Source organism: Cibotium barometz, chromosome 27 (assembly GCF_041138505.1).
Source record: "Cibotium barometz isolate CiBa-2024 chromosome 27, ASM4113850v1, whole genome shotgun sequence".
Classification (NCBI taxonomy): domain Eukaryota; kingdom Viridiplantae; phylum Streptophyta; class Polypodiopsida; order Cyatheales; family Cibotiaceae; genus Cibotium; species Cibotium barometz.
In genome coordinates, this window is record NC_141072.1 from 33,093,057 (window position 1) to 33,237,235 (window position 144,179).

General features: G+C 43.8%; 2 protein-coding genes across 3 annotated transcripts in view; one reads left to right on the top strand and one right to left on the bottom strand.

Moving 5' to 3' along the window:
* Window positions 1-2,408, top strand: part of LOC147623306 (Tetrapyrrole (Corrin/Porphyrin) Methylase) — a 3,141-nt gene extending 733 nt beyond the window's left edge. Inside the window, exons 2-9 of one of the 2 annotated variants that reach the window (XM_086821418.1) lie at window positions 492-559; window positions 740-836; window positions 1,041-1,169; window positions 1,257-1,365; window positions 1,475-1,619; window positions 1,752-1,794; window positions 1,913-2,086; window positions 2,170-2,408. In XM_086821418.1, the coding sequence (XP_086677544.1) occupies window positions 492-559; window positions 740-836; window positions 1,041-1,169; window positions 1,257-1,365; window positions 1,475-1,619; window positions 1,752-1,794; window positions 1,913-2,086; window positions 2,170-2,256 (852 nt within the window). In that variant the 3' untranslated portion in view covers window positions 2,257-2,408. Of the gene's footprint in view, window positions 1-491; window positions 560-739; window positions 837-1,040; window positions 1,170-1,256; window positions 1,366-1,474; window positions 1,620-1,751; window positions 1,818-1,912; window positions 2,087-2,169 lie in introns of those variants that run through there. The other variant, XM_086821420.1, reaches the window with a different exon arrangement.
* Window positions 2,409-18,587: 16,179 nt separating this feature from the next.
* On the bottom strand, window positions 18,588-100,457 carry LOC147623307 (endonuclease/exonuclease/phosphatase family protein). Its single transcript, XM_086821421.1, has 10 exons — window positions 100,279-100,457; window positions 100,027-100,138; window positions 61,342-61,578; window positions 61,137-61,222; window positions 60,669-60,784; window positions 22,299-22,379; window positions 21,992-22,213; window positions 20,743-20,894; window positions 19,827-20,635; window positions 18,588-19,701 (listed from the first exon to the last, which is right to left on the bottom strand). Exons 1-10 carry the CDS (start codon window positions 100,384-100,386, stop codon window positions 19,633-19,635), a joined length of 1,992 nt encoding a protein of 663 aa, XP_086677547.1. The 5' UTR covers window positions 100,387-100,457; the 3' UTR covers window positions 18,588-19,632.
* Between the last annotated feature and the right edge of the window lie 43,722 nt (window positions 100,458-144,179).

Here is a 144,179-nt window from a genome sequence, read left to right on the forward strand (position 1 = left end):
GAGTTGTTATGACTCTTATGCTTTGAGGGGATGCCGCCATTTGGGCATATCACAGTGCTTCCTTTCACAAGATGATAGCCCACCCCTGTCGCATGAATCCACACTGTTGCCGTATGCCTAGGGTGATTTGGATGCTTTGGCTCAGCATCCCCTTTCACAAGATGATAGCCCACCCCTTTGCATGCATCCACACTGTTGCGGTATGCCTAGGCTGATTTGGATGCTTTGGCCCAGCATCCCCAGCTAGTTTATGGAAGGAGAGTCTCCTAATTCTATAAGGAGGGACTTGGTCCTTGCTAGCAGTTCTGTCTAAGAAGGCAAGCTAGCAGAGAGAGGAGTTTAAGCTGGCAAGGTCAGTAGTTAAGCTTGAAGTTACCTCAGCGTTAGGGGTGCCTGGCCTGTTTACTGTTCTTGAGAAGAGGCTTTTAAATGCTAATCACTTCTTCTAAGAGCATCTGACATGCAATCACTACGCACGTTATCTTGTTCAGGGAAACCTGGAAACTGGACTTTACCTTGTTGCAACCCCTATTGGCAATCTGGAAGATATCACGTTAAGGTAATCGTATGCTCTGGCTTTTCTAATTGATCAAACCTGATAAGGCTGCAAAGGGGTGTTGTGTTCTGCACTTGATCATACGCTTGATGTGTCTGGTTTGAATGAATTGAGCCATGGTTATTGATTACAATGAGGGTAGTGCCATGGAAAAAGTAAACATTTCTTTCCTGTTGTATCCAGGGCTTTACGAGTGTTGAGGTCTGTAGACCTGATATTAAGTGAAGATACACGGCATTCTGCAAAGCTCCTGCAACATTACAACATCCGCACACCTAGTGTGGGTTACCAATCTTCTGCAGAATAGTAGGGTAAATGCTTGACTATTGTTTGTGCCACTGCTCAGAGTACAGTGCAGACTTCAAAATCCTCTCTATCTTCAGATCAAATGCTGTTTGTGGGATTTTTTGGAAGGCCATAAAGATTGCATACTTAGCTAGTGAGAGGATTTCAAACTTTTCACATAAATCAGTATAACATGCAGGTAAGCTATCATAAATACAATGAGGCAAGACGGACGAGTTTTGTTCTAGAAAGGCTTCAGCATGGTGGAGCGTTGGCGCTTATTAGTGATGCCGGCATGCCGGGTATCAGCGACCCCGGTTCTGAGCTCGTAAGACTTTGATCTAGAGCTTTTGCCTCTAGCATGGAAGATGCTATGATAATAAACACAATTTTTTGATCACTATCCACCTTACAGGTGATGGCATGTGTGAATGCAAACATTCACATTTTTCCCATTCCGGGACCTTCAGCGGTCATCACTGCCCTTGTTGCAGCTGGCCTGCCAACAAATGAGTTTTCTTTTGGTAATTTTTTACTTGCTCCCAATGTGCCTGTGGTTTATCGTTAACCTTGAGAGCAGTTGCTTTGCTCATATATTGATGTTTTCCTGACAAGAGGTGTTATGTTTGCTAGTTGGCTTCTTATCAGCACAAGAAAGCCAAAGGAGAAATCGATTGATGGTTGCTTCCAGCGAGACTTCCACCCAAGTGCTTTACGTGCCACCCCATAAACTATGCCGAGTCTTGGAGGACTGTATAGCTACGTTTGGCCCTTCAAGGTAGGAAAGCAGGCACCTCTGTCACCTTACTGTTTGCCTACCATTCTTATCACAATGAAATTTATGTTGCTTTGACAAGGGTAGAAAAGGACCAATTCAAAAGCATTCTCTTATCAATGAAGCTCTATGCAGGCGTTGTGCTGTAGCAAGGGAGATGACCAAAATACATGAGGAGGTACTTAGATCTCACTATGAGATGTATGTCGTTTTTGTGAAGGAACATGCCATTACTTGATCGGGAGCCTCCTTGTGTCGTCATATGGTACTAAGTTCTGTAGATTTGTTTGTTTTAGTTCTGGCGTGGCACATTAGAAGAGGCAAATGCGGAGTTCTCAAGCCGTAGTCCACGTGGCGAAATCACACTCGTTATACAAGGTTTGCAGAAAGGTGACTTAAAAGGACCAACAGATGAAGACATCCAGCTGGAACTCGAGAGGGCTTTGGCCAATGGTGTTAGCATCTCAGAGGTGATATAATACTCCTTGTTGTTGCTTTCTTTGGTTTTTTGTTTTTGTGACAAGAGGAGGTCATGTTCAGACTGTCCTTGCAGGCAGCCAAGTTGGTGGCACAAAAGGTGTCAGCAAAGAAGAAAAAGGTTTATGATCTTGCACTGAAATTATCTGGGAAAACACAATGATGGAGCATTCCCATGCATGCTCTACATCTTTCTGTTCAAAGTTTGCACTTGTGTCAGGAGTATGTACTTACCACTAGTCGTGGTTGGTGGGGAGTATTTTTGTTGCAGTTGCTTAGAAAGGGGTGTAAGAGCAAAGTTTTGCAAGATTACCATGATCTTGTTTTTCTCAATTCCACAAGACTGAGTCATGGTATGCATGTACAAGAGTTAGGCCAGTGAAGAGTCACGGTATCCGTGTACAAGAGTTAGGCCTGTAAAGGCCTTATCAATTTACCATTATTTGGGTTATGGTGGCTGAGATATTGGTGTTTCTGCAACCTTAAATGGCGTGAAAGTAGTGCAGGAAGGTTCTAGAAGTGCAGAGAAAGGCCTCTCTTTGTTCGCACTTAGTACCTTCTCGACTCTTCCTGGAAGCTGCCAATAAGACCTTCCCAATCTTGTTTCATCTCTCGCTATCCCTGATAATCTCACAATAGCATGATGAGACTTATTTGCTTCATCAAGATTCGTTATGAACTTCATGCTATGGGCTTGAGAGGGCCTCTCCAAAAACACCCCATTAACTGTGAATGCATGTAGGAGATGTAAAAAGACTTTCTGTGCATAACAAGCAGTGGGTAGAATCGTGTTAAAGGTGTCATGCAAGGCAAAAGTGTGTGGGGTGTGAGGCTGGGCTTGCGCATACGCATGTGTGAAGCTTAATTTTCTGTTACGGTCTTTGAGTATGCCTTTCCTTAAACACACTGAGAGTATAAGGAGGCTTGCTGTGCATAGTGTATCAATGGGTAGAATCACGTTGGAAAAGTCTTTGACAATCCGTCCACGCAAGTCTCTCATGTCACAATGCCACGCCTTCATTTCCCTGTGCATATACATCACCAAGCCCCTAGCCAACAATGGTACAAGACCCTTGCTATCCTCTGACTTCACCTCAAGCATCTGGTCACATGCAGCAATCTTGTGAGCCGTGTTATGCAATCAAAAGCATTTTCCTTTGGTCCTGAAGCATATCGCTTTCCTTTAGGCATCTTGTCTTTATGAACTTTGCAAAAATCTCTAGCCTAGATCCTCTGTTCCTTACCAAAACATTATTAGCAATATATGATGTATGATCATTCACTACATACGACTACATATATGTGTGTATAGCTTTATATGATCATTGAATGCATACAACCACATATATATGTGTATAAATATGTGTGTGTGTGCATGTGTGCAACTTGTGACACATACACATGCATACTCACTTACGTGCATGCATGCACATGCACACTCGTACTCATATATACTTATGAAGATATTTTATGATTTTCTTACACAAACCCTTTGGATGTTTAAATTATATGTTCTTCCATAATCTATAAAATATTGAGGTCCGGATTCTTGAACTCAATATAAATTTCTTTAATTTTCATGCTTATGATCTTACTCTTTTTCACACACACATACGCACGCAAGAACAGAACCATACTCTTTTGTCATGAATTTCACACACACACACACACACACACACACACACACATGCACACAAACATACGCACATGTGCAAACCCATACTCTTTTGTCATGAACTTGCACATGCAATTTGGCTTGGTTTTTTCTCAAAAACATATAAAGACAATTACCTACAAATTTTAAAATCATTCTTTTATAGTAAGAAAACATTGATTTTTTTTTTTGATGGAACTTCAATAATTTGCTATAGCCAAACCCTTAGGTCCGATGATCTTTATAGAGATTATAAATCGTTAATCATCCAGTTAAGATGAGGATTCAGGAACCGTATCATGGTGTTGGATGGTGTGCCAACACCACTAATCTTCTAGTGTTATGTCTTTTATGATAACCCTTTGAATACCAACCAATCAACTCACTCTTTCACTAGGGCTATGCAACACAAACTTATATATAGTAAAATGGCATAGATGTCACAATTTAAAAGGTCTTAAGAATATCCTTCAGCACATCAACATGAAAAAAAGATTCAAAGTCAATGAACACCATGCTCAAAGTACAACACTCAAAACAGAATGATTCACAAAATCATAGTAAGATAAGAACTTATTTTAACTATCTAAGGGAATCTATTTGTTTGAACTTTACCAAAATCACTACATTAGTTAATAAAAGTACAATTTACTATAGCAATGTGAATTTCCTACGCCATTAGAAAATTCAAATGATTTTTTAAATAAAAGTGCTCATGGTTAAACTAAGAAAAACTTAAAAGTAATAAATACCTTAAGAAAGTTTTTTCCAAGAAATGAGAATACGAAAGGGGGAAATTCTAAGTAAAATTTTGAGACACATATATAAGAGGGGTGGTGACAAATGCCTTCCCAACATCTCAACATAACATTGCTTAAGTACTAATTTAATTTTTTTCTTGGATGGTGGCATGCATAGTCTTTTCCCCTCACTTTAATGGTGTACGGATGGTCTGTCAAAATGGAACTCCTCCTACTTCTAAAGGTTTATGATCATTGGATTCTCAATACTTTAAGATCCATTGGTTTAGCAATGCTAAATGTAGCACTATATTGCATTGTGACTTACCTTTTATGCGATACAATTTCATTTAAAAAAGTGTTTTGTCTTATTATGGGCTTGTCAAAAGCTCACACACACACACACACACACACACACAATATGACCATATCATTATCATGTAATGTAAATCCTAATTATATTACATCAAATTTTATATTAATGTAGATACGAGTTATACTAGTTAATGTTAGACATTTTACATTAAATATATTGTGTATACATAACAACATAATATACACATCATCATTAGTATTTAATAGTTAAGTGGTGATAATACTTATTATCATATTAAAATATTTGACTATCATATAATATTATAGTTATATAATATAAAATGTAAGCCTATCAATAGATAGTAAATACACATATATTATAGATATTCATATATATTATAGATATAGGATGTTATGCATACTTATGAATGAATGAGAGAGAGAGAGAGAGAGAGAGAGAGAGAGAGAGAGAAAGTATTATAATATGATATATATATGACACCATATAGCATATATTATATATCAAATGTATAATACATTAAATTTAGTGCATAACACATAATACATTAAATTTAGTGCATAACACATAATACAATCACAAATAACATGTATACATGATATAATAAATTTTTTAAAGATACATATGTATATTAGAATAATTATATGTTTAATTCATATATATATATATATATATATATACATACATAATATATATATTATGTGTAATACTAGTTATATTCATAAATATGTAAAACAATGATAAGAATATGTTTTTAGAATTATTAAATGAACTCTCTTAAGCAAATATTCCGGTGCTTTTGGCCTACTTACATGTCATGGAAAGGTTAGGTGAATCCACGTGTCAAAACTACCAAATATACTAAAAGTAGATTAGATCTATCATGATTTGTCAATATAGTAGTGGTAAAGCCGTCTTAATTTTTCTTTCTTCATCATGGCATTCATTAGTACTTCGTGTTTAACCCTTACCTGTTCCTTCTCGCTATGGAAGTCCTCTCATACCTTATCCATAATGTAATGGTCAACAATGGCTTCAAGGGGTATAAATCCACCCAAACTTAATAGGGATTACCCACAAATGGCATCTTTTTATTGACTATTATCTACTAACCTCCATGCTTGATTTTACTAACATGCACACTTCCATTTGTTTGCATGTGCCTACTTTGTTTATCTAGTTGGGGTTGTCATGTTTTTAGCATGGGAGAACCTTAGCTCCCCCTCATAGTAATATACTGAACACTCCAACAAACCTAACACACATATCCAAAGACATGTAAGAATAGAATGTAACATCTGTTTAGGAAAGAAGCTTACACTACATACGTTTACGTAAAGGATGGAGACACCACACCTACAAGTAACATACTATAGCATATTATATATTTGGGGGCTCTTAAACCAAAGAAAAACTTTCAACTTTGGCTACCAAAAGAAACATAAAATACAACTATAAAATGTACCATCATGTGTCCTATCCATAGAGCTTTATGACAAAGGAGCCATTTAGAGAAAAATGATTTTCCCAGTGAACCCGTTCCAAATCATCTTAAAGAAGCAATTCTAGGTCCTCTAAGAATCTTCAAGTTGCCATTTCAAACTCAATTATTTATGACCTATATATATTGCAATTGGCATGCATGGGCATTGGGCAAAAGGTGGGCCAGTGTAGAAGGTTCTTTTGGTGAAAACTCCAACACACTACTTTCTCTTTAACACTTATTTGTTTGCTTTCTTTGACTTGTACACATAGTTAGTGATAGGGAAATGAGTGTTGATGTGTAGCAAGGATGGTCGATAAGGCGGGTGTGAATGAGGTTAGGTTCATGAAATGGAAGAGTTTTGGATGCAAAATATGGCAGTACATTAGTAAACTGTGAGCTTGGACAAGGCCAAATGAATCTAGGTGCTTTTTGAGCTTCTTTCTGAAGTGTTGGTGGCCCTTCGGTCCACTTGCTTGAAGCATGGAGTGAAACATTACAGAGATTGCACAGCTTCGAGGTGAAATGTCGAATTGCCTAACAATGTTGACCTTGGTGTACGGCTTTGCAATGACTTGAGCATCTCTACTAGATTTGATTAGCATAATTGTGGGCATGTTTTGTGCATTGGAGGGAGATGTGGAGCTCGGTTGATTCTTGGGCTTTTGTCAACTTAAGTTTCATTATTGGCTCTTCACCTTGGTTAGATTCGGTTATCTTCTCAGGGGAGGTTCTCATGCACCCTCCCTTGCCCTCTTTCTCTCTCTTTCTCTTTCTATTTATCTTTCTCTTCTAAAGATTTGAAGACCACTATCTTGATCCATTAAAGCTACATCTTAGGGACAATTTCCACATAAGGCATGGTTGGAAAGCACTAACCTAAGCCTATGTGTTGAGCTCACAACCACACAAATGTGGTGGACTATTTTTTCTTGATCCACTTTATTCATCTCCAAAACAACAATCGATATTTTCTTTATGGTAACTAGGTAAATCATGGAAAATGGCCCATAGTTGTTTGATGTAACAAGATTTCTTGTTTGCCTTTAGTGGCTCAACATGATTCCTTCATTCATAGAACCAATTTTCACATAAGGCAACTAGTTGTGAAAATTAGCAAGATTATCCACTTAGAGATCATCAACGATATGGGTCTCAACATGATTCCTTCATTTATTCATAGGTGCTTTCTATGGATTTTTAAAATTAGCAAGATTATCCACTTAGAGATCATCAAACGATATGGGTTTCAACAACATCATAATTATCATCAATGTTGGCATCGAGCTTGTGCATATACCAATCTACCACCATGTGAATGGATCAATCTGAATCAACAAGTATTTATGGCTCAGTCTACCACCATGTGAACGGGGGTGTGTGATCTTCACATCAAATATTAGATCAATCTGAATCAACAAGTATTTATGGCTCCTTTCATAGGTGCTCCACTCTACCATTGTGCATAATTGATTGTCATTGCTAAAATGCAAGTTATTAGGATACCATGAGTGTGACCTTCTGTGCTTTGAGGCAATGGTGTAAATAGTAAAGAGCATGGCTCCACTCTCTATTGTGTCTCCTTTCATAGGTTCTCCACTCTAACATTGTGTCATAATTGATTGTCAAATGCTGATATGCAAGTTATTAGGATACCATGAGAGCATTTGTGCTATGAGGCAATGGTGTAAATAGTAAAAGAGAAATGTTGTAAATAGTAAAGGGCAATGTTGCATTAAGATACCATGAGAGCATTTGTGCTATAAGGCAATGGTGTAAATAGTAAAAGAGCAATGTTGTAAATAGTACAGGGCAATGTTGTATTAGGATACCATGAGAGCAGCTGTGCTATGAGGCAATGGTATAAATAGTAAAGAGCATGCCTCTAGTCTCTATTGTATCTTTTAGGTGTGAACCCCAATTATCGCTTTTATTGGGGGTGTTTGGTCAAGGCTGATCCACACTTTAGGATGTAGAGATCTTAGGGGCTACAACATTTGATCCAAAGTCTTGTGAGCAAAGAATGTAGAATTTTACAATAATCAAACACGAGGGATAATAATTGACATAAAAAGCAGCAATAGATAGGTTATGGAAAATATTTAGAGCTTTCAACACATGAACATCAACTAATTACTGATTGATTATTGATAGGATGCCAAGGACGGATGCACAATGTATAAGGTGCCATCAATAAGTTTAAAGATGAAAAATGAAGGTGAATCAGAAGGCCACACTAATTTAAGATCTTTAATGTAGTAGTAGAGCTTGTAATAATGCAAGGCTAAGTCTATGAAGGTGCTTACGGTAACAATTGTTGTTTAAGTCAAGAGCTTAGCTTAGCCTTGCCAAAGCATGTGTCATCGGGCCTTATCTTCAAGCCATAAATGCAACTTCTCGATGTGGGTGTGCCGACTTGTCCATCATGTCCTCACTCTGTTGTCACATCAAAATGCTCCTTAAGATCTTATCTTAGCCTTGCTGAAGCATGTGTCGTTGGGCGTTACCTTCAAGCCCCAAATGCAACTTCCCGATATGGGTGTGCTAGCTTGTCCATCATATCCTCACTTTGTTGTTATAGCGGAATGCTCCTTACCAACGGGATGAAGTAAGAGCTCTCTATGCCTAGATGGAGACAAAAAGAGATTTATCTTTGTGGTGGTTCTCTCTCATAAAAGGCGGGAGAAGAAGAGGAAGCTAATGCAAGAGGAAAACCTACAAACAAACCTATCATTAAGGGATTTTTTAGGTCACTTTTGGGCCCTGTAAGAATTCCCACCTGAGCTTAGAGAGAGAATATGAAAAAAAAACATAAAAAGAGAAAGAAAAGGTATGTTGGGTATTAAAGTTTACATGGGTGAATCCAAAATTTTTGCCCTTGGACATGTCACCATCTATAAATTCCCTTGTCAGACAATAGTAGAAAAAGTGTTTTATAAGATGACTTTTTTAGAAACCTTTTGTGAAATGTCATAATCATTGCGGATATCTAGGTAGTTGAAAACGACTTGCTTATTCTCATGTCAAGAGTTGGTTATGGGTACCAATATATAAAAATCTTGTTTTTCAAATTCAAATTCTTCCCCACGCTTGAAAGGAAACCATTAGTTGAAAACGACTTGCTTATTCTCATGTCAAGAGTTATTTATGGGTACCAATATATAAAAATCTTGTTTTTCAAATTCAAATTCTTCTCCACGCTTGAAAGGAAACCAGTCCTCCCCTCAATGCCTCCTCTCCTCTGCATTGCCCCCCAACTCTCTGGACACTCTTTTCCTCGTTTGCACCCCCTCTCTCCTCCCTCCTTCCGCCCCCCTATGTCTCCCTCCTCTCACCGCATCCCGTCCCCCCTGCCTCACTTTCCTCTTCCGTAAGTAATCTCTCCACTTACCTTCGGCTTCTTCGCCCCTTCTAACTTCTCCTGGAGTGTTTAGGTCGGGTATTTTCTATTCGGCATGTCTCAGCCTATGTAAAAACAAGATGACTCCATGGCAATCGTTCTGTCATCCCCGACTAAGGCCCCCATTACTTGCTTATCTTTCTCTGAGAAATGGACCTTCAGCTCCTCGCTCTACGACTGTTACATCATTAGAGGCCTCCACTATGGTATGCAAGATTGTCGGTGCGCGGACAACTCAAAGATCTTCTATACACTAGCCTCCTTAGTGGGCCTGCAAAGATCATAGACATTCATCCTCTCGGACCTGGCTACTACCAGGTAGAGTTTGACTTGCCGGTGGCGTTAGATCGAGTTAGCAAATTGAGCCCTGTTATGACCCAGGCCTTCTTTGTGTAGTGGTAGCACAACCTTGACCCCCAACCTTGACCACGCGTCTGACCCATTGGCTAGCGTGTCTTTGCTTCCCAAGCCTCAGGAAGGAATACCTTCATCTTCTTCCGGAGATCAGTGGAGCCATTAGGAGAGTGATGGAATCCCCCCCACTGTCGCTTCGTCCCTCGCACGAGCGGCTGGGATCTTTGCATCTGTAATTGCCTCGCCGGAGACAGTGCCTCGTGTCATATCCATTCCATGCCTTCGGGGAGACCCCATCATTCAGCCAGTGAAATACTTAGACCTTCTTGGACAATGTTTCATTTGTAGGTAGATAGGCCACCTCACTAGAGCTTTCCCTTGGCGCCAATCTCGAAGATTGTCTTCGGTGGTTCCCCGCTTCGTTCCCTGTTCAAATCTTAGCAGGGGTAGAGAGAGAGAGGTAGGCTCTCAGGTAGTCGAGCACCAAGACCCGGCCGCAGACGACTCTGCTACTACCAGAAAGTGGCAGATCGTTGGCCCATGCCAGGGTGTCACAAACTACCAGAGCTGAGTGCCGCTGTTGTGCGCGCCAGGTTACATAGTACATGAGGATTTGGTTCTATCAAAGAGCCGTTTCGAGTATTTATCACAGCACCCACCCGTTGACAATGGGCCCTCTCCAGTCAATGTGAGAGTCCCTTAGGCCCCTTCGGTTCAGCGGCCGATTCCTTAACTAAGACTTCTCCTCTGGTTCTCAGTTTCTAGTAAGGCCAGCTAGACCCACTAAACCCCTGGCGAGCCCCTCCCCCAGCACCCTCCCTCTCTGATGGATCACTCCCATTTGCTTCCATCTCCCTCTTCTCTGCCCTCTCACCCCCCCTCTGCCTCCTTCTCCCCCTCCTCCTCCTCCTCAATCCTCGCCTCTGACTCTACCTGCAGTAGTCCCCTGCCCCACCCTCTTCCTTTGAGCTTGCTCTCCCCCCTCCCTTCGCCTCTCTAGAGCACTCCCATGTAGGCATATACTCACTTATGTTAGAGCTACACGTGTGAACATGGCTTAACCAAGGGAATTTTTTCCCATGTGGTTTTTCCCCTTGGATATCAAGTGTGAAAGGACACTCTATCCATATAACTTTTGTACTTCTATATTATATGGATGTGACTCCCATGTAAGGGTTGACTTGCATTTTGTGATCACCACACCTCTCTCTCTCTCTGCGAGCTTCTTCTCCTTGCATCTAACCCTAATCTACAGGACACATTGCTGTGTGTGAGTCCCCCATTAAATGGTATCAGAGCTGGGCTGTAGCCCTCTGGAGGTTTAGTTCCCAGCGCCCAACTTCTGGTTGGCGACCTCCTGGATTCCGTCGCGCTGAAGTATCCGTCGCCCCAATTTTATCTTCTATCATGAAGAACAATAATTGGGATCTTGTGGACTTGCCAAAAGGCAAGAATGTCATTGGAACAAAGTGGGTGTACAAAGTCAAAAGAAAGTTTGATGGTACTATTGACAAGTAGAAAGCAAGGCTTGTGGCTAAAGGCTATTCTCAGAAAACGGGAATAGATTATGAGGAGACTTTTGCTGCTACTTCGAGAATGACTACAATAAGATTAGTGATTGCATTGGCTGTACATAAAGGATGGAAAGTGCATCAATTGAACATCAAAACTGCATTCTTAAATGGGGATCTACAGGAGGAAGTATATGTAAATCAATCCATTGGTTTTGTAGTTCTTGGTGAGGAACATAAAGTATGCAGGTTACATAAAGCATTGTATGGGTTAAAGCAAGCTCCAATTAGTATGATAAAATACATGCTCATCTAACCAACCAAGGTTATGTGAATAGTCCAACTGAAAGCACATTGTATGTGAAGAAAACTAGTGTCGATATTCTCATAGTCATCTTGTATGCAAATGACATGCTCATAACAGGGACTAGCAAAGCACAAATTTCAGATTTCAAGGCTGATTTGAAAGCTGAATTTGATATGTCATATTTGGGGCCCTTACACTACTATCTCGGCATACAATTTATGCATAGAGATGATGGCATTGTTATGCAACAAACTAAGTACATAAAAAGTTTGCTAAAAACGTTTCACAACCAGGTGTACGGCTTACTATGCATGATATTGGAGAGCCTTTTGAGGCCGGTATTTACAGCGAGGCAGTGGGATGCCTCATTTACTTGTGTAACACGAGGCCTAACATATCTTTTGGGGTGTCTTTGTTGAGCAAATTCATGCACAACCTAGGCACAAAGCACTGGCAAGCAGTCAAATGCGTTTTTCGTTATCTTTAGGGTACCCTAGATCTTGGTTTGTTCTATCCCAGGGGGGCAGCTTGCAGCTTTATGCATATAGTGATTCAGATTGGGCTGGTGATTATGATACATACCAGGAAATCCACCAGTGGGAATTGTTTTTCTCTTGGCAGTTCATGCATATCTTGGTTGAGCAAAAAGCAACCCATTGTTGCTACATCTACTTGCGAGGCTGAGTACAGGGCAGTCTTCACTCACAGCTACAATAGATTGTGTATGGTTGAGGAGATTATTGGCTGATCTTCATGAGTGTCAATAGACACCCACCACCATTCTCACTGATAGCCAGAGTGCTATGGTCGTGGCACGAAATCTCGTATCCCATGCACGTACCAAGCACATTGAGATTCATTATCACTATGTGAGAGAGAGGTTACATGATGCAAGGGAAATCAGTTTATCTTACTGCCCTACACAGGATCTATTCACAAAGGCTTTACCTTGAGAAAAGTTTGAAGCTTTCCGCAAATCTTTGGGCTTACTCTCATATAGAGAGTGATCTGTTACACCTTGTACAGGTTCACACTTTCACTATAGGGGGGATTTGTAGGCATATACTCACTTATGGTAGTGCTACGTGTGAACATGGCTTAACCAAGGGAACTTTTTCCCATGTGGTTTTTCCCCTTGGATATCAAGTGTGAAAGGACACTCCATCTATATAACTTTTGTATTTCTATATTATGTGGATGTGACTCACATGCAAGGGTTGACTTGCATTTTGTGATCACCACACATTTTGTGTCTAGCTCTCTCTCTCTCTCTCTCTTATGTGTGAGCTTCTTCTCCATGCATCTAACCCTAATCTACAGGAAGCATTGCTGTGTGTGAGTGTGTAAGTCCCCCAACATCCCACTGCCCTCATACAGCACCCGACCCAGAGATAGTTGACGAGCTCCGTCCGTCGCTTGATTCATCGATTCTCGGAGCCGGTAGAGATGACCATGGCCGCTTCACCGATGAGGGCTCTCCCACCAAAGTCCCCAGTGGGCCCCCAGGATCTTGGGACTTCTTGTGGATAATAGTTTATTCCAATGTCTTTCAGCGGAAGGAACTGTAATTTTTAAAAAGACAGTGACTCCCATTCAGTTCTGTGCGGTGTTTCATCATTCTAGGCCTTCTATGCCAGAAAGTGGCGCAATGATCTTCTCATTCCCCTTGAGCACAGCCTTGGGGACAAAGTGGGATTCCGAGTTGATGACTGCCATCCAGGGGGTAGTAGAGCTCTCACACCATCTTCACAATCTTTGCATCACTGATGTTCTCACCCACCTTTGGCCCCTAGTTAGGATGGAACTGGGAGGCTCGGGGCATAAAGATAAGGACAAGGAGGTGGTCCCCCCCAGCTTAAAGGCGTTTCTTTTTGTGTTCCTTCATATCTCAATTGGATTCCCCTTCTTACAGATACCTCCATTATGAGCAATGCGGTGGATTTCAGAGTATGCCTACACATGGAGGACAAGATCCGCACCCACTTGGCGTGCATTTTTCCCAGGATTGATTGCGATTATTCCCCATCCAAACCCATGCCCAAGACCCTTTGAGTGGAGGGAAGTTCCAATAGTTTCGCCTCCCACAAAGATTGATATGTGGATAGTATCATGGAACATTCAGAGTTTAGGGGGGCCTTAGTGCTTTCAGAGGCGAGGCGTCCTCAGAGGAGAGCTTCATAGAGCTACAATTGGGGGACCCATCAACATTCTTTTCCTCCAAGAGCATCATCTTTCTGAGGGGTGCACCTGCCGTGCAAGAAGATTTTACCAAGCAGGAGCCACACTTTTTGGTCCCCTTCTTTCGACCCCTTGGGAACGTGGGGAGAAGTTTGTATTTCTGTTAGTAAGTAGCTCTTGCCGAGAGTGATAGGCTAAGGTGTCATAGTCTCTGGGCAAGCACAGTGGGTTACCATTATGATTGGAGAGCACTGCGTGGGCTTCCTCAATGTTTATGCCCCAAACGTCGGCAGGTAGAGCCATCTTTGGAGCACAATTCGCTAGGCCCTCCTTCAAGCTGACTTTTGGTGAATGGGTGGAGACTTTAACATGATCGAGTCATCAGAGGATAGACTCAGATGAGGCACAACCACAGTCAAGCAAAAAGTAATTTGCATGGGAGGAATTGATCCTAGCACTCAAGGGACAGGACCCATGTCATCTTCTAGAGTTTGGGCGCAATCCCAAGAGCGTGTGCTTCTCATAGTCCAATAAGAGGAGCATCGGCCCCAACCTCTCTCGACTTGATAGATTCTATGTGGATGAGTGGGCTTACGGTCGTGGGGGCATGATCGGCATCGTAGCGGGCACCACTTTTTATGATCATGCTCCGGTTATTCTGTCCTTAGAAGACCCTTGGAGGCAAGACATGCATGTGAGCACTAGGATTCTGGACAGCCTCATATAGGACCCCCGAGACCTTCAGGGTAGCAGGGTAGAGCAGATATGGGCGGGTTTGGATTTTATCTCAGGCTCTGCCGCGAGCACCTTAGATGTGGGCCTTGGTGAGATCATCAAATTTTTGTAGGAGGCAGCACATAGCAAATTGGAGGGATTTCGCGAGAAGGAGAGGAGCTTGTGGAGGGGTCTTGCCTCTCTCCAGCGGCTTTAATAGAGTTCCCTCAATAGTCCATGGATTGATGGCTAGCTTGCTACCACTCGTATGGAGATCAGATCCATCGAGGAGAGGAGGGTGCCATGGGGGACTTCTCTGAGATTGCAAGTCCCTATAAGCAGAGAGATGGTATTCATAGTCTGCGAGGTCAGGATGGAGCTATTGTTTCTAACCCCCCCATGGAGCTATTGTTTCTGCGAGGTCATGTGAGAGCCATCACCACATATTTTTTATGATCCCTCCTCATGAGCGCTCCATTAACCCCAAGGGTGATGGACATGCACGAGAGGGTCTGGCAGCACACAAGAGAGTTGGTTTCTCCCGCTTTATGGTCCTTCTTACAAACTCCCTTCACAGCACAAGAGCTAGCAGAGGCATTGACGGTTCTTCGTGTGTGAAACAACCAACACAAAGCATTCTTTACCCAAAGTAGAGGCTTAGCTAGGAATTTTATTCATACTAAAGACGTTTTGAGACTCTAAACTTCATATAAAAGTGCACCTATGTGTAGATACAAAAAATTAATTTTGAAATGAAGCCACCAATAAAAGTACTTAAGTTTGATGAACATGGTTAATAAAGGTTACTTTTATAATTCAATTTACTTGCAATTTACTTTTATAATTCAATTTACTTGCAATTTAGTTATGGAAAATTGCTTTTGAGAAACTTTAAAAAGGGTGAAACCAACGAGAAGCATTCTTTTGCCTACCCAAAGTAGAGGCCTTTGCTAGGAAAATTGATCTCAATACATAGAATGCACCCTCATTGTTTAGAAACACTATTTGTTCGTTTGTTCAACTCTTACAAGGCCCTTACAAAATCCCGAAATACCCCTTAATTAAGGTCACACAAGTCCTTTAAGCATCTAAAAAAATAAATTAGTAGTGGCTAAAAAATACTAATTTCAAGCAAAAAGACTACAATCATTAGCTCAACAATGACTTCAACTATAGTGGTTGTCCCTCTTTATAGGTTTGTTGGATACTTTTATCCTTTTGAGTGAGAGGTGTAGGGATTAACACCTCAATGCTCTATTCTTGGTAAGTTGAGTTCAATGCATTTATTATGAGTAGAAAGTTATTATAATTGTCAAAGGGTCATGGATTTTGGCACTTACTCCACTACCTCTTATGAAGTCTTCTTTGTCCACTTTGACCCTAGTCTACATGACCCATTCATGATCATACAGGATGTCACCATCCAAATGAAAAGGTGACATCAAATGTCTGACTCTAAAACTAAAATAGTATGAGTACTTGAGGTTGACATGACTGTCTTATGTCCCTACCTGAGTGGCATTCAAACATTGATGGGTTTGGTTGAACCAAAGCTACTTGAAAAGTTCTCTGTCTTTCCTTGTTATTCATTTTGGCCTTTATCCTCCCCTCCTTGTGATTCTTTTTTATTTTGGGTTTGTGGAGAATTTCTAGCCTGAGAGTCTCATACATACACCTAGCCATATGGTGCCTCTTCCTCTATCTGGTTGAAAGAAATTTTGCCTCCACCTTGCCACCTTCTCATGCCTTGGTCTATTTGATAGTATTCTCTTAGAATAAAAGCTCTATGTCTTGCTCTTTCCCTCCTTTTGGTGGCTTTCCATATCTGAGTTCATCATGACTAAGTCCACTAATCTGAGCGCTTAATTAGAGGCATTTCCCTCATCTTTTACCTCTACTTCTCTAGGTTTTTTATTATAACACGGTCACTACTGACCCATCGTGTGTGGAGGATGTGAGCTCTAGATCACCACCCACTCGTAGAAGGAATGAGGATAGGGATCCTTACCGTCGGACATATATAATGGCCTGCCTGCCCACACATGTCTGGCCGCCCCACAGGACTACGCCTAGGTGCCCTCTCCCCAGAACTTTGGCTCACTCACCGCCCACACTCCAATGGACAGACTCAAAGGCCAATCCAACTCCCCGTAGCCGCTACAAGCTACATAACATTTTTTCTCTAGTTTCATGTCATGTAACCCTCTAGATTCTTGGCTATAAGAATCATATCACAACATTTTCATTGTCAACAACTTTATCAACATCAACTTCACTAGTACGACCTTCAAGAACACCATCAAATTTTAGATCTTAATCAAAACGTACTTCAACAAATAATTCATCTTGAACCTTGAGATCTTCCTTGGTCACAACCTCAATCTCCTCATTAAACATATTGTTGGATATTTCAGAGTTAGTAATGGAGTCTAGTCTAGTGTTCTTAGTGGTGTGAACACCCTCTTAATAAGAATCAAAAGATAAGGCTTTGATGTCTATAAAAGCATGTACTTGGGTCCTTCATTCTCACATATGAGTACCATGCAAGTTGTGCAATCTCTTTTATATTTGAGCTCTGCTCTCTCTCTCTCTCTCTCTCTCTCTCTCTCACACACTCCATGATGATGATATTTCATCCTCCATAGCTCCATGTGTGATCTTGTGGATGCCAACTCATATGCAAGATTGATGTTATCTATAATGTGAAAAGGAAGCATACCTCCAATTTTTGTATTTGCTTTTTGATATAAATATAGAGAGTATGCAATTATTGTGCTCACTTTTTATTGTAAATATAGTGTACGTTAATATGGACCCAAAAACAATTCCAATTCTTACTAAGAAAATTTATTTATAAGACCATGGCTCCATGTTTATTATTCCAATCTAGTGAGTATTCTCTCCTAGGTTGGGGACAAATTGGTCAAGGTTGAGTCCATCACAACCATGTTGAGTTGATGACATATTGATTGGAAGCCCTAAATGGGTCTACACCTAAGCCATAAGCCATGTTTGTAGGACCTAGAACCATAAGGTCTATGAAAACATGGAGAACTGCGAGGGAGGAGTGTTAATTTTTGGTCTTCTATGTGTTTAATATCATGTGGGATTAAGGGAATGCATAGAATCCTTGCTTTTAAATACATGATTATTAGAGCAAAGGTTATTTAAGTGAAAATAGATAGTGGAAGGTGTCGATGAAAAGTCAACATGTGAGGAAGCAAATGCTACATGTGGGCTAGACGAAGATTAAAGAGACAACATGGTGTAGACAAAGGCTAAAATTTAAAGGCCTACCCTAACCTTGAATTTGAAGGCCATTAACTAGGTTGACCTTCAAAATATATATGTTTGTGTGTAAAATTTAGAGAAATGTTCAAAATAGTGGCCGCCTTTTGCAACCCTATTGGCCTTCCCTAGAAGGTTTGAAGGGGTTTGAAGGGCTTTGATGCCCTCTGAAGGCTTCAAATTTTAGAACTAGTGTAGAAATATAGTAACACATTGGTAATAAATGCCTGGTCCCATGGCTATAAAATCTTGTGCTTTGTACTTGCCCATGTTCTTTGTAAGAGAATTGCAAGATTTGAGATTGTTGAATTATTATACCTTGGCAATTTAACATTTTTGCCATATTTAATTAACAAAGGATTTAGTGCTTAGCATTGATTCTCCCTAAGCTTGTGGTTTCCAAGTAGGTAGGATAGAGAATAGAACAAAAGGTGTGAAGATACAGAAAATGAAAGAAGTGTACATGGAGAGAGAGAGAGAGAGAGAGAGAGAGAGAGAGAGAGAAATTAACATCTTTAATAGACCTGATAACAACACAGTAATACATTATCTCCATGAGAAATGATGCATCAGAAAGAGAAAACTGAAAAAAGAGACTAGCTACCTTTGCTGAAAACATGTGTTGATGGGGTAAGAACAAGCAGCTCTGTGGCCGATACAAGGTGCTAATGTGTACAATGGGGGAAGGTAGTGCAAGATTCCTCCCACTCCAATTTCCCTTTGGGTCCATTGTGATATTCTATGAGAGGTTGTGGTTCAAGCTGTCTAGAGGTTATGGCAAGAATTTCCTCATGATTGGGATCTCATGGGTCGAATGCATTTGTTTCTCCTTCTTGGTCAACCTTTTCGAAGCACAATGTAAGCAGTGTCTTGCTTTAGTTTTTCCTTATCTTCTTGGCCTCTCCTGAGACTATCTCTATGCCTGAGTCTGTGTTGACACTCTTTTTGGACCCATAAACATTTGAAGTGCATGTGACATCTGAGTTCCCTAGTACCGGGCATCTCGATAAGCCCATATGCCCAGCATGAAGAACTGATCTCGAAATAGGCTAATCTTATGTTGCCAGCATGAAGAACTGATCTCAATATAGGCTCAACTTCAGGGGTAGGGCTTCTAGCTCTATCTTGTCCTGTGAGTGTTGAATTGCCAGATAACTCTGATAACCCAATGCGGACCTGGTTGTGTAGTACATGTGGCTGGTAATCTGTAAAATGAGAGACCATGTGTTGTCATCCATCTTGATGCTTTGAGTTGTCTACTACCTGGGAAGCCAAATGCAAGGATGAAGACAGCCAGCCATGGGAGCCACTGCTAAACTGCTGACCTTCTATATGTAATTGACCAGCTGGGGTGGAGAGAGAGAGAGAGAGAGAGAGAGAGAGAGAGAGAGAGAGAGAAAATGAAATGAGCATGAGAAGAGGCAAGCATAGAAGTGGCTTTCAGCCTTCATATTGATAAAGCTTGAAGGGCCATTCATATAGATATGTACATGCCCAAGGGTGTGACTTCTTTAAGGAACCAACTGGATGGCCAGTGTCAGTTTTTCGGGGTCAATAGTTTTCATCTGCCAACCCTTCATCTTTTTGACTTCTCTGATGCCCACTCAAAGTGATCACACCGAGCTTCGGGATTCGATGTTGGCCCCTGTAGTTATCTTAAATTAGAAGCCTTTTTAACAGTTATCTTGTTACACATCCTAACCCATTACACAAGGCATAAAAACTATAGCCAAGTCAAAGCAAGTGAAATAAGGTGAAGTAAAAGCTTGCCTCAGCACGTGCACAGACGTAAAACCCACGTCCTAAGTTTGGTCCACCCTTCTTGACTATGCGTGCTACACATGGCTCACCATGACCTCTGCATACCGGAATACGGCGGGCCATTAGATCTTGGATCCTTTTCCACTCAGTCTGCGCATTTTCTTGTTTCACATCTGATCGTGTTTTTCCTGATTCCCCAAAACAAAAACTTTTCATGAGCTTGTTGTCCTTCCATTTGTGCATGTTTGCATGGTCTGCATGGTCAATCGAAGTAGCGAACCCCTCTTCTTTATCAACATGGGCAGACCTCTCCTGTGCATGGTGAACCCTGATACCTTTCTGCATGTGGGATAAACTGCTCATGGTGGCATTTGTGATTTCCATGGTTTTAGATGACTCCTGTGTAGTAAATTCTTGTGAAGCAGCCAAGGGAGTTCCGAGGTCTGCATTCAGGTTTGCAAATACCGCACTGCTACATGAAGAGCGTGCAAAAAATGTTCTCAAGCTGGTCTGACTGGCTTTCTGAACCTCCTTTCTCTTGAATTTCTGTGATATTTGCACCTTGAGAGCAGGTAGGGATTTCCCAGAACAGGCCCTATGTGAACTACCATTATCACTTCCAGTAGGAGCAGATGTCTCGACATCAGTTCTCTCTGCTTTCCCACAGATTGTAGCCACCTTGTCAACATGGGGTGCAACTTCATCCTCATTCTTGTATAGTAGCCCATCTTTTGAGCCAACATGCATCATCGTTGCACAAGAAAGCTCTATATCCGGTCCACCAATACAAGTAAGACTCCTTTTCTGAAGTAGGTCATCTGCATGAAGAAAGAAAGTAACAGTCTTTGCTTAGATTTGGGAAGACATGTACACGTGAATAGTTCCAACTTTGCTAGCACTATGCCAGCATTACTTTCACCCTTACCAATGCTCTGCTGGCGGAAGCGCAAATGTGGCAAAAAGCGGACAGCAAGAGATGGGATTTCATGAGGTTTGACAGGCGGTTGTTCCTTAAGCGTGACAAACACAGGGGCATGATCTGAGCCTTCCAGCTTTAGGTTTCTCCCGCCTGCCCAACTGCCAGGAAAAACCAGATCAAGCCTTAGCATTATTCTGGCATTGCATACTGAAGATTTTAAGAAAAGATCTGTTTGTTCATCAAAATCAAGAAGTCTGCTCAGAGCGAACTACAACCCTCCGAGGAGATCAAGAGTAAAAAGGGGGTTGGGAGGGGGGGGGGGGGGGGGGGGAGGGGGGACAAAGAGCCGAGGGAGCAGCTCACAACTAGCGGGGCTCCTCCAGCTCTTCAACAATTATGAGTGTTTTCTTTGCTTCACAGTAGTTTGTTGAAAAGATAAGAGTTATTCTCTCAATTTTTAGGCTTGGAAATGTATGTATGTATGTGTATCTGTATATACACACTGTTGTATGTATACATGTATGTATGTGTGTATATATGTATGAATGGATGTGTATGTATGTATTCATGCATGAATGAATGTATGTAAGTACGCATGCATGCATGTAAGTATCTATGCAAACACATACCTACTTAAGTATGAATGCATGCATGTAAGTATATAAGTGGAAGAAGGGGAGGGGCAGGACAGAAAAGAAGCAAGGGGATCTAAAGCCCTGGAAGGAACACGAGAAATGAAAGCGGCGGGGGCAGGGGGAGGGGGTGGTGGTTTGGGGAGCAGCTCACACTAGCGGGGCTCCTCCAGCTCTTCAACAATTATGAGTGTTTTCTTTGCTTCACAGTAGTTTGTTGAAAAGATAAGAGTTATTCTCTCAATTTTTAGGCTTGGAAATGTATGTATGTATGTGTATCTGTATATACACACTGTTGTATGTATACATGTATGTATGTGTGTATATATGTATGAATGGATGTGTATGTATGTATTCATGCATGAATGAATGTATGTAAGTACGAATGCATGCATGTAAGTATCTATGCAAACACATACCTACTTAAGTATGAATGCATGCATGTAAGTATATATGTATATACATACCTGTGTATACATATATGCATACAAGTATGTATGGATGGATGGATGGATGGATGGATGTGTATGTCTGAATGGAATGTACGCATTTATTCAAAGGTAATACATTACTGTGAAGATGAACATCATTCAGTGAAGGCATGGAACTGTGATCTTACATACCGAGGTATAGAGTCCTCCTTGATACGCTTGAATTTCACCATGATATCACAGTCCTCCACTTCACATTTTGCAAACCCGTGGCAATCCCTTGAAGCTCCAGAACCCAAAACATTGTCACCTAGATGTGTGCACAACCCAGCTGCAAGAATGAGGTCGATGCGTGTTCCCCAATTAAACTCTTCTGCACCTGATGCCTGCGACCAGCATGTATATGCATCTTTTCTGGAAACGCCAAAACTCTGACTCGGTAAGAAACCAGAATCTTTATTTTATCTACACAAAAGACAGATCTTGAGTGTGATCATACCTCAAACTATGGATAGCTCTAAAAGTATCAGTAAATGGACCACTTCGTGTATCCAGCAAAGATTGTAACCATTTCCGGCACCTGTGAGGCCCTTGCAAATAAAGGTATAGCTTATTAGATTTGCAGAGAAGTTGGCCATCACTCGGATGTATAGAAGGATATCCACTGAACCAGTAAAAGACTCATTCCTGAAACACTTAAGTAGCCATATTATATCTTTTTCAGGTAAGACCCCAAAGAGCTCAGAAAATGGAGTTTGGCACCACTCAAAATGTAAAGAGTAAATTGTGCTGCTGAAAAGAAAATTGTGCCTCTACAGCAGCTTACCTATCTCGAACAAACAATTCATACGCAACAAGATCCATGTCCAAAAATGACAAATCATACCCTGCTCAATGAGAAGGACAAAAGTGGCCCGGCCCATTGGAGTCGTGTTCAATAAGTACTTTCTTCTTATGAAAACCAAGTGGGAAGACAAGGTATGCATCTGATCTGAACACTGCAGCCCATTAGAGCAGTTGCATTTAAGGCAATTCTTTGGGTCCAGAATTCAAAATGTGTAGCATGCAATCGGTATGATCGTGTGACACACACGAAGACCTTTATACCTTTATGTTAGTGAGCATGAAGCAGTCCACTTTGAAATTTATTCACACGAGATAAAGCATAGTTGTCAAGTACGAAAAGTTCGATTCGGTACGGTACGTTCAAATACAGTCTCGAAATGCACCGCTAAATTTTGAAAATAAAAATACGGTGGAGGTACGGTCCATTAAAAAATACTTAAAAATACGGTGGAGAGAAGGGTCCCGGGAGAAAGAAAGGGAGAGGGAGGGAGAGGCTTGAGGAAGAGGGAGAGAGAGGGAGAGGGAGGGAGAGGCTTGAGGAAGAGGGGGAGGCTTGAGGAAGACTCAAGAGGGAGGGGCTTGAAAGTTGAGGAAGAGAGAGAGGCTTGAGCCTTGAGGAAGAGGGAGAGAGCCTAAAGGGGACTCAAGGGAGAGGATAGACTTGAGCAATGAGCACTTGTGAGGGGAGGGTTGAGCAATGAGAACTTGTGAGGATGGGGTTGGGGGAGGGCCTATTATATAGATAATAGGGAGAGGCTCAAGGCTCAAGCAAAGGCAAGTTGGCAACCAAAGGGCCAAGGCAAGCAAGCAAAAGCTAAGCAATGAACAGCCCCAAAAAACACCCAACAAACGGCTCTCCAAACGGCCAAAAAAACGGGCAGAAAAAAAAATGGCCGCCTGAGATCCGGATCGAACCACCAACGCACGAACCGTACTGAACTGTACCGAACCGTATCGAATCAAACTCGGGGGGCGGTGCGCGAACCAGGTGCAACTATGAGATAGAGCTGAAGAGAGAGAATGTAGAGACGACACCAAATTCAGTCCCAATCTACCAACTTAAGGGCCCCCTCCCGCAAGCAAGAGTATTTGCTTTATTGCTTTGGAGAACTTTACAATGCAAAAAACTTACTAAAGACGGTTGACTGAGGAATGCCAAACGCAAGGACGATGTAGACCAGATGTTGACTGAACCATCAAACGGGTTGAAGACAATTGTGAAGCCACTTCGGAGAGCCTTATGCATACCCACATTTACTGAGGGTGATGCCAAAATGAAGACTGAATGCTGAGGAGACCACTATCACCGTTTGGTCCCTTCACCAGTCTTGACCAATGTTTCACACTGAGCAGAACCAAGGTGTGAACGGGGATTTCTCCACAGAAGAAAGCGGGAGCATTAACTGGCAAAGTTTGACTTGAAAGATGGCTTCCGAGCAAAGTAGCATCGGACTTACATCATTAAAGTGACTTATAATGTTCATAAGTCAATGTTTTCACACATCATTAATGAAGGGCTGGACATATTATTATTTTGGGCATGTATATGTGAACAAAAGGAGGCACCTAGGGTTGAGCCTGAACTCTCGAGTCGTGAAGGTGAACTTGCGCTGCTGCCCCCGCTTGTCCCTCTTCTGCCCCCGCCTGCCCTCTGTTGCCTCTGCCTGCTCCTCTGTTGCTCCCGCTTGCCCTCTGTTGCCTCCGCCTGCCCCTTTGCTGCCCTCGCCTGCCCATCTGCAACCCCCCGCCTGCCCCACTGCTGCCCCCCGCCTGCCTTTCTTCAGCCCCTGCCAGCCCCTTTTGCTGCCCCTGCCTCCCCATCTGTTGCCTGCCTGCGAGAGCGCAATGGATCCTTCTTATGCAGGGTACTACACGCATTGGTATTCTCAACCTCTATGCTCCTAACCATAGAGGTGAGAGGATTGCCTTTTGGAAATCTCTCACTACATTGATGCCTCTTGCCGACCATTGGATTAATGGTGGGGATTTTAACATGGTTGAGATGCCAACGGATAAAAGAGGTGGACATGAGGGCTTGGTGCATCCTCTTGAAAGAGCGTCTTGGGAGAGGTTTATACTCTCCATTCATGGCAGAGATTGTCGGCATGAGGATGACATGGTGCTTGATAGAGGTGGACATACTTTTATTGCTACAGGCACCTCCAAATCGGATCATTGCCCAGTGGTTTTATGTATTAGAGATCCGAATTGCCATGGATCAGCACCCCATGTACGCATCCCTGATCATTTGTTTTCAGATGCAGAGCTATCGCGTCGTATGCTTGATATTTGGAGATCTCATGATTTCTTACAGGCCTCTCAAAGGTGAGCATCTTTCTCTGCTCCACTGCTGGTATTTCGGGATTGAGGTTGCCTCTTCGTAGTCAAGAGGAATTGGTTGACTCTGAGTTAGCTCATGACATAGCCCTGTTTTTGGAGGCTTCACATATATGCTTATGTTTCTTCCGGGTAGCACTAGAGGAGTTCTGTTTGGCAGCAGGGGCACTCATTAATTGGCACAAATCTATTGGTTTTTGGGTTAGTGATTCACCGATAGTTGATTGGGGTGCAGAGCTTGGTTTTACTTGGATCAGCAGAGGATGCACTGCTAGATATTTGGGATGCCAAGTTGGGATGATATTTCTCCTCCACAGCAGTTTGCTCCGGTACTTATGAGTATCCGGAAGAAGCTCCTCCATTGGAGCTCCGGGAGATTAGATTTAGCCTCTAGAGCTTTGGTGGCTAATCAGGTTTTGCTTGCCTCAGCTTGGTTTATTGCCTCTTGTTGGTGCTTCTCTCGTGCGTGCATTGGCCAATTGCGGAGATTGATCCGCAATTTTCTCTCGTCGGGTTTGGATGGCACCTCAGACACTCGTGCTAGGTTAGCTTGGCTCACAGTTATTCAGCCCAAAAGAGAGGTGGGCTTGAATATTATCGATCTCGGATGTTCAATGCAGGACGTTGCTTTGCAAACTTGTGGTCAGTGGTTTCCTACCAGGCACTGAGCCTTGGAAGGATTTTTTCTTGTCTCAGATTTCCGGATGTACACCCAGGGTTGGGAGAGATTGGATGCCCAACACACGTTTTTTGTTCACAGAGGCTGATACTAGGGCACCATCTTCCCCTCTTATTGCAGCCATTGTCAAAGCATGGAGAATTGAGATATTTTTTGTGACAAAGACTTCCTAGGTCTTTGGACGAGGCTAACCGACAACCTATTATGTGGAACGAGTTCATTAGGGATGAGGCTGGTCGGCCACTTCGTGCATCTCGTTATATGCAGTGGTCAGGATGGGAGAGATGTGCATACACAATTCTTGCTCAGAAGACCTTTAAGAGTCTTCCGGAGGATCGAAGAGCTGCATCCATTCAGCATCTTAGGGGCTCTCGTATTGATCAGATTGATGCAGCTATTCCGCATGAGTGGCTTTCTGGGACATTTAACGGAGACTATCATCCGAGTTGGCTGGGAGGTTTTTCGAGGATAGGCATACCTTTGCAGGTCATTGCTCTCCCGGGCCAGGAGGATACAGATTGCCTCATTTACTCTATCATGCTTGGTGGGAGATTGAGGAGATATAGTATGGAGGAGATCATCCCAGATACTAGGCTTAGTCCAGTGAGGATTGTTGGTCGCTCGGGGAAGCACCGGTTTATTGACCCTTCTCCTCAGATAGTGACTCATGGCTCTTAGTGTTTGTGGTTATATGGTGGTAGTCCTATCAGATATCTTCAATGGGATCCAGGAGAGTGGGAGTGGATTGATGCCTTTGATCCTTTGAAAAGCCTTCCTTTTTTTAGTTTCACTGTCCGGAATGCTAGGCTTCTTCTCACTCGACAGATGCATAGGATCCCTACTCTCAGGCCTCATTGGGAGAGCTATGATATTTCTCCAGTGATACAGTGCAGATATTGGCATAGACTTTGGCACTCATACAAAAGGAGCCAGATCTCTCATTTCTTTTGGTTATTCTTACATGCTGGTCTCCCCACCAATCAGAATCAGAGGAGATCAATTTTCGGTGTAGCACCTTCCTGTCCTAGGTGTGCGGCAGATTCTGAGACCGTACAACATTGTTTATGGGGATGCAACACTGTAGAGCAGATTTGGGGTTCTGTAGCCCAACTTATGGGCAAATTGAGTGGCTCAGCCATGCATGTGACTTGGGGGGCAGTTGCTTGGCTCTCCCAGTCCGGTCCGCAGCTTTTTTAGGATAGTGGTACAGATTCTGCTATTTTCATTCGTAGAGGTATTGCCCAGCATGGTTTATTGCAGGATGTTCCTCACTCTGATTATACACCCCCTAGACAGAGGATTGACACCAGTTGGGAGATTATTGCCAATATTACAACATGGCAGATCTGGAGAGCTAGATGCATGAAGGCTATTGAGGGTGTCTAGATTTTTGGGTCTCAGTGCATTAGTACTATATGGGGTGATATCATCCATACTCTTATGGCTAGTTGGACTCGCATTCAGGGGCCCTCTCGTTCTGTGCAAGTGAAGCGTGTGATATTTATGCCTTTAGTACCCTAGGTCTTACATGGCATCATGATGCTCCTCAGTGGTTGAAATCACCCTATTGGGGTGATTCTATTCTTTTCCGGCTTATAGCTGTGATTGTTGTATGTTTTTCTCATACTTAATAGAAGTCTCTTTCTGAAAAAAAAAAAAGAAAAAAAAAGAAGAAAAAGGAGGCACCTAGGAAAAACTTGGGTTACAAGCTTGGAAAAAAGCACAAAGTTGATATTTTCGGGAAAATTTCAGCTATTCTGGTAAAAAGGGAAAAAGCACTACAAATATAGCTAGCCGAGTTTATTAAAGAGGGGCTGGGTCTCTCTTTTGGACATGCCCATACATCTTCAGCCTCAGGCTGCAGGCAATCTCTCTCTCTCAGCCGAACAACTCTCCTTCTCTCTCGTGTGCTGGCTGTACAGGGTGCAGCAGGCGGTACAACACTTCTCTCTTGCGCTGGCCGTACAAGGTACAGCAGGCTGTACAGCACTCCTCTCTCTTGCGCTGGCTGTACAGAGTACAGCAGCCATACAGCTCTCCTCTCTCTTGCGCTGGCCGTACAGGGTACAACAGGCCGTACAGCTCTCATCCTCTCTCTTGCGCTGGTTGTACAGGTGCTGAGGACGTTAGTGTGCAGCTGCCGTACAGTACAAGTTCACACGTGTGGAAACCAAGGGCTAGTTTGAGGCCTGTTTATGGACTGCTTTTGGTTATTTTGTAAAGAGCTTCTATCTCAATAAAGCAGTACCTGCGGGGGGCCGGCCGTTCTCGCTCAGTGCGGTGTTTATTTATAGTTCTTGTGGTTTCTTGCTGTGTGTACTCTGTCTAAATATTTGAAGAGATTTGTCTTTCTATTCCGAGTCTCCGCTATTTGTGACAGTGGTATCAGAGCATAGGCTTTTCCAGACTGTTTGGAAAAGAGCAAAGATTTTGGAAGAGACTCGGAAGATTTTTTTCTTCGCTTCAATACTATGGACAGGACAACACTTTTGGGATACGACATCAAAACATTGTTCAAGAACATGGCTGCAAAGTTCCAAATGACTCTGGATGCCCAGAAGGAGTTCTATTCAGAGCATAGGCTTTTCCAGACTGTTTGGAAAAGAGCAAAGATTTTGGGAGAGACTCGGAAGATTTTTTTCTTCGCTTCAATACTATGGACAGGACAACACTTTTGGGATACGACATCAAAACATTGTTCAAGAACACGGCTGCAAAGTTCCAAAAGACTCTGGATGCCCAGAAGGAGTTCTATTCAGAGCAACTGGACAAGCTCCTTGGACAGCTGGGATGTCACCGTTTGGTCCCTTCAATCTTGAGTAGTGTTTCACACACTGAGCGGAACCAAGGTGTGAACGGGAATTTTTCCACAGAAGAAAGCAGGAGCATTAACTTGCAAAGTTTGGCCTAAAAGATGGCTTCTAAGCAAAAGCAGCATCAGACTTTTATCATTAAAGTGACTTATAATGTTCATAAGTCACTGTTTTCACACAACATTAATGAAGGGCTAGCCATATTATTATTTTGGGCATGTATATGTGGATACAAGGAGGCGCCTAGGGAAAACTTGGGCCACAAGCTTGGGAAAAAGCACAAAGTTGATATTTTTGGGGAAGATTCAACTATTCTGGTAAAAAGGAAAAAAGAACTGCTGGCCGAGGTTCTTGCATAGTGGTATCCGCTCGCTGAAGCTCCCGCCCCTCCCTGCTCGCGCTACCTGCACACCTGCGCCCCCCGCCTACCTGCCCCCTCGTTCCTTGCGCCTCCCCTTGCCCCCCCCCCCCCCCCCCCCCCCCCCCCGCCTACCTTCGCTACTGTGCCCCCTCCCTCGCTGCACTGCCCGCCGCCCCTCCTATTGCCCCCCCCCCCCCCCCCCCCCCCCCCCCCCGCCTGCCTTCAATACTGCGCCCCCCTCCCTCGCTGCACTGCCCGCCGCCCCTCCTCGCCTTCACGCCCCCCCCTTCTTTCGCGCCCACCGCCCCTCTGCAGCGCCCCGACCCCCCCCCCTCCGCCAGCTCTTTCTCCACCCCACCCCTCTTGCGCGAAGCCCCCCCCCCCCCCCCCCCCAGGGCTTCTCCTTCGCCGCTTCACCCCCCCCTCCCTTTTCTTGCTGACTCCCGCCCCCAGGGGGGTTTTTTCCTTTTTCTCCGGCCTTCGTCTTCCGCCTCTGTGTGTGCAGCTCGGTTCTTGCAGGATCTCCGCTTTCGCCTCGCTTTCGCCATAGCTTCAGACTCTGATGGAGGCTCCTCCCGCCCCGCCTCAGAGGGACTCATCCGTAGCCCCCTCGCCCGCCCCTGAGGACAACTCCATCAGGCTTTCTCTTTCGCCAGAAGAGGAAGCGAGCCTCACCGCAGAGGTGGAACGCCTCCAGGCTCATTCCACCATCTGCCATATAGTCGGCACTCGCCCCAGCAGAGGGGAGATCCGGGATCTTCTCCAGGCCCCCGCCTTCTTGCAGATGTGGGCAAGATCCTGGACGTACAGCTATTGGGCCGTGGACATTACCAGATCGAGTTCGAGACCGCCCAGAGCGTGGCCAAGGTCCTTGCCATGAGTCCCCTTGACATCAGGGGTGCTCGGGCTTTCTTCAGACCTTGGCAGCATGGCTGACCCAGCAGCGACGACTGAGCAGGGAGAGCGCCTTTTCCATGTTATAGTTTGCTTCCCTGGACTCCGCCGGGAGTATCTTCCGCTCCTCTCTAGGCTAGGAGCATTGGTGGGCTTGGTACTAGAGACTGGCCCCACAGCAGCTTCAGTGGTGGCCAGAGCAGCTGGGCTACCTTCGGTCAGAGTTTTGGTGTCTGACATCTCCTCCCTTCCTAAGGTCATTCAGCTACCTAGGATAGGGGGGGGATGGATTGATCAAAGAGTGGAGTTCTCGGGGCTCCCGAACCAGTGCTTCATTTGCAGGCAGGTCGGTCATCTAGCCAAGGCCTGCCCTCGCAGGAGACCCTGACCCTCACCACAGCAGCAGGCCCCTGATGGCCCGCCCACAGATGCAGCTCGGCAGGCTGCCTCCGGGACACCTGCTTAGGCCACAGAGACCTCGGAGTGGCAGCCTGGACAGGGGCGCCGCCGAGGGAGACAGCCACAGCAGCACGCCCAGAGACCGCTGCAGCAGCAGCCACAGTCTCAGCCTCACTGGGTTCCCGTGAGGAACAGCTTTGCTCCCCTCCAGGAGGAGACCCCTGCGGCGACGACGACTGAGGACCAGGAGATGCCAGCACCCCCTCCTTCACCCCCCCCACCCCCGTCCCCTCCCACCGCCTCGCTTCCACCTTCGCCTCCTCTTGTCCCCGCTCCGGTTTCGGCAGCGGCTCCCTCTCCACCCCCCTCGCCCCCCCCTCCTCCCCCCCGCCTGCCTCACCTTCCCGGGAGGCCCTGGCAGTCCCCTGGCGTTCACCTGCAGTCCGGAGGGCGCTGAGCACCGACCTCACTCGAGCACCACAGAGGAGACCTACCATGCCGATTCGGGCTTCACGGATATCATCTATCCGCAGTCGGCTGGGTTGCCTCGACATTAGACAGCGCTCGGAGGCTTTTGATTACGCCTTCACACGGCTTTTTGGAGCAGAGGGCCCCCATGAGCCAGCACCCATCCAAGTTCATGTAGTGATACCTCCGGCTCGCGGGGAGGAGGCACTTGATTCAGCGGTGGCCTTCTCGTTCCCTCTATGTGGCCCTTGCGACCGGGAGTGGACTCTAGAGCTCGCTCTTAGCACTTTGAAGACTCAGGCAGTTGAGTTTTCTCATCGTGTGAGCGATCTAGAGGTGACAGATGTGATAGGCCGAATATGGGAGTTGGCTCATTTTTTCTTGGATCCCGGGAGTGTGGATGCCTCAGGGATTCGTCATTTGGTCGTTCGCATAGTGACAGACTTAGCACGCGACCCTGGATATGTATGTATACACGAGGTTGCTCTGTCAGAGCGAGAGGCAGTCGCCATGGGCCACAGCCACTGGCGCCTGATCCGTGATTCTTGCAATACACCGGGTGGGCAGATTCGCAGCTGCTCAGATGGGGACTACTCTCCATCCAAGCCGCTTGCGAAGGCCCGCCGTACGGCTGAGACAGCATCCACCTCAGCAGGTCATCCATGAGGATCATCTCATGGAATGTACAGGGCCTTGGCGGAGCACATTTTATACGCTATCGTGGTTGCTTGAGGCAGGAGCTTCAGAGATGCCTGGTTGGTGGCAGCATTGATATTTTGATGATGCAGGAGCACCACTTGGGTGAGAGCAGGATCCGGAGATATGGTTCGGTGATGCCTGGTAGATGGGACACCTTTTGGTCTGCAGGGTTTGGTCCTTTGGGTGGACAGGGAGGAGTATGCATGGTCATTGCAGATGTATGGTGGCAAGCCATTGTGGATCGAGGGATCATTGTGCCTGGTAGAGCACAGTATGTCATTCTGAGGATGCATGATGAGCTATTGGGCGTGCTCAACGTCTATGCGCCCAATCATGCTAGTGCCAGAGCAGAGTTCTGGACCCAGGTTACGGATGCATTGCCAGAGGCCGCACATTGGTGTGTCGGGGGAGACTTCAACATGCTCGAGGACCCGGCCGATAGGGTGGGAGGCAGTCATGTTATAGTGCACGGCACGGAGCTTGCAGCTTGGGACCGGTTTTGCATGTCACTGAGGATCATTGATGCATGGCAGCATGGGGCCTTCTCTCGCTCTTAGGACAGTCTTAGTTTCTCTCGATCGGATCGCCGGCAGGGAGGGACTAATCTATCACGGATTGATTGCTTTTATGTGGGCGACTGGTTAGGGGAGCGAGGAGGCTCCGTCGGCATTCTCGCTGGCACCTCATTTTCAGATCATGCGCCAGTTATCTTGACATTGGAGGAGAGGACACGGGAGCCCAGCTTGCAGTTGAGGATCCCAGAGAGGGTACTTACAGATCCCAGTCTCGCTGAGGACATTGAGAGGATCTGGCATGATAGTCAGTGCTCTGACCAGGATGCAGCAGGCCAGTGTGCCCAGGGACTCATCGAGCTTAGCTCTTTTTTGCACGCTGCAGCTTTGACACGGCTGGGAGAGATTCGCGAGCGGGAGCATCGGCTGAGACGCAGCCTTGCTTTGCTACAGCGCCTTCAGGAGCAGCAGCCTGCATGTGAGTGGGTGGCGTCACAGCTGACCCAGGCACGCCAGGAGGTTAGAGAGGCAGAGGAGCAGAGACATGAGTTTTACTATCGTCGTCAGGCCTCTCAATGGACGCAGCTTGGTGATAGAGTGACTGGGGAGTTTTTTGAGATCACTGGACCCCGCCATGCTCGAGCAGGAGTCCGTCAGCTTGGTAGACCGGATGGATCGGTAGCTACTGAGCCCGGGGAGATCAGAGCCATTGCCACTGCATTCTATAGAGACCTGCTTTCAGCGGAGCCAGCCACTGAGGATCGAGATGCTTGCAGACAGACTGTGTGGGCCCATGTGCAGCGGAGGGTCACAGATCGTATGCGTACAGTTCTTGGTGCGCCTCTTTCAGAGATTGAGCTTGCCGAGGCCTTGAGGGTCCTGCCGCGACATGGTTGCCCAGGGAAGGACGGACTGACGCCGGCCTTTTTTATGCGCTATTGAGACCTTTTGGGGCCAGGCCTCCGCAGGGGCTTTCAGTATGTTTTGGACACTGGGGTGATGCCACAGAGCTTTTCAGAGGGCTTGATCTTTCTTATCCCCAAGGGGGAGGGAGTATCAGATGATATTCGGCATTGGAGGCCTATTACGATCCTCAATACTGTCTACAAGGTCTTAGCAAAGGCCTTGAGTTTGAGGATCCAGCCCTTCCTGGGGGAGTTGATTCATGCTACCCAGACAGGATTCGTCAAGGAGCGCAGTATCCTTGACAACATCTTTACTTTCTGGGAGGCGACGGCCCGAGCTAGATTTCTTGGCGAGGACTTGGTCGTGATGCTTCTCGATTTTGAGAAGGCATACGATAGAGTTGATTGGGGTTTCTTAGAGGGCACTATGCTTCGCCTGGGCTTTGAGCCAGGATGGATCAGCGGGGTGGCGGCTCTGTATTCCACAGCTCGTAGCCAGGTGTTGATTGCAGGAGGACGGGGGCCGAGTTTTGAGGTGACCAGATTAGTCCGTCAGGGGTGTCCCCTCGCCCCTTTTCTTTTTCTCTTCTTTGCGGAGGCTATGAGCATGTATTTGACGGCAGAGGAGGTTGGTTTGAGAGGACTCCAGCTCCCAGTCCGGGGGGAGGACCTGCTCGATGCTGAGTTTGCAGACGACACGGGCTTATTTTTGCATGGCCAAGAGGCCAATCTTCTTCGGGCAGAGCAGTCACTCCAGGTTTTTAGTGCAGCTTCGGGAGCATTGATCAATTGGCGCAAGACAGTGGCCTTTTGGATCAGTAGTGCTCCCACTCCGGCATGGAGCCCGGACCCCGGTTTTAGATGGATTCCTCCTAGCACAGCAGTGCGGTATTTGGGATGCCAGATTGGACTAGATTTGTCACCTGAGCAGCAGATTGCCCCGCTTCTTCTGAGCATTCGGAAGAAGCTTTTGTATTGGAGTACAGCTCGACTATCCTTGGCTGGGAGGGTGGTGGTGGCAAATCAGGTGCTGCTAGCGACCATGTGGTACATTACGTCTTGCTGGATCTTCTCGAGCTCTTGCATCAGCCAGGTACAAAGGCTGATCAGGAACTTTCTTTGGTATGGGCGAGACGGTCAGCCAGCCCGGGCAAAGGTTGCATGGGTAGTTATTACACTTCCGCTGGCTTAGGGAGGCTTGGGCATTATAGATCCAGTCGATCAGAGTAGAGCCTTATTGGGGAAGCTTATTGTTCGGGGGCTGCTTCCAGGCGCTGAGTCTTGGAAAGAGCTTCTCTTGCAGCGGCTGCAGGCTCGGGCTCCCCCGGCAGGGGGCACTTGGGCACCAGAGATTCGCTGGATCTTCATAGAGATGAGGAGGACAGGCCTCAGTAGAGGATGGGAGGACAGATTTGCTTTGAGCATCCTGAGAGCTTGGGAGCTGCTGAGACCGGGGCTCTCTCAGCGACCTCCTTCTTGTGTTGAGGAGCACGCCAGACAGCCGCTCATCTGGAGCCCAGCGGTTCGCATAGAGCAGGGTCATATGCTGGGTTCTCGGCCTCGTCTAGCATGGGGACCTTTAGCGGCAGGCCCAGCACGTAGTTTTGGAGACTGGCAGGCCTTCTGCACTCTCCCAGGGGAGATCCAGGTGGAGAGGCCGAGTCACTTCAGAGGGGGGTTGATTATGAGGGATGATATTCAGGAGGCACTCACAGAGGAGTGGTTCACGCCTTTCGAGCTAGTGGCCCCACGGTGGATGGGAGCCTTTACACAGTTGGAGATCCTGATTGGTGTCAGAGCTTGCACTGAGGATGGCAGATGTCTCTACTATGAGATTCAGGATGAGGGCAGACTTCAGAGAGTGGAGGTGGAGTCGCCTTTGGTTGCAGAGTGCACCTTTCAGAGGATACGGGTAGTGGCCGCCGCTTCTCGGAAGTGGCATATTGACCCCGACCCTGCTGATGTGCTCCCGGATTGGCGCATATGGGCATATGCAGCGCGCCCCTTGGCCCGGCTACAGTGGGACCCTGGGGAGTACGAGTGGCATGATCCTTATGCATCCCTTGAGGCCACAGAGATCACCTTTTTCCAGTATACTGTTCGATTGGGGCGGCATATTTTGACAGCGAGGAGGATGGTCTCTCCAGCTGCAGAGCGGGGCATTGGCGGCTACAGGGACTCTCACAGGAGTTCCTGGAGGAATTTTGGGCTCGGCTCTGGGCTAGTCGACAGGCCCGCAGGATCTCGACTTTCCAGTGGCTGGTCGCCCACAGGGTCGACTTCGTCAGGGCCTGCTATGGGCTATGAGATGGAGCAGGACAGTCAGGCCATCAGATTCATTAGGGGCCAGCCTCACCTGGTTGCGGCACCGGATTTCTCGTCCGCCAGCTGGACACAGGAGAGGGATTTACGATGGGAGCTCCTCAGCAGCCTCACCATCTGGTTCACCTGGAGGGCCCGGTGTTTCACGGCCTTTGAGGGGAGACTGGAGCCACCAGCAGAGACCGTACGGGGGATTTGGCAGGAGTTGATCCACACCCTGCGACGAGGACAGTATGACCGCATCCGAGGCGACTCGGATGAGGCGATCTTGCGGCGCCAGGCCTTTCACACCACCTGGCGCAGCGGCCCCTTCTACACCTTACACACGGGATCCCCCCGTTGGCATTACAAGCCACCTGTTTGGCTTCCCCCCCCCCCCCCCCCCCATTGTATGATTTAGCCCCTCAGTCCTTTGTACTGATGCTTGTATTCTGCAGCACCTAGGGAGAGTCTCCCGGGCTGCCTTGCTGTATTCACTGCTCTGTTTCTCTTATGAGCAGGAGAGATCTTTTGTAGCCCTACGGGCGTTTTTATATAACTAATGAAAGGATCTTTTCTCGGGGAAAAAAAAAAGAGAAAAAAAAAAAGAACTGCTGGCCGAGTTCATTAAAGAGGGGCTGGGTCTCTCTTTTAGGCATGTGCATACATCTTCAGCCTCGGGCAGTCTCTCTCAGAGCTCTTCAGAGGGAGCTTGCAGAGGCTAAGGCAAATGGTGGACTTGAAGAAGGTGAAATTCAGCCATCCATGATAGAAGAGCTCAACGTTATCAAGGAACAAGTACGGGCAATTAAAAAAGAAGAGAAGCAACACGAAGCAAAGACTTCCTCATGGGTGGAAGTCATCACCAAGACTCAAAGGAAGATGGATGAAGCGGAGAAGTGGATAGAGGTCGCCAAGAAGGGTAAAGGTAAGGAGATAACAACCCCTACACCTACAATCTTTAACATGACTTTGGAAGAGGAACAACGAAGACGTACACATGCTTTGCATGTGAGGATTACTAGCCTTAAAGACGGGGATAAAGTTCAAGAGGAGGTGAAAGAGCTTATGGTGTTGATGGGGATTGACAGTCCGGCACACGCAAAAGCTTGGAGAGTGGGCAAAAAAAGCGGAGGCAACGGGGAAACATCAAAGGAAAGAGCTCTCATACTTAAAAGCTGTATTAACGTCTACTAGAGGCCGAACTCGACCTATGAGACAAATCAACGTACAACTGTCAATGTCTTCATGAGATATAGATCTCCAAAGAATCGCGCTTGCTGAAGCTCACGCCCCCCCCCTTCGCGCTGTCTGCACGCTCCCCCCCTCTCTCCCGCCATCGCATCTGCCCCCTTCTCCCTCGCCTGGCTGCGCAACCCTACGCTGCAGCGCCCGCCGCCCCCCAGCTCCTCCTCCTCTCCTTCGCGCCCTCCCATCTTCCTTCAGCGCCCCGCCCCCCCTTTCGCTGCCGTCACCTTATCTTCCCCTTGCCCCCTGTTTCGTGTTGTTTCCGCCTCCCCCTAGGGGCCCTTTTTTTTGTCTTCGCCACCTTGCCTCCCCCCCCTTTTTTTTCTGATTTTTTCGCCCCCTGGGGTTTCCTTCTTTTTGCCTTCCACCTTCCCCCTCCGTCTTTTGTGTGCAGCTCGGCTCTTGCAGGACTTTCCGCTTTCGCTCCGCCTTCGACTTAGCTTCAGACACTAATGGAGGCTCCTCCCGCCCCACCTCAGAGGGACTCTCCCGCAGCCCCCTCGCCCGCCCCTGAGGATACCCCCATCAGGCTTTCTCTTTCGCCAGAAGAGGAAGCGAGCCTCGCCGCAGAGGTGGAACGCCTCCAGGCACATTCCACCATCTGCCGTATAGTCGGCACTCGCCCCAGCAGAGGGGAGATCCGAGATCTTCTCCAGGCCCGCCTTCTTGTAGATGTGGGCAAGATCCTGGACGTTCAGCGACTGGGCTGTGGTCACTACCAGATCGAGTTCGAGACAGCCCAGAGCGCAACCAAGGTCCTAGCCATGAGTCCCTTAGACATCAAGGGTGCTCGGGCATTCTTCAGACCTTGGCAGCATGGCTTTGACCCAGCAGCGGCCGAGCAGGGAGAGCGCCTTTTCCATGTTACAGTTTGCTTCCCTGGACTCCGCCGCGAGTACCTGCCGCTCCTTTCTAGGCTAGGAGCATTGGTGGGTTCGGTGCTAGAGACTGGCCCCACAGCAGCTTCAGTGGTGGCCAGAGCAGCTGGGCTACCGTCGGTCAGAGTGTTGGTCCCTGACATCTCCTCCCTTCCGAAGGTCATTCAGCTACCTAGGATAGGGGGGGGATTGATTGATCAGAGAGTGGAGTTCTCGGGGCTCCCGAACCAATGCTTTATTTGCAGGCAGGTCGGCCACCTGGCCAAGGCCTGTCCTCGCAGGAGACCCCGACCCTCACCGCAGCAGCAGGCCCCTGATGGCACGCCCACAAATGCGGCTCGGCAGGCAGCCTCCGGGACACCTGCTCAGGCCACCGAGACCTCGGATTGGCAGCTTGGACAGGGGCGCTGTCGAGGGAGACAGCCTCAGCAGCACGCCCAGAGACCGATGCAGCAGCAGCCACAGTCTCAGCATCACTGGGTTTCCGTGAGGACCAGCTTTGCTCCCCTCCAGGAGGAGACCCCTGCGACGACTGAGGACCAGGAGATGCCAGCACCCCCTCCTTCACCCCCCCCACCCCCGTCCCCCCCTACCGCCTCGCTTCCACCTTCGCCGCCTCCCGTCCCCGCTCCGGTTTCGGCAGCGGTTGCTTCTCCACCCCCATCCCTCCTCCCCCCCCACCCGCCTCAGCTCCCCGGGAGGCCCTAGCAGTCACCTGCAGTCCTGAGGGCTCTGAGCGCCGACCTTGATCGAGCACCGCAGAGGAGACTTACCATGCCGATTCGGGCTTCACGGATATCATCTATCCGCAGTCGGCTGAGTCGCCTCGGCACTAGACAGCGCTCGGAGGTTTTTGTTTACTCCTTCACACGGATTTTTGGAGCAGAGGGCCCCCATGAGCCAGCACCCATCCGAGTTCATGTAGTGATACCACCAGCCCGCGGGGAGGAGGCACTTGAGTCAGCGGTGGCCTTCTCGTTCCCTCTTTGTGGCCCATGCGACCGGGAGTGGACTCTGGAGCTCGCTCTTAGCACTTTGAAGACTCAGGCAGCCCACCATGTGAGCGATCTGGAGGTGACAGATGTGATAGGCCGACTATGGGAGTTGGCTCATTTTTTCTTGGATCCCCGGAGTGTGGATGCCTCAGGGATTCGTCATTTGGTTGTTCGCATAGTGGCAGACTTAGCACGCGACCCTGGATATGTATGCATACACGAGGTTGCTTTGTCTGAGCGGGAGGCAGTTGCCATGGGACACACCCACTGGCGCCTGATCCGTGATTCTTGCAGCACACCGGGTGGGCAGATTCGTAGCCGCTCGGATGGGGACTATTCTCCATCCAAGCCGCTTGCGAAGGCCCGCCGTATGGCTGAGACAGCATCCACCTCAGCAGGTCATCCATGAGGATCATCTCATGGAATGTACAGGGCCTTGGCGGAGCACATCATATATGCTATCGTGGTTGCTTGAGGCAGGAGCTGCAGAGATGCCTGGTTGGTGGCAGTATTGATATTTTGATGATGCAGGAGCACCACTTGGGTGAGAGCAGGATCCGGAGGTATGGTTCGGTGATGCCTGGTAGATGGGACACCTTTTGGTCTGCAGGGTTTGGCCCTTTGGGTGGACAGGGAGGAGTATGCATGGTCATTGCAGATGTATGGCGGCAGGCCATTGTGGATCGAGGGATCATTGTGCCTGGTAGAGCACAGTATGTCATTCTCAGGATGCATGATGAGCTCTTGGGCGTGCTCAACGTCTACGCGCCCAACCATGCTAGTGCCAGAGCAGAGTTATGGACCCAGGTTACGGATGCATTGCCAGAGGCCGCACATTGGTGTGTCGGGGGAGATTTCAACATGCTTGAGGACCCGGCCGATAGGGTGGGAGGCAGTCATGTTACAGTGCACGGCACGGAGCTTGCAGCTTGGGAGCGATTTTGCATGTCACTGAGGATCACTGATGCATGGCAGCATGGGGCCTTCTCCTGCTCTCAGGACAGTCTTAGTTTCTCTCGGTCGGATCGCCGGCAGGGAGGGACTAATCTATCACGGATTGATCGCTTTTATGTGGGCGACTGGATAGGGGAGCGAGGGGGCTCCGTTGGCATTCTCGCTGGCACCTCATTTTCAGACCATGTGCCAGTTATTTTGACATTTGAGGAGCGGACACGGGAGCCCAGCCTGCAGTTGAGGATCCCAGAGAGGGTACTTACAGATCCTAGTCTCGCTGAGGACATTGAGAGGATCTGGCATGATAGTCAGTGCTCTGACCAGGATGCAGCAGGCCAGTGTGCCCAAGGACTCATCGAGCTTAGCTCTTTTCTGCACTCTGCAGCTTTGACACGACTGAGAGAGACTCGCGAGCGGGAGCATCGGCTGAGACGCAGCCTTGCTTCGCTTCAGCGCCTTCAGGAGCAGCAGCCTGCATGTGAGTGGGTGGCATCCCAGCTGAGCCAAGCACGCCAGGAGGTTAGAGAGGCAGAGGAGCAAAGACATGAGTTTTATTATTGTCGCCAGGCCTCTCAGTGGACGTAGCTTGGTGATAGAGTGATCGGGGAGTTTTTTGAGATCACTGGACCCCGCCATGCTCGAGGAGGAGTCCGTCAGCTTGGGAGGCCGGACGGATTGGTAGCTACTGAGCCCGGGGAGATCAGAGACATTGCCACTGGGTTCTATAGAGACCTGCTTTCAGCGGAGCCAGCCTACTGAGGCTCGGGATGCTTGCAGACAGACTGTCTGGGCCCATGTGTAGAGGAGGGTCACAGATCGTATGCGTACAGTTCTGGGTGAGCCTCTTTCAGAGGTTGAGCTTGCCGAGGCCTTGAGGGTCCTGCCGTGCCATAGTTGCCCAGGGGAGGACGGATTGACGCCTACCTTTTTTATGCGCTATTGGGACCTTCTGGGACCAGGCCTCCGCAGGGGCTTTCAGTATGTTTTGGACACTGGGGTGATGCCACAGAGCTTTTCAGAGGGCTTGATCTTTCTTATCCCCAAGGGGGAGGGAGTATCAGATGATATTCGGCATTGGAGACCCATTACGATTCTCAATACTGTCTACAAGGTCTTGGCAAAGGCCTTGAGTTTGAGGATCCAGCCCTTCCTGGGGGAGTTGATTCATGCTACCCAGACAGGATTCGTCAAGGAGCGTAGTATCCTTGACAACATTTTCACCTTCTGGGAGGCGACGGCCCGAGCTAGATTTCTTGGTGAGGACTTGGTCGTGATGCTTCTTGATTTTGAGAAGGCATACGATAGAGTTGATTGGGGTTTCCTAGAGGGCACTATGCTTCGCCTGGGCTTTGAGCCAGGTTGGATTAGAGGGGTGGCGGCTCTGTATTCCACAGCTCGTAGCCAGGTGTTGATTGCAAGAGGACGGGGGCCGAGTTTTGAGCTGACCAGATCAGTCCGTCAGGGGTGTCCTCTCGCCCCGTTTCTATTTCTCTTCTTTGCTGAGGCTATGAGCATGTATTTGACGGCAGAGGAGGTTGGTTTGAGAGGACTTCAGCTCCCAGTCCGGGGGGAGGACCTGCTCGATGCTGAGTTTGCTGATGACACGGGCTTATTTTTGCATGGCCAGGAGGCCAATCTTCTTCGGGCAGGGCAGTCACTCCAAGTTTTTAGTGCAGCTTCGGGAGCATTGATCAATTGGCACAAGACAGTGGCCTTTTGGATCAGTAGCGCTCCCACTCCGGCATGGAGCCCAGACCCCGGTTTTAGATGGATTCCTCCTAGCACAGCAGTGCGATATTTGGGATGCCAGATTGGACTAGATTTGTCACCTGAGCAGCAAATTGCCCCGCTTCTTCTGAGCATTCGGAAGAAACTTTTGTATTGGAGTACAGCTCGACTATCCTTGGCTGGGAGGGTGGTGGTGGCAAATCAGGTGCTTTTAGCGACCATGTGGTACATTACGTCTTGCTGGATCTTCTCGAGCTCTTGCATCAGCCAGGTGCAGAGGCTGATCAGGAACTTTCTTTGGTCCGGGCGGGACGGTCAGTCAGCTCGGGCAAAGGTTGCTTGGGCAGTTATTACACTTCCGCTGGCCCAGGGAGGCTTGGGCATTATAGATCCAGTCGATCAGAGCAGAGCCTTATTGGGGAAGCTTATTGTTCGGGGCCTGCTTCCAGGCGCTGAGCCTTGGAAAGAGCTGCTTTTGCAGCGACTGCAGGCTCGGGCTCCCCCAGCAGGGGGCACTTGGGCACCAGAGATTCGATGGATCTTCATAGAGATGACGAGGATAGGCCTCAGTAGAGGTTGGGTGGACAGGTTTGCTTTGAGCATCCTGAGAGCTTGAGAGCTCTTAAGACCGGGGCTCTCTCAGAGACCTCCTTCTTGTGTTGAGGAGTGGGCCAGACAGCCGCTCATCTGAAGCCCAGCGGTTCGCACAGTGCAGGGTCATATGCTGGGTTCTTGGCCTCGTCTAGCCTGGGGACCTTTGGCGGCAGGCCCAGCACGTAGCTCTGGAGACTGGCATGCCTTTTGCAGTCTCCCAGAGGAGATCCAGGTGGAGAGGCTGAGTCACTTCAGAGGGGGGTTGATTATGAGGGATGACATTCAGGAGGCACTCACAGAGGAGTGGTTCACGCCTCTCGAGCTTGTGGCCCCACGGTGGATGGGAGCCTTTACACAGTTGGAGATCCTGATTGCTGTCAGAGCTTGCACTGAGGATGGCAGATGCCTCTACTATGAGATTCAGGATGAGGACAGACTTCAGAGAGTGGAGGTGGAGTCGCCTTTGGTTGCAGAGTGCACCTTTCAGAGGATACGGGTAGTGGCCGCCGCTTCTCGGAAGTGGCATATTGACCCAGACCCTGCAGATGTACTCCCGGATTGGCGCATATGGGCATATGCAACGCGCCCCTTGGCCCGGCTACAGGGGGACCCTGGGGAGTACGAGTGGCATGATCCTTATGCATCCCTTGATGCCACAGAGATCATCTTTTTCCAGTATACTGTTCGGCTGGGGCGGCATATTTTGACGGCGAGGAGGATGGTCTCTCCAGCTGCAGCGGGGCACTGGCGGCTACAGGGAGACTCACAGGAGTTCCTGGAGGATTTTTGGGCTCGGCTCTGGGCTAGTCGATAGGCCCGCAGGATCTCGACTTTCCAGTGTGGCTGGTCGCCCACAGGGGCTCAGCAGTCGGCACCTGGCTTGTCTACAGCGGTCTTCCGGCGGCCTGCGTCTAATGCGGCCACCCTATGGAGACACAGAGACATTGCCTATGGGATTGCCCTCAGGCGCAGCAGATTTGGCTACGGATGCTGCGTATTCTGGCCCCCCTTTCTCCAGAGGGTATGTATACGTGGGGTGCCGCTGCTTGGTCGACTTCGTCAGGGCCTGCTATGGGCTATGAGACGGAGCAGGACAGTCAGGCCATCAGATTCATTAGGGGCCTGCCTCACCTTGTTCCTTCACCGGATTTCTCGTCCGCCAGCTGGACACAGGAGAGGGATCTACGATGGGAGCTCCTCACCAGCCTCACCATCTGGTTCACCTGGAGGGCCCGGTGTTTCAGGGCCTTTGAGGGGAGACTGGAGCCACCAGCAGAGACTGTACGGGGGATTTGGCAGGAGTTAATCCACACCTTGCGAGATCAGTATGACCGCATCCGGGGTGACTCGGATGAGGCGATCTTGTGGCGCCAGGCCTTTCACACCACCTGGCGCAGCGGCCCTTTCTATACCCTACACGTGGGGTCCCCCCGTTGGCATTACAGGCCACCTGTTTGGCTTTTCCTCCCTCCTATTGTATGATTTAGCCCCTCAGTTCTTAGTACTGATGCTTGTACTTTTCAGCACCTAGGGAGAGTCTCCCGGGCTGCCTTGCTTTGTTCACTGCTCTGTTTTCTTGTGAGCAGGAGAGGATCTTTTGTAGCCCTACGGGCGTTTTTATATAACTAATGGAAGGATCTTTTCTCAGAAAAAAAAAAGAGCTCTCATACTTCGCTTCCCCTATATTGAGGCGAAGAAGGAGTTCTTGAAGAGGCGACCCACTTTAAAGAACACATGCATTTTTCTTGGTGATGATCTTACTCTTTCACAGCTTGCACATATGAAGGAAGTCATGCAAGAGATTAGGGCGGCAAGAGAAAAGGGAAAGAAAGCATTTTATAGAGAAGGGAGGGTGGTCATCGTGGAGCAACGCTCTACATGATGGTGCGAGACCTATGGGACCAAATTAAAGCTGGCAGCCTGGAACTGCAATGGATCCCTCAGACTTGATGTAGGTGCCTTTGAGGACAGCTTTAGAGATAGAGATATAGTCTTCTACTCGGAGACTCACCAAGCCCCTGGTCAGATGATGCCACGGGTGACAGGATACAAATGGGAGACAGCTTGCAGAGTAGGGACGAGATCGGTACATAGTAGTAGAGGATCAAGGGGGGTGGCAGTTCTTTTCAGGGAGGAGCTGCAACCGCTTCTACACATCGTTCGGAGAGATGATCGGGCCAGATATATGTGGGTGAGACCGAGGGCCGCCGACACAGGCAGATTCCTGTATATTGCCATATGCTATTTTGCTCCTAGTACATCGACATATGCAGCACCTAGAGGGCAGTCTCCTTTCTCTGTGCTAGATGATGACATATGGGAGTTCTCTAGGGATGGAGACATCATCCTGTTAGGGGACTTTAATGCCCGGACGGGCAACCGCCAGACAGCCTTTTATGATACCTCAGAGGAGATGCTGAGAGAGCTCGACACTCTGGATATGGGATTAGACAGACGCTCACAGGATGTGGAGTGCACAGAGTATGGGAGATATTTGGTAGATATGGGGACTGCACATGGGTTGGCCATACTTAATCGCTTGCAGAGGTTTCCGTCAACAGCTGGATTTACTTGCTTTCCACATAGACATGGTGCTAGCACAGTGGATTATGTTATGGCTATGCCGAGCTTTGTTTCATGCATTGAGGACTTCACAGTTGGATCTCGGCCCATTGGGGTAGTAGTGGATCATGCACTGTTGACATTGACCATCTCTTTTCACTTTACCACAGCTCAGAGGACACGAGGGGCAGATCACACTCGATATACTTTTACTTCAGAGACTGATGCTGTCTACAGAGATGGGATTTATAGACGTCTGTACACAGAGGAGCCAGGGAGACCTTTCGAGGAGCTGACCCATATACTGACACAGACTTTACAGGATGCAGCGAGAGAGGCATATCCACATACTCAGCCTGGACAGAGACAACATTCTGGGTGTATGCCCCAGAACAGCTGGTATGATGAGGAGTGCAGAGAGACAAGAGCCCGACTGCAGCGGGAGGTTGCTTTGGGAGTCACTACTTACCAACACTCACGTATTGCCTTCCGGCGCCTTGTGCGAAGGAAGAAGCGGGCCTTCCTTGCTCAACTAGAGCAGGAATTATACCAGCTGTTCTTGAGCCAGGATTCGAGGGAGGCTTGGCGTTTGTTTCATGAGTCCTCCCCTGCTTTGGCCATCACTTCTACAGAGGTCTGGGGCAGTTATGCAGCATCTCTATATACGGTTCCCGGACAGACACCTTTTCCTCACCCGCCAGCACCATGCCCACAAACATGTACTTTCTTTACCGCAGAGATGGTAAGGAAGGCCATTGATAGGATGAAGACTGGGAGAGCATATGATCATGATGGATTGGTCGCTAAGCACTTTATTCATGCAAGAGACATGCTAGTAGAGCTTCTAGCAGTGATGTTTAATCGTGCTATGTGTGAAGGCTTACCCGAGACTTGGAGTATGTCCACCATCGTATATCGTCAAGTCAGGGGACCCTATGGAGCCAGGGAATTATCGCACTATTATGATTGGTCACACACTAGCACGATTGTATGCATCCATTCTTGGGCAGCAGCTGAGTAGATGGACACAGAGAGAGGGCATTCGAGCAGAGGGACAGGCAGGGTTCAGGAGAGGTTTCTCTCATAGTCACAAGGGACGGGGGACGGTGACGGGGGACGGGGACGGGACGGGACGGGGGACGGCCATAAGTAGGGAACGGGGACGGGGGAGGGAACGGCACTCAAAAAATACTCTCTCTAAATTTCTGCCGCCGGGGGGATCCAAGGGGGGCCGGCGGGGGAGTTCGGGGGCAGCGAAGCTTGAAACGAACTCAAAATCGTCTCTCTTACTGTCTCTCTTACTGCTGTCTCCAACAGCCATAAACGGCTAGAAGAGCCAAGGCCCAACAGCCATAAACAGCTAGAAACGGGCAGGCAGGCCGTCAGCAACGGCTCTCTGCCGTCCCCGACCGCCATCCCCGTCCCTGCGCCGTCCCTGTCGCCGTCCCCTGTGAGAAACGTCCCGTGGGGGACGTCCGTCCGTCCCCGTCCCGGCGTTCCAAGCCTCCGTCCCCTCCGTCCCCTGTGACTATGGTTTCTCTACTCTTGACCACATCTTGACTCTGCGGGCCATTATTGAGGAGGGCAGGTCACATGGGCGACGGATTTATTGTAGCTTTGTGGACTTCCGCAAAGCATTTGATACAGTGCCCAGAGCCAGATTGATGAGGCGATTACAGGAGATGGGGGTACCCACACAGAGCTCATATGGGAGATTATGGCTTTATATAGATCAGTTGCAAGGCAGGTACGCACCCCAGAGGGGGTCTCTACTTTGGTTCACTCCACTATAGGAGGCTCATATGGGGGATTATGGCTTTATATAGATCAGTTGTTGCAGGGCAGGTACGCACCCCAGAGGGGGTCTCTACTTTGGTTCACTCCACTATTGTTATATGCTGATGATATTGTGTTGATCTCTGACTCCCCTGAGGGTATGCAGCGTCATCTGGATGCTTTACATGAGTTTGCACACATAGTGGATTGTCTGTCAACCTTGGCAAAACCAAGGTTATGGTGTTTAACACCACGCCACAGTGGGTTAGGCGATCAGCTCCCACATTTACATATGGGCAGGAGATTGTGGAGTATACAGATGCATATACATATCTTGGGGTAGTATTCAGTGGGCCAGTGTTTTCGATGAGGAGAGCAGCAAAGACTAGATTGACTAGAGCACATGCAGCCCTGGGTGGTTTGGAGAGGATGTGTTCGCAGGTTCAGTTTCAGGAACCTCGAATGAAACTTTGGCTTTTTGACACTCTAGTGACATCAGCTATGCTTTATGGAGTGCAGATATGGGGACCTTCAGTGGGCCATCATAGCGCAAGTGGGTGGAGAGGTATGGAGAGGCCTTTGGTATCTATGATTGCTAGGATTATTAGAGCTAAGGCCTCGGTACCTCATGAGATTATTCAAGCAGAGCTGGCGGCTGCCCCTCTGGTGATTGAGGCTCTTACGAGATCAGTCTCCTACATACATGGCTTGTGGGATCTCCCCCGAGACAGATATGCACGCCTCGCCCTTGAGTCCTCCCAACAGTTAGCTTTACAGGGAGACACGGCTTGTTGGTATGGATAGATGACATCTTGGTTCCACGCACATGGTTTTAGCATGGACAGATTGCCTCCCTTCCAGTATTCTCTGGAGGCACCCTCTCTCACTCTCACATGGACAGAGATTACCAAACTCATCCGTCAGGATTTAGTTCAGCTGGACATTAGGAGGACATGGATACAGCCAACTGAGGAGCTGGGCACGAAGATGGCTTTCTACAGAGAGCATTTTCTTCAGCTCACAGCAGATGGTTTTGTGATCAGACCCAGTTACATGGATGTACACTTGTCTCATGCAGTACGATGTGCTATTGGTCAGATTCGCACATCCTCACACCAGCTTGAGATTGAGATTGGCCGATATAGAGGTATACCAGCAAAGGCCAGGATATATCGAGTATGCCATGGGGAGCCACAGACAGAGCTGCATTATATATGCCATTGTACTGCATACTATGAGATACGTGGTCGTTTCCACTGTTTATTCAGAGAGGGTTTTGGACCACTTTCCAGAGTCATGGGGTACCAAGACCAGAGGTGTTTGGGATTGTTCTTGCTTGAGCTGCGGAGATATAGAGATAGCCTGCTTAGGCGCACAGAGAGCCAGACTCAAAGGCACATTACAGACTTCTTTAGTCCAGCCATCACTGCGCCAGATGGACCACAGCAGCAGTAGCAGGACATGGATACCGCCCACACCAGCGGTACACTGATTGATTGTGCGACTGAGCTTGGGTGGTCCAGACGCCCACGACTACGGAGGAGGGCATCCCAACATAGACAGAGGTTGCAGCGGCGGATTCGGATTATTCTTGCGAGACATGCGAGACACCCAGTCAGGGTGCTGACCACAGAGGATATTGAGGAGATCCGCCAGCGTTCGATGCGGCACATATTATGAGATGGAGGCACCTCCATAGTGTACCCCCCCGTCCCACATGATATTGTATCCCCTCACTGTACTCCACTCACCTCCATAGCGTACCCCCCCCCCCCCCCCCCCCCCCTCACTATATTCACACCCTATAAGGGTTTCTATTTACCTTCCAGCTCCAGTTTCATTTTCTAGGTGCCAGTAGTATCATCTTTATTTTTCATTTTCTGGTTTTTTTTTATCCAGACATTGTATCAGATCCACCATGATGTAACTTTTTGGTCTCATAGGTCATTATGGCCTTTTGAAGACGTTAATATAACATTTCATTTCTCTCTCTCTCTCTCTCTCTCTCTCTCTCTCTCTCTCTCTCTCTCACCGTACAGTGTGCAACAAGCCGTACACCTCTCCTCTCTCTCTCTCTTCCGCTGGCCGTACAGGGCACAGGAGGCTGTACAACACTTCTCTCTCTTGCGCTGGTCGTACAGGGTACAGCAGGCTTTACAGCACTCCTCTCTCTTGCGCCGGCCATACAGAGTACAACAGTCGTACAGCTCTCTCCTCTCTTGCGCTGGCCGTACAGGGTACAGCAGGCCGTACAACTCTCCTCCTCTCTCTTGTGCTGGTCGTAAAGGTGCTGAGGACGTTTTGTGTGCAGCCGCCATACATCCATACAGCACAAGTTCACACGTGTGGAAACCAAGGGCTGGTTTGAGGCCTGTTTATGGACTGTTTTCGGGGACTATTCGTTTGCTTTTGGAGCTGAGTTGCATTATTGAAGTATTTTGTGGAAAATCCCGTGTTATTCACACCCGCACCTTGGTTATTTTGTAAAGAGCTTCTATCTCAATAAAGCAGTACCTACGAGGGGCCGGCCGTTCTGGCTCAGTGCGGTGTTTATTCATAGTTCTTGTGGTTTCTTGCTGTGTGTACTCTGTTTGAATATTTGAAGAGTTTTGTCTTTCTGTTCCAGGTCTCTGCTATTTGTGACACGGACTGCCTTGGACTGTAGCATAATGAAGTGCTTGGCTGAGATGATGTATGCACAAGCCCTAAGAGTCAAGCACACATACTTCTGCCCTGGTTTACTGCTGAATCTATGAAAGAAAGATGATTTAGGCAATGGGCTGAGGGGCTTCTAGTATATGAACATTTGCTGCTGGTCAGTTATCTATGCTGCTGTCCGCCTGTTTATATTGCTCAACGACTGCTGAAATTAGGCATTAAATGCTGTCCTTTCAAGTGATCGCTTCACGTGTGATAGATGCTGTCCTGGCTGCTCGCCGACTGCTCTAACACTAGCCAACTGGGTATAGGTTACTATGTGTGCCCCTTTAGGTGGCCCATGGTTGCCCACATGCAAGGCTCATAGGGCTGGCCATAGAGCCTTGAATCTCTTTGCTAATCAAAGCTTCTGCATGCTTCTACACATGCCTGAGCTAAGATGACTTACATGAACTGATTGTTCTCCAAGTGGATAAAGTGACAAACTCTTAACACCTAAGGCTTGGAAAGAGACATACATAGCTCGTGCTTGACATGTTGCTTGACTAGGGCTCATAATGGGGCCATGGCATATGACAAATAATTGAGCTAGCTTGTTACTTCATGATTTGGTTAAGGACTAACCTTGGTTTTCAGCTTTGTTTAGGGAGATTCAGGGAAGAACTTCACAATAGTGGATCCCTACCTGGACAAGGGCTCACAAAGGACCAATTACCACTCTAAGATTACATCTGTTGCACAGATATGTCCACGTGGCATCCAAGTGCGGAATGCATGGCTGAACCTTCTTGATCTCCTTATGAATTTGCTTCAACATTTGATCAAGATCCTGCAGTGCTTGTTTTGCACCATAATGGTTTGTGGAAGGCTTCAATGCTTTGATAATGTGTTTCCAAATTGAATAAGCATACACTACCTCAAAGGGAGTTTTCTTAGTTGATGTCGGAATTGTTGTTGATGGGGTGCTCACCTAGAGGAAGGAACCTGGCAAAATTTGGTGCTCTTGATAGTAACACAAAAACATCGAAGTTGATGTGGGAAATCCATGTCCTTGCCCCTACAAAGATTGTCCTTGTACTACAAACAATCATTGTGTCACATGCACCCATGCACTGAGGTGACATTGGCTCATCATCAATGCCATACTTGTACAGAGTTAGTACCCTTTTTAGGCCTCCCAACCATTTTTCCTGTACATTGAACCCTCCCTAGGGCTCCAGCACAATCCCATAGGCCCATGTCTAACTCCAACATCCCATACCACCGAAGCCCACCTGTAGACCTTCGACACGCCAGCCTATGTAGCATGTATGCTCTCTTAGTCCAAGCCGAGCCAAACGATTAGTGGTGCATCCACACAACTATGTCTCAATAATAACCTCACTTATATAGTGATAACTACGCCATAAATAGCTACCTCACTATAAAAGGCCATTAAGCTTGTTTTATCAATTCAGGAACCCTAGCCAAGTATCAACCTGTTAATCCCTAATCGTAGGGCTCCCTAACCCTGCTAGATTAGTTTCCAAATCCATAGATTAGTGTCCAGGTACATAACATACTCCCCCCTTCAAGCCTTTACTCTTGTGTAAAGTGATTTGAGAAAGTCTCACTAGAACTTTGACTAGATTGAGCTATCAAATATCCTCCCATGATCATCAATCAAAGACAAGCCCCAACCGAGCTCTCTGTCTTTGAAATCTTGCTCACAATCAAACCCATCAGAAACAATCCAAATGATCCTTTGTCTCTGAAGCCTCAATGTGAACTCCAAATCTTGCGGAAAAAATCAACAGATCACAAAACCTCAACAAGTCACACCACTTCCCTCACTCGAAAAGTCTGGTAGCACCTGAATCCTTAGAGTCAGTTCCAGTCAATTACTTATCCATACTTGGCTGTGGTAATAATCTTTGTACCTAGGGGACAACATAACATATTTCCATGTCACACGTAGAATTATTAGGTAAACAAATACATCTGAGTGTTCTCATCTAGGGTCGCGATCCCTAAGAATACTCACTCTATCTAGGGCAGCGATCCGTGATAGAGCATCTAGCAAAAGCTATCATACCATGAAGTCCTTCAATGTCAAGGAATCTAGCAATAGCCATACCAAACATACCTATCATCATGCTAAGCACCTCATAGGCATAATTGACCAATCATATGGCCTCTTGGAGATATGCAGAAAAAGCATTTCCACCGAGCCCTGGTCTATCCTCTTGCTGCCTGACAGACTGAGGATTATCACTCAACCGTGCAACCCGAAATGCTCCCCAACAAATGTTGTGCCATCTCGATTGTCCCCACAATCATATATCATCACCCAGATAGCATCATGCCCGCTACTGGTTTGTGGCAATCCAACAATTCATGGGTATAATCTCCCATTAATTCTTGGGATCTCTAGAGAAATAACGCTCCTCCATCCCTAAAATCAGGTCTAATGTATCCCTGGATATCTTGTTGTAGGAGTGAAGCGTGCTAAAGGATCCTCTCCTAGTCTCAGCATTATCCGATACCTTGACATATCAACCTAGAACATCCTGTTCCAATAGAGGTACTGACCAAATAATCACCCTAATGAAGGGTATGATCCCTGAGTCCTGGTGTAATCAAATGGAGCTCCCTGCCTAGACCTTCTGCCAATATTGACCTACACAACGTCGGTCTCACATAGCCCTTTCAAAGAATCACAAAAGTCAGTCCTCTTCTTGACGAAACTCAACTAGTTCGCCTCCCCAATCCGTCTTCGTCAATCGGTCAATACTGACCCAAATTGAATCATGGCCCCTACTAGTCCAAGGTAATCCAACTATAAAATCCAACACCCCATATAGACTGCAACTACTCCCCCTCCAAAACATCTCTGAAAACCCCACTTGCAAAGGGTGTGCCAAGAAAGACTCACTCCATCCTCCCTAGCCATGCGGATTGTCTCTTTGAATATTCATGGGATGGGTGGGTCCCGCTTTCATAGCTGGAGGAGGGTTTTCATTACAAGCTGCAAAGAACCGTGGTTGGAGGCTCAGTGGACATTCTTTTCCTTCATGAACACCACCTTTACACAAGACGGACCCATAGATGCAGGAAAGTCTTACCTGGATAGAGTCACGCCAAAGGGGAACTAGGGGGTGTTTGCATCTCAGTCAGTGAGCAGTTGCTCCCCTCAGCTTTGGATTCAGGTACCATTGTCCAGGGTAGAGCCCAGTGCGTTATCATCAAAATTGGAGGAAACTATGAAACCAAACCGCCTGGGGAACTAAGGCCTTTGACACATTTTGTTATACCGTCAATGTGTATTCATGGCCACAACCACTTAACTACAATCCACAAAGCTGAGAATAAAAACTTGCACAATGGACACGACACTAGGGTCATCGGAATGGGCTGACCCCCCTTCAAAGGTATTTTTATTCCAGGTACAAGCTTTGGGAGTTTTCCTAGATTTGGGCAAAACCGGATTATCCACATACAATACCATATCATCATAATCATATACAATGAACACATAAATCCTGGTCTCGTAAGTTCGAATATTATTGCAATAGAATAAGTACAAAGGAACAATGGAATTGGTCGTGCACGCTCCCGTTGATCCCCCCGTGCCTGCCTGGCATCGCCTGCCACCAGGCATTCTTTTCCTTCATGAACATCACCTTTACACAAGATGGACCCATAGATGCAGGAAAGTCTTGCGTGGATAGAATCACGCCAAAGGGGAACTAGGGGGGTGTTTGCATCTCAGTCAGTGAGCAGTTGCTCCCCTCAGCTTTGGATTCAGGTACCATTGTCCAGGGTAGAGCCCAGTGGGTTATCATCAGCATTGGAGGAGACAGTGAAACCAAACCGCCTGGGGAACTAAGGCCTTTGACACATTTTGTTATACCGTCAATGTGTATTCATGGCCACAACCACTTAACTACAATCCACAAAGCTGAGAATAAAAACTTGCACACTAGACACGACACTAGGGTCATCGGAATGGGCTGACCCCCCTTCAAAGGTATTTTAATTCCAAGTACAAGCTTTGGGAGTTTTCCTAGATTTGGGCAAAACCGGATTATCCACATACAATACCATATCATCATAATCATATACAATGAACACAAATCCTGGTCTCATAAGAGAATAAGTACAAAGAAACAATGGAATTGGTCGTGCACGCTCCCGTTGACCCCCCCGTGCCTACCTGGCATCGCCTGCGCCAGGCATTCTTTTCCTTCATGATCACCACCTTTACACAAGACGGACCCATAGATGCAGGAAAGTCTTGCCTGGATAGAGTCACGCCAAAGGGGAACTAGGGGGGTGTTTGCATCTCAGTCAATGAGCAGTTGCTCCCCTCAGCTTTGGATTCAGGTATCATTGTCTAGGGTAGAGCCCAGTGGGTTATCATCAAAATTGGAGGAAACTATGAAACCAAACCGCCTGGGGAACTAAGGCCTTTGACACATTTTGTTATACCGTCAATGTGTATTCATGGCCACAACCACTTAACTACAATCCACAAAGCTGAGAATAAAAACTTGCACAATGGACACGTGACCCCCCTTCAAAGGTATTTTTATTCTAGGTACAAGCTTTGGGAGTTTTCCTAGATTTGGGCAAAACCAGATTATCCACATACAATACCATATCATCATAATCATATACAATGAACACAAATCCTGGTCTCATAAGTTTGAATATTATTGCAATAGAATAAGTACAAAGGAACAATGGAATTGGTCGTGCACACTCCCATTGATCCCCCCGTGCCTGCCTGGCATCGCCCCCCCCCCCCCCCCCCCTCCCCCCTCTCTCTTTTTTCTTTCCTTTCCCTCTTCGTTTCCCTGCCCCTCTCCTCTCTCCCCTCCCGTGCAGGTTGTTGCTTTCTAGCTTCTAGGGTTTTCAAATTTATTCGGCATGCTTTGGTTTATTATGGTCTTCACTCTCAGGAGGACTCCATGGTAGCCACTCCGTCATCCCCAACCCAAGCCGCCGTTACTTGCATTTCCTTCTCCGAAGCGGGATCTACAGGTTCTTGCCACAATTGTTGCCTCACTTGAGGGCTCCACCCTGGTCTACGAAATTGTTGGTAGCCGCCCTGTGCGCGGACAGCTCAAGGATCTTTTTCAAGCCAGCCTCATTGGCGAACCTACAAAGATCAGCAATATTCACCCTCTGGGGCACGTATACTACCAGGTGGAGTTTGGCTTGCCATTGGCATCAGTCCGAGTCATGCAGCTAAGTCCCCTTGCACTGCGTATGGCGCAGGACTTCTTTGCACGGTGGCAGCACGGCTTCGATCCTATGTCTGACCCATTGGCTGGCATTTCGGGCTTCCCAGTGGCAGTTTGCTTCCCAGGCCAGTTTGCTTCCCAGGCCTTAGGAAGGAGTACCTTCCTATTCTCCTGGTGATTAGTGGTGCCATCAGGAGAGTGATGAAGTCTCCCCCCACCGCTGCTTCAACCCTAGCGAGGGCAGCTAGGATTCCATCCCTTTGCATCTGTGTGGCCTCGCCGGAGTCTGTACCGCATTGTATATCTATTCCTAGCCTCCAAGAAGACCCCATATAGCAGCGCATGGAGTACTCTAGCCTTCCAGGCCAATTCTTTATTTGCAAACAAATGGGTCATTTAGCTAGAGCTTGCCCTCGACGACAGTCCAAGAGACCGGTGGTTCCTCCCCCTAGTTCTCGTGCTGACCCTCACCAGGGGGTAGAGAGAGGGGTAGGTCCTCAGGCAGCAAAGCACCAGGCCCCGAATTAGGGTGACCCAGCGGACGGTGAATGGTGGACGGTTGAACCGCGCCCGGGCTGCCAGACGACAACCAGAGCCGAGCGCCGCCGCTGACCGCGCATGCTGGTAGATCTCAGGAGGATTTGGTTCTGTTAGAGAAACGTTATGAGCATTTATCTCAGCATTCTCCCGTTGGTGACGCACCCTCTCCAACCCCAGAGCAGGCCCCTCCGGCCCCACAAGTATGGCGGCCGATCCCTCGTCAAGATCCCCTCCCCCAACCCCCACTGTTTTGAGAGGCCGGCCGGCCTCTCTGAGCCCCCAATAGGCCCCTCCCCTCAACTTTCCTCTCAGATGGATCCCTCACAGTAGCATCCCTCCCCGGCCTCTCTGCCCTCTCTCACCTCCTCCTCCTCCTGTCTCGAAACCGACTTTACCCGCCGCAGTGCACTCGGCCCCGCCTTATTCATCCGAGCCCTCCCTCCAACCCCCCCCCCCCCCCCCCCCTTTTGCCTCTCCAAAGCACTCGCGTCACCCCCCAGCAGCCCCTGACCCGGAGCGAAGTAACCGGCAGGATCATTCCGTCGCTTGATTCACCGATTCTCCAAGCCGGTAGAGATGACCATTGCCGCCTCCCCAGTGAGGGCTCTCCCGCTAGAGTCCTCAGGTGGGGCCCCCAGGATCCTGGGACAGTCTATAGATTATAGTTTCTTCCGGTGTCTGCCGACAAAAGGGACCGACATGTTTGACGAGACAGTAGCCTTGTTCGGGTATGTATGTGTCGTTTTTCACCACTCCAAGCCCTCTACGCCAGATAATGGCACGATGATCTTCTCTTTCCCCTTCAATGCAACACCCGAGACAGAGTGGGTGAAACCGGCCTCTGATAGAAAACCAGAGTGCGGTAGGAGCAATCACCCGTCCACTTGTAGTCTAGATGAGAAACAAAACACAGATTGGAGCTAGAGTGCCCAAATCTGAAAACACAGCGACACCTGTTGGCCCCAAAGCTTGGCGCCCCTTGCGGTATTTCTTTATTCAATTAAAATAATATGGATGGCTGAGTACAACACAAAGACCAGCCAAGAGTTTACACCTGTAAGTCCAATCTGACGGCCCACAAATCCTTCTCAGCACAGAGGATCCATGCACACAGATCTGTGTCCTCAAGCAACACACTGTGCCTTCCTCTGATCAGCCAAGATCACAAAGCAGGCCAGCCATGGACATACATCTGGCATAACTCAAGTGCATGATACATCTTCTCAGCTCAATCACACATGTGCTGTCCAATCTCTGTCTTAATCCCTTGTCAATCTGCCATACCCCTCCTCTCACAAGGGGCCAGATAACACATATCTGCAATAGACATCAAGCAGTAGAAAGAGAGATAGATGAACAGAAACAGAGCTTACCAAGTTCAGCTCGTGAAACAACACTGGAGGAAGCAACAGCACCAATCTGTGCTTGCAGGCACTTGAATCCACAACCCTGCTTCACACGTGTGCTTGCACTTGCCTGTATCCTCCTCCTGATGCTCACTCCTATGCTGTCCTTGAAAGTACAGATCTGAAAATCAGCACAGTACCCGTCTGTACCGCCTCGGGATACGTGCCAGGAATTGTACTTGCACAAACAGCCTGCTGTCCACTCCTGTACCAACCTGAATCAGAGTATTCAGGTCTGTCCAGCCACCTGACAAGCGCCGCCTGCAGCTTCAGAACTCAGAAAAGCGTGCGTCAGCCCTGTCTGTACACTGTACGGCTGTCGTGCAGGGCTGTACGGGCTGTGTACTTGCTGGTACAGCCTGTACTGGCCTGTGCGCAGAGAATTCCAGCAGCAGTTCCTGTGCGCAGCCAGCAACAGAGGAGAAAGAGAGAGAGTGCTTGCACAGTTCTGGCCGTACAGTGCTGTACGGCTGGTTTGCACTCAGAAAATCAGCAGCAGCAACACGACTTCTCCAACAGCCCTTCTCCTCCTCTTTTCCACGCTAGGGAACATGCGCATGAAGGAAACTCCTCTTTTACTCCACGACTCCCAAAAAGGGAAGAGAGAGAGAGAGGAGAGAGAAACACTCCTCCCCCAAATTAATCCCTAGGGCCCCAAACTTTAATAAGTTCCTAGGGTCACTAAGGCCTAGGGGCAAACTCCAATAAACATTAAAACTTAATGTTTCTAGTTCCCCCCTTCACACCTAGGGATGTCCACACATCTTAAACACTGTCCGGGCACCCCCCATGTGAATCAAAAAATATTCTGACTCTGCAACCACCATGCCCACACTTGTCCTGCTCCATTTTCACAGGGCCATGACAGTGGGATCCTAAGTTAGTGGCAGCTGCCATCTAGGGTCAGGCAGTTGAGCTCTCCCACCATCTCCACGATCTCCGCATCACCGACATTCTCACCCATTTTTGGCCTCTGGCTAGAATGGAGCTTGGAGGTTCAGCCCATCGAGGCCAGGACGGGGAGATGGTAGTCTCCAATCTGGAGGTGTTGTTCTTTGTGTTCATGCATACTTCTGTTGCAGTACCTCTTCCCCCCTTTTACAGATACCTCTATTGTGATCCATGGAGTTCAGAGCATGCATATGCGCGTGCTTGTATAGAGTGGCATCACATGGAGGAAAGGATTAGCGCCCACCTAGCGCGCCTTCGCCCCCGCACAGATTGCGATTATTCCCAGTCTAAACCCTCGCCCAAGACTCTTGAGTGGAGGGCAGTTCTGCTAGTGCCGCATCACACCGCGATTGATATGCGGATTGTTTCATGGAACACTCCGGGTTTAGGGGGGCCTCAGTGCTTTCATAGACGAGGCGAGCTTGAGAGGGCCATAGTGGGGGGACCCATAGACATTCTTTTCCTCCAGGAGCATCATCTCTCAGAGAGGCGCACCCGCAAATGCAAGAAGATTCTTCCAAGCAGGAGTCATACTTTCTGGTCCCCATCCTTCGGCCCCTCGAGGACGTAGGATTTCCTATTGGCCCGGATTTCAGCCCCCCACTCCGAGTCTTGGGAGCCCTTGGCCACAAAGTACCAAATGGATCTTCACAGGGATGCGAGCCCGTGGTTTTAGCCTGGCTTTTGAGGACAGATTTGCAGCCAGCTTACTTCATGCTTTGGGAGCACCTTGGGCCCGCCCTCAGACAGATAGCTCCAGTTGCATCAAAGGAGAGGCTTCGGTAGCCTTTGGTCTGGAACCCCCTGATCTGTTTACCCAGTGGCCACATGCTAGGGGCCCGACCGCACGTTTCTTGGGGCGCCTTGAGCAGGGGACCAACCAAGTCTCTTGGAGATTGGATCGCCCATAGGCAATTATCCCCAAAGGTGCAGGAGAGAGACCTAATAGGGATTCGGGATACAGATAGGCTTAGCATCGACATCAACATCAACTCAACTCCCTCAGGAGTGGCTGACTCCCCCAGACCCGACCCCCCAGTGTGGCTATGCGTGTTTACCAGACACGATATCCTAGTGGCGGCCCACGGAGCAAATGAGGACAACGGTCTGCTCACTTTTTCTATTGGATCCCATGGCAGACTAGAGAGATCTGAGTTTCCTTTGGAGAATTTCAGTGGCTGCACCTTGCAGAGGGTGAGGGTGATTGGTTTTCGGGCACGGGAATGGCACATAGATCCAACACCGGCCAAGGTGGCCAGGGAGAGATTATGGCAGCTATGGATCTCGGAGTGCTGACCTCTCACGCACCTCTAGTGGAACCCGGGAGAGTGAACTTGGCATGATCCATAGAGGGAGGAGACTCTGGATGCCCCCTTCTTTGCATATACAGCGCGGCTAGCCACAAGATCCAGATGCCTGAGATAGATGGCACACCGGCAGCAGCAACACATTGGCAGTCTTAAGGCCTCTCACAACGCTTCCTTTCCGATTTCTGGAAGAGACTATGGACAGCTTTCGGCCTAGAAAGATCACCCTCTTTCTTTGGTTGATGGCACATAGGAGTTTGGCCGTCGGTACTTAGCTGGCAGTTGGAGGTCAGCCAGCAGCTTGGCTGCGGTGCGGCCACCCCCAGGAGTCTTAGAGACATTGCCTTTGCAATTGCCCGAAGGCTCAGCAGATTTGGCAGAGGATTCTTCCTATCTTCGCTATGAACAGGTCATCGACCCAGATCATTACATGGGGCACTGTCACCTGGGCCACAAAGGCTGGAGTGGTCAGGGCTTACGAGGAGGAAGGGGAAGGGCTAGGCCTTCAGGTCTCCCACCATCGTATTGCAGCAATACCAGTCACAGCCCCACCTACACGCGACTGGCGACAGGGCTCATGCCAGAGATGGGAGATTTGCAGTAGCATAGCAACCTAGCACATTTGGCGTGCTAGATGCAGCGAGGCCATCGAGGGTACCTACACTCTGCCGGCTAAGACCATCAGGAGCATATGGCTTGATATCATTCACACCCTCCGCGGTCAGTGGGGGAAGTTATAGGGAGGTTCTGACCGCATGCGGAAGCGGCGGGGAGCTTTCTTGAGGCTTTGGAGGCCTAGCCCTTTCCTCACATATAGAGGCGGTGACCCCATTTCTCCTCACAGAGCAGCCAGCCGAAGGAGAAGCATCTCTTCCCCCTTATGATCATGTTATACCCGCCCTTAAATGAGGCGAGTCTGTATTTAGCCCTTCGTGGTTGTATCTAGCCCTTTGTGGCTGTTTTTTCTTTAACTAATAGAAGGATTTTTTTCCCGCGAAAATTTAAAAATAAAAAATCCTAGTCTCATAAAACCTGGCCAATATCATGTGCAGGTCCTGATTCTTCCTTGCCAATAATCAACTATGGAAATGCCAAATAATAATCAAGACAGAAAATCCACATAACCTTAGCCATAAAGAAGACGGTACAGCCAATACAATTCGGTACAGTGTGGACATCAAGTACAGCAGGTTGGTACAGCACTTCAGGCATCTGCTACAGCCGGTACATCAAGTACAGCAGGCTGGTACAGCACTTATGGCATCCGGTACAGCCAGTACATCAAGTACAGCAGACTGATGCAGCACTTAGGGCATCCGGTACAGCTGGTACAGCAAGTACAAATGCTGGTACAGCAGGTATAAAGGCTGGTGCATCCGGTATAGAGGCTGGTACAGCTGATACAGAGGCTGGTACAGCAAGTACTTAGGCCGGTACAGTAATAGGGAGCTTGATCCAATATTTCTTCGAAAATAGAATTGCTGTAACACAGCCCATAAGTGGTTAGGAACACAAATGATGTGCAAGAGAAGGGGTGGACAAGGCTGATTTTTGGTTCCCAGCGTGTGTGTGTGTGTGTGCACTGTGTAGCGAGCCATTTGTGTGTGTGTGTGTGTGTGAGAGAGAGAGAGAGAGAGAGAGAGGGCTTGCAAAATAAATAAGAAGAGCTGCCAAACTTGCCCCAAATTCCTTCAGCCAAGGTGTTTCGTGATAGCTCTTGGCAGCTATGGCTTTGGGAATCCAGACCTTTGACGCTTGTCAGAGACCTGATCTCCAAGCATTAGTCGGAGATGGAAGATCATCAACAGCATTGTTGCATAGCATATATGGTGGGCCCGATGCAGCGAGGCCATTGACGGCATCCCCCCCCCCCCAAGCTGAGTCCATCTGCTCCATTTGGACTGAGATCATTCATACCCTCCGCGGTTAGTGGGAGAAGCTTCAGGGAGCTTCGGATCACATGCATAGGCAGCTAGAGGCTTTTCTACACAATTGGCGCCAGGGTCCTTTTCTCACTGATCAGTACAGCAAGATCACTTGGCACTACAGGCCTCCTGTTTGGCTTTCTCGCAAAACACCCCCCCAGGCCCTGCCTCGACCCGTGATTGTATGAGGTAGTTTCCCTCCAAAAGCAGCCAGCCACCAAGGGAACACCCAGGGAGCAGTGAGCACGGACTAGCCGTTGGTGCTGTTAACTCAGAAAAACTCCAGAGATCATTTGCGTGCTGAAGATGATGGACTGAGGCAGCATCAATAGTGCGACCAGAGGCAGAGGTGGAGATGAGCTGAAGCGCAAGGTGTTGATGGTGGGCTGGTGCTAGGAGAAGCAGGGGGGACAGCGAAAACGCACCCTTTTGTTGGGTGGCAGATAGGCTGAGAACACTGAGTGGTGCTGATCACTGCTGGGAAGAAACACAGCAGAGGCGTTGCTGCTGGAAAACACAAAGCAGGTTGAGCACTTGCTGTGGAGGCTCAGCTGGTGGCAGTGGCAGCGTGACCTGGACAATGGTGGAACCAGACAGCTCGGCCGTACCCAGCTTTTATCTTCACCTCTTTTGAGGGCTCTCAGCATGTACATGTAGCCTTTGGCTGTTTGATTTTTAACTAACTTTTTTCTGGGAAAAAAAAATAGAAAACAAAAAAAAGTGCTTGTGTCACATGCCACTGTGTATAATGGAGTGCTTTGGATGAATCACCAATAAAGACTCTTATGCACGGTCGTTTAGACAAAAACAATGATTTCTTTGGTTTTTGTATCAAACTAATTTGAGATTTATATCTTTGGATGAGCATGTTCAGCTTTGAGTCAAACATACAGAAAGGACCTTACGGATTAGAGTTAAATTCTGGTCCTGGATCACACGAGTCAATTGGAAAAGGAGCAATGTTCAGGTCCCCAACAATAATGAGTCTCTTGCCTGCTTTAATAAGGCTCTCCCACCGACACTGCACCATGAAAGGTAAGTAAGTAAAGCTAGGAAGGTAAGGCATTAGAAGCAGTTTAGTGAACAGCATCCCTGCTTCTCAAGCTTGTTAGGGAAAAAAAACATAGAGAGAATGAATGCAAAAGAGCACCACGCTGCCAAACCTGAGCTTCCATCAAAAGCTCAACATTTACCAAGTTGTTTCAGCATGTCATACAGTAATCCCACCTGTGTTCTTTATAAGGGTGGAGCATTGATATCTAACACAACACACATGCATGCACCCCCTAAATGTCCACCTGAAGGTGAACAACACCGAGTGGCAGACATGTGAACCCAAAATAGAGGGTGGAGCATTGAGCTCCAGCACATACCTGCAATGCTCGGTAGAAGTTTAACTTGAACTCCATGCGCTTTGTATCTCCACATTGGACACATGGTCCATAGATATTGAAAAGCACTACTCATGTCATCCAAGAAAGGTAGGAGCTTAGTGATTCAAACTTAGGTGCCTTTCTATAATCAAAGACACAGATTTGCATTAGTCTTCACTCTTAAAGGCAGTTGATTGGGACTAACCGAAAGAGCCATGGTCCGTGACCACACAACGGCCCTCAGTATCTAAACAAAGAAGCTCCTCCCTCGACGTTGTCATGTTCAAAACATCACCATAGCAGCCAACTCTCGAGTGACCCCCCTCTATTTCACCCCCCTTTGAGCAATGTAAAAGTCCAGTGAAACCTTCATCAGCAGCAATGGGTAGAATTCCAGACGTGCATGATGTTGTAACAGGTATTCGACAAAATGTTGCCACACCTAAGAGCAAAGAAATAAGATCAGTGAGAGCTCGCTTGCAAATTAATACGATTGTTGTTCCATAACATCCACACACACACACTTTTTTTAGTGAAACCACTGCTTCATTGATAAAAGAAATGTACAATCATAGCTGTACCAGAGCGGGACAGCCAGGACTCAGATCAGAAACAGTGGGAACGCACTTCAAGCTGCGGAAAAGCAAGCTCTCCAAGATCATAAGAATCTCTGAGAGACTGCTAAAGAGATCTATAGAAGAAAGAAAAAGGGTCGACATGAACAACAAAAAAAAGCAGCTGATTCCAAACATGATAGACAGTTCAGAAAGCCCAGGATCTCGTCCAATGCAAGAAGATTGCATAAGCTGGCAATGTAGGAGAGAGTCAACCAAAAAGCCAAAACTGCCTCCCAAAAAGTCTACCTGGAAATCGGTGCGCGTAGGCCCCTTGACAGACAATCTGTCTAGGAGGGCTCGAGAGTGGGAATAGTACCAGGGAAGATGGGGCACTGTCTCATATGGGTGAGAGCATCGCCTACAAGAGGCCGAAGCAATGTGTCTATGTGCCAAAAGAATCCCCACCGGAAAAACACCCATAATACATCTCCATAGAAACAGTCCTTGCTTCAATGGCAATTTGCTCTTCCATATCCTTCCCAATGCTGCTCTCCACCAAGGCAAGAATTTAGACATCTTCCAAAGATGATTCGCATGCTCACGAATCCAAGGGGGGGACAAAAGGAACTTGTATGCCCTAGAAACTGAGAGCTGATAAAAAGGAAGAGGTGTATATCCAAGAAACTGCCTATCAAAAAGCCAATCAATAAGTCTGTCTTGTTCTTGAAGTGCAAGCACTAGCTGTAATGGCTGCATCATTTCCATAATGACCCTCCAAATTGACCTATGATGCAATCCCAAGTGACAATGTCGGACTGCTCAAGGAAACGAAAAAAACCATACCATGCTCATCAATAACATCCCGTATGTGGCGAATTCCAAGCTCAAAAAGTTTATAGGCCTTCCTTGGCTGAGATAATGCAAGAGGCACTTTAGACACCCTACTCCAATGAATATTCTCCATAGCTAAAGAGTTTCCCTGGTTTGGGAGCCGGCCCGACCAATATAAGTGGTGCAACAAAGCTTTCGAGCTCTGAATGAGTGTAGTAGCAAAGAGAGAACCTGTGATTTTGCCATCAAAATGTCCAAAAACTATATCATCATAACGGGTCCATATGCTTCTATACGCATGGAAACACACATATTGCCCGACATGCAAGCCCATGGCTTTGATTGTGCCACAAAATCAGGTAGAAGCATCGGCTTTCTCGCGAGAACATGATAATGGATATTGAGAATATTAAGACCACCATGCATCTTGGGTGAGCGAACCAAATCTTTCTTCATCAAACGAAGGGCTTTTCTGTCCGCTTTTGTTTTTCACGAGCATTCCAAGGATTTAGACATGAAAATGTCAATCTATCTGCGAGACCCAAGCAGCAAAGAGAGATAGAATTGCACATACGCCATGATTATAGATTGCACTATTCGCACACGTACATGCAAAGGCCAAGTAGACAACTTCCGATATTCAATTTTGTGATGTAGCTTCTGCATCACCCATCCAATCCCTTCTTTAAGGGAGATCTCCCATCCAATGGGGTATTCAAGATGCCTGACTATCTAGGTGGCACAATTTGTCATTGTGACATGCGGGGGATTGATCGTAGTAAAGCAACCTCAGGCTTAACTAAACTTCACTTAATTATGCTTAAGAGATAGACAATGGTGTCAATGCAATGCAATGCAGCTATATTAAATGCAATGGTTACAATGAAGATCTATAAATAGATCTATGCCTGTCCTAGATGAATATCTATCTCGGGAAGAGAGAGATATGCTGAATGTTGATGCTGACTGAATGTTCCCTTCTCCAATGCTCACGTCCACCCTTGAGATGCTAGCTTTCCTCTATGTAGGAGGCAGGAGGATGAACTAAATGCTGACTGTATGCTAATGATTAAGTTGTTGATGATGCTGAATGCTGAATATGTTCAACTCCACACCCTCTTAGGGTCTTGGGCTGAAGACCACCAAACGATGAAGAGATGAATCCAATGAATGATGCGCTTTTCTATTTATATGCTAAGTTATGCAGCTGGTTGGCCAGGTACTGCTATCGGCCAGCTTGCCTATGTCTTCACGGCTTCATAAATGCTCTAGATGCTGCTATCAGCTGTGTAAGTGTTATCGGCTAGTGTAAACTGTTGTCCATACCAGCTGGCTGCCCACAATACTTGCTCAATGCTTGAATGCCATGCTTGGGAACATGATGTAAATGCCTAGATAATACTTGATGCTCATGAATGCTATCTGCTTAATGCTTATGAGTGCCTAGAATGCCATGTCACCTGTACACCGATTGGGCGTGCACGTGACATTCCTCTCTGCTAAACTGTTGCTGGGTGGTGCACCTGGCAACCTTTCGATTCCTCTATTGATCCCCCTCCACTGAAACCACTGCCCCACTTCTTCTACTGGGACTGAGGTCGACTGCAGGAGTTGAATTCTTTGAGCCCAAAAACTTCTCCACTACGGGAACTGAATGGCAAATACTGATAGATATGCTCGGAAAACCTGAAACACCACTAACCTATCTATGAAATCCTTTCACACACCATCTTTGTCGTTCCTAAACCTCTGAACCTCCTAAGGCGATGTTGGAGCAAACTTCTGTTTTCTTATGTGAAAGAGAATCCCCTGCTGCTGCCAGTTGAAGCCCAAAACTCCATTTACTCCTTTGATGATGGATGTCATTCTTCCCTAGAGAACTCATGGGTAAAACCTGTATGCCTTGCAGATGCGAGATGCTAGACTGACTGCTAGGATGACTACTATGCTGATGCATTGATCCCAATGTGATATGCGGAAGATTGATCGTAGTAAAACAACCTTAGGCTTACCTAAACTTCACTTAATTATACTTAAGAGATAGATAATGGTGTCAATGCAATGCAATGCAATGCAACTATATTAGATGCAATGGTTACAATGAAGATCTATAAATAGATCTATAAATGTCCTAGATGAATATCTATCTCAGGAAGAGAGAGATATGCTGAATGCTAATGCTAACTAAAGGTTCCCTTCTCCAATGCTCAGGTCCACCCTTGAGATGCTGGCTTTCCTCTATGTAGGAGGCAGGAGGATGAACTTTGTATTGTTGGAAATTATTTCATCCCCAGATGGACTTTCCCATGCATATTCATGCTTGTATTTGGCTCCATATGAAGCCCTTTCATCATTTTTTCTACCATTTTTTGGTATTTTTTAGGCATTTCATAGCATTTTTTTGCTATAGCCATGCTATCGGCCTGCTACAGCTGGCCGACCAGCATCCTGAGGTAGTATAAAAGGGTTGGCTCCCTTTTCCCTTAGATTATCTCTCTTTTCAGCTTCTGCAGTGATAGGCAGCATCTACGGGACCTCCCTCATGCTACTCCACATGATGTACTACCTTTTTTGGTGATATTCAGCAATGATCTTCTTTTCTCCTTAATGCTTGCTGTCCATATACAGTGTTGTACAGTTCTTGCAGCATTTCTTTGTGGGTATCACAACATAGTACCCATTCTTTCATGTATGCTGATGATTATGCTGCTGATGATGCTGATTGCTGAATATGCTAAACTCCACACCCCCTTAGGGTCTTGGGCTGAAGACCACCAAACAATGAAGAGATGAATCCAATGACTGATGCGCTTTTCTATTTATATGCTGAGTTATGCTGCTGGTTGGCCAGGTACTGTTGTCGGCCAGCTTGCCTATGTCTTCACGACTTTATAAATGCTCTAGATGCTGCTATCGGCTATGTCGGTTGGTGTAAATTGATATCCATACCGGTCGGCTGCCCACAATACTTGCTCAATGCTTGAACGCCATGCTTGGGAACATGTTGTAAATGCCTGGATAATACTTGATGCTCATGAATGCTATCTCCTTAATGCTTATGAGTGCCTAGAATGCCGTCACCTATACACCGACTGGGTGTGCACGTGACAGTCACGGCCAGAGTAATCTATGCCGATCATAATTTTTCAACGGTAAGAGCTTTGATTTTGCAAACTTGATGTTCAGCCCAGCAACCAACCCATAAAGCAACAAAGCTTGCATGATTACGGTGGACATAGCGAAAGCCTTTGATACTATTCAATGGGATTTTATAGCACAGGTAATGGATAGAATGGGATTTGGGTGCAAAATGAAAATGTTGTTTACTGGCTCTATCAAGAAGGTACAACGAAATGCATTTTGGGAGGTGAACTTTCAATCCCCTAGAAGTTAGGGAAATCTGTCAAACAAGGATGTCCTCTCAGTGCTCTATTTTATGCTATTGCTACACATCCGATGCTCCTATGTCACATGCACTCTACACTGTAGTGCATGGTGACAAGATGGCTCATCATCAGTGCAACACTGTATAGCAATAGAACCCTTTAGGATTTGATATTTGTCGTACGTCGTGACTCCATTGTAATCCTCAGTCCAGGATATGTCAGGCACAAGTTACGTAGGTCATTCCTCAGCCTTAGAGAGTCAATCAGTCAAGCAAGTCCCTTAACCCACTTGGAGAGAATCAATCATGCATATAGAGTCAATAGAAGCCTTAGGGTTTGCATTAGAGCATGGTTGCATTTTACATATCATTCATCTCATTTGTACATAGACCATTGCATATTTATTCCATATTTTTACCATATTTTACAACATTTATTCTAGCATTTTTACCATATTATTCCAACATTATCCATTTATGCAAGTCGTGTGGCAGTCAGCCAGGTTCACAGCCAGCCGACCAGCACATAAGAGCATGTAAATAGCAGAGCTTTGCAATCATTCATTCCATCTCATCATCATTGGAGTCAAGCGTTTTCAGTCCTTCAGCACAAGGAGCATCAACGCTTGAGCATTCAGCCATACATCATCAAAACACAGCATTATTAGCATTCAGCCAAAAGAAGCACTACAGAGCCTTGTGTTTTCAGCATACAAACAGTTTTCAACACTCGTACACCTCATCATTTTGCTACAGCCACTTTGGCGAAGGAAAAGGGCATCATTCATTCATAGTGCATAACATAGCCTAGAACCGTCCCAATCAGCCCCGTCTCTCAGTCTCAGATTTGCAGCCTTCCTACATTCCATTGGAAGAGTGCATAGGCATTGAGATCGGCCATCATTGGTGCTTCTACAACCGTGTACAGTTCAGCCCAACTCTTAGTCTTTCAAAGATCTTGCATTTGGCTTATCTACAGTCCCAAGTCAGTCCTTCATTCATTCTCTTCAAAGATAATAAAGCAAATACTCCTAGCAATAGGATGGGGCCCTTCAGTGGGTAATTTGGGACCCAATAAGGTGTACAAATCTCTCTCTCTCTCTCTCTCTCTCATCTCTTAAAGTTTGAAGTGATAAAAGTGGTTTGCTAAAGACTCGTGAAACTCGGGATAAAGAAGGCGGTGTAAGACTTTGTGTGACAGGATCCTTTATTACGCATAATTCCGTTGCATGTTACATTGGTATCAGTTTCAGCTTGTCCACACACACCACATCCTAGCGTGAGAGCATCCTTGGATGGTCATACTTCGCTCCGGCACGACCACCGACTTCAGTAACATGTAGGAGAGTACACATCAGCAGGAAGACATCTCCCCCGAAGGAGACCTTCCTCTTCCTCCTACGGATACCATAGCTCTACTCTGAGCACAAAACCAGCTTCTTATGGAGCGTCTCCTACTCTTGGAGGCAACAGTAGCAAAACCCACTCCTCCAGTTACCCCCTGACTTTGTCACCCTCTTCTTTCAGATGGAACAACAAAGATGAGGATGAAGCCAAACGGCAAGAAGAAAAAGTAGACAAACGGGACTATGAGGAAGCCCAACGCAGGCTTGAAGAAGACTGGCGTCAGGAAGGTTATCACTTTAGCACAACAGTTAGGGTTATCTGAGTAAGTTAAGATGAATCAATTCATTCGTGGATTAGATCCTAACATCCGGTTCACAGTTTTTGCAACTTTGAACCTAGCACATATGATCAGGCTTTGACTCTTGCTCAAAATGACGAAATGAAGATGAACAGAGGGAAGCCTAAACAACCACAATCTAGTACCAAACCCCAACCGAGGAAGGGTACTGCATCTTCTAAAGACACTAAGACAGACAACAGTCCTAGCTCTAGTTCAGGGCGTAAGGAATCCAAGCCTAAGAAAACCCCCGAGGAAAAGGCTAAAGCAGGCATCACTAGAGGCTATCTTCCTCCAAAGAAGCAAAGGAAATATTGGTCAGAAAACCGATGTTTCTACTGACATACCATTGGGCATGGTAAGACGGACTGTCAAAAATGGCAAGCAGAGCAAGCCTCCAAAGAGCCTTCTGCCACAGTTGCCACAATATCTCTCGCTCCTCCAGGACCACCTGCTACCACCAATGTGGTTCAGCTCTTACCTTCTTTGCATCCCATGCCATCCGTGGTGCTTGATGCTAAGCAGGAGGGTGAGACTACAACCACATAAAAGCCTAATCCGAGTTTATGGCTCTGCCAAAGGCCGCCAGTTCATAGTCCTTTTTGACATGGGCAGTTCTAAGGACGCCATCTCTCCCCAATTGGCTACCAACATGAGCTATACCTTAGTGCCCTATCATTTGGAGGTGAACGGGTTTACACCTGGTCTCCGTACCCACATTTCTCAAAAGGCACAGCAGTTTCCTTTTCAAGTTCAAAAGGCCTCATTCCAGCAAGATTTCATTCTCTCTTCTCTTTTGGGGTGTGACATGATCTTAAGAATCCAGTGGTTTCGTCAATATGAACCCATTCCCAATTAGGGGCAAGACACTTTTATTATCTCTAAAGGTTTTCCTGAGCCTGTCATGATTCATGGAGATAGGAACATTCTTGGCATTCCTTTGATTTCTCAACTCCAGGCCCGACGAGCTATCCGCAAGGGAGCGGAAGGAGCATTGATTTATGCTCAGATAGCTTCTATCTCATCGATAACAGTTGTCTCATCTTCTTCTTCAGTCCCTTAGTTAGCATATCTCCTTTCTCATTCAGACATTTTGCTTAAGGATGATCTCCCACCCAGTTTCCCACCCTCTCATACTGAGGATCATCATATCGCTTTGGTCCCTAGGGCAGAACCTCCTAGCAAGTTTCCCTATCGTCTTTCCAAGACTTTTAAGGTGAGCTAGAACAACAATCAGTACTCAAACATTTAAAACATGTTCCTTATGGATGAGTTTTCACAGTCAACACAGACCACCAAGCACTTAAGTGGCTCGATGAGTACATCCTTGGTAAGCATAACCTAGTCACAGATGCTCTTAGTCGAAAGGCCAGCTGTCACAATTTGTGACTAATATTATTATTATTCATTAAGTGAAGAGTTGTGCCTTCTCGAGTGGTCACCAGTCAAGGGACACATCCTCTCAAAGAGTCACACCACTTCACAAGGGACATGACTATTAGTCTAAAGACACCTGTCATGTGCATGAAATGACATGGACATTCTCTGGAGCTAATCTAGAAAGGGCAGCCAAGAAAAAGATCATTAGAGCTAGGACATGGAGCACAGAGTGCTGTTTGGCAATGTGGACTTGGAGCAAGGGCATGGAAGGCATGGGAGCTGCTGTCGGCTGCTTACAGAAGGCGTCGGTTGTACCAGATAGCAAGGCGGCTGAAAGCGCATCAAGATATAGCAAGAAGACCAGGCGACGCATCTTTATGGATTTATGTGACCAGTCGGCTGGCCGGCCAACACTCCAAGATGTCCAAAGGGACTATAAAAGGGGCACGTGCTCATTGTAGGATTCATTCATTCCTTTATGGAATGGGTCCCTAGTATAGGAGTAGATTTTGGTGATGTTCACCTTTTGTATGAAGGCAGCCTAGGGCTGTGGATGTAGGTACCTTTTTGTACCATCAGAAATATACTGAATTTCCAGCCATATCTCTCCCTCTCTACTCTCCCTTTATGTCTGCGTTTTGCATCAGCATGTTCTCAGTAGTGTTTAGGGCTGAAAGAAGACTCCCAAAGCTTTCGCGTGTTACATTGGTATTAGAGCATCAGGCTCAGCAAAGCTAAACACTGATTCAGTCCCATATGATGGTGTATAGGTCCAAGGTATAGGAAAGTACACGAATACGAAGCCCAAGGCAAGGAACACAGGAACGGGAAGAACTCCCAGGAGGTTTGTTGGTGGTGTTCCACAAAGCCAGAGGGGATGGTAGGCTTGTGAGCCAGATAGGTTATCGGGCAACGGTCCCAAGGGAGGATTATCCTCCAAGGGGTGATGTGAGAGTGCCAGACTCATTTCCCAGGAATGAAGACCAAGATAGTGTTCAGAGTCAGGGCAGGAATGGATTGGGGACTAGATGGAACAGATGCATAGATCTTATTCAAAGTCAAGAATGGTTTTGGAGACCGGGGCGGGTTTTCAGTGAAAAGGGTTGCCAGAGTTGGATGGATGACAGAGGGACTCCGGAGTCCGGGAATAGAGTGGGATGAAGACAGTCATCCAAGAACAAGTTGGAATCCCGTCATCAAGTTTAGCAGAGGGGGATGTCATGTGCATGAAATGCCATGGACATTCTCTGGAGCTAATCCAGAAGGGGCAGCCAAGAAAAAGATCATTAGAGCTAGGACATGGAGCACAGAGTGTTGTTTGGCAGTGTGGACTTGGAGCAAGGGCATGGAAGGCATGGGAGCTGCTATCGGCTGCTTACAGAAGGCGTCGGTTGTACCAGATAGCAGGGCGGCCGAAAGCGCATCAAGATATAGCAAGAAGACCAGGCGACGCAGCTTTATGGATTTATGTGACCAGTCGGCCAGCACTCCAAGATGTCCAAAGGGACTATAAAAGGGGCATGTGCTCATTGTAGGATTCACTCATTTCTTTATGGAATGGGTCCCTAGTATAGGAGTAGATTTTGGTGATGTTCACCTTTTGTATGAAGGCAGCCTAGGGCTGTGGATGTAGGTACCTTTTTGTACCATCAGAAATATACTGAATTTCCAGCCATATCTCTCTCTCTCTCCTCTCCCTTTATGTCTACGGTTTGCATCAGCATGTTCTCAGTAGTGTTTAGGTCTGAAAGAAGACTCCCAAAGCTTCCGCGTGTTACAACACCTATTCATGAAAGGACGTGATCCTGCATAGGGACATGACTCTTTGATTGTAACTCTTCAGCCCCAATTTAAAGAGGGTTCCCATGTGCAATTCAATCAACTCAAGTTCTTAGACTTAATCTTGCAAGTCTTGACTCTCTAGCTCTTAATCATGTGATTAGAATAGTTAATAGAAGGATTAGGAGATAGAAATCCTCACAGTGGTATCAGAGCAAACAAGTTCCAACCTGTAGGATGCCCACATTTAAAAAAAACCCTAATCCTAACCCTAAAAATCAGAAACCCTAAATCAGCAAATTGGCCTTAGAATTAGGTATAGCAAGAGTTGTATGGAAGAGCAGGAGAGAATGCCCCATCCAATTTCCCCTAATTTTTCCAATTTGGATTAATTTATGAATTCCCCCAAAATTCTGTAAAAAGCCAAAAAAGAGAAGAAAAAAAAGATAGTATGTTGTAGAGATACTCGAGTACCGTGCGCAATCTGGCATCTTCACCACTCTCCATTCGTCAGTCGGCATCCACAGTAGCCTTTGGGACGAATCGGCACCCTCATGAAGAATCACAACTCTTATAAGCGACAGCTTTAACATTTTTATTTTTATTTTAAATAGCAATTTTTTTTAAAAAAAACAAATGTGGCCATTGGCTTACGATATAAGGCTTTAATAAGCCTTTGCTTAGACACAAAAGCAGCCCAGCCAGCCACGGCCCGGCCAGCCCAACCAAAGTGAGTTTTTTTTTTTTATGAAAAAAAAAAGACGACCATGCATATCGTTCAATGTACCGGCCAGCCCCTCCTGCATAGTTGCGTTCAGTGGCTGCTCCCCTGCACGGAATCTTCTCCGGCTGGCGTATGGTACCCGACTTCTCTCTCCCGCGCATATTATGGACGATGACCAGCCTTACCTCAGTTTTTTGGTCGAACCTGATTTTCTCATCAACCTGAGACTGTCTCTCGAGCACACACTATTGGCTCCCGACTCGGTCCACAAAGCCCCAACTCTTCCGCCTCTTCTCTCGGCATCTCCTTCTCAGGCCCAATCAGAGTCTGACCCAACCCGTGATGATGCAGCAGACTATGCGATGCACTTTTCGTCGCCCTTTGGTGATGATGATGCTGAACCAAGAGTAAATTATCATTTATCCTTAGCTTTTCCTCTTCCCAGAGCTGATCTTTGGGGCCTTTGGGACATATTTATCCTCGCCGAACCAAGCTACCTCGAACATTACACCCATATCCTCGCCAGACACCCACTATGCTCAGTTATTGACGGGTGTCGTTTGGGCAGTTATCAAGAGCGTTATCTTTTGGAGCCTCCTCGCCATTTTCATTGTCGGCCCACTACTCCTGAATACACTCCGCGGTTGATAGTTCCCTCGCCAATGGCCTCACCCTCTGTGCTTGAGCCATTATTTACTGAGAGGTTGATAGTTCCCTCGCCAATGGCCTCACCCTCTGTGCTTGAGCCATTATTTACTGAGAGGCCTCTCCAGCAGTACCTGCTTCTTCGGTTCCTTCAACTAGCAAGCTCAGCATACTCTCATCTTGGGACCACCTCACCGGGTGGTTGTTAGCAGCCTCACCAGCAAGAGCTCTCCCTTACATGCCAACCCTTTTGGGCCGTCCATTGGATGGTCCTCACTAGGGCTCAAGCAGCCCGTCTCGCCGCCGAAGCTGTTGTAGTTCGAGATATGGCAGATCACGGCGAAGATAACGACTGACAAGGTCGTGATGCATATAATGATGTGGACCGACTGGACGAAAATCTAGATCGTGACGAAGATCGTGCTGAACCACCTGGCGAGTTGCAACTCCTCCGGTCTCAGATGCTGACGATGCAACTCCAGTTCGAGCATATGATGAAAAAGTTGACTTGCCGAATGGATGGCATCCAGGCAAAAGCTCCAGTAGCACCCTCACCTTCCAGTTCCAGAGCTTCAGTGGCGGCCCCTGCAGATGATCTCGTCGATAATGAAGATGTAAGAATCTTGTAGCGTTTATTCCAAGCCAATAACTCTAAGAAAATTGATTTAAAACCACCTCAATTGATTTAAAACCACCTCAATTGTATGATGGCAAACGAAATAAAAGAACAATAGACCAATGTTTTTTTAAACTGAATCTATACTTTGGTAACTATAATCTGCTGGAGCACAAGAAAGTCGCCTTCGCCTCCTCCCTTCTATCAGACACGGCCTTCTTATGGTGGCAACGCCGTGTAGCCGATCAGAAGACTACTCACACTTGGGATAAGTTTCAGCAGATACTTCGCAAACAATTTGAACCATTAGATGCAGACTTTCGAGCACGTACAGAGCTTTGCTACCTTTCCCAAAATGGTTCTTTGTCTTCATATGTTACCCAATTCACTAAGTTGGAGCTCGAGGTGGCCAATCTCACAATGGCAAACAAGCTCCATTATTTTGTTGAAGGTCTACATCCATCACTAACGACATGAATTTCAAAAGTACAACCCAACCTCAGTCCAGGATGCCATTCAGTTTGCAAAGCGCATCAACGACATTAATTTCCACAATGCCAGACAAGATCAAGATCGGTCTTCTCGACAACAACCGCAGCAAGATCAATTCCAAAGGCGCTCGACCTCTCAACAAGGAGATCGTCAACAACAACCTTGACAGCAATCAAACTTTCGATAGCAACAACAACAAAACCTGACTTCGAATTTCCAGCCAAGTTGTTTTGGAGACTCCTCCAATCGACCACCAAATGCTTCGCGCACCTTCAACCTTGACCGCACACCCGATCGTGAGAACCGCGATCGTGAACAAAGTTCCACCCACGGATAGCGACGCGATTCCCGTCCCCAGCAACCCAACCACAGACCTCCAAGAGATGGCCTGTGCACAATCTACAGTAGTGACCATCATGGTTCGAGTGTCCCAAGCGACCCGATACCAGTAATGTTCGGAAGAATTCCAATTTTGAAGTCTTAACTTCAAAATCTATCCCATTGACGTCAAACAAAGGGCAGAAGCTTATCAGTTCCATCGTGCTGACCGCAGTCTCTCCAGTTGCATCCCAGAAGCAAATGACCGTGACACAGAGACCGTTGCACAAGCTCAAGTCCCCTTGGCATCCCAGGTGCTTACCCTCCTTGGTTCAGTTGCAGACAAGCCTGTAAATGTCGTGATCGATAGCGATTGTTCCACAAACTTCGTTGGCACCACCATGGTCACACAACTTCATCTTTGTACCAAGCAGAACACATGTCCTTCTACAATCGAATTAGCAGATGATTCTACCTTGGAATGCAACAAGTTGGTTGCAAGTTTGTCTTTCTCAATTGACAAGTATCGTGATAAGCTAGATTTTGAGGTCATGCCTCTCTCTTGCTATGACATCATTCTTGGGCAAGCATGGTTGTACAAATATGATCCCTTAATCAACTTTCAAAATCATACATTACAATTAGTCAAAGGCAATCAATGTTTTCATTTACAAGGGCTCTTCAGTTATAAGCCTCCTCCAGTGATTTCCGCCTTACAAGCCAAGTGGATAATTCGGAAAAGAAACACACCAGAAGCCCTTCTCATGGTACGAACAGTGAATGCAGAAGATTTAGCCTCGCCATCGGTGGCTTTCTATTTGCAACAACCATTCTTTCAAGAGTTTGTTGATCTATTTCCAGATGAATTACCCACAAAGTTGTCTCCCAGGCGTCCAATTGATCTTGTCCCTAGCAGTACTTCTAGAGCTCCTTATCGTGTCTCATTTGCAAAATCACAAGAGATCCAAAAGCAGCTCAAGGAACTTCTCGACAAAGGACATATTCGCCCAAGCAAGAGTCCCTTTGGTGCTTCAGTCCTTTTGGTGAAAAAGAAAGATCGTTCAATGCGTCTTTGCATTGATTATCGTGCACTTCACAAGTTGACAATTAAGAACAAATTTCCCCTGCCAAGCATCGATGAGTTGTTTAATCAATTTCTCGGTGGCAAGGTGTTCTCCAAGATTGACCTGAAGTCTGGATATCATCACCTTCATATTCGTCAAGGTGATGAGTACAAGACAGCTTTTCGAACAAGGTATGGTCATTATGAATTTCTAGTGATTCCTTTCGAGTTAACCAATGCCCCAACTACCTTTATGACTCTTATGAATGACATATTTGGACCACATCTGGATAAATTTGTCATCATTTATCTTGATGATATTCTTGTCTTCAGCAAGACAGTCAGTGAACATAAAGAGCATCTTCGGATTGTCTTCTCAATTCTTCGAGCCAATGTTCTCTTCATCAACAAGAAGAAGAGTGAATTTTTCAAAGTTCGCCTAGAGTATTTGGGACACATCATGTCCGTAGATAGCATCTCAGTGGATCCTAAGAAGATTAAAGTTATTGTCAAGTGGCCAATTCCAGTGACAATTTTTGATGTGAGATCTTTCTTGGGTCTTGCCAACTTTTATCACACAAAGGTGTATCGATTTTCAGAAATTACAGCCCCTCTAACATAGTTGACAAAGTACGAAAGGCTTCAATGGTCCCCAGAAGCAGACGCAGCTTTTGCAGCACTCAAAGAAACCTTAACTACTACTCTTGCTATGGCAATTGCAGATCCTAATCTTCCGTTTGAAGTTATGACTGATGCTTCAAATCGCGCATCCGGTGGTGTTCTTATGTAGCTTTGACGTGTCATTGCTTTTGACAGTCATAAGTTTTCAGCTATCCAAATACGGTATCCAATTTATGATAAGGAATTTTTGGCGATAGTTCATGCTTATCGTACCTGGAAGCATTAAGCAGATTCAGTTGTTAAGACGGATCATCATTCCCTAAATTATATCTTCACTCAGCCTGTTATGAATCCTCAACAAGGCAGATGGATTGAATTTTTATCGAATTTTCACATGACTATTGAGTATGTGCCCGGACTTCAGAACGTTGTGGCAGATGCTTTCAATTGCATGCCTCAAGCAACAGTAATGGCAATTTCTACAGTAACAATGGAGATTCCAAAATGTTTTAAAGATCAGTATTTGACTGATAAGGATTTCTCAAGTGCTTTCTGTGCTTTGACTTCGGCTAAGCCGACTCCTTCGAAATTGACGATTTATACTTCATATTCTCTAGTGGATGGTCATCTTTATTATCAAGATCGCATATGTATACCGCATAATGCACATTTGCGAAAGATCTTACTACGTGAACATCATGAAGTACCTTATGCAACACACCCTGGTGTAAACAAGATGTATCGATTATTGACAGCATCCTATTACTGGCCTCAAATGAAGCAAGGCGTCGTTAAGTTTGTTACAGCATGTCACTCTTCTCAGCAGATGAAAGCTAGCAGACAGTTGCCTCAAGGTCTTCTTCAACCTTTGCCAATACCACAAGAAAGATGGGAAAGTATTAGTATGGATTTTGTTACTTCCTTGCCAAAGTCTTCCAAGGGAAACACACAGATTCTTGTGGTTGTGGATCGCTTTTCCAATATTCCTTTTGCAAAAGAGGAGCTCCTGCACCAGATGTTGCTTCGTTATTTGTGTAGTATATTTTCAAGATTCATGGTCTACCTAAGTCAATTATTTCTGATCCAGATCCGAAGTTTATTGGTCATTTTTGGACTTCTTTATTCAAGTCTCTTGGAGCTAATCTCTTGTTCAGTTCAGCATATCATCCTTAGACAGATGGTCACACTGAAAGAGCGAATCGGATTTTAGACGAAATGCTTCGACATTATATTCAATCTCAATTGGCATCATGGGAAGATTATTTGCCTTTGGTAGAGTTCGCTTACAATAATTTTTTCCATTCGGCAATCGGAATGACTCCTTTTCAAGCAGCATATGGCCATACACCAGTTATGCCGACAAATTTTGGTTTGCAACATAAGGTGGCATTAGCTGATCAATTGGTTCAAGAAATGCAAGACATTATTCTTCAAATTCGTGATCAAATGATTCGAGTTCAAGAGAAATATCAGAAGAATGCAAACAAAAGCAGAAGACATGCGAGTTCAATGAAGGTGATCTTGTTCTACTGCATGTGGTGCCTCATCGATATAAGATAGTAAAGTCAATCTTTCCAAAGCTCAGTCCTAGATTCTATGGTTCTTTTCGGATTTTGAAGAAGAATTGAACAGTCAATTATAAGTTGGAACTTCCTCCTTCTTGGGAAAAGATTCATATGACCTTTCATATTTCTTGACTTAAGAAGTATGTTCAAGGAGGTTCGCATGTGCCAGATGTTTCCTCCTATGTTCCTGAAATTGAAGATCAACATTTTATATTGATTCCTGAGATGATTCTGGATGTTCATCAGAAAGAGACTCGAAAAAAGAAAAAGGCAGATCGTTCGACGTACCGGCCAACCCCTCTTGCATAGTTGCATTCGATGGCTGTTCCCTTGCACAGAATCTTCTCCGGCTAGCGTATAGTACCCGACTTCTCTCTCCCGCGCATATTATGGACGATGACCAGCCTTATCTCAGTTTTTTGGACAAACCTGATTTTCTCATCAGCCTGGGACTATCTCCCGAGCACACACCATTGGCCCCCGACTCAGTTCACGAAGCCCCAACTCTCCTGCCTCTTCTCTCGGAATCTCCTTCTCAAGCCCAATCGCAGACCATGCAAGAGTCTACCATTCTCGAAATCACTGGGAAAGACTTAGATAGCATCAAAGATCAGTATGTTGATTCCCCTGCATTTAGTACTCAATATAGTTTGGCCCTCATTTCTGAGCTTGGCCATTACTCAGTACCAAACAGTTGTTTGTTCTACAAGAACCGCTTGTGTCATTCGGGAAAAGCGAGCATTTCTTCTCCATGATGCCCATGACTCCTTAGTTGGAGGCCATAAACGTATCAACATTACCCTCAAGAAATTGGAATGGTCCTTTTATTGGCCAACAATGAGGCGTGATGTTTATTCACATGTTCAAGCCTATAAGATTTGTCAAAAAGTTAAGGTTCCATATACGAAAAAGGCTAGGTTACTTCGACCTTTACCTATCCTAGATGGACCTTTCATCGACATTTCTACGGACTTTGTAGGGCCTCTACCAGCATCCACGGGATCTCGAAACACTCAGTGGTTTACCATTGTGGATTGCTTCAGGAAGTTCTGCATGCTCATCCCATGCAAGCATACGGCCACAGCTGAGGACGTAGCCCACTTTTTTCTCAAGCATTGCTACCCTATTTGTTGTTCGCCTAGCACCATTACATCAGACAGGGATTCCAAGTTCACCTTGCATTTTTGGAGGGCATTATTCAAGAACTTTGGAACCAAGTTACAGTTGTCTAGTGCATTCCATCCACAGACAGAAATCTATAACCAGTTGGCCTTTGATATTCTCAAGTTATACTGTCATGACCAACAGTCCAAATGGGAACATTATCTTCCATTGGTCCAAGCCATCTTGAACGATACTCATTCATCCAGTGTCAGACGTACTCCGTATGAGGCAGCCTTTGGTCGTTGTTTCTCGTCTTTTGACGAGAATGGTGTCTCCATCTCTTGAGGCTAACAAAACGATGAAAGCATTTTTTGAAATCATTGAGTCAGTTAAAGACCGCTTGACCAAAGCTCAGGAAGTTAAGTGATGTCTCCATGAAATTGAAGTTGCCTAACAGTTGGACGATGCATGATGTTTTCCATGTTTCTCGGCTAAAACCATATGTTGGGCCAGAAGTGTTTGATGTTTCAGATGTGAACAGCAGCCGGACGTAGTAGACGAATCAAAGATCATTGAATTTGAGTAGATCCTTCTTCATCATTGGAAGCATGGTTCCGGCCGAAGACTCCATTAGTTCTATACGAAGTTCCGAGATCTAGGTACCCACGAAGCAGTTTGGCTAGACGAAGAGTTCTTTCAAGCGTACCCCCAATTATTGGCTGACTACTTGGAAGCCATGAACCTGCCACCAAGCTAAGCAAGAGGGAATGTCATGCACTCTGCACTGTAGTGCATGGTGACAAGATGGCTCATCATCAATGCAACACTGTACAGCAATAGAACCCTTTAGGATTTGATATTTGTCGTACATCGTGGCCCCATTATAATCCTGAGTCCAAGATATGTCAGGCACAAGCTTCGTAGGTCATTCCTCAGCCTTAGAGAGTCAGTGAGTCAGTCAACTCCCTTAACCCACTTGGAGAGAACCATTCATGCGTATAGAATCGGTAGAAGCCTTAGGGTTTGCATCAGAGCATGGTTGCATTTTGCATATCATTCATCCCATTTGCACATAAACCACTGCATATTTATTCCATATTTTACAACATTTATTCTAGCATTTTTACCATATTATTCCAACATTATCCATTTATGCAAGTCGTGTAGCAATCGGCCAGCTTCACAGCTAGCCAACCAGCACATAAGAACATATAAATAACATAGCCTTGCAATCATTCATTCCATCTCATCATCATTGGAGTCGAGCGTTTTCAGTCCTTCAGCACAAGGAGCATCAACGCTTGAGCATTCAGCCATACATCATCAGCATTCAGCCAGAAGAAGCACTACAGAACCTTGCGTTTTCAGCATACAAACAGTTTTCAGCACTCATACACCTCATCATTTTCCTACACCACTTTGGTGAAGGTAAAACGCATCATATTCGTTCATTCATAGTGCATAACACAGCCTAAAACAGTCCCAATCAGCCCCTTCTCTAAATCCCAGATTTGCAGCCTTCCTACATTCCATTGGAAGAGTGCATAGGCATTGCGATCGGCCATCATTGGTGCTTATACAGCCGTGTTCAGTTCAGCCCAACTCTTGCAAAGATCTTGCGTTTGGTTTATCTACAACCCCAAGTCAGTCCTTCATTCATTCTCTTCAAAGATAATAAAGCAAATACTCCTAGCAATAGGAGGGGGCCCTTCAGTGGGTAATTTGGGACCCAATAAGGTGTACAAATAAATCTCTCTCTCTCTCATCTCTTAAAGTTTGAAGTAATAAAAGTGGATAGCTAAAGACTCGCGAAACTCAGGATAAAGAAGGCGGTGTTAGACTGTGTGACAGGATCCTTCATTACGCATAATTCCATTGCATGATACATCCTGTATATAGATAAGCTGTCACAGGATGGCCTGCTACATGGAATTTCCATGGGAATGAAAACAATTTTGTGGCTCAAGCCTAAGCTAATGATTCTTTATTTTTTCCTCGGAATACCGAGCTTGATGTCAGGACCTGCATAATAAGGACATCCTGGTGCATGTATTTGGCATATTCTATGTCAATATAAGCATTGGCTATATTGTCCATAATTTGCCTTCTTGGGACGAAAGCATACTGATTTGGATGAAGACCAGCATACAATACACCTTTGATTCTATTCACAAGCATCATAGTGACAAGCTTGTACACCACAGGCATAAGAGAGATGGGATGCCAATTCATTAAACCTTCATCAAGCTGTTTTTTGGTCAGCAATTTAAGTCTTCTTTCCAAGAGTATGGCAGTTGTCCGATAGACCAACGATAATTAACCATCAAGAGAATGGGCTGTTTTAGAACATCTCAAAATGCATGAAAAAACTCCACCGTAAGGCCATCCCATCTTGGGAACTTCCATTTACCCAAATTTTTGAGAGCAACATCCAATTCTTCCTCAATAAAAGATGCATCCATAGTAGCTACCTCATGCGGAGTCACTATACAATGAACATACTGCAAGAGTTCATGACATGCATGTAATACTTCCTCAAAAGGGGGCTAAGGGGCAACAAACATGTCTACAAAATAGTGATGACAAACATTTGCAAGTTGTCCTTTGTTGCATGTCCAAGTTCCATCAAATAATTTCACTCTTACAATAGAGTGCTTTTGTTTGGTTGTGTGCAAAATTTTAAAAAAGTTTTGTCGAGCTCGAGTTTGCCACTTGTTCAACTTGCGAGCATCATTTTGGTCAAGACAATGTTTGGATTGTGCCATATTCCAATGCTCATCAGCTGTCAAAGGTCGCAACTGGCTAGTTTCGGTGTATTCTTGCAGGGCTGATTTCGCATGTGCCACCTGCAACCTAGTTTCCCCAAATGCCATCTACCATAATCCCAAATAACAGCCTTCATGCGCATCACAAAACCATACCAAGCAACATCCAAATCCACACTCATGTGGAGCATAAGAGGATGGACAGCGGCATGTACCATCTGTATAAAGTGAGCATGCAGTAGATAATTGTTATTTAGCATCAACAATCTTCTGTCATGCAGAGCATGGTCATGAGTGGACATACCAAAATATAAGCCAAGGCATAAAGGCGCATGATCTGAAAGCCTCAATGTATGATCAATCCACATTTTGCATGTATATGCATCATATTGGACAACATACAAAAGGTACCATTTGTCAAAACAAGTAAAGTAATCTGTAAGTGCATTAGGATGAAAAGTAAAGCGTAACTGCCGAGGCGTGAGATGTGTCCACAGATCATATGCATCCAAAAGAGTCAGGGTTTGATTCCACATATGTTTCTCAATGTGCATCACATGAGACGATGAGACGGATTATCAGCATAAGCAGGTGAATTGTTAAAATCCCCTGTAATAAAAGCATTTGATAGCCATGGATATGTTCGAAAAGATTGCCACAATGCAACCCTAGTCGCTGAAGTTTGTGAGGCATAAACACTCGCAAATTCATACAACTCTTCAGCAATCATATAAAGCTTTTACAGCTTAATTAACATGATTAAGACTTGATTAATGAACATAAGACAAATGCTACAGGAAAAGACTGAGTGATTGCATTGAGACGGGGGCCTTTCTTAAATAGAGGCCAAAAAGGTACAACTGAAGAGGCACATCCCTGTGAAGGATTATAGCTCTTGAATCAATGGTTATGTCCTTAGGACTTAGGGGTGTGTCTTTAATGAATAGGCATGTCCTTTGATAGTGACCCGTGTGCAAGGGTGTGACCCTTCACAGGTGTCTTTACAGTTAATGAGAGATTAAGGAGTAATTAGGAAGAGATTAAGAGAGTTAGTCACAATCATGACATTCCCTCCCACTTAAAATAAGAGAAGAATTCCCGAAGAAGTTTTGGATATTCCTGTAAGTCTTCATCACTTTGCCAAGTAGAGTCAGAATCATCAAGATCTCTCCATTTAACCAGAAATACTGTAGTGAGCTTATGTCGTGTTTCTTTCTGTCTGACATCAAGAATTGTCTCTAGAATTAAGAGTATGTGTTTATCTTTGATTTCTGGAACATAATCCAAAAAATCACCGTCTACAAACTTCTTGAGCCAAGAAATATGGAAAGTTGGATGAATTCTACCCCAAGAAGGCGATAATTTCAACTTATAACTAAGAGATGAGTTCTTCTTAATAATACGAAAGGGTCCATAATATCTTGGGCGAAGCTTTGGAAAGACCGATTTCACTGTCTTGTATCGATGAGGGGCAATATATAATAATACCAAGTCTCCTTCTTGAAATTCAATGTGATGACAATGCTTATTAGCTGTGCGCTGATATTGCTCTTATAAGCTGACCATCTTATCCTTAATCTGTAACAGAATATCTTGCATCTCTTGAATGAGTTGGTCTGCTAAAGCCACTTTATGTTGAAGAACAAGGAGAGTATGGCCATAAGCTGCTTGAAAAGGTATCATTCCAATAGCTAAATGATAAGAATTATTATAAGCAAATTCCACCAAAGGTAAATATTCTTCCCATGAAGCTAATCGAGACTGAACATAATGACGTAGCATTTCTTCCAGAATCTGATTAACTCATTCCGTTTGACCATCTGTCTGTGGATGATAAGCAGAGCTAAAGAGTAAATGGAACCGGCCTCTGATAGAAACCAGAGTGCGGTAGACTAGCTGTCACCCGTCCACTTGTAGTCTAGATATGAAAACAGAAAAGATTGGGGCTAGAGTGCCCAAATCTGAAAACAAGGCGACACCTGTTGGCCCCAAAGCTTGGCGCCCCTTGCGGTATTTCTTTATTCAATTCCAAAAATATGAATGGCTGAGTACAATAAAAATCAGCCAAGAGATTACACCTGTATGTCCAATCTGACGGCCCACAATCCCTCTTAGCACAGAGGATCTATGCACACACATCTGTGTCTCAAAATAACACATTGTGCCTCCCTCTGATCAGCCAAGACCACTAAGCAGGGCAGCCATGAGCATACATCTGGCATAACTCAAGTACATGATTCAACATCTCAGCTCATACATACATATACTGTCCAAACTCTGTCTCAACCCTTGTCAATCTGCCATACCCCTCCTCTCACAAGGGGCCAAATAACTCAAATCTGCAACAGACATCAAGCAGTAGAAAGAGAGATAGATGAACAGATGCGGAGCTTACCAAATTCAGCCCGTGTATTTGCACTGGAGGAAGCAACGGTACCAATCTGTACTTGCAGGCACTTGTTTCCACAACCCTGCTTCACACGCATGTACGTACTTGTCTGTACCCTCCTCCTTGTGTCCAACTATATGCTGTACTTGACTGTACAGATCTGAAAAACAGCCCTGTACCGGTTTGTACTGCCACGGGATACGTGCCAAAAGCGGTCCTTGTATAAGCTGCCTGCAGCCAACACTTGTACTCGCTTGAACTTGTGCAGCCAGACCTGTCCAGCGCCGCCAACAGCAATTCGGTCCAACGCCGCCAACAATACAGCTGTACCTAAACTGTCCGTACACTGTACGGCAGTCGTACAGTGCTGTACCAACAGTGTACTTGTCTGCACAGCCTGTACAGAGCCTGTGCGCAGCCTGTCCAGCAGAGAGAGAGACCCGCAGCAGCTCCTGTGCGTAGCCTGTACCAAGAGAGAACCTGCAGCCTGTCCGTACAAGGCTGTACGGCTGGTTTGCACAGAGAAAACAGCAGCAACCAGAAAATTCTGCAGTCGACTTGCTCCCTTCCTTGCTTTTCCACGCATGAGCACATGCTTTTGCTCCACGACTCCTTTTTCCCAAAAAGAAGAGAGAGAGGGAGGAGAGAGAAGCACACACTCCAAAAGTGGAGTGGCCTCCTCCCCATAATAATCCTAGGGTCCCAAACTTTAAAAGTCCCTAGGGGCCACTAAGGCCTAGGGGCAACTTTAATAAACATTAAAAGTTTAATGTTCTAGTTCCCCCCTTCTCACCTAGGGATGTCCACACATCTTTAACTCTGTCCGGGCACCCCCCATGTGAATCATTCAGTATTCTGACTCTGCAATCACCATGCCCACACTTGTGCTGTTCCATTTTCACAGGGCCATGACATACCCCCCTCTTGAAAAATGGCAAGCGTCCTCGATTGCATTCTGGTGATACAGCAAAATATCCAAAGTGAAATATACATTATGGCAAGATCAGCGTCCCAATCTCTCTAAGCCATGCACATGTATCAACATCATTCACTGCAAAACAATGGCGTAGTAATAGTCCAAGTTGTATACCACTGTGAACCATACATATCCACAAAATCTCATGTGACTAGTACACATATATCGTAGAAGTCCCATAAACAGATGTACTGTCAGCCTCAGTACCTTCGGGTGAGATAAAAAACTGCACCAAGCGACTTCTAGATGTCATCTGAGCCTGTCTGTATCAAGGGAGTGGAGGTGCTACCCCCCTCTTGAGCATCAGGTAATGCTCCAGACCCATGCTCTGCTGAACCTGAATGAGCCACAATAAGAGTCGGCTCTAACTCAAAGGCATCGAGATAAAGCTGCAAAACCTGAGGTGAATCTGTTAAGTCACCTTCCTCCATCCACTTCGCATCCATCGGTGAATAGTTCTTGAACTTCACAAGATAGCGACGGGAAACTTTACCTCGTACCTTCCTTTCTTTATGTGCCAGTATCTGCTCTGGAATCAGAACCTCATCAAGTTCCTCAACTTCCGGCTGAGCCTCATCTAATACATCCTCAGGCACATCCCCACGGAAAGGTCTAAGAAGACTCACGTGAAAAGCATTGTGAATCCTCCAGTGATCTGGTAACTTCAAACGATAGGTTACCTCACCAATCTTTTCCAAAACCTGAAAAGGCCCATAATAACGCATGCTCAATTTAGGGAATAAGCACTCTTTACCCTTCATCTTCTTGAGTCTAGCCTTTTCAAAGCGCAAAAGAACCCAATCACCCAATGCAAACTGTAAATCACGTCTGTGACGGTCTGCGGCTTTCTTTTGCTTCTGCTGAGTTTTCAAGAGTGCCAACTTAACTCTCCGATAAGCTTCATCCAAGCTCTCCACATACTGATCAGCCTCAAAGATCTTATCCTTTGTATGCAAAACGGGTGGTACCTTCTTCCCTCCTTCCACGATCTCAAAAGGCGCCTTGCCTGTCGAGGTATGTACAGTGTTGTTATATGCAAACTCCACCAAAGGAAGATACTTTTCCCATTGTTGCTTGTGCTCTGACACATAACACTTGAGAAGATCCAACACTGTAGAGTTAGCCTCTTCTGACTGACCATCTGTCTGTGGATGAAATGACGATGAAAACTTGAGAGTTGTACCCATGTTGTCAAACAACCCTCTCCAGAACAAACTCGTCATCCGTGGATCACGGTCACTAATGATAGACGTAGGCAAGCCATGATACTTGAAGATGTTCGCCATGAACAACTTCACCATATGATCCACTTTGATCGTCTTACGCACGGGAATGACATGAGCCTGCTTACTGAACCTGCATATGATAGTCCAGATGCCATCATTTCCCGTTTGTGTCCGTGGAAGATCAAATATAAAATCCATGGCAATGCTCTCCCAAGGTCTATCCGGAATAGGTAAAGGCTGTAATAACCCTGGTGTCTTCTGACGGTCAAACTTTACCTTTTGACATACGATGCATTGCCTCACAAAGGCATCAACATCTCTTCTCAAGGTTGGCCAATAAAAGAAAGTCTCCACTGCTTTGACCGTGGCGTCAATACCTCTATGACCTGCATACGGTGGAGCATGACTTTCAATCATAACCTTAAGTCGCAATGGCCTGGTAACACACAGTCTGCCATGCACATAGTCACAGGGGACGGTGGGGACGGAGCCTAGGAACGCTGGGACGCCGAAACGGGACGGCGCAGGGACGGGGACGGACGGACGTCCCCCAACGGGCGTTTCAAACAGGGGACGGCGCAGGGACGGGGGACGGCTGTCGGGGACGGCCTGTGCGGGGGACGGCAAAGAGCCGTTGCGCATGCCGTTGCTCCTGCCGTTTTTGGCCGTTGCGCCTGCCTGCCCGTTTCTAGCCATTTATGGCTGTTACTTCTTGTTGCTATTTTTCTTGAATTATTTTGTGCATAATAGGATGTTTTGCTGCCGACCATTGAAAAAATCATCACGATTTTGAGTTCGTTTCAAGCTTCGGGGGCGCTGCCCCCGAACTCCCCCGCCAAGGGGGGCCTAAATGGTTGCCGCCGGCCCCCCTTGGATCCCCCCGGCGGCAGAAATTTAGAGAGAGTAGTGTAAGAACATGCTATCTATATATGGTGCTGTCTCAAACACATTGCATAGACTGTCTCTCTAGCCTCTAGTCTTCAGCACTTTTTTTTTCATTGACTCATTTGAGTCCGTCCATGTAAATTTGTGCTCATTTTGATGTACTTCCAAAGTAGAATAAGTGTAGAGTAGAAAAATTAAAAAAAAGTATTTTTTGAGTGCCGTTCCCTCCCCCGTCCCTGTTCCCTACTTATGGCCGTCCCCCGTCCCGTCCCCGTCCCCGTCCCCCGTCCCCGTCCCCGTCCCTTGTGACTATGGCCATGCATCAATAAAAATCCATCCCTGAGAGTATAATGCTCATGCCGCTGACCCTCAGACATCTGATCATACAACCTTTCAAAGTCCTCATCATGGGCATACTGCTCTTTCATTTCATCAAGCTCATGATGATAAGCAAGTGAAACTGCAGAGACCTGTGGCTTGCGTGACGAAGCATCTGCCACTACATTCTTTTTGCCTTCCACATGCACAATCTGGAAGTGAAACATTGACAAAAAGTTTGCCCAACGCATATGCTTCTCTGAAAGCTTAGTCTGCGTGAGGAAGTAACGCAAGGTTTGATGATCTGTCTGTACAATAAAATCAGCCCCAAGCAAGTAGTGTTTCCATGTAGAAAGAGCGTGAATTACAGCCAACATCTCTTTCTCATAAACCTGTAAATGCTTCTCAGCATCTTGCAATATTCTACTCTCATAGGCTATCACACGTCCCTCTTGCATGAGAACTGCACCAATGCTACTTCCACATGCATCACACTGGACAACAAAAGCCTTTCGGAGGTCCGGTAACACCAATACTGGGTCCGAAGTAAGCTTTTCTTTGAGCTTTTTGAATGCTGTAATTTCCCGATCAGCCCATCTAAACGGAGTTGCCTTCTTCGTCAAGGCATGAAGAGGCGAAGCAATTTCAGCAAAGTGCCGTATGTAACGCCTGTAATAGGAACATAATCCTAGAAAACTGCGTACATCATGCACGGTCCTCAAAGCTGGCCAATTAAGTATTGCTTCCCCCTTTGCTGGATCCATACGGACTCCATGCGCAGACACAATATGCCCCAAGAAATGTATCTCCTGCAAAAAGAACTCACTCTTCTTGCCATTAACAACCAGCCTATGGTTTCTGAGTTCTACAAACACAATGGCCAAATGCCTTCTATGCTCTTCCTCAGTTTGTGAATGCACAATCATATCATCAAAGAATGTGCCCACAAACTCTCTATGAGGCCTGAAAATCCTGTCCATCATTCTGTTAAATGTGGCAGGCGCATTTGTCAAACCAAAGGGCATAACCAAGAACTCATACAACCCAAACGTGGTTCGGAATGCTGTCTTATGCACATCCTCGGGTCTAATGTGTATCTGATGATACCCGCTTTTCAAGTCAATACGACTAAAAACTGTGGAGCCCTGTAAGCGGTCCAAAATGTCATCAATCCTCGGTATTGGGAATCGATTCTTGATGGTGTTCTTGTTCAGCGCCCTGTAGTCAATCAATAGAACCAACTGTCATAAGATAAAAACTGTCCAAATCAAAAAACGCTGATATAGGGTCTTTCCTCCCACCAAAACGCAGCCCTAAGAGGCTGGACAGCACCCGAGAATATGCTGTAAGAGGGTGCAAGAGGGAAAGGCAACAACAAGGACAGTAGCTTGGGCTCTCCTCAAGAAAAACGCACAAACTCTAAAGTAGAAGTGTCCTCCACAGGTACCAAGAGTGCCACCAAAGCCTGCAACACCAAAGACCCCCTCTGCAAAGGAGCAAACCCATGGGAGAGGAAAAATGCAGCAAAGGAAGCTGCTGTCCTGAAGAAAACAAGCCGCCTATGTCCCAAACTCCACGTGGAACAGAAAAAAATTTCTCAAACAGTACCAGAAGGCTGTATTGATGAAGCCAAAACTGAAGGGCGCAGCAACCAGCAAGTTCAGTCCAGAAAACGCAGCAAAGGAAGCTGCAGATCTGAGAGAAAAACGCAGAGGCAAAGTGACTAGGTTCAGTCCAGAAAATGCAGCATGAAAGAGCTGCAGATCTGAAGGAAAACGCAGAGAAGGAGGTGCTGAAAACAGTGCTGAATCTGGGGCAGCAAAGAGGTTGCTAAACCGGGAGCGATGATACCATGAAAGATTGCACAAAGCGGAAGCAGAGTGGCACTAGAATGTGCTGAATAGAGAGTGCAAGAGAGAGAGAGAGAGAGATATGGAGAAAACTATGCTGAATATACTGAAGCAAAAGAGACACTACAAGTCTCATAAGTGAGGGAGCAAAATATATACAAGACTGAATGAACAATGAGAGGCCAGCCCCACCTATTTATAGGTGAGGAGGGCTGGCCGACTAGAGCTGAATGTGCTGGCCGACTGGAGCATATGAGCTAGCCGACAGGTAAAATACCAAAAGGGTTGGGAAAAATCCCAGAAAAATATGTAAAATAGGCGTGGCCAGCCCACAATCAAGGGCCATACAAATGGGACCAAAAGGACACCAGAAATGGGCAGAAACTGGGGATGAATGTGCTAACACTTCCGAGGTAGAAGGCGAAGACCTTAAAACTCAGTATTGTCTTTTACAAGCCAGTAAAACAAAGAAATTGGAAATTAAACCCCTTGAATCTTATGGTGGTCAGCGCAATAAGCTCATCTTAGACCAATGGCTCTACAAACTGCGGTTATACTTTGAAACCATGATCCTTTCTGATTCCAAAAAGGTGATTTTTGCGGTATCCCTCCTCAAAGACACTGCATTATTGTGGTGGCAATGACAACAGCACGCCGGAAAATCGGTTACGTGGGAAAAATTCGAGTGGGTCCAGTACCTGCCAATGCGGATTTCCAATCCCATACTCGTTTACGCCATTTGGACCAAAATGGTTCCTTGGCCTCTTATATCTCCTAGTTCACCAACTTGATACTGGAGATTGACTCCTTGTCCCCAGCAGATGAACTCCATGCCTTCGTTGAAGGTCTTAACCCCACACTGCATACCGATGTTCAAAAATATAATTCTGTCGATCTTGTCGATGCCATACGTTACGCCGAGCGCGTTACAGACATTAATTCTCAAAATTCGGCCTCTTACGGTCGAGCTAATGCCTTTCAGAAAGTCAATGGGACTCATATAAACCAAGATAGTTGAAGAGAATCTTCTGGCCCTTCTACCTCCCGGCCTTATCCCCAATGGAATAATTCTCAACACCATCGCCGATCAGAAGAATCGTCCTCTTTTTAGTCCCGATGTCCTCAGTCCTTCCAACCATGCAGTTCGGATCGTGGACGGGACCAAGGACGTGACCAATCTCGCAATCCTCGTCCTTCCACTGTCCCTTCTGGACGGGATCAACAAAAGACAGGATTGTGCACAATTTGCAATGGACCTCATCGTTGGTTTGAGTGTCCCAAAAGACCAACCCATCGACAGAATTCTAATGTTGAACCCTCCACTTCCGAGGAGAAACCCTGAGTTGCTGACAAAGGAAAGCGTGCGGTTAATCACCATGCTATTGCACATGCTTCGGTGATCACCGCTATTGCCACAGCTCAATCTGCCTCTTCACTGTTACCCCAGCGGTCTACTCAGGTTTTGGTTCTTCAAGGTTCTATTTCCAATCATTCCATTCATGTGCTCATAGACAGTGGGTGTTCTCATAACTTTGTGGAAACCACCTTGACCCAGAGATTGAAGATTCGGACTTCTCAAAGTGCTGTTATTTATGAAGTAGAGCTTGCTGATGGTTCCACATCCTTGTGTAACACCGTTGCCAAACACCTCTCCTTTCGAATTCAGCACTATCGTGACATTGGATTTCCAAGTCATGTCTTTGGCACATTATGATATGATTCTTGGTCAAGAATGGTTGTATCAATATGATCCCCTGATTAGTTTTCGGAACCATTCCATACAATTTGCTCAAAATGATATGCTTGTGGCACTCGAAGGCATCCGAGACCGACCCTCTACACCAACCCTTTCAGCTCTTCAAGCAAAACAGTGGGTCCGCAAGAGTGGTAGTTCCTCAGCACTTTTAATGGTCTACTTAGCCAATGATCCTCTCGAGGACATGGATACGAAGATGATGTACCTCAAGCAACCTTTCTTTGCTCCATACTTGGATCTTTCTCCTCAGGAGCTTCGTGCGGTTCTCCCACCTCGGCGACCAGTCGACCCCATGCTATTGATCTCCTTCCTGGTAGTGCTCCACCTACTCGTGCTCCATATCGAGTTTCTTTTACGGAATCTCAGGAGATACAGCGTCAACTTACTGAACTTTTGGAGAAAGGACATATTCGACCAAGCAAAAGCCCTTTTGGAGCTCCGGTACTTTTGGTGAAAAAGAAGGATAAGTCTGTGCGCCTTTGCATCGACTATCGTGCCCTTAATAAGTTGACTATCAAGAATAAGTATCCTCTTCCGCGCTTTGATGAATTGTTTGATCAATTGCTCCATGCAAAGGTTTTCTCCAAAATTGATCTTAAGTCTGGATATCATTAGATTCGCATTTGCAAAGGTGATGAATATAAGAATTGTTTGATCAATTGCTCCATGCAAAGGTTTTCTCCAAAATTGATCTTAAGTCTGGATATCATTAGATTCGCATTTGCAAAGGTGATGAATATAAGATAGCTTTTAGCACAAAATATGGTCATTATGAGTACCTGGTTATGCCATTCGGGTTAACCAATGTCCCTGTAACATTTATGAGTCTGATGAATGATCTTTTTCGTCCTTTTTTGGACAAGTTCGTTATTATCTATCGTGACGACATCCTGGTGTTCAGTTGTAATATGGAGGAACACAAGGCACATCTTAAGATCGTTTTCCAGGTGCTTCGTGACAATGCCCTTTACATTAATCTAGGCAAAAGTGAATTCTTCAAGACATCCTTGGAGTACCTCGAACATGTTGTTTCAGCAGACGGTATTTCTGTGGATCTGAAGAAAATACAAGTTATTGTCAATTTGCCAACTCCCACAAACATCCATGATGTTCGTTCTTTCTTGGGACTTGCCAACTTCTATCACACAAAGGTTCATTGATTTTCAGAAATAGCTGCTCACAGAACTTTTAAAGTCCGCTCCTGCATTCTAGTGGACTGAAGCCACAACACAAGCTTTTGAAAGATTAAAGACAGCTTTGACCACAGCTCCTGTCATGGCTATTCCTGACCCTACTCTCCCTTTTGTTGTTTATACGGATGCTTCCGATATTGCCAATGGTGCCGTCTTGATGCAACAAAGACGTGCTATTGCATTTGACAGTCATAAGCACTCTGCGATTCAAGTAAGATACCCAGTATATAACAAGGAAATTTTGGCTATTATTCATGCCTATCGTGCATGGAAACATTATCTCCTTGGTGCGGATTCAGTGGTGAAAACAGATCATCATTCTTTGAAATACATCTTCACACAGCCAGTTATGAATGCTAGGCAAGCGCGTTGGGTTGAATTCTTAGCCAATTTTCATATGACAATTGAGTATGTTCTTGATCTTACCAATGTGATTGCGGATGCTCTCAGTCGTATGCCGCCAGCTTCGGTCTTGGCTATTTCTACAGTTGAAATGAATATACCTCAAAGTTTCAAGGATCGTTATTTAAAGGATCGTGATTTTGGAAATGCATTTCGAATTCTCAATTCTCAGAATGCAACTCCTTCCGAATTGAAGATTTATGGAGCATATACATTAGTGGATGGTTTACTATATTATCATGACCGTATTTGTGTACCTCATGATACTCATGTTCGAAGAGTCTTGGTTAAAGAACATCACGAGGTCACTTATGCTACACACCTAGGCATCAACAAGACATATCGTCTTTTGACAGCTACATACTATTGGCCTCAAATGAAGCAAGATGTTATTAAGTTTGTCATAGCATGTCTTTCGTGCCAACGTATGAAAGCTAGCAGACAAGTTCCAGCTGGTCTTCTTCAACCACTTCCAGTTCCCAATGAACGCTGGGAAAGTATTAGTTTGGATTTTATCACTTCATTGCCACGTTCTTCTAAAGGCAATACACATATTCTTGTGGTGGTTGATAGATTTTCTAAGATGGCACATTTCATTCCGTGCAAGAAAGCAGCCCAGGCTTCGGATATTGCAATACTGTTCATATTATATATCTTCAAACTTCATGGGTTTCCAAAATCTATAGTTTTTGATCGAGATCCAAAATTTACAAGACATTTTTGGACTTTGATATTCAAGTCTGTTGGTACAAATTTACTGTCATGGCCCTCTGAAAATGAAACAGCACAAGTGTGGGCATGGTGATTGCAGAGTCAGAATATCGAATGATTCACATGGGGGGTGCCCGGACAGAGTTAAAGATGTGTGGACATCCCTAGGTGTGAAGGGGGGAACTAGAACATTAAACTTTTAATGTTTATTAAAGTTGCCCCTAGGCCTTAGTGGCCCCTAGGAACTTTTAAAGTTTGGGATTTTTCTCCTATTGCTTCGTCTCCGATTCTTTCTTCGTCAACCAGTGACCAAGATGTGTTGCTGGTCCCTTTGCCTTCTATGGAGGAGCCTACTTCTACGATGTGTTATGCTATTGAGGAGGCTACTACTACTTCAGCTACCACTACAGTGAATGTTCCAACTTCCCTTACTCTGTGTGAGGATTTTGGATTGTGGTCAGGTGTGTCCGTGACCATGCCTGGGGCACAATGGTACTTCCAAGGATTGAAGGATTGGGATTTGGATTTGGTTGGGCCTCTAGAGTCCCGACATCAGTTTTCAGAGGGGGCACTTGAGTTCTTACATCTGGCGATGCCGACCTTCGAGGAGGGTGCTATTATACAGCATTTGGCTACTCTTGGTACAGAGTTGGAACAAATGGACTCTTTCTTTTGAGGGTATTATCTTCTTGGAGCTACAAGCTTCTAGGGATTCCTGTGACACTGTGTATATATTTGGGTTTGGCACCGATATTTAGAGCAACACGATGCAACCGTCATGGTTGATTTCTTCTAGAAGAACAGTGTACCTGGCAGCTTGTTCTGTTACTTTTGTAGTTGAGTTGCTGTGGAGATTGCTTGTGGAGCTTTCCTAGTACCTGTTGTTGCTGCTTTCTTTTGTATTTGACAGAGGACGACTTCTTCGGCTTCTCGGAGTTATGTTCAACATCTGGTGCTGAGAGGGGGTGTTAGCACATTCATCCCCAGTTTCTGCCCATTTCTCGTGTCCTTTTGGTCCCATTTGTGTGGCCCTTAATTGTGGGCTGGCCACCCCTATTTTACATTTTTTTTGGGATTTTTCCCAGCCCTTTTGGTATTTTACCTGTCGGCCAGCTCATATGCTCCAATCGGCCAGCATATTCAGCTCCAGTCGGCCAGCCCTCCTCGCCTATAAATAGGTGGGGCTGGCCTCTCATTGTTCATTCAGTCTTGTACATATTTTTCTCCCTCACTTATGAGACTTGTAGTGTCTCTTGCTTGGGACTGTTTTGCTTCAATATATTCAGCATAGTTTTCTCCATATCTCTCTCTCTCTTGCACTCTCTATTCAGCACATTCTAGTGCCACTCTGCTTCCGCTCTATGCACTCTTTCAGGAAGGAATGACGTCTTCGTCTGCTGGTACTGTTGCTAAAACATCTGCCTGGTATTGAACTCGTGTGGGAGTGGCGATTCGTGTGGAGCTACTGGATCTGTGAAGCCAAGGATGCCATGGACTCCTGGAGGAGTTGTTGGAACTGCTGCTGAAGTTGCTGCAAAGCTTGTTGCCATTCTGGAGGAGCCGGTATGTCAACACGTTCAGCCATGAGAGAAGATGCTGATGTAGAGGCTACAGGGTGCCGAGGCTCTGGGGGTTTTTGCTGTTGATGACACCGCTGGGCTCTAGTAAGAACCATCGGCTGGAGGGTGCGGCATCTGGAAATCCCGTGAGGAGAGGCTACGTGCTAGTGAAGCGGCTATGGACCATCCAGTATAATGAGGGTGATCATCTGGGAGACTGGGCTTGCACGAGAGTCTGCTCTACTGGAGAAGAAGGTACAAGGGTAGGGGCAGTTTGCTGGTGTCAAAGGTGTATAATCTGGTGTAGAAGGTGCACCGTGAACAAGATGCATAAACCTTCTCAGAATAGGTGCAATATTCATGAAAAATGATGTTGCACTCGGGAAGGATAGCGCCCAGCTAAGGATGACACCTGAGCATAAAACAGTAATGATCCAGATCTTGTGCAGAAGTACGAACACGGATCACCCACACATCGAACTCTCGGAGGTCAGAAGTCGGTGTGGCTATCTGAACACGGTAATGAGTGGGTTGTAAAGAGGGGGGACACACTCACTGGAACAGGGGCAAAGACCGGTGGAGAAACACGGGTAGGAGAGGGCACTATGGACTGTGAGGGTGTATCCTGTAAATAACCGAATTCATAGGTTTCCTCTGCCATAAGCCGTTGGAGAAGAGGGTAATGTGTGTCCACGTGATCTGGGATGTGCTCTTAAACCTGTAAAAAGTGACATTGGCCCATGATGAGTGGAGAGCATGCAAAAGAATGAAGTGACGGGTTTCCGATATTCTAATGCGCCACATAATGTGAGATTTTAATGCCCAAGAAAATGGAAAAATCACCTGAAAAATATTGCCATAAATAATGTTGTTGCTATAGGAGAAGCACCAAGGAGATGGTGTCCGGCAATCATACGAAAGTCTTCAACGGGAAGCGGCTGGTCCAAGCAAAGGGAGTGGACAGCAGGAAGCACATGATGAAGGGGCTGAGGCAGGCTAAAGCCGTCAAGAAAGGAGGCGGTTGCAGGCTAGCGCACGCTGAAAACCGAGTGCAGGCTGGCGCACGCTGAAAACTGCACGAACAGTTGGCGCCGGTTCGTGTGATGGATCCCGTATAGTTGTTTTTTTTGTTTTTGTTTTTTTTTATTTGCTTGTATGCGTGTCAACAAAAAACCTTAGACCCATAACCTTTGGGTTTGGTTGTGTTATGTTTATTTGTTTTTTTTTAATAAAAAAAACAGCAAGTCATCGTTTACTTCTCAACAGGCAGCCCGGCTAGGGAAAATCCACGAAGGGATGCAGCTATTTGATGGAGGGATGCCTGTCCATGAAAGGGCCAGATGAAGAGGTAAGCTTCCGCATTGAGGGGTTGCATGCTGACTTGCCTCTGTTCAAGAGTTTTCTACATATGGCTGGCCCGACATTAATCAACAAAAATCGAGAGTTTGGGGCTGAATTTGATGGGGCATTCTCTCCTGCTCTTCCATTCAATACTTGCTACACCCAATTTTAGGGTTTGGGCTGACTGATTTTACGGTTAGGGTTAGGACTGAATTTAGGGTTAGGATTAGGGTTTGGGCATGTCACAGGGCGGAAAAAGTTTGCTTTGATACCACTATGAAGCTTTTATAGCTTAATTAACATGATTAAGACTTGATTGATGAACATAAGACAAATTCTGCAGGAAAAGATTGAGTGATTGCATTGAGATGGAGGCCTTTCTTAAATAGAGGCCGAAAAGGTACAACTAAAGAGGCACATCCCTGTGAAGGGGTGTGGCTCTTGAATCAATGGTTATGTCCTTAGGACTTAGGGGTGTGTCTTTAATGAATAGGCATGTCCACATTGCTCCCATGTAAAAGATTGCCAGAGCCAATAGATACATCAGGATTAGACACGGTGTGTGGAAACAAAGGATTACTCCTCACAATTGCAACCCACATTCTGCCCACACCTATAACATTACCCAAGATATCAAGCACCCCAAAGATTCCTTCTGTCCAATTACAAAACACTACAGGTCTTCGTCTAAGAGGGACAATTTTCTTAGGTGTCTACCATGCATTTGGCTCTTGATTTTCCTTTTCTTTCTGTTTTACAATAGGAGGGCTTGCCGTGCCAATTTTACTTTTCCCTTATTTGGTGCAACATTCGGGGCCTGCACGACATTTTTCCCCTTCTGTTGTTGCACGGGTACAACAGGAACAACCTCTGAAGGTGGCATTGCCGCTACTGGCAACTACAAAAGAACCAATGGACATTCCGATGCCATGTGCCCAAACTTTCTACAAGAGAAACAAGAGCTAGCAAAATTGCCCCATTTGAGCTTGAAGAAAGCTTCATGTGTCTAAGTCCAGGCAGTTCAACATCCAAGGCCACTCGGGGAAGAGTTGGTTTATCTTTATCCCAAAGGATGCAAAATCTATTCACACTTCCAAAAGACTTGGGAGGACAAACCACTTTGCCCAACGATTCTGCTAGAAAAGGTAAAGCAGGTCGCATATAAATAGGAAGCTCCGCAACTTCCACCCACACAAGGCATCTATGTTTGATGAAGCTTTGATAATCCTTTGTAGGCAACCATGGGTATACATGCACCATCTGCTGCCCAAAAAAAAGAGGTATCTGCTGCCCAAAAAAAAGAGGCAACTTTTCCAAAATAGTTTGTTTATGCTACGGATTAGTAAGTAGAGCCTCATAGAAGCCTCGAGCAGCAAAGTAGCAACCCTCAACAAAGCATCCTCCAAGCATGGCTTTAAGGCACTGCCCAACATTAGCTGCAGGCATCTTTCCAAGAAAAAAAAGGATCACAGCTCTCTGTGAGAGTTTCATTACAAGAGCTAGAATACCTGGCAAGGAACCCGCAAACGAAACTCAGGAACGAGTTCATCCCAAGCTTTCTTGATCTCAGCAAAACTTTCTTCAAGGGTGTCACAGAAATGTTGCAGGTTGGGATTGAAGCAACGAGAGGAGAGCATTTCATATCGTTGAGAGTCTCCTCCTGTGTTTCTTCTCTTGGACTCAACAAAGGTATCTCTACTAGCCGGTCGCGACGGCACTTGCTGCCCCTGCATCTGCTCATCATCTTTTGTTTCTGCTCGCCATCAACTGCTCTTGCCACCGTGCGGTTGCCTCATGTCCCCTTCTTTGCCTCGTCTTGTTGAAGCCTACTTCTTCTTGTTCATAGTTCCTGCTTCTCAAATGGCTTCTCCTACAGAAGTGCACACACACACACACACACACACACACACACACACACATACACATACTACATACATATACATATACCTAAATGCAAAACATTTCCATGAGATGGCAACTCATTACACGATTATGGATGTGTATCCTTGAAAATCTTTATGTCTTTCCTAAGACCAAAGCATCCTCAAAAGTTATTGTGATAAAGAAATGAAAATCATATGAACAATTAATCTTAACGTAACAACCCAAAAGCACTAGGAAGAACTAGTAAATTCTGGCCACATGCTCGTTTGCTAAGGCTGCTGGTTCACTCTCAGCAATGAGACTGCAAAGGTGGCCAAGAATCTCATCTTTCGAGGGCCTAGATAGTAAACCCCCCATGTGCTCATGGACCATACCATACTCCTGTTCACTATTTGCCCAATTGGCCCAGTGATTGATGTCTCCTCTATGCTCATTTACAGGGTGCGGTTCCACAAATCCTGAGTCCACAGGTGTTGCGCATCTCTCAAGATGTTGGGTAGTCTTTTGCAACAGTGATGTGTGACGTGTGTTGCCAGCCCATCCTCAAAAGAAGGAATGTCTATAAAATGCCTTCTTGTATACAAGAGCTTTGTCCAAAGTAAGGCGTGTCCCAGTGCATATGTAATGCCTTCCTGTACACGTATTGTCCAAATAGTCTCTCTATATGCCAAGTAGAGAGCTATACATCTGTCTTCATACTCGATAACTTTCAAATAAAAGACTCAATTCCTCCCTAAAAGAAAATGGTAGCACCCTCAATTCTCATGGTAAACTAAGCAATTAAACACCTATCTCCACCTCTCGCATGAAACATATCATGCATGTGCATAACTTCCTACACTCTCTTGTCATCTCCACCATTCTCACCTTGTCTCTCTGCGTGCATCTATGTTGTAGAACTAACTTCTAGGTATCCTCTATCCAGTCCTGTTAGACAAACGTTCTATGGGTATAAAGCTACTAAGGGTAATCTCTGATAACTCAGTGCCACTCAAGTTTAGTCAATTAGGCTGCCTCTGGCCTTGTATTTTGATAAGGCAGTAACACATCCATACAAAGTCTATTCAATGTATGGGCCCCCTACATGCCCATAATGAGTATCACCTTGAGCAATTGATAGGATAAGGCATACCTTGGTAGTCTGTTTACTCTACCTGTCTCTACCATGTGATAGAATGATGCATCAATGTGCATTGCGTGAGCAGCAAACTTATCTGGATTCATGTGATATGAGTGGAGGACATAATACGGATGAGAGGAGACAACATCATGATCTATAGCCTCCACCTCACTCCATACTAGCTGGCCCACTGCCAAAAAGAGTGCAACGTACAGTACAAGAAAGTCAAAAAGAAGTTCTTGCATTTGGACATGTTGGTAGTGAGGTTGAGAACATTGTCGCTTTAGTTATACTATGCGGAGCCCGAGGCATCTTGTCTTGGGACACATTCACAGAGTCCCTACTCTTAGACCTCACTGGAAAGCTTATGGTATCATACCTGACATTCAGAGGACTTTTTGGTGTAATGCCACATCAGCAAGGGAGGGAGGGAGCAGAGGGGCTGAAAGTTCATGGTTGTTTGAACACACATGTGATCACATTATGACATGAATTTTAGGGTTTAAGAGAATAGAAGGGGACTAAAAGGGATATCAGTTTATGTAATGAATTTTTTCTTATACACTCATGTTAATCTAGGTGAAAAAAAACTCTGAAACGCCTGGTTGTAGTGGGAAACAACAGCCCAAAACGTTTCCCTTGGTGGCTGAAACATTTCAGTGAAAAAAACATGTTCCGTCCCCCTACCTAACCCAAAATGCGTTTCAACCCTCTAGGTTAGCCGTTTCTGCCCATTTCCCATAACAATGGTTGTGGCACTCTTACAGGAGGACACAGATATAGTCCTTTATTTGGCTTTCTCTACTTGGTGGTCTTGCCACAAACCAGTGGGGATCAGTCATTAGTGTTAGCCCAGCATGCTCGAGATGTGAAGGAGCTTCAAAGACAGTCTACTCACAGCCCAAACAAGTGCAACGTCCTTAACCATATGACATAGATCCTTCATGTCACATCAGTCCTCATGATAAACGACAGATAAATGCGATACTTGCACCCTTCAAGATAAAGCATTGGCTTCATGTATATGCAACAACTCCTACGGTACCACATGCCTTGCTCGTGCTCCCCCCCCCACCCCCCACCCCACCCCTCCGACTAGTCTAAGGCCCAAGATCCCCCCATAGTTACCATTTTTCACCGCCCGTAAACGCTTTCTTATCCACCTGTAAGCTATGACGCCGAGGAAGCACGTTTTTGAACCCAGGACCTCTTGGTCCTAGGCAAACACCTTCACCACTTTGGGCTATCACCTCATTAGCACCTTGCTCATGCTTTTTGTCATACAACGTTCAGCTAGTGGAGTTGACGATGCAGTGGCAACATATTGAATAATGACATTCACCACAGCACATCTAGTAGGGGTCAATGTGTCTTGGGCGTCCTGTTCTCTCAACAGTATGATGGCACACCAAGGCACCCAAAATTGCAAGCTTTATACCAAGGCACACCACTCTTGATACCATGATGTTTGCGTTTCAGTAAAGCATGGGGTTCATGTTCTCACCTGCTACAGCAAAGATTATGTAATCCACGATATATGGCCCTTCTTCAAAGGTCATCTATGTTTCCATATGAAATTTCACCAGGCATTGTTCCCTGAGTAGCACAATTCTATTCAAGGTGATACAGGGGTATGTGGGTTACACATGACCTAGCTTTAACCCCTACCTACTATCACATCACAGCGTATTCCCTCATGATTGAGTTGCAACAGCATATCCATTCTCTTCATAACATGAAAGAGAGCATACCAGAATAGCCTATTTTGCCTTTGTTTGAGGTCCTTGTGCAAGAAAAGAAAGCCTCATAGCCTTCAGCCATTGCAATGTCAGCAGTGAGCTCTTGTCGAGACAACTTGGTTTCCTATCAAAAATCCCCCAAACAAAGGACCCAAATTTAATATAAAAAACACACACACATAAGATGGAAAAAATAAGATGCTCCGAGGAGCCCATTTCGAGAGGGAAAAGAAAAGAAAAGAAAAAATTTACAAGGGGGTCTACCTGAAAGCATAGAATATCTGCATCGAGAGCATTTAGAAACCCAAGAAGCGATTTGTATGGAACGATTCGAGCCCTCAGACCATTCACATTGTATGTGACGATCTTCATTGGCAGCTTGGTGAGAGAACCACAGTCCGTTTATATCAACAAATACATCTTGGGTTCGAACTTTTGGCTGGCTTGAGTGACACTTGTATGTCATTTGTGTACATATGATTGTGACTACGTTGCTAGTGCTTACTTTTTGGCCTCCTTTGAATTAGGGTGTTTTCACACTTGGGTCAAAGCCCATGATGAAAAAGTTTTGCCCAACCAATCAGATCACCACAATCACCCGTTCATTTGACATTTCTTTACAGACTGTGACTACACTCATGCACCCTCAGCACTGATGTGTTTGCTGACTAGAGTCCAACAACCACCATTCTAGTTCTAGGCAGAATAGCCTGCTGCCCACAACTCTTAGTTTACAAGACGCCTTTTCCATGGGCATGCTCGCGGTTTGTAAAGGGTATTGTCGCCCAGCAATTGTTTATCAGAAAGGTGCCTGCCCACAGCTCTCAACCTTTTTCATAGGAATGCCTGTAGTCTGTAAACACCATTATTTAAATAGACTCAACCCCACACACACACACACACACACACACACACACACACAAAAAAAAAAAACTAAACAAATTCTCCTATTAACTTATTAAATGGGCCTGGTGCTCTTACATACTATCATTTAGGCCCACTATCCAATATGAGGGAGTCTAGAGTCCAACCTTCCCGGAACAGATAGGTTCACCTTAGCCTAGAACTTGTTGACTCTTCAAAAAAGCCTTCTCAACTTGATGGGAGAAGGGAACTTCCCTCCCCAAAATATTCAAGATTTAGTTATAATTATGTTAAAGTGTGAAGAAAACGTATGTTCACAATTATTATTTTCTCTTCAATCCATAGTGAAAAAGATTAATGTAATGCTCAATAAAAATAAAATCACAAACATTGGGACTCTAGACTCCACAAATTGCCCATGTTTGTATATCTTTAAGCCTGCATACCTTTAGTGTCTTAGAGCTTTAAGGACTTCTACTTTTTGATGAGAAAAGTTATGGAAGACCTATAGTGCCTTCTACAATTGTTATGATTATCTTTATAAGTCTTGACACACAAATCCCTCGCCCATTTAACAAGTGGGACAGACTACTTACTCATGAGGGATTGGTAAGTAGATGTCTCCTTCTATCAAGTGTGTGTCAGGTCCATGAATCCCATTAAGATAAAAACCTATAGTAAGCAAGTTGTAGACGATGAACTCAAATTAGCTCCAAATTCAAAAAAGAGGTGATTCAATTTTTCAATTTTAGTTGGAAATTTTTAATCTAACTAGCTTTGATCAAAGTACCAAAAAGAGGACATGAGGGGAGGAATTGTTGGTGCATGTAGTGCCAGAAGAAGCTCACATTTTTTACTAGTTACTTGAGCCATTGAAATTTTACACTATCACTTTTCACTATAGTAATTATGTTCTCTCTCCTTCTTCTTCTTCTTCTTCTTCTTTTATTTTTTTTGGGGGGGAGAGCATTTTAATACTAGTGAGTGTACCCTTAGTGGGGGTGTTATCCTAGTGTTCAAGCCTAAATTAGTTAATTAAGGCCACCTTTACCATGATCACAATCCCAAGTAAAAACAATACTTTCATTTTTCTATTAGAAACGTGAGGACATGCAAGGAGGACTTGTTGGCATGTGTGCCCGTAGTAGCTAATTGGCCACCTTTAACAGAACATAATATCAAGTGTCAATACTTCCACTTTTTCGTGAGAAACATGAGGACATGAAGGGAAGAATTGTTGGTGCATTTTGTAGTGCCAAAAGAAGCTCGCATTTTTAGCTCATAAACTTGAGCAACCTATAATATTGTGCATTAAAAATTGTGTAGTTTTTAGTATTGGTGAGTTACCCTAGTCTTTGGGCCTACAACACTTGCTTGAGGCCACCTTTACCATGAACACAATCTCATATGTGATCAATACTTTTAATATTTGTAAGAAGCACCTCATCTATGTAGGTGTTGTGAATCATTAGTGTTGATCAGTCATAGTCTCTAGATCTCTAACCTCTTTTTTGGGCTACATTTTATGTAGTATTGCTTTTTCACTATAATCATTATGTCATTTTATTGGTGTGTCGGCGGGCGGGGGGGGGGGGGGGGGTTAGTATTGGTGGGCATACCCTTGGTGTGAATTTTACTTTATGTTTATGCCCACAGTAGCTAATCGAGGCCACCTTTACCATAAACACAATCTCAAGTGTCATTACTTTCATTTTTTGTGAGAAACATGAGGATTTGTGGTGCCAAAAGAAGCTCGCATTCTTATATGGTTAACTTGAGAAACTTATAATATTATGGATTGAAAATTGTAGTATTTTTAATATTGATGAGTGTACCTTTAGTGGGAATTTTGGCTAGTTATGCAAGTAGCAAAGAATCAATTTAAATTTATATGTGGTCTTCACCATTAGATCAATAAAACTCTAGCAATTGTTATCAAATTGTGTTTCCCTATAGAAAAATTCTTACATCTGAATCAGCACACAAAATCAAGCAATGTGGTGCAGTGTTAAAACCCCAAGATCTCTCTAGATAATTGTTATGCATAAACATGCATAAATCAGGCATAAACTCAACCACCCAACCACCCCCGAGCCCAAGGGATGCACACATGAGTAATAATGAAATACATCATACCTCTACCTTGATGTCCCATACCATCAAGAGGTATAACTCCAATCCAATAGCATGTAGCTATAGTGTGAAATGGTAGATGAATAGATATGGACCTCTACACAAGAGAGCCTCCAAGCCTCCAAACCCCCAAGCTCCCTTGAGTGTGCCCCATGCCCCTATTATATAGGAGGGCCCTCAAGTGACTCGACTTTCCATTTCTCATGTGTGACCCTTGGATGCCTGACCCTAACCTTAACCCTTAAGGTTAGTCCTAACCCATGCTCCACTAGAGCTTGTTCCCATGCTCCCATGCTCACAAGCCTAATGTGGGTTAGCCTCCTAGTATATGCACACATAATGTACATATAACATACTTCCCCTCTCTCAAAACATTGCACTCTTGCAATGAAAAGAAGGAGAACTGCACTGAACAATCTCAACCGACTCCCAAGTCGAATCCTCAATTTCTCTATCTTTCCACCTAATTTTAACCTCAAGGATAAGTCAACTACAAAGTTTCCTTTCCCTGAATTCATGTACCATATCAGGTTCGTGTGGAACATAAGATAAATCTTCGACTTCAACGAGTTCTTGAGGAGTAACTCTGTTATCCTCACCTCCCAGTTTCCCTTTCAATCTATTGATATGAAAGACTGGATGAACTCTAACAATTGGAGGTAGTTTTAATTCTTGCGCAACCGCGCCAATCCGATGCATAACTCGAAATGGACCACAATATCTAGGAGATAAATTCGAGCATTTTTCCATTGACAAAGTTTGAAAATCTTTAGGAACATTAAAATATACCAACGCTCCTGGTTCAAAAGACCGAGATGAGCGTCCCCTATCAGCATAAAACCGTGCCCTATCATGAGCACTCCTGATAGAATCCTGAGCTTCGGTCAGCATTTCCTGCATATCTCGCAAGAAATCCCTCGATGCATCAAGCTCGATGTCCTTAAGACCGACATCAATAGGTGCCATGGGTTGATACCCATACATAAGTATGCACGGACTAAAAAATAATAGCCGTAAATTTAGAACTATTATAGGCAAATTCCATCATTGGAAGATATTTTTTCCAATATGATGATTTTCTAGAGACATATACACGAAGCATATACACTATAATCTGATTCATGCACTCTGTTTGCCCATCAGACTACTGTGGATGATCAGAGAAATTCACATTCAAAGTAACTTCCTCGTTGTTGTAAACCATTCGGAATAAAGTAGGAAAACATGGCATTTTAACAGCAGAAACCAGGGATTCATCGGCTCCCCGACATATCCACATCTGCATATGGAATAATCGACGTCTCAAGTTACCTATATCAACATAGAGAGTCATCAACGTCTCGATGAGTTACATATGTCCATTCGTAAACCTATCAGGTTGACTATATAAATCACCTAAAGTACGGAACTAGAGAAAGAAATGCCAACAAAGGAAGAATCCAAATTTCCTTATCCAAACACAACAAGATAAACTTGTTTGAACTCTAAAAGAAAGAGATTTCAACAAGTGAAAATGCCGATGAGATTACCCTCATCACAACATGCAAGCTATAGATAAAAGAAGTTTATCTAGAGAATGCCCACACTATAACTTCTAGTGAATTTAGAAAATAAGATTGTCTTTGAATGTTGAGGTCAACATGCTAAGTGATGTAAGCAAAGCAACAATCTTGAGCCCAAATTATCCCATAAGATAATATATGTGAGGGATCACTCACTAGCGTCCCATACCACCATGATACCACCCATATATACCTTAACAATTTGAAACTCCCTAGTATGCCGTCTAGGAAAATATGAATAAAATCCTGTATAAAAGGAATAAGATGGCCTTATCCAGACTTTCACATAGTAAACCTATCTCTATATACTTGAGACTACATCAAGGAATAAATCCTTCTGAGTACATCATTAGAAAAGAAATTGAATTATTGGCGCCTTTCTAATGATAACTACCCAAAACACAATAAAGTTAGGGTAGAAAAATAACTCGCCTACCTTTCTAATGATAACTACCCAAAACACAATAAAGTTAGGGTAGAAAAATAACTCGCCTAGATATATAAGCAACTAGGTATCCGAGTTAGAATATACACAAGAGTACAAGAAATATACTCCAAAATTACGTGCAAAAAACGAAGGCAAATGCTACCTTCAAAGCACATGTAAATATTCAAAAGATCAAAAGATCCTTATTAAACCATGGATAAAAGCATAGAAGCTCGTCCAATCCATAAACACCATAGTTGATCATAAAAATCAATGCATACCATCTAATGGACATAAATCATGCCAAAAGAAGCATTAAAATTGGTGGCCAACTCATCAATCCGGAGTATATGAACGTTGTGTTGTTCAAATAAAACTCCAAAGTAAGAAAGTGAAACACATGTGTGTAGCACTCAATAAGAAAACCCTAGACATAAGTGATCTAGGCAGAACCTGATGAGTCCATATAAAACTTGGAAAACATCCAATAAAAATCCACCAAAACAAACCGATCAACTACCCATGATAGAGGCTTAAGAAATTAAGCACAAACCACACTTAAATAAGTGCAAAATAAGTTATCATGGAAAAGTGTCAAAGGTGAAACACACTTTGAACGTAAATTATAGCCATCAAAAGAAATTAAGGAACATGTCCAAAAAGAATGGCTAAACAATGGTAAAAAATCATGAATACATCGTTTAGAATTAATCTAAACATAAATATCCATTAATACAAGGTATAATCGTATTAATAATATGCGAATAACCCGCATCTATCTAATGTCAGCACGAGAAAACGTACTTCAACATTAAATAACCACCCTCGAAAATATTAAATTCTTGAGAAAAAGAATTTATCATGAATTTTTTCTAATTTTTCCTAATTTTCTAGGGCCTCAAAATATAATAATTTTGAATTCCACTAAACCTATCTTATGGCATTCCAAACTTATATTTTTTCAGAAAATTTTTAGCAATTTAATTTGCCAAAATACCATTGATATTTTAAAAAATACCAATTTTTAGGATTTCTAAAAATAATTTCAGAATATTCTTAATTTTTCCTGAGAATCCCATCGTTCACAAAATTTCCAATTTCGCCCGGCAATTCTCAAATCCAATGAAAATTTATAATTTTAATAGATTTTTCTAATTTTTTGGGTCAAAAAATATATTTTTAAAGGAATTTGAATGGTCACGGGCACTCGAATGGACACACCACATGCCAAACACCAACCCCACATTTTTCCAAAATTTAAAATAACCTTTGTCTAATTTTCCACTAATTTTCAGGAAATTTTTAAATTACCCCGAACGCATTTAGAATACGAACGGTCAAAAAAATTCGAAATTCCAATGGTTTTCCCGGAATACGGAAAGCCAAAAGTTTTGGGAAAATGAAAAGACAAAAAAAAAATCAGAATGTGAAAGGTCAAAGGTTTCCGGAATACGGAAGGTCAAAAGTTTTACCGGAATTCGGAAAGCCAAAAGGTTTCGGGAAAACGGAAAGCTAAAGGTTTTCCGAAAGTTGAAAAGCCAAGAAATTTCAAGAAGAAATTTTCAGAGAATTTTTTTTCTCAAATCCCATATTTTTCAGTATTTTCCAGGCTTTTTTCAAGCTTTTTTCTGAAATATTATCAAAAAGCTTTTTTTTTAAATAAAAAAAACTTATTTTTAAAAAAATGGAAAAAAAATAATAAGCTTTGATTAGCTTATAATAGAATTTGATTTTTTAAGGGGGGGCGTTTTTTTCCGCCGGCTGCTGTGCGCAATCCCCCCTCCCGTCGCCTGCGCGCGTGTAGAAGCTGTGAGAGAGAGGGACTCTCTCTTCTCCCCTCTCTCCTCCCTTTCCTCTCCATTTCAATCTTTCACCTCCGATCTCTTCTCTCTCTCTCTCTCTCTTAATCAGAGAGATTAACTTAATCCATGATTAAGTTTTTAATTAAACTTTTTTAATCATAATTATCATTAATTATGATTAATATTTTAAAAAATCATTTTAAAGAGATTTTCTCACGGAAAAAAGAAGGAAAAATCAGATTTGAGAGGCAGAGAGAGTCCCATGCACACGAGAGAGCATCTCATGCATCAACACGTTGTCCCCTACTGAATTTCAGTAGAAATTGACAGAAATTTGATCACATTCCCGTAGAAAAAACCCGCAAAAAAATGTATAAAAATACATTTTAATCATAAAAATGCTCAAAAAATTCCTTAAAAAATAGAAAAAATTTATAAAAATTCTAGAAATTCAGGGAATCCATTCTTACAAAAAATATCCACCATAAACCATATGGTATTTTTGTAAAAAATTCCATTAATGCTTGATTTTAACCATAAAAAATAGGAAAAAATAGCATTAACTCACGGAATTCCCCCACAACGTCGATTCGTCCATTGAATTGTAGTAACATACGTTCCAATCACCAAATTGATGATCCACGTGCAATTCATCAACACAAATCAACAAAAAATAATATTTTATTAGTAAATATTAAAATTTACTAAAAAATCAACAACAATTAAATAGAGATTGCTCTGATACCACTGTTAAAACCCTAAGATCTCTCTAGATAATTGTTATGCATAAACATGCATAAATCAGGCATAAACTCAACCACCCAACCACCCCCGAGCCCAAGGGATGCACATATGAGTAATAATGAAATACATCATACCTCTACCTTGATGTCCCATACCATCAAGAGGTATAACTCCAATCCAATAGCATGTAGCTATAGTGTGAAATGGTAGATGAATAGATATGGAACTCTACACAAGAGACCATAGCATAAGCCTCCAAGCCTCCAAGCCCCCAAGCTCTGAGTGTGCCCCATGCCCCTATTATATAGGAGGGCCCTCAAGTGACTCTTGACTTTCCATTTCTCATGTGTGACCCTTGGATGCCTGACCCTAACCTTAACCCTTAAGGTTAGTCCTAACCCATGCTCCACTAGAGCTTGTTCCCATGCTCCCATGCTCACAAGCCTAATGTGGGTGTTAGCCTCCTAGTATATGCACACATAATGTACATATAACATGCAGGCATGCTTCTTCTCTCTTGCTTTTCTTGAAATTTTTATAGACACATGAATAAGGATGCCTGGAAGCATGCCAAGGAATGTGGTATCTGTCAAAGACTAGGTCAGCCTAGTATAGCAAGCGATAGACAAAGATGCTCCATAATCCAATTCTACCTTTAGAACCATTTCAAAAGTGGGGTCTGGATTTTATAGGACCCTTTAAACCACTAGCTCAGAGAGGACTCGAAATAAATACATGTTAGTGGGCCATAGTTCACTGAATGGGTGGAGGCAAAAGCTCTCCAAAGGATAACAAGGCTACTTTTGTGGTAAAGTTTCTATATGAAATGATAGTGACCCAATTTGGTTACCCAATCGAGTTAGTGAGTGATACACTTTCCTAAGTGATACGAAGTCTGACACAGCAATACATGATTATTCATAAGAAATCTATTGTGTATTACTTGCACATATGCAAGAAAATGGACAAGCATAGCCTACCAATCAACATATCCTCAAAAGATCGTCAATGAAAATCGCACTAATTGGGATTACATGTTGTATTCTGCTATGTGGGAATTTTGGATAGCTTATAAAATTAGCAAACATATATACTCCATTTTCTTTGGTTTATGTTATGAAGACAATAGTTCTAGAATTTGTACAAATCTTAGAGTGGTTGATTTTGGCTAAGATTTTCCCTAAAAGAATCAGTTAATGTCTCTATACAAGATGCAATTTTCAAGCATTTAGATAGCCAATGTAAACTAGCGTCGCATTGGAAGCTCTTTATGGATCGGAATAATAAGCTACTAGATGAGCCCACATCCATGAAAAGTGGACATGACCGTATTGATTTTTTGATAAATTTAGAACTAGTACTTTTGAACTTACGACTACAGATAGTGTGAAACTACCCAAAACTATGAATGGCTTTAGATTGAAGCTCTATTTTGGAAATGTGATTACATTAGCTCCCTTATATGCTACTTCTATCAAGTTCTTGTGTGATAAATGGTTTTAGACTGAAGCTCTATTTGGAAATGTGACTGCATTATTAGCTCCCTTATATATGATATTTCTATCAAGTTCTTACATGATGAATCTTTTATATCACATTGATTTGTGGTTCAAAGAATAATCTAACAGTAATTATTTTATTTGGGGATGGGATTTTCATTAAGTGTTTTTACCATCCTGTCATCTCGAGTTTTGATTTCCTTAACTTTGATAATCATGAAAAGTATGTTCTTGTTGCATTCATCGAAAAGATTTTCCTCTATTCCATTCATTATCGCGCTTTCATTTTGAGTTTGTTGTTTGCTTATTTATTGTTTGCTCTCCAAGCTTTCTTGCTTTCACATTTTGTGTATGTTCACCTTCTTCTATAACCATGGTGGAGTTCGTGGACTCTGGAAGCTCTATGCTGGAATACTAATTCCACTAGGCATTGGCTGGAGCATGTTGGGTTATATTAGTTTACCTGATCAGCTGATCACTATGTAGAAGAATGGAGTAGTAAAGATTTGGCTAGAGCATGTCGGGTTGTATCAGTTTTTACCTGATCACTATGTAGAAGAATGGAGCAATAAATATTTGGCCAAGAATTATATGCAGTCAACCTTGGCTATGTATCAATCCACCTCCCAATCAAAGGAGCTATAGAGATTCCTCTTGTTTCTGAGGAAGAGACGGAAACATTTCTCAAAGGAAGTGCCATAGAGCATAAGATAGCCAGTCACTCCAATCTGCTGCACTTAGGGTTTTTGATGACGAAGATGCTTGCTCACATAAGACAACTTATATGTCTAAGAGGGCTATGGGAATTTTTTTTGTTAGCAGATGAAGAGAAAGTAGTTTCATGGTTTTCCCTTTTGCAGCCTCAACTTAGGGCAAAGAATCTCAACCCTAACTCTAGCAAAATAAAAACCACTCCTTATCTGCATTTGTTGTTTTTACCAGAGCATTCCTGCAAGCCCAAAAGCACAACGCCTCTAATGATTGTTATATCTGGACAACATAAGAAACAACATTTTATCAAGAAGATAAAGATTGGCATTGCTAAGAAAGGGGAAGCCAAAAAGATAACATCACAACAGAAAAGGCTACTACTGAGAAAGCAACCACAATAGGCAATGAGGTGGGAAAACTAATCAAGCTAAGGCTATAGATACAGCTTGTCTTCCCCATCATCTTTTATATTTCCTCAAGAGCTCCCAAGTTTCCTGCCAATATCATTGCACCTCACAAGTTGGTAATACCATGACTATCAAAACTACTACACCTCACAAGTTGGTGATACCATGCTCACAAGTTGGGGACACCATGACTATCTTGCAATATCAAAACCACTCCTTATAGGCTCAATTATAAAGCTCATGTAGACTTAGCACATCTCCCCACCATCCAGAGGAGACTAGGAACTCTACGATCTAAGATAGTGGGCATGCACTAAGAGGACCTAAAGCAATGACAATTAGACCAAGAAAGGCTGCAAGGAGAGCTTATGGAGGCCCATAGAAAATATAAGAGGTGGAACTTCGGACTAGGTCCCTCTAGTAACATCACCTTTTTATCATGAACCAACTGAAAGCCACATCTCGAGAAGATCGAGCTCAATTGCATGTGCTAGCTGCTCTGGAATATGCCAAGGATACCAAAGTATATGACATGGTGTCGAAAATTCTGGACACGGAATCACCTGCCTCTATAGCTGTCCATCCAACAGCCTTGGAAATACTACGAGCCTGGGGCACAACCAGCACACTGGCTGGAACACTTCTCACACGGCTCACCACACCACCCACACCAAAAAAACAGCCCAAAACAGGGGCACCGTAGATAAGTAATCACCCAGCAACACATACACTTCTACCGTGTGCATGACGAGGTAATCGAAGGCTGGCACAAAGTGCGCTGTGAGAGTGTAAACCCATGGACTACACCACCAAACACGTCAATCACGCCTTCTCCTGAAATTCAACACACACAGGATACCAACACACAACCATAGCCAGATACATCACCAATATCATTCATCCTTGAATTCCTAGTCAACACTTCCATACAAGCTTCCATCAACACACATGAGAAACAAACACATCTCTGCTCACCATCAATAGAGCAGCAATACTAGTAAAAGACAATATTCCCTTTGGCTACAAGCTGCCCACAAACATGATGACTAATCTCTCTCTCACCTCTTCTCAGAACATCATCACCTTAGCCCATGAGCTGGCCTCAGACACCAGGAGCAGTTAACCAACAAAACCAACCCCCCTCAGCTCAGATACCAGGAGGTAGTAACCCAACGAAACAACCCACACATGAGCTCTGCATCTCTCCGTCACCACCAGTCGCTCTCACTGCAGCAAAATTGTCATCGCCATCACTCTCAGAAAAAAAACACCACTACTGTAACCATCACGTATCTCAGTTGCGATGGCCATGACCACCCTTCCTGCAGAGCCGCCACATGTTCTCTGCGCTGCACCTCAACTGAAGGCAACCATCTCCTGTGCTACCAGCGACGACTGCACCAAACAGCAACACGTCTGGCAATACTCTTTCTCTCCTCGCTATACCAACCATCGGCCACGGCCTGATCATGAGAGAAAGAGAAGCAACGAGTATGTGTGAAACAAGCTTCCTCCTCACCAGGTCCTTGATGCCGCATCCTCTTGGCATCCATTATCCACTGAGAGCAGCGCCCTGCAGCACTTCTTTTCTCTCTCTGCGCTTCTCTTCTTTTTTTGGTATGCACACTCATCCTTTTACCAGCCGGCCATGAGGCATCCATGTGCTTACTAATTTTAGCCCAAGAATCTTTTATTATTATGACCGGCGCCATAGTTGTTGCCTCACACTTGGTATACATGTCCACCAAGAGCACCGCCTATCATAAGGCCGTTTCCCACTGGTAGCCATACACACTGCTGCAATGAAAAAAAAAACTTCAACCTCAAGCACCTGCTCCCAAAAAAAACATGCATGTATTAGCCCACTACCAAGCCATCCACTCTGTACACCTGCCAGGGCATTCAGGGTAAAGCTTTTTTGCATGCCATGCGTCCCATATGTACACAAGCCCAAAACACCTTTACAAAATTTTGCCTAACAGTTGGCATGCAAATGGATCAAAGTGCAGCTAGCTCATGGAAGATCTCTACGCGATGGCTACATAGTTCTATTTAATAATGGATTCATCTTATTCCTTTAAGTCGAGAGATTACCTTAGCCTTGCCACATCAAGTGTCATTGTATGCTCTTCAAATCCATTATCACACAAGAGTATTTCCTTTACTAAGGGGGTAAAGGTAGGTCTTCAATAATCTTAATGAAGAGACTCATGCAAGAGTGATCCTACAAGCAAACCACCATGGACTATGTTTTTTCCCACCATGGTTCCCCCTATCCAAAAGTGTACCTAGATGTATATCGATGGTGAGGGTATGCTGCATGCACACTTTGTAGAACTTGGGGTCATGCTAGTGACCTTGTTATGTGGTTGATTCACGGTTTCGGCTATTTGAGCAAGGACACCCATGAGCTTCTTCTTCTTCTTTAAAGTGTGAGGGGCAGGCTGACATCTATGGTTTTAGCTATTTGAGCAAGGACACCCATGAGCTTTTTCTTTAAAGTGTGAGAGGCAGGCTAACACATGTGGTGTACATTATATTGAGGTTAGCACTGGTGGATCCTCATTGAGTAGATCTTGTAATGAGACATCCGGCATCTCTACCTCCCCCAAATTATTAGCATCATGGTAGGACTCATTGAAGTGTAGGGTAAGAGGGAAATATGGGCCACATAATGGTTGTGATCGGGAAGGATTTGAGGCTAACCTTGTCAAGATAGGGGGCTACTTCTCGAATAGTTGAAGGACAACATGACACTTTGCTAATGGATAGGCTACCCTATAGTGATTTTTGAGGGTGGTCTTGACCTGTGCATAAATGAGGGTTCCCTCATGCCTTGTGAAGCATTTATGGGTCTAGGGAGCATGAATCTTCTATTAGTGTGACTCTTGTTACTACAAATGGATCAAGAAGATAAAAAGGTCACTTTTTTGGGCTTCCTACGGATGGGGATGAGGAGTGGCAATGTCAACCATAGTTCTTGCTCTTAATATTCCTTCTACAAGGATTATGTACTTAGTCTTAGTATGTATGTAGTTGATTTATTTGAAGTGCAAGATGATGAAGGAGGTAGACATAGAGAAAACAAGACTCAATGAATAAGAAGAGGCTACATCAGTAGAAAGGCCAAAAAGTGACGAGGTGGGAAAAGAGTGGTGCATGGGTGCTTGTGATCTTGGAATGAGTCATGTATACTATGTATGCCAAGGAATGTATGGCTTGGAGAGATGGGAATCTACGATAACGTGTGGCTTAGGGAGATGGGAGTATATGGTGATGCATATAGTCTTTGGTGTGGGTTTTTGGACTTTTTGGTGGTTAGATGCATTCGGACTTTCCTGGTGGATATCTACAAGCTTTACCTACTCCACCCACTCAGCCAAGTAAGCTATAAAAAGAGGGTTAAGAATGTTACCTCACAAACCTATGTGGTGGAATGAGGGTTGAAGGCCGGTGTTGCATCATCGAGGCATGCTTTTTCAGGAAAGGGATGTGCTACTTATTTTGCGAACGTCGAATGTCATTCTTTATGGTCATAGTACTTTTTCACTACTTGCTTTCTTTATTACTTTTTCACTGCTTGTTTTCTTTCCTAGGTACTTCCTTATTTTTCTTTCTCGAATGCTTCCTTGTTTTCTTTCTTGGGTGCTTCTTTCCTTCTTTTTCTCCTTGAGTTTCTTTCTTGGGTGTTTCTTTCCTTCTTTTTCTCCTTGAGTTTTGATTTCTTATCTATCAATTTCTTTACTTCTTGTTTGGTTACTTTTTCCTTTTCTTCTTCTCATTCGTCTTCTTTCCCATTTCTTTTCTTTTTGCCTTGGTTATCCATTTTTTACTCTTCATCTTCCCCTTTGTCTTCTAGCCTTCTTTCTCGTCACTTATCCTTCACCTTCTTTGCCCTTTTTTGCTTTGTGTGGTCTCCATTTTCTCTCTCCTTACCCTCAATCTATTTTCTCTCTCCTTACCCTCACCCCTTACCTCTCACTCTCTTTAAGGTAAGGTAAGGCTCTCTCTCCTTACCCTCACCCCTTACCTCTCACTCTCTTTAAGGTAAGGTAAGGCTCTCTCTCTCTCTCTCTCTCTCTCTCTCTCTCTCTCTCTCTCTCTCTCTCTCTCTCTCTCACACACACACACACACACACACACACACACTTAACTATGATGGAAACACCCTTCTACATCGAAAGCTACCACATAATTGCATTGAAGGAGCTTTCATTCATTCTTACGTGTGCACCAAAAGTTTCCCCTTGTCAAACTGCTTAGAGGCCCTTTACCATTTGTGTGCCTTGCTCGGGCGCTTATATGTGCACACCTAGGCCTATGGTGGGGTTACATGCCTATCTCCTAGGGCATGGCATGCTTAGGCCTATGGGTCAGTGGACTTAGGCCTATGGGCCACCAGTGGACCTAGGCTCATGGGTCTACGTGGCCACGTGGCCATGCATTTTGGCTTTTTGTTTCTATTTTTTAAAATAAAAAATTAATTTATTTTCTTTTTTATTGGGGAAAAATAAAAGGGGGAGGGTTTAAAAATGTTAAAAATAAAAAAATAGACTAAAGGAGATGGGGAGCCAAATATAAGGCCATAGTCGAGGATGGCGTGGAAGTAAATACCATCCATTGCCATTTGATTAAGTAGCGACCTGCATGAATGCTGTACACATTAGGTTATGGGGTGGTTTAAAATGTTGGAGTGGGGTTGTGTTGTATAAGTAGCGACATGCATGAATGGTGTACACAGTAGGTTATGGGGTGGTTTAAAATGTTGGAGTGGGGGGGTGTGAAAATTTAATAGAGGGGGGTAGTTTAAAAAGTTGAGGAGGGGTGTGTGTGTGGAAAATTAATTGGGGGGGGGGCGATTTAAAAAGTTGAGGTGGGGGTGTGAAAATTAATAGAGGGGGATGAAAATTAATTAGTAGGTGTGTGTGTGTGTGTGTGTGTGTGTGTGTGTGTGTGTGTGTTTGTGTGTGTGTGTGTGTGTGTGTGTGTGTGTGTGTGTGTGTGTGTGTGAAAAATTAATAGAGGGGGTGAAAAATTAAAGGAAGGGTGGGTGCAATTTTAAGCTGAGGGGTGAAAATGTAAGGGAGGGGCTTAGGGGGTTGAAAATTTAAGGGAGGGGGTGGGTGAAAAATTAAGACCCCCCTTGGGGGGATTAAAAAAGGGGGGTTATTTTGAAAATTAATAGAGGGGGGTGTGAAAATTAATAGAGGGGGATGGTTTAAAAAGTTGAGGTGGGGGGGTGTGTGTGGAAAATTAATAAGGTGAACTCTGTGACTTCTGTTGTTCTTTTAGGAGAACTGGTTGTATCATATGCTTGTTGGCAACAAGAGAAGCTTGGGAACTATTCATGTACTGTAGGAATCTGAGAACTAAATAGAAAGTACAATGTCAACATGACATAACCTTGACTTAGGAATAATTATCTTAAGTGTCCTAGTCTAGAATACTAAGTGTACTAACTATCCTAATTAGCATAAAATAACTAGATCTAGAGTAGCTAGCCTATAAGGCCATACTAGGGTACAAGTGGCAACAAACCCCCCTCCATGGCATGGTTGAAGTATCCTGGAAATGTCTCAGAGATACCTGGAATCTAAATCATGGTTGCACATGTTTATCCAAAAAAGGATATAGCAACCTATGAAAGTACAGGCATGGGCGATATTAAGTAACAAAGGGAGACAAGGTAAAGCTTGTCGAAAAGCTTCAAACTTGGGTCGAGGTAGTGCTTTAGTAAAGATATCGGCCACATTGTCTTGTGTTAGAACATAAGACAACTAAAGATCCCCTACTGGCAGTCTTTCCCTGGCATAATGATAGTGAACCTTAATGTGCTTGGCGCGAGCATGAAACACTGGGTTGCGTGTAATGGCCAAAGCACTCTGACTATCAGTGTAGATAATGGTGGGAGAGGTCTGACCAACATCCAGATCTGCAAGAACCTTTTGAAGCCAGACACATTCTACTGTAGCATAAAGGCTACCATGTACTCAGCCTCACAACTGGAAGTAGCAACTGTAGGCTACTTTTTGCTAAACCAAGAAATAAATGACGTGCCACTATGGGACACTCTAGTGTCATAATAACTAGCATAGTCACTGTCCGTAAAAGTATGCATGGTAAAGTGTCACTATAAAGAAGGCCCAAATGTGTGGTGCCTTTCAAGTACCTAAAAACATGCTTCACTGTCTGCCAATGCTGCATACTAGGACTATGCATGAATCTGCTCAACTGAGAAACTACATACTACAAATCAAGCTGTGTATGACACAAGTAGATCAGGCATCCAATAGCTTGCTGATAAAGTGTGACATCAAATGAACCACTAGCATCATCAATAGAGAAACGAAAACTAGGTTCCAAAGGTGTGGACTCTGGTTTGCAATCCTCAAACTGAAACCTCTACAAAAGTTGTTCAATATATTTGGATTGAGTCATCATGATGCCTCCCTCAACACAAACAAACTGAATGCCAAGATAATAGTGAAGAAGTCCCAAATCTGACATTTCAAAAGACTTCTTTAAATCAGCCTTAAATGTTGCAATATGTTGGGGATCAGGCCTAGTCAAGAGCATGTCATCAACATATAAAATCAAAATTAACAAGTCTGCTCCACACTTGCGGATATATAGGGTGCTCTCTATAGGGCTATTTTGAAAACAATTCTAGTAAGATAGGCATGTATTTTAGCATACCAAGCATGGGATGCTTGCTTCAATCCATAAAGGGCCTTACACAGCCGGTATACCTTATTTTCAGAACCCTTAATTTCAAAGCCAGGAGGTTGAGTGACATACACCTCCTCAATTAAATCACAATGCAGAAAAGCAGTCTTAATGTCTAGTTGATGCACTTGCTAATGATGATGGGCTACAATTGCTATGACACATCTGATGGTAGTGCTGCATGAAGTGGGGGCAAATGTTTCCTCAAAATCAATACCTTGTTGAGCATAACCCTTTGCAACAACAAGATGGGCTTTATAGTGGTCAACACTGCCATCATCCTTCCTTTTGAGTTTATAGACCCACTTTGTGCCTATAGCATGTTTGCCAGTAGGCAAATCACACAACTCCCAAGTGCCATTATGATGAATAGAGTCTAGCTCATACTACATTGCATTCATCCAATCTTTGTTGTCGTGAATGCATCCTTGTGACACAATGGCTCTTCATTGCAAGTTGTAGCAATTAATGCAATCTCCACTAAGTGTCCCTGCATGTGACAAGAAGTTGCTCGTGTGAAGGCAACCGAGGGTTGACTTGTTTGCTATCTCTCAATGTGTCTAACAGCCTTCCAGGGGCTGTTTTATGTTGTATTATGATAGCTCTTTCATCTTCAACTGCTCAGATTGCATTGCATTCATACAATCTTTACTGTCAAATGCATCCTTGTGACACAGTGGCCCTTCATTGCAAGCTATAGCAACTAATGCAACCTCCACTAAGTGTCCCTGCATGTGACGAGAAGCTACTCATGTGTAGGCAGCCAAGGGTTCAGCTTGTTTGTTGTCTCTCAATGTGTCTAACAACTATCTAGGGGCCATTTTATGCTATCTTATGACAGCTCTTTCATCTTCCACTGCCATGTCTGTGACACCCTGATCAAGAGGGGGTAAATCAAGCCGCAAATCAGAATTATCAGAGGGCTATAAAGAATTTGCAGGTGGCTGAGTTGGAGTCTCCCCTAACTCATCAATATCTAAAGCAGATCGGAACAAAGGCAACAGTGTATCAAACACATCTGATGCATCATAGTGGGTTGTTTTTGTGACAGTCCAGTAAGGGCATAACTGAGTGCTCAACAAAGATAACATCTCTACTGAGAATGATATTCCCAATACAAGCCTGGTATAATCTATATTCTTTGCTCTCTGCACTATAGCCAATAAATATGCATTTGATTGCTTTGTCGTCAAGCTTATGTCACAGCTGAGAAGGCACATGTGCATAGGCAAGGCATCCAAATACGCTCACACGAGAAATGACTGGCTTGCATCTTGTCCATGCTTCCTAAGGTGTAACTGTCTTCAATGCCCTGGTTCGTGATCTGTTAAGCACATAATTTGCACACATAACAACCAAAATCTGTTAGACAAAGACTCGTCTTTCATCATGTATCTGGCCATCTCCATCAATGTTCTATTCTTCTGTTTTGCCACACCATTTTGTTGAGGTGTGTAGGGGACTATGCACTCATGTATAATACCTCGAGATGCTAAAAAATTAGCAAACTCATGAGATAGGTACTCACCCCCCGATCAGTAGTATGAAGTGAAGCTTGTTTCCACTCTCATTCTCCACCAAAGCAAGTATTCTTTTAAAGCATTCAAGCACATGAGACTTGGATTTCAGTGGATTAACCCAAGTGTGTCGAGTAAAATGAGACTTGGATTTCAGTGGATTAACCCAAGTGTGTCGAGTAAAATCAGACTTGGATTTTAGTGGATAAACCCGTGTGTCGCGAGTAAAATCATCCACAAATGTGAAAAAGTAGATATATCCTCCAATGGATGTTGTCCTCATGGGACCACATACATCACTATGAATAAGATGCAATTTGCGGGGTGCACCAACATTGACATCTTTGGGAAAAGAAAATCAATGCATCTTGCCAACAAGCAAGCATCCTTCACAGATGTGTTTAGCATGGGACATGCATTTTAGGAAGATATACCGAATGGCAACCTGACGAGGCTGCCATAATTGAGGTGTCCAAACCTCTCATGCCATAAATGTGCATCTGCAATAGCTAAAGTATCAAGTGCAAGTGGTTTCGTTAGTGTCTGCCTCTCATAGGCATCAAGAGTGTAAAGACCCTTTGTTAATGTTCCAGTAATGACAATGGTATTATCATGCCTGTAGTCATACACTGAACAACAGTAACCATTATCATGCCTGTAGTCATACACTGAACAACAGTAACCATTAAAGAAAACTTGATATCTAGTTGTAGCAATAGCTAAAATGGATATGAGGTTCTTTTTAATCCCTAGAACATATAAGACATCGTGGGAGAGTGACAAGAACACTTCAAGCAGAAGTGATCTCAACTTGCCCAATAACCTTGTACTCCATATGAGGCATCATTGGCACAAGTGACTGTGCCCCCCTTAGTTGTATCCCTCAAAGATAAATACAAATTCTTGCATGATGTGATATGCTTGGAAGCACCATTATCAAAGTACCAAGTACTTAAAGCATGAGAGACTGACATGCATGAGTCATCCATAGAAGGATTGTAATGGCATGCAACAAGGAAAGCCCAATCATGAGATGAGAAAGATTTGTAGACTCATCCTTGGCCCCTGTAGTAGAAGCATCTATGATTGCAAGACTGGATTCCTTCTTTTTCTTTTCAGAAGCAATGCGCTTCTTACACTCTGAAATGTCATTCCCTGGCTTTCTGCAATAATTATATCTCTTCTTCTTCTTGGTTGCATTCTGAGAGCATCTGAAGTGTTTCCATCATTCTTGGATTTGCCAGATATCTTTGCCTTACCTTTCCCTTTATGATGTTGGGAAGCAAAGGCTTGATCCACTTTCATAGATGCAGTCCGGTTAGCACAGCTCTGCTCTTCCTATAGCAATAATGTGATAAGCTGGTCGAAGGTGTAGTGGTTGGGATTACCCATTTCCACTAACCTCAATGTAGTTGCAAATCCTTGATACGAGTCAGGTAGTCCATTAAGAGTAGTGGTGGACACAATCTAACTATCAGGCACAACTTCATCAATGTTGACCAATTATTCCTTCAAATCTTTTACCTTTGTCAGGTAGGCATCCATACTTCCTCCTTCATAAGTCCATATATTAGGAAATTTAAAAAAAATCCCAATTTCCATTTTCATATGTTTAGGACAAATTAGCCAATAATAGGTCAATAAAATGTATTAACTTCTTTTCTCCAAAAGCAATATTTGTGATAGTGAGGCTTACAATACTCAAAGTATATTATATTTAAGGACAATCTCATAGAAATGCTTTATTTAAAATCAACATTGTATACCACTAATTTTGTGGTCACAGTCATCATGTTGTCTCAACAATATATTCAAAAAATATAGAAAATGACTTTTTGATTAATTCATCGAAGTCATTAATTAATGACAAACCTTTTGCAAGGATAGCATGTCCTACTCCAAACTCAAAGTTCACAAATATCTTTAGTTCCATGAACTCAACATTACATCCATAAACATTACTCAATTATTGAGTGTGTCAACTTGATGACATCCTTATGTCTATTCATAGAGCTACCAATATCCTTCGTTCACAATTATCTTCACTTCCATGAACTCAACATTGCATCCATTAACATCACTCATCATTGAGTGTGTCAACTTGATGACATCCTTATGTCCATTCATATAATTACCAATATTTGTTAAGTTAGCCGAAGATAATAATGGAGATAGAAAATATGATATTTGTAAATCTAAGAAAAATGACTGTTCATTAAAGATAATTTCTTAACAAATTACATGACTATACAAGACCAACACTCATAAAAATACAGTTGTAAATAGACCAATTATTAAAGATAATGCCTTAACAATGACACTTACAAATTGCCCATAACTATAAAGGACCAATGCTCATTTTAAAAAATAGTTTGAATGAAACATAATGATAAATTATGGAAACTTAATATTGATAACACACTGCAATCAAAACTCGTAGTCGGCAACAAAGAGCTCATCTCATTCCTTGAGGTTACATATAGATTCAACATAAACGTATCCATATTCAAGGTTATTGATTGACATGTGAGTTTTTTTTATGCCAAGGTGGCAAAGATGGAGAAAACATATATCTCACATTTCCTTTCTCATTGGAACCCCTACAACTATTTATGTAACCTGCCACATATTTATCTCTAACATCACCCACTATATAGACTCGATCCTCTTCAATGTCAATTGTTGGGTCGTCAGAATGGAGTACCTCCTTGATCTGGGGTGCATGGAACATAACAAATTCCATTCATCACATCAAGAAATTTAGATCGACAATAGTGCAATAAAGCTCGGCCAAGAGAAACACTTGATTGGATGAATAGCCCTTGACCAGCACCCACAATTGTTGAGTTATTAACCATGAAGGAAACCTCATTAATGTAATATACTTCACCATTTTGAATTGGCCAATGAGATGGTTGTAAATGGTCACCATTGCTATCGTAAAGGCAAAGTGGAGAAACTTCAAATATCCTTACCGCGCGCTGAAAACAATAAAAATTCATGATATTAGTGTTTACACTAGGATAAACAATATAAAAGAACCCAATTAGTGTATACACTTGTAGTATGCTTGGAGTTGTGATATAAAACCCTTAGTTGTAGCTTCTGTGAGATGAATCTTTTCTTATAACCTAGTTGTTCCGCATAGTGCATTGCAACCATTTCATTTAGTTTTGACACTGGTGGTATTTTTTTCAATATCTTTAATTGTGCAGTAGAGTTGACGGAGGAGAGTGTATTGTTCTTGAAAATGTAACTTCAGAATCATGTGTTGTATGTTTAATAACACCTTGACATGAATTGAATACGTCATTTTCATCACATGCTGAGCCTGTATATTCCTTGGATTCATCCTTGTACATCTCCTCCCACTCTATAATCATGCGTTGAAAGTATTCATACAAGGTATGTCCTTGTTGGACTGGCAATTGTCCATATCTATTAAAAGAAATCATTGTATGAATGTCTCCAGCCATATCCAAATGGCACAAGTATCTGTATAAGTCTTCCAATGTGTTGTCATATGCATTAATGTCAAATTTGGGTGGAAAAATGCAATTCTCTGGTGGACTTGCACATCCTTTGTATGGACTATCATCAATGAGAATTGTCCTTGTTACATAGCATTGTGCATTATATTAGTGCCAAACCTTTTTGAGTGGTTTGAAAATGGCCTCCACACCCATCTTTTCTGGCTGAAATATCTTCTCGAGCATACACATAACACTGCTCTTGTCCCCACACAATAAAAAATGGTAATTGTCTCCCTACATGCAATTCTAGAGTTTCCACCATATGCACCACATTTTTGTGCAAAGTTGTGGACCATATCCCAACATGGAACTTTACGATGGATTGGCTAAAAACTATATGCATCCTGGATAAAGTACAATCCATTGTTTCCCACAACGCAAGCTTGTATGCTTATTTGACTTTGTGAAGCAATGCTCTAACAATAATCCATTCAAATCCAATATTACAGACATTTGGCCTGCCACATTCCTTGTATCCAATAAAATGTTGTCATTATCTTCGTTAACACATTTGTGATATTTTTATCTGTTGAAAAAAAAAAGATGAAAGACATGTTGTTAATCGACCAAAACTTAATAAAAAAATCACACATATAACTTCTCACAAATATTATATATATATTTTTAATATAAAAATCAAATTTGGTAATATGATAAATTGTCCACATATTGTGGATGGCTTTGAATGTTAAATTTAGTTACTTATCCAAATCTCACTAGATAATGTCTTGTACATGCATGTTATAGGGAAAAGAAAAGATAGAAGACATTGAGCCAATCGACCAAAACTCAATTAGAAACTCACTGACACATGATTTCATTACTCTTAAAATACACGATATATCTCTAAGTACATAGAACTAAATTTGGTCATAAAGTTAGTTATTCACATATTTGGATAGATTTGAATGTTGGATTTGGTTTCAGTTGTCCAAATCTCACTAGATAACAATAGACATCTTGTGTATGGGTGTTATTGGGGGGCTAGATTCAATTACTTGTGCATGGGTGTTATTAGCTAGATTCAATTACTTGTGCATGGGTGTCCAAATCTATGTTAATGGTGGGTAATGCTAGAGGTCAAATCTTATAGATGGATGTGAATTTCTAGATTTAGTCACTTGTCCAAATCTATGTCATGGGTGTAAATGCTATAGATGTGGCCAATTGTCCAAATCTTATGTATGACTAGCCTTATTGACATACCCAAACGATTAACTATATGTAAGGATTAAATTTAAATAAGTGTCCAAATCTTTATTTGGGGTGTCAATAAAAAAATCATAAACACATGGTCTAATTGATCTAATGTGAGCATGGAATTATTTTACTTTATAACACTGAACAAATTATGATGTAGTCAAATTAGCTCAATAATAGTGTCTTTGAATTTTACAAAATGAAATAGAAGTTTTTCTACTAAGTTAAGATCATACGTACCATACATAAAAATCCAACTAATGATATTCCTAGAGCATTTACGTACATATCACAATGGAAAAAACTATCCTACCAATAAAATGAGAACTAAATATGTTTTTTAAACACATGTGTCTGGATCATCAAGAAGAAGTTGATCAACAAAGTCTAACATTGCCCCTTCATGCTCCTTTATAAGTATAGCTATATGCTCTGGTGCAGGGCCTTCTATCAGAAGCTTCTCATTTGTAAACAAAGAATCATCTCCTTGCTTTGTGATTCCAACACATGAACTGATTTTAAGATTTTCCTCAACAAAGCTTGAACACATTGATTCAATCTCACGTAAACTTGCAAACTTGGAACCATTGCCACTGTCTTTCGTTTGTTTGCAAGAGCCAATCTACATGCACTTCCCAATGCAAACACATCAAAAACATACTCATCCTCCCTACAAAAAGATTGTATAGTTGCAGAAATAACATCTTCCATCTTTAGTAATAGTCTTTGTGCAGCGCTGGTTTGCTCTTCATGTCCATATGAGTCACCACTATCACTATTACTATTGTCAAAAGTATCCAAAATATATGGTCTATGCTCCAAATCTTGGTAGTGACGATTGTCCATGAATTCCTTCTCTTTACTCACTAATACATGTGCCAAAAAAGTATTGATTGATTTATTCACATGATCTGGTATTAGGAGGGTTAATATCCACACTACCAGTTGACATCTTGTATTTCCCATTTACCTTCTCTACTAAAGCACTCTCTAAGGCTACAAGTTGCTTGAATGCTACAAATGCGATGAGGACAAATTGTGCAGGTTCAGCAGCTAGTTTTAACAATCCATGCAACATCATCTCAAACCTATTTAAGCTCCATGTCATCTTATGAACCCCATGAACTGCATCAATCACCACTATGCCAATGGTAATTGGTTCCTTGAATGTGTTGCACATGGACTCCATACCTTCCATGTCTGGTCCAACCTGGTATACACTCCAAGGATACTTATCAAAATGCAAACTAGTTCCCTCCTTTTGGTTTATAATCCGTTGAATGTATGCTTGTGCCGATGGATTCAATGCATCTTTATGATCTCTACAAGCAAGCTTCTTTTTTAGCCATATTTGACTTGATCCAACTATCTTTTCATAGTATTTTGGCTGGATGTTGTAGTAAGTCACACACTGATCCCATGGCCTATCAACCTTGTCACTTGACTTTTCCTTGAACTCCTTCACAAGCTCTTCCTACAACACCTTATCCTCCTTCATTTGACGTGCTCTTTCTGCCATATCCATCTTGTCTATATCATGCTTTCCCCTAACTAGAACAATCTTGGAATCCAATATTTCTTCTTGAATGATCTTAATATTGTCCTCATCTAAAACTTGTAAACACCTGAACATGCCAACAGTTGATTGTCTCCCACCCTTATTGATATCATTACTATGCTCAGCACGATAGGGTAGTGATCCATCTCTGTATGCATCCATAATCCTTATCCATGTCTTAAACATGACATCTGGGCATATTATCATGTATGCATCCTTTGTTGCAACACTATCACCAAATCAACTCGTGCTAGCTCGATAAATTGCTGCACAACATTCTCAACATTAGGCAATATTACGAACTATTTATCAATAATAACCAATAATATATTGAGATATATCTAAAAACACCAAATATTGAAGGTTGATATTTACTTACATCCCATTCTGCACATTGTTCACTTCCCTTTGCAACTCCTTGGTGAGGCTTTGCAGGTCTATTGAATGCAATCCATTGATCCCTTACTTGCTTTAGATTATCATGATATGGAGACTGTCACATTATATTTTGAGATTCTAAGTTTGCCATTCGAGATAATTCCACACTCTCCTTTGGAGGGAAATTTTGCACTATCCTTGCCACCCTTTCCATATAATACTTCTTTCTTTGATTCATGGCTTCATTAGTCACACTCTCTGTGAAAAATCTGGCTACATAAATGGAGTGTTGACCAATACTTGTATTTATGAAAACTGTATCTCCTCATCACTATCTTCAAGGGTTTGGCAATGGCCTCATCAAAAGGTATTAGATCAGTGCATGATGCAGGTGGTCTAGAATTCAATCCAAAGTTGAGAGCTAATTTTTTGACATGCTTCTTGCTCAATTTTCTATAGACATATATTGTAGGAGCTTGTACACATTTTTTCATTGTGAGATGTAGAAAGTCTCTTGTAGTTCAAATGGGTAGTATTGCTCATAAGTGACCAACCCATAACGACCTTCACTACTCTTTTTTTGCAAGCTTCTTCTTTGTTTGATCATAGTCCACCACAATAACAGTATCACCAAATGGAACAATGGCAAAACCTTCAACTGTATTTATTGCCAAAGTAGATGATGTTTGTTGTTTTTGATTCACTATTTTGATTTTACCTCTAGCCTCATCCTTTGAAATATTGGCTTGAACCTTGTAAAATCCATCTATGTATTGTTTTATCATAGGCTCATCATCCTCCTCCTCTATACACCAACCCATTGTTAACATAGACTGAGCACCATATTAAATGGTTGGTCAAATCCAGTGAGAGGAGCATTAGAAAAATCCCCAATAAGGATTAGCCTTAGGTAGGTCTACAATATGGGAGAGGTCTAGTGAGAGTAGCATTTTGGAAGTCCCTAATAGGAGTGAGCTATGCATTGTAGTTAGATTTGGACAGTTGTCCAAATATATTTTGAATGATTGGCTAAATGTGGTGATATGAGCATTAGGAAAGTCCCCAAAAAGGGTTAGCCTTAGGCAAGTCGAATAGGGGTGATGTGTAGTGAGAGGAGCATTATGGAAGTCCCCATAATAGAAATGAGCTATGAATTGTAGATAGATTTAGACAATTGTCCAAATCTATAATGAATGATTGGCTACATCTAGTGAGAAAAACATTAGGCAAGTCCCCAATTGGGGTGAGCTGTGGATTGAAAATAGTGAGAGAATCATTAGGAAAATTCCTAATAAGGGTTAGTATTAGGCAAGCCTCTGTGGTTAGTATTAGGCAAGTCCCCAATTGGGGCAAGATATTGATTAAAAATAATGAGAGAAGAATTAGAAAAATGCCTAATATAAGGGTTACTATTAGGCAAGCCCCCAATCAGGGACATGGGGTCTAGCAAGATGATCATTAGGAGAGTCTCCAATAGGAGTGAGCTATGAATTATAGATAGATTTGGATTGTCCAAATCTATATTTAATGGTTGGCCAAATATAGCGATAGTAGCATTAGGCAAATCCCCAAAAGGAGATAGGTATGGACTGTAGGTAGATTTGGACATTTGTTCAAATCTACATGGAGTGGTTAGTCAAATATAGTGAGAGAGGAGCCTTAGACAAGTTTGTGGTTAGGGTTAGTGTTAGGAAATCCTTTAATGGGATTGAGGTCTAGTCAAAGGATCATTAGGCAAGTCTCTAATAGGAGTAACCTATGAATTATAAATAGATTTGGATAAGTGTCTAAATCTATATTGTATGGTTGTCCAAATCTATTTAGAGCATTAGCTAAGTCCTTAATAGGAGTGAGATATGAATTATTATAGATTTGGAGAATTGTCTAAATCTATATTGAATGGTTGGTAAAATCTAGTGGGAGGAGGATTATGTGAGTCCCCAATGGAGTGACCTATTATATTTAATGGGTGGTCAAATCTAGTGAGAGGAGAATTAGACAAATTCCCAATAAGCGTTAGCCTTAGACAAGTCTCCAATAGGGATGAGGTCTAGTGAGAGGAGCATTTTCAAAGTCCCCATTCAGAGTGAGCTATGAATTGCAATTAGATGTGGATAATTATCCTCCCCAATTGGGGTCAGCTATGAATCGAAAATAGCGAGAGAAGCTTTAGGCAAATCCCCAATAAGGGTTAGTATTAGGCAAGCCCCCAAAAATAGGGACATGAGGTATAGTGATATGAGCATTATGCAAGTCCCCAATAGGAGTGCGTTATGAATTATAGATAGATTTGGATTATCCAAATCTGTATTGAATGGTTGGCTAAATAGCATTAGGCAAATCTCCAATAGGGATCATGGATTTGGATAATTGTCCAAGTCTACATTTAATGGTTGGTCAAAAGTATTGTGAGAAGAGCATTAGGCAACTTCCTAATAGGAGTGAGCTATAAATTACATATAGATTTAGACAATTGTCCAAATCTATGTATTGAATGGTTAGTCATATCTTCTAAGAAGAGTATTAGCTACTAATATGAGTGAGCAATAAATGTTATATAGATTTAGATAACTGTCCAAATCTTTACTGAATGGTTGAGGAGAATTAGGTAAATCCCCAATAAGGATGGTGTATGTATGTATATAGATTTGTCCAAATATATATCAAGGAATGGTTGTGGCTAAATCCAATGAGAAGAGCATTAGATAAATCCGTATTAAGGGTTGGCATTCGTCAAGGTCTCCAATAGGGTTGAGGCCTAATGAGAGGAGAATTATGGAAGTCCCCAACAATAGCAATAAGATATTAATTGTAGTTAGATTTAGACAATTATCCGAATCTATATTGAATGGTTAGCCAAATGCAGTGATATGAGCATTAAACAAATCCCCAATAATAAGGGTTAGCCTTAGACAAGTCTCCAATAGGGGTGAGTTCTAGTGGGAGGAGTATTATGGAAGTCCCCAATAGAATCGAGCTATGGATTAGAGTTAGATTTGGACAATTGTCCAAATCTATATTGAATGGTTGGCCAAACCTAGTGATATGAGCATTAAACAAATCCCCAATAAGGGTTAGCCTTGGGCAAGTCTTCAATAGGGGTGAATTCTAGTGGGAGGAGCATTATGGAAGTCCCCCATAGAATTGAGCTACAAATTATAGTTAGATTTGGACAATTGTCCATATCTATATTTTGAAGAGTTGGCCAAATCTAGTGAGATAAGCATTAGACAAGTCCCCAATTGGGGTTACCATTAGGCAATTCCCCAAAAGAGCAAGGTCACATGTGATGGTAACTATTCATTTCTATTCGATGTAGATTTGGATAGTTGGGCAAAGGTATTTTGGTGGGATTTAGATAAATTGAATGAATTTCCATATCTTTGTCCAACTCCGATGTAAAGCTAGAACTTTTGTCCAAGGGTTTGGTTAAATGGATACCTAAGGATCGGGCTAAGTGGGTGAGAAAGGTTATAGTCTAGGTTCCATGGATACGTAAGGGATTTGGACAAATTTAATAGTTGTCCATATCTTTGTCCAATTCCCATGTCTAGCCATTATGGTATCCAAGGATTTGGTTAAGTGGATGCCCAAGGATTTGGCCAAGTGGGTAACCGAGGTAATAGTCCACTATCTAAATCTTCATGTTACGTGTGAGTGGCTCTAGATTGAAAGAGGTGGTTTTCATTTTTATGAAGGAGTTTACTTCTAGTTTAATTCTAGAGACAAAGATATCTATTTAAAGAGCAAAAGAGTTGAAGCAAATCCATTCAAAGAGCAAAAGAGCCAAAGTGAATCCACATACAAGTATGCAATACATCTTTCTTATTTACAGGACTCATCAAAAGAAAGAAAGCATGCTAACATAAGCTTAATCTTACATTAAATGACTTGCCAATAGATTATAGATTAGAGACAATTTAATGAAATACATTAATAAATAATGATAGATTAAATGCATTAATCTCACAGGGTAGTCAAATTAGTGATTGTGGAATAAAAGTTAGTATAACCAGTTTAATTAGTGATGAATCAGTTTAATATATTAATTTTGAATAGTTAATAAAGATGAATTAATTAGTATAATTACTGATAATATGAACTCTAAATATAGATTAGTTAATTAAGATTCATTGATGGCGCGCAGCTTCCCTACTGTATGTGCATGGGGGAGATAAAGAGAGAGTCGTGGTGGCCAAAGCTGAGAGAGAGAGAGAGAGAGAGAGAGAGAGAGAGAGAGAGAGAGAGAGAGAGAGAGAGAGAGAGAGAGAGAGAGAGAGAGAGAGAGAGAGAGAGAGAGAGAGAGGTAAACTCTCCTTCTACCAAATCTCTGCACAACAAGTTATTTTCAGATTATGTTTGGTGGAGAAAGAGGGAGGGAAAGATTGATTCTGGTTTAGGGTATCACCATTACCATCATGCAACTTGTTTTCACAAAGGCTCTGCTAGGGTGGGACAACGTTCTATGGAGAGAGAGAGAGAGAGAGAGAGAGAGAGAGAGAGAGAGAGAGAGAGAGAGAGAGAGAGAGAGAGACGATTTGATATGGAAAGTTGAGAGAGACAGAGAGAGAGAGAGAGAGAGAGAGAGAGAGAGAGAGAGAGACAGTTGAGATGATTTGATATGGAAAGTTGAGAGAGACAGAGAGAGAGAGAGACAGTTGAGACGATTTGATATGGAAAGTTGAGAGAGAGAGAGAGAGAGAGAGAGAGAGACAGTTGAGACGATTTGATATGGAAAGTTGCTTCTCTCCTACGATTTTCTTCTCCCTACTTTTTTCTTCTCCTTGTGTTTTGCTTCTCCACGTCGTAGAGGTAAAGAGCGAAACATTTTTTTTTAATCTTTGGGCCAAATCTTGCGAGATAGTGACTTCTAATGTTAAATCATCAAAGGTCGGTCACACGTATTCTTTCTTTTTAGGTCGCGTCCCCCCACACACACATAACCATAAGCATAATTATAATAACTACCTACATTTCAAATTTTGTTATATTATATATTATTTTAAATTTTATTTTAATGATTTTTCAATAATGTCATGCCATAAAAATTGTTACACGGGTCATATCGTCGGGCCGGAGACCTATCGGCAACCCTTTGGACCCCTGTCGGCCGTCGGGGGCTTGTGGTGGCCCCTGCACCCTACCACAGGGGGGCTTGGACCGCCTACCCCGGGGGGCCAGCCGGCCCCCCTAACCCCCCGGCCTCAATAATTCCTGGTAAATTGGGTGCCCCCAACCGCCCCAAAAGACAAGCCAATTACCAACAATAAGGACAAAAGTTTGAGAAATCATCCCTTTTTTGGGCCCATAACGTCTTGTTCTGGCACGTATGTTGGAGATGTTTAAGAGCTTGATGGATAGCCCTCACATATATGTACATACATACATGCATACATACATACATATATGTATATATGCATATATATATAGGTGTGTATGTATGTGTGCGTATGTATATATATATATGTGTGTGTGTGTGTGTGTGTAATGTACATGTGCATATATATATTATACACACACACACACACACACACACACACATATATAAACACATACATACATACATACATACATACATACATACATACATATATATATATATATATATATATGTATATGTATGTATATAGATATACAATCGTATATATATACGCATATAGATATAAACTCACATAGACACACACACGCACGCACACACATGTATAAACACATACACTCACATATAGATATATAATATTTTGTTTGTATATCTGTATGTGTATATATATGTATATAAATACATACATACATACGTACGTACATACATACATACATACATATACATACATACATACATACATATATATATATATAAACACATATTTCACATATAGATATATAATATTTTATTTGTATGTATGTAGGTATATGTATACATACATAGATACATACATACATATATATATATATATATATAAACACATACACTCACATAAAGATATATAATATTTTATTTGTATGTATGTATGTATGTTTACACACACATATACATACACATGCACATGCACATACATACATACATATGCATACACATGCACATACACACATACATATACATACACATGCACATATACATATACATACACATGCACATACATACATACATACATACATACATATATACATACATATATATGTGTGTGTGTGTGTGTGTGTGTGTGTGTGTGTGTGTAGATATATCTAAAGGCATAATGAGGACAATTGGCCAAAACTAGAGCCTTGTTAGAGTTCCACGTTAGAGACTGATTTGGACACTTGGTCAAAACTAGGGCCTTGTTAGAATTCTATGTTAGAGGTTGATTTGGACACTTGGCCAAAACTAGGGCCTTGTTACAAATTCATCTTAGAGGTTTACTTACACTTGGCCAAAAATAGGGCCTTCTTAGAAATCCATGTTAGAGGTCGATTTGGGACACATTCACAAAACTAGAACCTTGCTAGATTTCCATGGTACAAGTTGATTTGGACACTTGGCCAAAATTCTGGTCTTCTTAAAATTTTTATTAGCCCCATTGATTTGGACACTTGGCTAAAACTAGGGCCTTGCTAGAATTCCATGGTACAAGTTGATTTGGATACTTGGCCAAAACTAGGGCCTTGCTAGAAATACATGTTAGCCATTGATTTGGACACTTGGCCAAAACTAGGTCCTTGTTAAAAATTTGGATTAGCCCCATTAATTTGGACACTTGGCTAAAGCTAGGGCCTTGCTAGAATTCCATGGTACAAGTTGATTTGGACAGTTGGCCAAAACTAGGGCCTTGTTAGAAATACATGTTAGCCATTGATTTGGACACTTGGCTAAAACTAGGTCCTTGTTAAAAATTTGGATTAGCCCCATTGATTTGGACACTTGGCTAAAACTAGGGCCTTGCTAGAATTCCATGGTACAAGTTGATTTGGACAGTTGGCCAAAACTAGAGCCTTGTTAGAAATACATGTTAGCCATTGATTTGGACACTTGGCCAAAACTAGGTCCTTGTTAAAAATTTGGATTAGCTCCTTTGATTTGGACACTTCGCTAAAACTAGGGCCTTTCTAGAATTCCATGGTACAAGTTGATTTGGATAGTTGGCCAAAACTAGGGCCTTGTTAGAAATACATGTTAGCCATTGATTTGGACACTTGTTAGAAATCCATGTTAGCCCATTGATTTGGACACTTGGCCAAAACTACGACCTTGTTAAAAATTTAGATTAGCCCCATTGATTTGGAAACTTGACTAAAACTAGGGCCTTGTTAGAATTCCATGGTACAAGTTGATTTGGACACTTGGGCCAAAACTAGCGCCTTGTTAGAAATACATGTTAGCCATTGATTTAGACACTTGTTAGAAATCCATGTTAGCCATTAATTTGGACACTTGTCCAAAACTATGGCCTTTGTTAGAAATTTGGATTAGTCCCATTGATTTGGACACTTGGCTAAAACTAGAGCCTTGTTAGAAATCGATGTTAAAGGTAGATTTGGACACTGGATCAAAACTAGGGTGGCCTTACTAATGGGTAGGTCTACAAAACTAGGAGGTGATAGAAATCAAATTTTGAGGTGGATTTGGACACTTATCCAAAATCGAGGCCCTCTTAGATTGACACTTGGTCAAATCTTTGAAGAGAATCAGCATTAGAGGGGTATGTATATATGGATGGTTAGGTCCTTAAAAGTATGGTATGATGTGTGTCCATTTAGACATAGATTTAGACACCTAGGTAAATACTAAAGAAGTAGCATTAGATGGTAGAGGGTATGTAAAACTGGCTAGCTCATATGAGATGTTTATGAGGCAATTCATATTATATATAGATTTGGACAGTTGGTCAAATGTAGATATTTACATATAAATGGCTAGGTTCATAAAACTAGGATGTGATAAAATTCTAAGAGATAGATTTGGGCACCTGACCATTTCTTTAGAGAGTTGTGGCATTTGTAAGTAAGAATGGGATATGTATAAATATTTGGGTAATAATCCCAGAAAAAGTAGTCCATGTATTTGGTGGAGTTAAAGGATTTTGCCACCTGGTGACCTCAAAAATATTCATTTGTATATAGATTTGGAAAATTGGTCAATTATATCAAGTGGTAAGTAAAAGAAGATGATACTAATGATAGATTATAACATATATTCTACTAACTGAATTTGGACACTTGATCTAATTTGGAGAACTGAATCTATGTATTTTTTATGTGTAGGGAAAATGTCATCTCAATTTTCTCATGGAGAATGTGTCAAGTTGATCATTAATAATGTGATGGTGGAAATAGGCAAGATACATGCAACCCATGAGGAAGATATGTGCCATGGAGAAACACTTAGGAAAGACCATGTCTCTGTGAGCATTGGTGAATACTTCAACCATGACATTGCACTACCATTCCCAACTTTAGATGCAAGCAAATTAGTCGATGCAATCAGTAGCATTGTCAAGTGGTGTAAGAATTCTCTAGAGATCTTGGGTGTAGCACCTAAAATTCAAGGAGTTTTGGGCTCAACCATGGATGGTGGACATGATTCAAGAGTAGTGCCATATGATGAATTTCAATCTGTGAGAGCTGGAGAGAAAAAACTATGTTATTGTGGTCAGAGGGGGCAAAGAAGAATGTGTTGGGAAAGGGGTCATATTTTTGGTCTTTCCATATGAGGCTATTGGTTTTGAAGCTTTAGGTGGAGATGATGTGGGTTTGGTGGTTGATCAAGCCATCCAACAAGTTTAGTCACCAGTACCTTCTTTAAATAATGGTGTTAATCTCATTAGGTGGCCTATTAAAAGACTCACATTTGAGGATGGCTCAACGCTCCGCATTCAAGAGGATTCCAATGATATGGATGACCAGTTCATTGATGAATGTGTTCATGCTCCAACTAAGAAGAGGAGATACTACATGGTGAAGAGGCAGCCCAAAGTGTTGGGAATAACAGGGAATTCAAAGAGGACAACAGTAGATGTTGTTTCCCATGTAGCTACAATTGATTGTTGTAGGAGAAAATGTTGCCAAGTTGCTGATCGTGATGCAATGATACAACTCCGCAAAGATTTTTGGGGGTGTTGCTTGCAATCTCGCACTCATTATGTGTATGATTCCATGGAAATGGCATGCCGTGTGGATGGAGTGGGGAGAAGATAGTATAGTTTCACATTCAATGGTATGGAAGTATCTCCAAGGGCATGGTATGAGATGCATGGTATTCCAACTACAACATTTTATAGATACAGGGTCAGTTTGGGAATGGTATATGAAGGTTAATGCACGGAAACAAGGGGATTATAAGAAAGGCATGGGATCACACTGAACTAGGAAGGGCAATAATTCGAGAATTTATACAAAACAATTCTAAGAAGATGCCTCACAGGAGAGGACCATGATAGATGGTTCTAGGGAAACCCAACTAGTTATTCCAGATGTCTACAAGCAAGTGGACATTTTGAATAAGTTAATATGGCATTGAAGAATATCAATCAAAAAGAAATGTTGGCATCAACATTGGGTAGGATCTGGAATACAGAATTCAAGCATGTTAGCCTTGCCAAAACAAACGAGTTTTCAAAGTGCACTATATGTAGTGGAATAAAGGATTAGTTGGGAGCCACAAAGTGCCAAGATGAACGTAATATATTGATGTGCCAAAGAAAGGCCCACATGTTGCAACAACTTAGCTGTAGAGATCTCTACTACTTGGAGATTGACCTCACAATTAAATCCCAATAAGTACTTATGCATAGTACATGATAAGATGGACCAAAAGAAAATAGTGATCCTGAGATTGAAGGTGTGTTCCAAGGAAACACATAAGTCAACACAATTGCCAGTGTCACTAACAAGAATGATAACCGATGGACATGGACAAGGGCACTATGGACATTTTGCTATCAGCTTATAGCCATCTGATCCAAATTTCACAATAGGTTCTCTTACCTTGTGTCTAAGAAACCTTGAGAGGTGTGACAGACATGAGTATGGAGATCTTTCCAATGATGGTATGCCCAGATCTACTAGCACATTGTTGGATGCTTTAAACTCTAGAAAGGCTCTTAATTAGCATTACCTGCATGATGAGGGTGGATGCATGGGAGCTTGCTCAACTACATTGAATGATGTTGGGATAGCAATAGAAGTGTTGAACACAAATCCTAGTTCAGAATTCAAGAAGTTTCTAGAGAATTTGATGTTGCAATTGGACAATTGTGAATTAGAGAGAACAAGAATCAGTATTTGTTTGCCTATCTATCATTGTTGGTTGCCAAAGGAGTATTTAAGACGGTCCAGTTAGGATTTCTGATGGTTGGTCATACACATGAGGATATTAATGCAATGTTTAGCAGGTTTTCTGAGAAACTAAGGACTAGCCAGGCATTCACCTTCCCACATTTAATGAAAATATTCAAGGATAGCCAAGTATCTGCTCCAACCCCATTCTTGATGACAAATGTCCCAGACTTCAAGGGATTCATTGATGGGGGTACTTGTCTAATGGACAAAATATAATAGTGGGGCACTCAAAACCATTACAATTTAGATTCTTCTTGCAAGAAAAGGTTCCAGTCATGCAATATAAAGTGCATCCTAAATCCATTGAATGGCTACCAAAGGATGGTGGTATTGAGTTATGGAAAAAGGATAGTGATGGTAACATAATACTACCGACAGGGTTCCATGTGTCGTTCCAATAATTGAGTACATTAAAGATCACTTAGAGGTGGTAAAAGGAATTATGGATTACATGTGATATTGGAAAAGATGGGCTGATGTTCAAGGATCTGATGTAGATTTCACCTTGTACATCATCCCAGTGTTAAGTATTGGGAGGCCATGGTTCAGGCACTAGAGAGACCAAGTGTCCACAGGACGGAGGCTTCTATCAAAACTTTTGGCCAAGAACTTTAGGCAAACATGTGGATGACATAACTATTGATATTGATGATGAATTCTTAGGATTGGAGGAACTTGATGATCACTATTATGGACCACAAAGTAAAAGGCCGAAGCAAGCTTTTCAGCCCATGGTTGATGTTAGAAAGGGAGACTTTGTTCTTATTTGCCCATCAGAACCAATATATCCTATATGGTTGGGTGTAGCGCAGAGTAACATAAATGCCAACAAAACATCTAAAAACTATAAGAGGATTTTAATGCAATACTAGGCACCAGTATAAATAACACATATGGGGTGTTTACAAAAACATCTTTTAAGCTACAGTGTAGCCAAGAAAATATCCATAAAATTTTAAAGAAAAATATAAAAAATAATCAAATTCTTAATAATAGGAGACTAACATGTACTAACTCATAAACAAAAGGTAACTGACATAGATCCAACTAGTACTGTAATGATCTAAACTCGTTGGCCTTCATCATAGTCCTCGGATGTTGCCAAACTCTCCTTTGCTTTAGCACACACATTTGCTAGAATCTTAATATTTTGTGGCACTTTTTGCCCCTTAGTGACCCACGTAAAAACTATCATGTTTGATAGTTCCCAACGCATAGGATCCTTCTTGTTACACATCCAGAATTTGTTCCAACAATCTCTATAAACCTCAGCATCACTAACATTTCTCTTTTTGCATTTAGGAACCTTGAGTAGCAACACTTTCTCTTTCAAATTTAGTGAAATTACCAAATTCATTGAAATTACCAAAATTAATTTAAAGATATCAATTTCATTTTTTCCAAAATGCAGGGATTTTTCCAAATTCCCTAATATGGACTTTCATCCATTCCCAAATCATCCAACTGCTTCCACAAGAATGCAACCCTTGCTTCATTGCGTACCTGGTACAAGGAGGCCAATTAATCCCAAGAATCCTTTTGTAATCTTACAAGACCTGATGTAAGGGATAATACCCCTCTTAACAGACAAAGCAATCAAGGCATGAGTTTGTGCATCTCTACCATCCCATTTGGACTACTCCTATGTGGGAGGTAGGGCAGTTGTAGTGAAAGAAGACGTAGAGTCAGAAGCGTGTCCACTGCCTGGTCTTAGAGTTCTCACCTTTGATCTTGCAAAAATGTTCCACAATTCTTGGCTACCAACACATGATGCATCATGTAAGCCCACATGGGGTAGTTGGTGCCATCGAGCTTATCATTAGCTCTAAGCATCCCAAACAAAGTCATTGCCTACCATTGCAAAGTAAAGGCAAAATGCACAAATCCCTAAATGTAATTAAATCAGCCTCAAGGCTATTGTCTGCACAACAACTGAGTGCCAAAGTGTGTTCCCACACAACACTGCAAGTGTATATACCTAAAAGAAAATCCCTAAGGCGGCACGAGGGCTCAATTCGAAAATAATAGGAGAAAAAGCCCCAAATTTTCAGAGGGCAAATGTGTCAAATTGAAGGTAGAAACAGGTCAAGGTCTTACTTACCAAGCAAGTCTCATGTGTAATGTGCAGCCAAATGGGTCAGAAGCTCCAATTTTCAGTTGACTATAGTAGTCGGAACAGCTACAAACGTAATAGTCAGAACAACTGTAAACAATTGATTTTCAGACCTGCAGTAGTCGGAACAGCTGCAAACGTAACAGTTAGAACAGCTGTAAACAATTGATTTTCAGACCTGCAGTCAGGGTTCCGGAATTTTTTTTTAATGAACCGGCCATGAATCCTCCTCGCTACAAGTTGAACAGGTATTTCAAAATTTTAGGTGGCATGATCCTCTTCATACAAGAATGAAGAATCTCAGACCCTCTTGCTACTTGAAGAAGGCGGACCATATCCTTCTACGACTTTTCTAAACCATCATAACATGCATTTCATAATGTACATGTGCTATAAAATTTAAACTTAAATATGCTATCCTTCTACGACTTTTCTAAACCATCATAATATGCATTTCATAGTGTATATGTGCTATAACATTTAAACCTTAAGATGTTGCATTTTGCCATTGATACAACTTCACATAGTTGAGTTGTTGCTAAGCACCATTGCTATTTGAAGAGAAAAAGGTTCCTGTACATGCATTTGAAAAAGTTTATCTATTCACAATGAAGCATGCACATTCTATAAAACTATGTTACTAATACTTCTAAGATAATTTGACATCCTTAAGAACTACATACAGATGCCAAGCCTATCAAGTTAGAGGATGAAGATTGAGGTATAGAGGAGCCATTACCAAGACTTGAAGCACTCAAAGTACTTTCAATACTATACAAACCTGCAAGGCAACTCATTTGATAGGTTTACTTCTGGGGTTTACTTTCCTAAACTCAACATAAGCAATCACGATGATGATAAAGTAGTATCATTATGCATTCTTACTTGAAAGTTGAAACACCCTAAAACAACTAGCTCTACACACACACACGCACACTTATATATGAAGATATATGTGTGTGTGTGTGTGTGTGTGTGTGTGTGTGTGTGGCCTCAGAGAAGTATATACATCACTAAGTCTCATTTGATAGGTTTACTTCTGGGGTTTACTTTCCTAAACTCAACATAAGCAATCACGATGATGATAAAGTAGTATCATTATGCATTCTTACTTGAAAGTTGAAACACCCTAAAACAACTAGCTCTACACACACACACGCACACTTATATATGAAGATATATGTGTGTGTGTGTGTGTGTGGCCTCAGAGAAGTATATACATCACTAAGTCTCTGCACAAAGCCAAAAACAATAAAAACCAATTTTAGTTTTTCAATTTGAACGATAACAAGTAAAACTAAAAATGTGAGAGACTACTAAAGAAAGAAATGAAAGGATAATGAGAAAAAGTTAAGCAATAGACACATAAAGAGAATGCATACATTTATAAAAATTCTATAACAATAAAAAGAAAGAAAGACAAAAGCTAAGCTAAACAATTAGACAAGCATGTTAAAAGAAGTACATAATAATAAAATATAAAGCATTAGAAAGAAAGAAAGAAAAAACATGAAAAAAATTACATTCAAGTAAGAAAACTAAAAAATAGTACAAAGCACAACTCATAAAATTAAATAAACACTAACTAGTAACAACTTAACCGTCAAAAGCTAAAAAGAACTCTAAACAATAAAAGATGAAAAAAGCTAAGCATATGTACAAAAAAACCTAAAAAAAGAAAGAAAAAATGCTAAGTACATGTGAGCTTAGGATCCACAACTACTTCAATATCTCATCATCGGCCATTAGTTGTTTACAAAGCAAAAAATCAGCATAAAACCCATGTCTTACAAACTTTATTGCAAGACCAATGAGCAAATACCATTAGTTGTGAATAAATGTCGATGAGCTTTGCTAGCCCACAAGGCTATACTATCAGCAAACTTTGAATCATTCAAGTCCTCAAGACCTTCAACATACAATTTTATTAAAGTATCTAAACTTTTTATCTCTAGACGATTTCTTAGCTTGTCTTTTATCACAGTACGTGCACTAAAGCCTCTTTCACAAATTGCAATACTGGAACATTGTATAAGGGCAACTTGACAAATAGATAATACATTGGGGAATGCATCTTTCCACAAATCCTTGCATGCAATAGATGAAGTTACCTCTGGGAGACTATACCTCACCCAATCCCTTGATGCTTGATGCTTGATGCTTGAACTTTGTATACTCCTTTTTGAACTGCTCAGGATTGATCACTGCATTAAAATCTTGCACATGAAGCTTTTTAGAGGAACCATAGAGCTTACATATTCGATCGACCTCGTTGATGCCATAGGTTTTCAAAGGCCTTTCTAACAATGGATGTTGTGCAGGCACCAACACCTTCATACAACTCAACACAGAGTTGTCATCAAACCTAGAAGTTAAATTTTCAATCACAGCATTTGCAAATCCAATGCTCTATTCAAATCTTCCCCAAACAAATCACGAGTCAAATCATGATCATACATTCTATTACCACGCAAGGCATTTCTCAAACCATATAAATATCCTTTTTCAAGACCATATTCTGGAAGTAAAGCATATCCATTCACTCCATATGTATAAGCATTTATATCAACATCTGGGGCATCCACATAATATTGTTTGATGCAAGCAATCTCATTGTGTACAAGACTTTCAACAGTAGTGACATCAACAAATTTCTTTTGGAACATTTGACTCAAAGTAGCTAATCCTCTTAAAATGTCAGCCACCATAAAATGCAAGCAATAAAGACACTCAAAATCTGATAAATCACCGTAAATATGAGGGGCCTCAGTCTTTGTAATGGTAAGAATAGAATCCAAAGATTTCACAACTCTACTTACGGCTCGATACCTGCTTGGCCATCTAATATCAAATGTGTGTTCCAATCGAAGAATAGGGCATGCAAGATCAACTTGCATGATTTTAAGGCCCTCTAATCTCTTGGAACTTCCATTGAAGTAGCTTGCAATAGCATTGACTAGTTTGTCAAGCTTTTTGCAATACTCCATCTCGTCGGCTGTGCTGGCCTGGCTGGCTGCCTGTGGGCTGGCCGTCACCGGCTGTGCTAGTGGCTGGCCGCCTGTGGGCTGGCCACCGCCGGCTGCGGCCTTAGCCTTCCACAGCTCCAGACAGCTGTAGACACACAGCTCCCCATAGCTTCAGCCGACCCTCAGTCTCCCACAGCTCCAGCCGCCTCTCTCTCTTCATAGCCGATCTTTTGTCTCTACAGCAGACGAAAACTCCTCTTTACAGACAAGCTCCAAAGCAAAAAAAAAAACGAAAATGCTTACCTACAATGGAACGCTTGGATGTATGCAACGGGGGGAGAGAGAGAGAGAGAGAGAGAGAGAGAGAGAGCTCTTCCCTCGAGATATGGATAACGACCGTCTCCCTCCACACAGTATTACTATAAAGCTATAAATTATATACTATATACTAATATTAAGTGTAGTATAATATATATTATATACTATATTGTATAATATATATATTATACACTATATAAATTAATCCTCCTAGTGCTAGTGTGAACCAGCCGGAATCCCTTTCTAAAAAGCTCCACGAGGTTCAATCCTTTTCATGGAATTTTAGAACAAATTACCATTTCCTCCCCGACTCTAGATGAACAGGTATTTGCACAATCTGAACCGGGGCCCAAGGTTGAAGCGAACCCGACTTTTCGTGAACCCTGCCTGCAGTATCAAAATCCATGCTGCTGTAAACAATTGATTTTCCTCCAAATCTAGCAGCGGTTTGTTGAAATAGCAGTAGGCGACTCTCTTTCAATCCAAAAACAGGCAGAAGACTATTTTTTAAACTAAATCTCGCGGCAACTCATTGAATCTGAGGCGGTAGCTATTTTAGCAGTTAGGGCAGATGCAACAGCACAAGTGCCGACCAAATTTATGGCGGCATGTCCAGATTTAGGGGTAGTTTGTCGATCAGCACAGCGGGGGACATATCTCTGTCGGCCTCAGCTAAAAGACGGCAGTGAATTTGCACTAGATGTCCTCCAAAGTGTGGCGCCAGCTTGCAACTAATAGCCAAGGTAGAATCTGAGTGGCAGCGGGATATGTTCCACTATCCCTAAATCTGTATCGCAGGAAAAATGACAACACTGCAATGGCGGGATCTCCCTGAGAATGGTGAAAGCTGACAGCCGCATGTACTGACAACTGCCTATTAGTTCTTGCTGATGGTGGGCGGAGAGATTCCCATGTGAGCAGAATCGAGATAGGTGGCTCTAATGCCACTGTTGGTTGGCAAGAGAAGCTTGGGAAAGCATCTACTGGAGGAATCTGAGAACTAAACAGAAAGTACAATGTCAACATGACATAACCCTGACTTAGGACTAACTGTCCTAAGTGTTCTAGGCTAGAATAAGACTAAGTGTACTAATTGTACTAAGTGTCCTAACTAGCATAAAATAACTAGATATAGGCTAGCTAGCCTACAAGGCCATACCAGGGTACAAGTGGCAAAAATGCTCCTTAAAAATGATGTTCTGTGTGTTTGCAAGTGATTACATGTTAGTCGGAAATCTAAGAGATGTTAAAAATGGGGGAGAAGAGAAGGAAGGATTCGGAGGAACGTAGACAAAATCATCAGAATGAGATTGTGATTCTCAGTTCCTCATCTAATTCATTAAAGCGACATTTATTACTTGAAGAATTTGGCCTTCGATGATGTCCCTTTTGTAGAAGGATTCTTGTTGAATGTTGTTGAGTAGGATCTATTCTTACATGCTTCTTTCTATGTGCTTTTTTATGCTTTTATGTATATTTAAGTGTTCTATGAAGAAGCAGATATACATGAAGTACATTAAATGAGTAAAATAGACTCTTATTGAGTTACTGCTTTTTGTTGAAGTAGCCACTTGTTGGTGAGGCATGAAAGAATTACGTCGACTTGCGAGGCTAATATAGGCATCTTCACTAAGGATTAGAGATCAATGTGTTGTTAAGACTCTAGTGTTCGTTTGGACAGGATTGCAATTTGAAGGAAATATTCAGGCGATGGGTTGTACCATTGACTAGGCTTTCACCTACCATGGCCTCCCCATCCAGAGGTATTTGTGGCTCTCAAGTGTTGTCGAGGCGGTAGGGACACATTCTGGTTGGTTGCCATTGGTGTTGACTGAACACACAAGCTCTTGTGTATGTGTTGTATGCACACGAGGGCTTGAGTGGCTTGTTTGTTGTTGCTTGGGCCTCCATAATTCAGGTGAAGTTTTTGGAATTGAAGTCGGTGGTGAGGCTTTCTTCACCTTGTTTGATCTTAGCAACCGTATGATGGGATTTCCATCATAATATCCTTGTTCTTGCAGCACGTGCACATGCATCCATCTTTGATCAAAATTATGAATTGGTAGCTAATGCTTTTGATGCTGAGGTTTCTGTCATTGTGCAGGCTTAGTTGACCTCTTGATGTGCTTGGGAATCCAAGCATTGGTATTACCTTGGTAGTACCCTTGAGCTTGCAGTAATCTTTTTGGTATCCACATTTATTTAGTGGTTGGAGTTCTTTGAGGACCTCGCATAGTCTTTTGTGGACTATGTTATGGAGTACTTTTAAATTTTATGTTGAGGAAGAGGCTTTGATTGTCGAGGCACCCAAATTGGATTGGCGCCTTTGTAGTAACCTTGAGCTACAAGTAATTGCTTATCCACTTACATTTTGATACCATTAAGATACCTTGATTTTGTATGTTGTGGTGGAGTTTTCTTTTTGGATGAAGTGGAAGGTTTGGGGCCCTCCTTCACATTCGTTAGCACCAAGGCTGCAGATTTGAGACACATGGGCGTTGTTGACGATGAGGATTGAGCCTCTTGAGAAGTAGTGGCTGTTGATGTTGAGGCTTTTGAGCATGCAACTTTCTCCCTTGGTGAGGTTGGTTGATGAAGAGGTGTTGGCTCCAAGGATTTTCCCTTGAGTTTCTTGTCAGAGTAAGAGTGGAATGCTTGAGGAACTTCTTCAAGAGTGGCTATTGATGGAGAGGTTTTGACATTAGAAATAGAAGCTCTTTCTCTTGTTGGTGAAGATGAAGTCGGAGGAGTAGATGGTAAATTGGAGTTGGCTGTTGATGTAGAAGTTATGTTTTCATGTAGAGGGGCTTCCAAGGAAGAGGCTTGTAGCTTTTTGCGTTCATTATCATAGAAATCCATTAGGGTTGGATCCTTTTCGTTGTAGTATGGTATTGTCAACTTTGTGTCATTGACCATCATGATGATCCTATCACTTGCAAACCATAATGGTGTTTGGGCAACAATAGTCTATTTATGCCCCAAGATCAAATCTGCTTCCAACACATACTCAACCACAAAAAACTTACACGTAAGGCAGTTAGTTTCAATATACATTGTATGTTAAAAGTACCCCAAACATGGCATGTTCATGTATTTTGTGAATGGAATTTTCTTTGGATGAGCGTTTAGTGTTGGTTGACCTAAAAAATCCCATAACTCGAGGGTCGTGAGATTGTGTTCTCGCTGTGGATAAAGCTGTGCTTGGACTGTGGTGATTTTATTGTAAAGTTCTAATCCAACCATAAATCTTGGGATATTCTGAGTAAGATATGTTGGAAGTTCCAGCTCCTTCAAGGTCTCTTCCTCGTGTTAAAGAGAAATTTCACAAGCCTGCAGGAGTGTTCAAGGTGACTATTTGCATGGATTCATAAATTGAATACCACGAGTAATTTACCCAAG

Bases quoted from the DNA above. Each gene is read 5' to 3' on its own strand.
- LOC147623307 (XM_086821421.1), bottom strand. From the start codon at position 100,386: ATGAAGATCGTCACATACAATGTGAATGGTCTGAGGGCTCGAATCGTT. The intron at 20,636-20,742 runs GTAAGGGTGAAA...TTCTTCATGCAG, and splicing joins CTTCCGCCAGCAGAGCATTG to ATGACCTACTTCAGAAAAGG. The intron at 19,702-19,826 runs GCAAGCTTTTAC...AGATAACTACAG, and splicing joins ACGTCTGTGCACGTGCTGAG to GGGCCAACATCGAATCCCGA.